This window comes from Solanum dulcamara, chromosome 11 (assembly GCF_947179165.1).
Source record: "Solanum dulcamara chromosome 11, daSolDulc1.2, whole genome shotgun sequence".
Classification (NCBI taxonomy): domain Eukaryota; kingdom Viridiplantae; phylum Streptophyta; class Magnoliopsida; order Solanales; family Solanaceae; genus Solanum; species Solanum dulcamara.
The window spans coordinates 54,304,987-54,421,822 of record NC_077247.1 but is presented as its reverse complement, the minus strand read 5'-3'; the positions used below and the strand labels follow the sequence as shown (position 1 = coordinate 54,421,822).

Below are 116,836 nucleotides of genomic sequence, written 5' to 3'. Positions count from 1 at the left end.
TGCCAGTCAAGTACAAAGTGGGGAAGCCACCTTAGTTTGCTTATAGTAAGAAACTGAATATCACTGGAAGATCTGGATAGAGTAGTGAAGCTTTACCAGGAAAGTGAATGTTGCTGTCAGAAAAATGACCAGAAAGAGATGCAAGTACATGAATAATCACCGGTAAGAGGCTCAATGTTGTGGGAACGATCCTCAGAAAGAGGCGCGACACGACTGTCTGAAAATAGTCATGACTCTGTCAGAAAGTTATATTAAAGAGGCGTGACTCTATTAGAACGGCTTTTGGAGATCGGCATGACATCGCTGGAACTGTCATTGGAAAGAGGTCTTCTTGACCAGTTGCCAAAAAGAGGCTTGTTCACTCCGTAACAACCACCGGAGAGAGATAAGATACTGAAGAGAGAAAGGCTGATTGTAAATGGTGCCAGCCTTTGGCTAAGGCTGCCTGTCAGCAGGTCTAACCTGTGGGGAAGTGCTTCCGAATAGCATGATCCTGGGTTTGGATTCCTCTGTCAGATTGAAAGTTCAAGTCGGTCAATTGATCGATCTCTTGCTCATTGTACAGTTGGTGTAAACTGGAAATCGAGAAGCTCTGTGCAGCCCTTTCATCCAATGCCAGGTAAATTATCCTTTAGTGCTTGTTTGTATTAATAATCAACGATTTCAGAAAATGTGTGCAACTAGTTAATGTTATTTTCCACCGTGCAGAAACTAGAGCTGTATGGAGACTGCAGCATTCTGCAAAAGCTATTTGCTCAGAGCTGCCACAGCAGTCGTCCCATCAGTGTTAAATAGACCACCATAACTACATCATTATCTCTATCTTCTCCATCACTTCTGTCTTTTTGCATATACAATGCTAAAGGAAATGTAGGAATGTGTATATCTCTTTGTCAATGGATTATGCCATATTTATTTTTCACATTCTTGTTCTTCAGACCTTCCGTCTCCTGTTCGTTTTCAAAAGAAGTGTAGAGATCTGGGTTTAGAATTCTTCCGGATTTTTTCCGTGTTTGTTAATTTCATTTTAGATTGTTGTGGGTTTAGCTTGATAGTGATACAGATTTGGGGTTTAGGCCTAATTAGAAGGAAGAAACATTTGAGTATAATGTTACGGTGCTTAATAAAGTTTGATTATTTTTTCGATTTCCTTTGTTATTGGTTGTTGTGGGTCAATTAATTTCAAGCTAAGGGTATATTGGATAGCATGCATCCAGCCCTTTCTGTCGTCATCTTTCATGGCCTTTTCTATTGCTGTACTTTTCTCCGCTAAATAATTTCTTTTCTTTGCTCGATTGAATTTTCATTGATTTCTCATGACTTTCCTGTTTCTACAGGCATCCTCTTGCCCAAAAGGTAAGCTTTTCTTCTATATATATGTATTTGCGTCTCTTTGTATGTGTTTCAGTTTTGGATTTTTTTTCTCTTGTTTTCCATGTGTTAAATGCTTGACGTGTTGTATTTCTGCATTTATTTTTTGCTTGGAGCTGTCTTGGAGTACTCATGTAGTTGTTGAGATTGTGGAGAGTGAAAATCACTTTTAGGGAATTTTCTCCAAATTTGAGGTAAACTATCAACCAGTACTCTGTTCTTTTGTGTTTGATGGGTTATGTTTGATTATACGTTCAAATTAAGCCAAGCTTTGCTCGGTTGATTGACTTGTGATGAGGAACATGCGAAACTTAAAACATTCAATTGGCTAGGTTGATAACAAATTATTTGGAGCTGAACTAGGATAACCAAATTTTCTAAGAGAGAATGTGAATATATAAAAATGACAAAAGTAGTTGAAAATTGTTACATGCATGGTTTTAACTTTTAGGGATGAGTTGTATTTGGTCAAATTATATATATAAAGGTAGATGTATATTTGTATCCTGGTTAGGAAGAGTTAAAGAGAAGAAGGCCTAAACAACCTTTTTCTCCCCCACCCCACCTAGTTAATTCTTTAAAGTTCGTTTTTATCTCACACAAATAAACTCTATTTATGACCCTTCAGGGTGGCTCTTGGGACTTCCATGTTGGAAGTCTCAAGTTCGAAACAATTTGCCAGCGAAAGCAAGGGGTTTGCCTTCTGGGTCGAGCTCGTCGTATACAAATATCGGAGGTGCAATAGAAAGCACCGAAGAAGAATCAAGAGTCTGAAATCCTACACTTGGCCCTTGAACTGGCGGTGTAGCACCAACTATAATAGGAGAGCCTGAAGTACCTGGAAGGACACCTGTTGCCCCCATCACTCTGTCTGTCTCCCCATTGGACCTCTCTGTGTGGTTTGCGAGCTATTGCATAGTAGCTAGGTTTACCCTGTGCGCACCCAAAGGATAGCGGATGCGGGTTTTCCTTGTCATTAAAAAAAAAATTATTTATGGTCGTGTAGTCTTGTTACTTTTTTTCCCAATCTTTCAGGTTAGTTCCCATGGATTCTCTTTATCCTAATTTTATCCATCTTCTCCATTCTTGATTTAGTGTTCTTGCTCATGGTTTTTTTTGAGCGGTTTGGCGAAAAATCCATTTCTATAACTTTGTTTCAGAGCCAGCTGGGGACTTGATGGCCATGAAAAAAGTCTTACTGTATATGTATTAAAGCTGAAGCAATTAACTCTTGATTTTAAACAAAAACAATTTGGATAAATCTTGAGGTGTCGTAGTTATGGAAAATTACTTTGGAGTTGTCAAGGACGATGATCAGCGTCATCAGATGGAACTGCCAGCTGGATTTCGATATCAATTTCTTTGCTATTGTTGTTGGTGCTGTAGATTTGAACAAAATTTAACCTTGGGACCTCCAATGTTGAGCCTTTTCATTTATTTGTTGGAAATTGTTACTAAAACTCACTGGAGGCCAAATGAATATCGTAAGGTTTTGAAGGTAAAGTTCTTTTGAGATTCAGTTGGTAGTATTCATTAGTCTAGGTATAAAACTACTAACTTGGTGTTTGTTCTTGTCATTGTTTACAAGACGGCAAGTGTTTGTACCTTGGATTGATGATTGTAGACAAGAGGTTGATACAACATGTAATTATGTATAAGCCTACTTGACACATGAGTTGACTGTTGTTTGCCAATAAGGAAATTTGTTGGGATTTTTCTTTTTGCATTCATTATTTGTGATGTATTTTACAACCAACCCGTTCGAAGGAAGCGAATGCATTCCAAGTACTTCTATTTTTCTCACAATTCAAACAAATGAAAAATATTGATTAGAGTAGTTTACTTCTAAATCTGTGCTCTGTCTTGTTTGATCTTTTGGTTTGCGTATATAATCTGGAAGCCCAAAGAGGGTATCACATTCTCTGAAAGAGCCTCTGCTAAGAATCGCCCTTGTGCATCCCAGTGTCTCCTTCAAAATTGTTGATATTGAAAGGTTTGTCTCTGTTATACCAGCTAACTTAGGATATTTCCTGTCTGGATTCTTAGATTTTGTTCATTTGCATGCAGTGAGTATGACCTACTTTGCACACATACTTCTCCTTCCCCATTGCCGCTATTGTCCAGTGGGTTTGGGATTCATCTGAGTTCCCTTAATAATTTGAATGCAATCGATGGTTCATTCAATCTCACCAGATACATCTTAGGTTGTGATGTTTACACAGTGAAGGTATACAGGCCCAAATTGATGGATAATATATGTGATAAGTTATCTTTTCTGCACCTTGTTTCTCTAAAAAACATTGTTTAATTTGCAGGTCCTTCAATAGATTTGTATCCACTTATGCCGGTATATTTTCCTGAACAAAGAAAACGGAAACCTAATCTTTGGTGAGCATTTACTATATCGGATTCTTTTTTTTCATGGTGTTTTTGTTTTTCCTTGACCTTCATAATGGAGATACCAATTCAAGATTTGCTTCCAAAGGACCAATACATAAATTACTTAATAACATAACGATGAGTTTTGACAGTCTTCTGACATTGACCAGCGAAGTAGATCTCTGATATATCCGCTGTTTTTGTTGCACCTATACTGCCCAAGATCTTTATATGAACCTATAGCCACCTTAGTTTGCTTATAGTAAGAAACTGAATATCACTGGAAGATCTGGCTAGAGTAGTGAAGCTTACCCGGAAAGTGAATGTTGCTGTCAGAAAAATGACCAGAAAGAGATGCAAGTACATGAATAATCACCTGTAAGAGGCTCAAAGTTGTTAGAACGATCCTCAGAAAGAGGTGCGACACGACCTGACAATCATCTGAAAATATTCATGACTCTGTCAGAAAGTTATAGGAAAGAGGCGTGACTCTATTAGAATGGTTATTGGAGAGAGGCATGACATCGCTAGAACTGTCATTGGAAAGAGGTCTTCTTGACCAGTTGGCAAAAAGAGGCATGTTCACTCCGTAACAACCACCGGAGAGAGATAAGATACTAAAGAGAGAAGGGCCGATTGTAAATGGTGCCAGCCTTTGGCTAAGGCTGCCTGTCAATAGGTCTAACCTGTATGAGATACAATCCACATCTTAGAGGAACTAGCTTCATTGGAACACCTTTACCACAACTCTAACGTTCTAACAGTTTTAATAAATACTAGAAATTTATTAATTAGAATGAGGGGATTAAGGAAAAGCAAGAATAGGCTCTGAGGAAGTGACAAAATTTTCTTATTTTTGTTTGATGAGTGGAGGTAGTGGGAGCACATGTAATCAGAGGACTGCGTTTGGTTCCTCTTAGTTTTCGACTGCAGACCATGGACTAGATCAAACTTGAGAGCCATTGCACTTTTTAGGATTACTGAATTTTCTTTTAACTGATTACATTGTCTGATTATGTAGACATTTTGCTATGAACCGGAAAGGAAGCTATTGACTTCAATGGCAGGCTATTTGTTAGAAAGGCTGCTCATTAGCAGCTCAGAATTTCCACTTTGTTTGACTTATCACCACAAAGAGAAAAAAAATGGTAGGTGGGGTGGGTGAGGGGTAGGTGGGGTTCTTATTTGTCTATTAGAACATGCCACTTGTTCATTTTTTTTCCATGTTTAATCTGCAATCAAATTGCCAGAAATGATGTGCAGTCCCTTTGTTGGCTCCATTGATACTGATTGTCTTAATCTGATAAAGTTATTTTATTGTGTTTTTCAAGCATCTCTTATGGTGACTGGTTGGTTCTTAATGTTACTTGTAGGTTCCGGCCCTTCCTCCTCTTTATTGAGGATACTATCGCGAATCTCTGTACTGAAAGTAACTCTATCGATGAGAGCAATTGTACTCAACATTACTTAGGATTCATTCTTTTTGATGTTATTTGTATATGTGGCTTTGTCCACTTCACATTCCCTTCCCTGTAGGCTGTAGCCACCCACCTGCCTCCCTAAAAGAGGGAGGAGGGGGGGGGGGGGTAGAGGAAAACAAATTGTGGAAGGTTGGTTAATGGAAGACAGAGTTACTTATGCATCAGATGGTGCAAAGCATTTCACTGGTATGCCATCGTGTAGTTTTATCACTTTCTTTTCTCTTAAGCTACTTTTGGAAAACATTGATAAGAATATAGTTGTTGAAGTATCCTCCTCATCTATTACTATCGCATTCCTTGCTTCTCTTTTCAGATATACCTGTGAATTATGAGTTCCGGAAAAAGAGGTACAGGGGCAAGAGTTGCAAAGCGACACTTGAACTTCCTTCCCCGAAGCCAAGAAAACTAAGTGGAGAGTGCACTATCAGGAGAGAGACTTGATCTTCACAGAATATTCTGTGGGTAAGTGCTTCTGAAAAGCATGATACCAAGTCCAGATTTCTCTGTCAGATCGAAAGTTCAAGTCGGTAAACATTCCCTGCATGTCTAATACTTTAACTAAATAATGTCTTACTTTTTTGTGTTGAAATTTTGTGATATTTCTGAAGAAATGGAGAGTGATATAGGGTGCTTTATCTTTTGTTCCATCACTATGTGACTGTCTGGTGGAGTATATTCTTATGTAGAAACTGAGGTCCGTGTCAAAATAAATGTGCGTCCCTTTTTACATAGTCAAGGATTATGATCTTTTGTTTGATTCTAGCTTTTATCTTCGTTGAGCATTACACTCATTGTCATGTTCTACACATGTTGCAGATGAGCGAATTCTTTTGGTAGAACTGCATGAAATGGTAATGATTAACTAAAAACTCATTGATGTGTCATTTCAATGTGGAGTCTGTAACTTAGTGAATTATCCGGTCCTATTTGGACAAAAGAGGACAACAACCTATCTTGATTCCGGGAAAGAATTGGTACGTTTATGGTCATCTAATGTGAAATAGATTTGCCTTGTGCCGCTTGGCATGTGGGGAAGAAGAAACTCTTTATATAATAGGTAACATTGATTTTGAGTCTTTGACCATGCTTTTGCAGATCATGCCTGAAATTGGTTACCAATTATTGTACAACTATGCTGACCAAATTCAAAACTGGGTTGGATCTGCAACGTTTATTCTCAAGCTTCAAGATCATTTACCAGGTAAGTTATGGATCTTTGTTTAGATTTTCATCACAACCAGTCTATGGAACTTGATAAAATTGCCGTTTACCTTAAATTCCATTCTACAAAATTTTGCAGCATTCATTGAAGTTGAACCTAACTCTAGCATGAAGTTATATGTTTTGTTTAAAGCAAGAACTTAAGCAACCAACATCTGTCACACTTCTCGCAGTAACACTCTCTAATACTTGTCTCTGTCATATTATACATTCAAAAAGTTTAAGTACATGTATACCATTTGCTAACCAGTCTTATAAGGGAAAGGTAATATAGTACTGATTGTAGTTGTTAATACTGGATTAGGAAGTGACATCATCTACTAGGAAGAAGAATTGGGATTAGGAATTATTGGGAATAAATCTACACTGTATAGTAAATACACCAGGGCTGAGAGCGATTGCTCTCCTACATTCTCGAACCTTTTACTACACTTTAGAGCCTAGTCTCGTTAGCTTTACTGTTCCTCCTTCTGAAGGATATATGCCCGTCTATATGTGGAAAACAAAGCATGATGAACACTTCTTCTCAGTCTAGTTATTCCATTCCGAGGCATCAATACCACAGTTTATATCAGTTTTGTGTTCCATCTTGCTAAAAGCAAGAAGGATTTTTGAGGGTTTAAGGCTTTCAAGTGTGAGTTGTGCATATTATCTCTTAAGGTCCATTTTATGTTTTAATTAGGTTGAATATAACGAGTGAATTATGAATTGTTGCTTCTAAGGGAAATCTTTTTGTTCTAATACCATCAATAACAAGACAATGTTAGAGGCTCTCTCTTTCGAATTATGAGGCCTTGAAACTCGAATAGCTTCCAACGTATTTTGGAATTCATGACCTCATTCATGTTTTACGAAATTCGGCACTAGCTAACAAGATTCTTTTGCATGTGTTTCATAAGAAAATAGTTGTTTTCTTGATAATACAAGTTCTGTATATTTTGGGCGATGATCTAGCTGATTTGGATCTATTAGTCATGACACTAACTAGCTCTCATTTTCACTCCTCCATTTAATTAATCCTAATCTTTTTCATGTGGAATCTTGGTTATGTTTTTACTTAAATGCAGTGTCATGTTCTCTGAATAATGTATTTGCAATCCACTTAACTAACTCTCTTGTTTTAACCTTACTCCCTTCCCCCCAATTAACGCCTCCCTTTAATTGTTCCACCCTTCTCATTTTTCTTTTGATTATACATCAACAGGAACCAGAGGAGATGAAGCCGATGGCTGCCAATGAAATTCTGAAAGATGGTGCTTTTATATGTTCTTTTCCTTTATACGTCATCTTTAGACAGACTTGTTATTCTTTTAACTTCGCCTTACATTAACAGCTTACTCAAGGAAGGCAAATGTATAAATGTTTATACTTCAAGGCTTCAAGCCACTCTATGAGATCATTACTATGTGGAATCCATTCAACACCAAGGTAAACTACTTAGGTGAATTTTGTTTACAGTTTTAAAAAAATGAATTTTCTAACTAAAAGAGTTCGACGGTTCGCGTAATTCAAAAAGGTGAATAGTTTACGTTAGTTTTCTATTTTCTAATTCTGATAACATAATAGGAAGTTCCTATTTTCTACAATTGTTTATTGATAAATATTGGGAAAAGGGTAAAAAATTATCCCTCATTTCATTTATTAGTTAAGTTTATCCTAATTCGGTTATTTATACCCTTGCCGTTATCAAACTTAGCAAATATACCCCTCAATTGGACGGTTTTTCGTAAATCAATTAAAATTATCCGTTTTCCCTCTTTAATCTGAATTTGACCCACTAAACAAAATTAGTTCACACCAAATTGAGATTTTTATAGTAAGTTGGTGAGAAAAGATGGTGGATTTATTATTTTATCACAATTAAAACTTTGTGTCATTTAGTAGGACAATATCTTGCCTAAACCCACTTAGATAGTTGATGGTAATTCTTTTGAGCATTTTTAAGTTTGATACATTTGAATTACCTCTCAAGTTTTGAGAGTTCTAAATTTAAATATTAAAAAATTGCTCATTTATTTGGTGCTTGAATTGCATAATCTGAATTTCTTAATCCACTGTCGATTTCTTTTGTAGTTGATCATGATATTTGAATTAAACTGCATGGAAGACCATCTTCATCGTGCAAGCTTGAGCTCTTATCCAACAATTAGTTGAATTTATATTTAAGTGATTTTTCTTTAGAATTATTTTACGGATGTTTAAGTTATACAATCCATGAATTTCTATATAAAAAAATTACATTTCAATGCTTATGGATATGCTATAATGTATGGTGTTAATTTGATTTTATTGCTATATGTAGAGAGACTCTTGGGTGGTCATACAATTAAGTATATAAACTTTACAAGCGAGAGATGGGTTATATAAAAAAAAATTATAGTATCCAATTAGGGACATATCTTAGAATTCATGAAAGAAGAGCCTATGAACTCAATAATAATTATTTTAGCTGTTAATTTAATATTAGAAATTGTATGAAGCAATTAAAAAATTGGATGTTTCAGACTCATTTTTTTGAAGGATAATCTCTAATGATTTTTAGAACCCCAAACATAATATGTGAGTTAATCTTTGTTTATTTTATGTATTAAGACATTTCTTTGATTCATTTCGTAATCATGATCGTGATAACTTATTCTATAATTATTTGATCTGGTTGTATTTATATCTACTTATGGTGTATTTGATACGATTAAAAATATAATTCCTTTTTGTTAATTCACTGTTGAGTGTTAACAATGATTTTTCATGTCTGGTCTGTGAACATAGTGCCTTTTTTGCACTCTCTTTGTATGTTTTGAAATTATGAACACTTGCTATTCAAAAAGTGACTAATTGTTTTAAATACATACTGCATATCATTTAAAATGATTGTAATACTCAATAATACAAAAAATATATTTAATTTGTTGCAACGCGAAGCTTTGACTAATTTTAAGTCATCTGTATCCCTTAAACTTATTCGCATTATTCACTTAGACACCTCAACTCGATCTTGTACCTATTGAACACCTGTACTCTCCCGAATTTGAATTATTTAAATATTTTTTGCCTGCATATTGTTTGTGATTCACATTTATTAGGTTCGTGAGAGATAATAAATTAGACGTTTTTCATTTTAAAAAAAATATTTCTTCTTCCTTACCTCTTTGCCATTACTTCCTCCACCACATCATCATACACCGTTCTTCTTCCTCTTTTTTCTTAGTACACTTCACTTCCTTACCTTCGTCATTGCTTTCTTTTTTGGCCCCATTGTCATTTATATCAGTATTGTCAGCAGCGTCATAATTGTTCTTGTTTTGACCACCACCATTTGATAGTCCTCTGCCTTTCTTGCCACTCTTTTGAGCAGATCTCCGTCTTGACTTTGATTTCTTCATTAAATTGCTGTATATTTCTGTTAATTTTGTGGGATAATTTTTATGTTATTTTTTGCTTTGCTCAATTTTTTTTATAGTATTTTGGTTGTTATGAACATATTGTTTTGACTTTAAATTGATCTTTATTTGTGGAAGGATTTTCATGCATATATTTGATTAAATTGGGGGAAGAAGATAGTGGGGTTGCCGGATAGCTGGGGAAATGAGGGGGTGGGGAGTTACAATTTTTTTTAAATTTCTTTTACTTAGAAATAATTTCCTTTTTCTTTTATTCTATAATATATTTTTAATATTTTTTTTAATTCAAAAACACGTGTCATTATTTAATTTGTCAAATTATCATGTCACCGCGAGTGTATTTCGCACGTCTTACACTTTTAGCTTATTGTCACAATAATATTCAAATTTGAGAGGGTAAGGGTGTTCAATAGGTACAAGATCGAGTTGAGGTATCTAAGTGAATAATGCGGACAAGTTTAAGAGGCTACAGATGACTTAAGCATAAAAAAATACTAGATAGTTTGAATGAAAATTACGGTTACTATAGATAGATGTACAGTTCGATTACGAATATAAAATATAGTTACTTTAAAGTTTTAAAATTTTTTAAATCATAATCAATCAATGAAAATTTGCACAAAATGAAGTAATTTAAGTTTTTTACATTATCAATGGAATAGACTCTTCTTATTAAAAAAATAAATAAGTACCAGAATAAATTTTACAAAAAATAATATATTTTGTATTGACTAGTTTTTTATTTTTTCTACATGTGTTAACTAGTTCAAAAACTAAAAAAATTAAAAAATACTAGAATAAAAATTTCACATTAATGCAATAAACTCTTCTTATTTTTTTTTAATAAATAAGTACTTAGAATAAAAACTTACAAAAAAATATTATATTTTGTATTAACTGTTTTTTTTTCCGCGTGTATTAACTAGTTCAAAATTCAAAATCTATAAAAAAGACACCACCTGCTCACTTTATAACTCACCACCATCATATTACGGAAGCCATACGCTACCGGATTGCTGATCTTAACTGTTCCGGTGACGATGTCCGATCAAAGCCCTAAATCAATTTTCCCGGTGATCATCTTCTCAAGTAATGCTACTGTTCTTCCCATTATCTTGCTGATTCTTGGCATATTTTAAGGAATTCAAGAAATCTTGGAATTCTTGCATGCATTCTTTTTAAGAAAAAATCAACAACATTAAGCGATTGGTATTCTTAAAAGCATGTGTTAAGGATGTTCAAGAATTATGTTGTAAACCCTAAATCAATTTTCCCGCCGTTCTATCTGCTCTCTACTGATCTTTCCATTATCTTGGTATTCTTCCGTCCATTAAAAAAGAAGGAAGGAAAATTCATGGCGTTTTGAAGTTATATGTTTACTGTCATGGAACATATCAAGAAAATTCAAGAAGTCTTCTAAAAAAAAAATCATGTTGTATGTTAAGGATGTTCAAGAATTTGTTTTTTACTTTTTTAGGGAGATGGGGAGCATTAAGCGAATGTCTGAGGCTATTTGGAGTTCAATTCAGTCAGGGGTAATCTTGTAAGATTTCGCACAGTTTCGATGCTGGTGTCCCCAAGGTGTAATTTACCCTTTCAAAGTTTCAATATTCTTTATCGCACACTCAATTGGACAGACTTTCGTAAACACCCTCACTGGTTAGTTTCTTTTACATGGTCTGGACTTTTTGATTTTTATTGTTTCTTAAAAGTTAAAATTGTGCCATGTACGAGAATGAGGAATTATATTTTTGTTTCTGATTTTGTTATGTTTTGTGGATCAATCATCTCATCATCTGTTAATTTGAATCTATTTGCTTCTTCATTCATCAGGTAACGAAGCATATCGTGTTGAATTTGCTTTCGAAGCCCTTCTCTCTTCTGAGTGTTCTTAGTAGGTTCACCATAATTTTCCTTGCCTGAAAGACATTTATCTTAATTATTTAGATACGCTCTGAAAGCATATAACATGTTAAATCATACTGATAGTATCACGAAATTTTACTGAAATCTGCAATGATAGTTGGTGTTGGAGGAAGGTTGATAGGTGGTGAAAGTGTGCCTAGTACTAACTTGAAGAATTTAGGCATGAATTCTTGAGCTAAAGAGCTAGATTCAATCCCAGGAATTTGCTTCAATGATGATAGAAATGCCGCCGTCTATGGGAAAACTCAGATTAGAACAGAGTACAAACAGGGACTTTTTTGGTCAAATAAATTTGTTAAGACTTATGGACTGACCTAATTGTTTTTTTCTTGAATGTCAATGACTTTGTTATCCCGAACTCATCAATTTTGGGCAAAAGTTGGTCTCTGATCATTTGTAGGGCTAATTAGAGATATTTGTGTCCTTTTACATTGTAGGGCTAATTAGAGATAAAAGTTGGTCTCTGATCATTGTAGGGCAAACGTTGGTCTCTGATCTCATGAACTCATCAATTTTGGGCAAAAGTTGATTGCATGCATTACTCAACTAATAGGCTGTTTGACCATTTGTGTTCATTGGTATCTTTTTACAGATGTTCAGTGGTTACTTTCATCTTCTGTTATGCTTCCGGTTCATCTGGCCCTTCTAACTATGGTTTCGAATGCTTGCTTTACACTAGCAACATCAAAATACTGCAATTTAGATGATATACATGTTTTCCCAGCAAGCTTTGCCCTAAAGGAGAGGCTGTGAGCTCTACTTTTGATTTTTCTTTGTTGGAAATTGTTACTAAAACTTACGGAAGTATCCATTAGGATAGATATAAAACTACTAACTTGGTCTTTGTTCTTGCCATTGTTTACAGGGCAAGTGTTTGCACCTTGGAATTGATGCTTGTAGACAAGATGTTGGTAAAACAGGTAATTCTATATAAGCCTACCTGATAAAAGAGTTGACTGCTGACTGCTAATAAGGAAATTTGTTGGGATTTTTCTTTTTGCAGTCATTGTTTGTGATGTATTTTACAACCAACCAGTTTGAAGGAAGCAAATGCACTCCAAGTACTTCTAGTTTTCTCACAATTCAATCAAATATACTGCTAAAGCTTACTGTCCTGATTGATCTTTTGGTTTGCATATATAATCTGGCAGCCCAAAGAGGGTCTTGCATTCTATGAAGTGTCTCTGCTAAGAATCGCCCTTGTGCATCCCAATGTCTCATACAGTTTTGTTGATATTGATAGGTCCGTCTTTGTTATTCCAGCTAACTTAAGGATATTTCCTTTCTAGTTTCTTAAGATTTTGTTCATTTTCATGGCTTTGCACACGTGCTACTCCTTCTCTGTTGCCGCTATTGTCCAGTGTTTTTGGGATTCATCTGAGTTCCCTTAACAAATTGAATGCAAGGGATGGTTCATTAAAACTCTCAGGATACATCTCAGGTCTTGATGTTTACACAGTGAAAAGTATACAGGCCCAAAATTGATGGATTGGATATGTGACAAGTTATCTTTTCTACACTTTCTTTCCCTAATAACTACTGTTTAATTTGCAGATCCTTCAATATTTTGGTATCCAATTATTTCAGTATATCTTCCTGAACAAAGAAAACTGTAAACTTATCTTTGGTTAGCATTTACTATATTGGATGCTTGTTTTTTACGGTGTTTTTGTTTTCCTTGACCTTTGTAATGCAGATATCAATTCAAGATTTGCTTCCAAAGGACCAATACATAAATTACTTAATAACATAGTGATGAGCAGCGAAGTCGATCTCAGTTATATCCACTGTTTTATTGAACCTAAACTGCCCAAGATCTTTATATGATTTGACTTTGGAGCCTTCAATGACCTCTGTGGAATTTAAGGTGAGATTTTTTGTTGGTATTTATTTTTTAATTGTTTTGGGGTTGGGAAATGAGTGTGAGTCTTTGGATTTATTTTTGTAGAATTGAGTTTGTGTTGGGGCTTTTCTGTGAGAATTAGTTTGAGTTCTCAGTAAAAAATATTTCAAAACACCTAATCATTTTCTGAAACATTAATATGGGTGAAATAAATAGGTTAAAACTGGCTAAACATCATTATTTATTACTAATTGTATTGGAATTCAAAGTATTAAAAAGGACCGAACCCCCTGACCAGCAAGGCCTTGTGTCACAGCTGTTCCTGGAGTCCGTAGAGCAAAATAATCTTTCTGTTGTTATGGGAGAACAATGTAAAACCACGTTTCTAGCTTCTTTTGGTTGCAAAACCAAACTGGCCAATGTTAACAAGGACATTTCGTATATATTTGTTTTACTGATTGGAGTATTGTATTTCTTATTACAATGTGTTTGCTGCTTCTAAGACTGACATTCTTCCAGTTAGAACTTACTTTCCTACTTTCCTGATTTTTGCTTACCCAATCATTCCCAACCTGATGGATTTAGAGTTGCAACGACAAGTTTACCTGAATCCAGTATAGCCAACGCAGAGTACAAATTTACGTGTAAAAATTCATTACTTAGATCCTTAGAAGTTGAATTCATAGAGTTTTAAATCTTGAATTCGGCTCATTAAACTCTAACAATAAACATTTCAAGAGAGCTAAGGGTTTTAGCTACATATTAAACTTTCTCCCAAGTCAAACTTTGGCAATCTATCAAAAAGAATGCAGAAAATATAATACATGTTAATTGCGTGTTCCCCGATAATGCCGAAATGATTAAGTGGATAAGGTACAAGAACATGACAAAAATGAGACTACAGCCGATTAACATGTAAAAAACTTGAGCATGAGTATGAAGCTGCTGCTTTGTTTGATGGGTGAGAATGTAATACAATCAATCGTCTTATGAGAGCCAGTAGTCGTCATCGCTATCTTATTCTTGAATGGCTACACCTTTACCTTTGTTGTTACTTTTGCCAGTAGGTGTAGTAGAATCAGGTGTTGAACCATTCGTCACAGCAGGAGCTGAACTATCCTCTGTCGCCTTGTATGATAATACTCGTCTCTTTTGGGGTTTAGCGGTTCTTTTCTCATAAGTGATTTCATAGTAATAGGAGTCATTGGTAAGCTGAACATCTAATTTTTATCCAAATACATTTTGCACGCTCATCATCGTTCACGGTTACCTCGTCAATACAGATGATGTCAAGAATTAACAACTTGTGCTTAGCTACATATTCCCCCATCCTTTTCCTCCAAGATATTATCCCTCCTTCTCACAAACGGCAGTGACCGGTGAGGCTCTTCAATGAATTCTTATGTTCCGTTGTTTGCTACTTCTGATGACAAGGGGGCACATGCTTTATATGAAAATTGATGCTATCATAAATATTTCTCTCCAAATGAATATTTTTATGACACAACTCTTATTTCTTTTTTCCATGAGATTTACTTCCTTATATGTTTGTTATTCTTATAAGTTGTGTACTCCTAGTTTGAACTTTAGTCTAGTTTCCACTTTCCACCAAATATCTGTTGCTATAGGCATTTGGACCTGCTATGTTAAGGTGGATGACAATGGTAAGTATTAGATTCTTTGACATTGATTTAATGCATTTTGATGTGTAGAAAGTTATGCCCGATTTTATTATTTTACTTCATCACCTGAAGTTGTACCTTCTTTTGAAGGATCTAGTGTCTCATGAGATGGACTGGTGTTGATGGGAAAAAGCTATGGTAATCTTTTTGCAAAATGTTGGACTGACATCATCTTTTTTATTGTATTGATGCTGCTTGTCCATAATTTATTTTGCCTGAAACTATGATGTTCATAACTTGGAATGGGATTGCAGGCATTACTCAACTGATAGGTTGTTTAACTGTTTGTGTTCATTAGTATCTTTTTACAGATATTCTTTTATTTATTATTTTGCAGTTTTACTTGTAATTGGGAAAAGTGGTTTGGCTGTTCACAACGCAAAATATTGATGCTTACATTTTGTTTTTGCTTTTATTGTAATATGTTCATGTACATCGCATTTCTGGTGCTTCATTTTCAATAAAATACTTTCTTTACCTGTATCGCGTCCCCAAAAAAAGGGGGAGGATATATATATGGAGCCAGAGAGAGATGAAATTTATTTTTTGTTGATCACTACTGCATGTAGAAATGTTTTGATTATTTGTTAGATCAGAAGTTGAGTTGGAACATACTTATTGGTGCTTAGCTACTTTTAGTCCAGCTTATGGAGACACTATATGTGCCTGTTCTTTCATATTCTGTTTTGCTTCCTTTTTGTCTGGCCTTTTAACTATGGTTTGGTATGCTTGCTTTACACCAGCTACATCAAAATAGAACCATTCAGATTATATGTACGCTTCCCCAGCAAGATTTGGCTTTGAAGGAGATGCTCTGAGCTTTATTTCTGACGTTTCCTTGTTGGAAATTGTTACTAAAACTCACGGGAGGCCAAATGGATATCGTAAGGTTTTGAAGGTAAAGTTCTTTCAAGTTTTAGTTGGTAGTATCCATTAGGATAGGTATAAAACTACTAACTTGGTCTTTGTTCTTGGAATTGATGATTGTAGACAAAATGTTGGTACAACAGGTAATCCTGTATAAGCCCTACCTACCTGATACATGAGTTGATGTTGTTTGCTTATAAGAAAATTTCTTGGGATTTTCTCTTTACAGTCATTGTTCGTGATGTATTTTACAACCAACCAGTTCGAAGGAAGCAAATACACTCCCAAGTACTTCTAGTTTTCTCAAAATTCAAACAAATAAATAATTTTGATTTACATACCTCTTAAGCTGTATTCTTTCCTGATTGATCTTTTGGTTTGCATATATAATATGGAAGCCCAAAGAGGGTCTTGCATTCTCTGAAAGAGTCTCTGCTAAGAATACTCCTTGTGCATCCCAGTGGCTCCTTCAAAATTGTTGATTTTGAAAGGTCCGTCTTTGTTACACCAGCTAACTTAAAGATATTTCCTGTATGGTTTCTTAGATTTTGTTCATTTGCATGCAGTGTGGATTACCAGCTTTGAACATGTGCTTCTCCTTCTCTATTGCCTCTATTGTCTAGTGGGTTTGGGATTCATCCTTAACAATTTGAATGGAAGCGATGGTTCATTGAAGCTCTCAGGATACATCTCAGGTCCTGATGTTTACACAGGCCCAAATTGATGGGTATACAGGTCCTCATGTTTACACAGTGGAGGTATACAAGCCCAAATTGATGGGTAAGAGATGTGATCAAGTTATCTATTCTACTCTTTGTTTCCCTAACAACCACTGTTTATTTGTAGGTCCTTCAATAGTTCTGTATTCACTTATTTCAGTTTATTTTCCTAAACAATGCAGTGTTATCAAATGCGAAAAGCGCAAAAAAGTTCTAAGGTTCATTGGGGCTTTAAGCGCAGAGCACAAATAAAGTGTGGGCTTTAATGAAAAAAGGTGCAAAGGGAGAAAAATATACAAATATATATGTTTAGTCCAAGACCAATAATTATAAACATTAATGACAAATATATGACCAAGAAATTGAAAAAAAAGAATGATAAAGTGAAATATCAATTGTTTAGTGTCACTTCTTGAAAAGAGGCTCATTGGCAAGGAAAAGTTTGCCTTAGAACCTTGATGACCACACTGAAGCGCATATAAAGCGAGGCGAAGCGTTTAACATGTTTTGAGCCTCGCTTCAGGGCTTAAGCGTGCTTACAGCGCGCCTTTGACAACATTGGAACAAAGAAAATGGAAAACTAATCTTTGGTTAGCATTTACTATATTGGATGCTTCTTTTCTACGGTGTTTCTGTTTTCCTTGACCTTCGTAATGCAGATATCAATTCAAGATTTATTTCCAAAAGACCAATACATAAATTACTTAATAACATAACGATGAGCAGCGAAGTCGATCTCAGATATATCCACTGTTTTGTTGAACCTAAACTGCCCAAGATATTTACATATTGACTCTGGAGCCTTCAATGACCTCTTTGGAGTTTAAAGTGAGATTTTTTTGTTGGTATTTATTATTTAATTGTTTTGGGGTTGGGAAATGAGTGTGAGTCTTTGGATTTATTTTTGTAGAATTGAGCTTGTGTTAGGTCTTTTTTGTGAGAAATGGTTTGGATTGTTTTGTGTAAAAAATATTTCAAAACACCTAGGTATTATTGAATGGAAGTTCCACTCGCACAACTCTAAAAAAATTAAGTAGTTTAATTAAAAGAAGTTGTGATTTGTAGTATATGAATGAAGACACTCAATTGGACAGACTTTCGTAAACACTCTCACTGGTTAGTTTCTTTTACATGGTCTAGACTTTTTGATTTCTATTGTTTCTTAAAAGTTGAAAATTGTGCCATGTAAGAGAATGGGGAATTATATTTTTATTTCTGATTTTGTTAATGGTTTGAGGATCAATAGAGGTGGACTGCTGAGAATACGGCAAGTTGTGCTTTTATGCAATTTTCATCACTTTAGACTAGTTGCACAAAAGGCAGTGATCGTTGAGGCTCTTCAATGAATTCTTATGTTCCTTTGTTTGCTACCTCTGATGACGAGGGCATATGCTTTATATGAAAATTGATATACCTTTTCTCCTCTTAGTATGATGCTCCATTCTAGTATCATAAATACATTTTTTTCCAAATGAATATTCTGATATCGCAACTCTATTTCTTTTTTCCATGAGACTTACTTCCTCATATGACTGTTCTTTTTATGTTTGTTATCTTATATGTAGTGTACTCCTAGTTTGACCTTAACCCAGTTTCCACCAGGTATATGAGCAATAGGCAGTGGGACCTGCTATGTTAAGGTGGATGACTATGGTAAGTATTAGTTTCTTTGACATTGATCTAATGCATTTTAATGTGCAAAAAGTTCTGCTCAGTTTATTATTTTACTTCATCATCTGAAGTTGTACTTTCTTTTGTGTTTCATGAGATGTACTGGTGCTGATGGAAGAAATATATGGTAATCTTTTTGCAAAGTGTTGTACTGAAGTTGAGCTGGAACATACACATTTGCGCATAGGACTTTTAGCCCAAGACAGTATATGCGCCTGTTTCTTTCACTTCTCTTCTGTTTCCTTTTTGTCTGGCCATTCTAACTATGGTGTCGTATGCTTCCTTTACACCAGCGGAGAGAGAGAAGGACCGATTGTAAATGATGCTGGTCTTTTGCTAAGGCTGCCTGCCAGCAGGTCTAACCTGTATGAGATACAATCTACATTTTAGAGGAACTAGCTTCATTTGAAAATTAACGTTCTAACAGTTTTAAGAAATAGTAGAAATTATTAATTAGAATGAGGGGATTAAGGAAAAGCTTGAATAGGCTCTGAGGAAGTGACAAAATTTTCTTATTTTTCTTTGATGAGTGGAGGAAGTGGGAGCACATGCAATCAGAGGAGTCCGCGTTTGGTTCCTTTTAGTTTTCGACTGCATACTATGGACTGGATCAAACTTGAAAACTGTTGCACTTCTTAGGATTACTGAATTTTCTTTCAACTGATTACATAGTCTGATTATGTAGACATTTTGCTATGAATTGGAAAGAAAGCTATTGACTTCAATGCTATGCTATTTATTAGAAATGCTTTTCATTACCAGCTCAGAGTTTCCACTTTGTTTGACTTATCACCACAAAGAAAAAAAAGGGTGGGTGGGGTGGGTGGGGGATAGATGTGGTTCTTGTTTGTCTATTAGAACATGTCACTTGTTCATTTTTTGTTCCATGTTTAATGTGCAATCAAATTGCTAGAAATGATGTGCAGAATTATATCCCTTTGTTGGCTCAATTGATACTGATTGTCTTTATTTGATAAAGTTATTTTGCTGTGTTTTTCTAGAAATCTTATGGTGACTGGTTTGTTCTTAATGTTACTTGTAGGATTGCCCCTTCCTTCTCTTTATTGAGGACACTGTCGCGAATCTCTAGACTAGAAGTAACTTTGTTGATGAGAGCAATTGTACTCAACATTTTTATGCAATTGTAAAAAAAAAAACTTTATTTATGGTCTTGTAGTCTTGTTACTTTTTTCCCCAATCTTTCAGGTTAGTTCCCATGGATTATCTTTATCTTAATTTTATCCATTTTCTCCATTCTTGATTTAGTGTTCTTGCTCATGGTTTTTTTTGAGCTGTTTGGCGAAAAATCCATTTCTATAACTTTGTTTCAGAGCCAGCTGGGGACTTGATGGCCATGAAAAAAGTCTTACTGTATATGTATTAAAGCTGAAGCAATTAACTCTTGATTATAAACAAAAACAATTTGGATAAATCTTGATGTGTCGTAGTTATGGAAAATTACTTTGGAGTTGTCAAGGACGATGATCAGCATCATCAGATGGAACTGCCAGCTGGATTTCGATATCAATTTCTTTGCTATTGCTGTTGGTGCTGTAGATTTGAACAAAACTGAACCTTGGGACCTCCAATGTTGAGCCTTTTCATTTATTTGTTGGAAATGGTTACTAAAACTCACTGGAGGCCAAATGAATATCGTAAGGTTTTGAAGGTAAAGTTCTTTTGAGATTCAATTGGTAGTATTCATTAGTCTAGGTATAAAACTACTAACTTGGTATTTGTTCTTGTCATTGTTTACAGGACGACAAGTGTTTGTACCTTGGATTGATGATTGTAGACAAGAGGTTGGTACAACATGTAATTCTGTATAAGCCTACTTGACACATGAATTGACTGATGTTTGCCAATAAGGAAATTTGTTGGGATTTTTCTTTTTGCATTCATTGTTTGTGATGTATTTTACAACCAACCCGTTCGAAGGAAGCGAATGCATTCCAAGTACTTCTATTTTTCTCACAATTCAAACAAATGAAAAATATTGATTTACGTAGTTTACTTCTAAATCTGTGCTCTGTCTTGTTTGATCATTTGGTTTGCGTATATAATCTGGAAGCCCAAAGAGGGTATCACATTCTCTGAAAGAGCCTCTACTAAGAATTGCCCTTGTGCATCTCAGTGTCTCCTTCAAAATTGTTGATATTGAAAGGTTTGTCTCTGTTATACCAGCTAACTTAGGATATTTCCTGTCTGGATTCTTAGATTTTGTTCATTTGCATGCAGTGAGTATGACCTACTTTTCACACGTGCTTCTCCTTCCCCATTACCGCTATTTTCTAGTGGGTTTGGGATTCATCTGAGTTTCCTTAATAATTTGAATGCAATCGATGGTTCATTCAAGCTCAGCAGATACATCTTAGGTTGTGATGCTTACACAGTGAAGGTATACAGGCCCAAATTGATGGATAATCTATGTGATAAGTTATCTTTTCTGCACCTTGTTTCTCTAAAAACCATTGTTTAATTTGCAGGTCCTTCAATAGTTCTGTATCCACTTATGTCAGTATATTTTCCTGAACAAAGAAAACGGAAACCTAATCTTTGGTTAGCATTTAATATATCGAATTCTTGTTTTTCACGGTGTTTTTGTTTTCCCTTGACCTTCATAATGGAGATACCAATTCAAGATTTGCTTCCAAAGGACCAATACATAAATTACTTAACAACATTACGATGAGTTTTGACAGTCTTCTGACATTGACCAGCGAAGTAGATCTCTGATATATCCACTGTTTTTGTTGAACCTATACTGCCCAAGATCTTTATATGATTTAACTTTGGAGCCTTCAAAGGCCTATATGGAATTTAAGGTGAGATTTTTTGTTGGCATTTATTTTTTTAATTGTTTATGGGTTGGGAAACGAGTGTGGGTCTTTGGATTTACTTTTGTAGAATTCAGTTTGTGTTAGGGCTTGTTTCGTGAGAATTAGTTTTGGTTATTTTCTGAAAAAATAATTCACATCTCTTATTAATGGGTGAGGGACTAACTTTTTACTAACACCTAGCATAATCTAATATTGGATGCCAGTCAAGTACAAAGTGGGGAAGCCACCTTAGTTTGCTTATAGTAAGAAACTGAATATCACTGGAAGATCTGGATAGAGTAGTGAAGCTTTACCAGGAAAGTGAATGTTGCTGTCAGAAAAATGACCAGAAAGAGATGCAAGTACATGAATAATCACCGGTAAGAGGCTCAATGTTGTGGGAACGATCCTCAGAAAGAGGCGCGACACGACTGTCTGAAAATAGTCATGACTCTGTCAGAAAGTTATATTAAAGAGGCGTGACTCTATTAGAACGGCTTTTGGAGATCGGCATGACATCGCTGGAACTGTCATTGGAAAGAGGTCTTCTTGACCAGTTGCCAAAAAGAGGCTTGTTCACTCCGTAACAACCACCGGAGAGAGATAAGATACTGAAGAGAGAAAGGCTGATTGTAAATGGTGCCAGCCTTTGGCTAAGGCTGCCTGTCAGCAGGTCTAACCTGTGGGGAAGTGCTTCCGAATAGCATGATCCTGGGTTTGGATTCCTCTGTCAGATTGAAAGTTCAAGTCGGTCAATTGATCGATCTCTTGCTCATTGTACAGTTGGTGTAAACTGGAAATCGAGAAGCTCTGTGCAGCCCTTTCATCCAATGCCAGGTAAATTATCCTTTAGTGCTTGTTTGTATTAATAATCAACGATTTCAGAAAATGTGTGCAACTAGTTAATGTTATTTTCCACCGTGCAGAAACTAGAGCTGTATGGAGACTGCAGCATTCTGCAAAAGCTATTTGCTCAGAGCTGCCACAGCAGTCGTCCCATCAGTGTTAAATAGACCACCATAACTACATCATTATCTCTATCTTCTCCATCACTTCTGTCTTTTTGCATATACAATGCTAAAGGAAATGTAGGAATGTGTATATCTCTTTGTCAATGGATTATGCCATATTTATTTTTCACATTCTTGTTCTTCAGACCTTCCGTCTCCTGTTCGTTTTCAAAAGAAGTGTAGAGATCTGGGTTTAGAATTCTTCCGGATTTTTTCCGTGTTTGTTAATTTCATTTTAGATTGTTGTGGGTTTAGCTTGATAGTGATACAGATTTGGGGTTTAGGCCTAATTAGAAGGAAGAAACATTTGAGTATAATGTTACGGTGCTTAATAAAGTTTGATTATTTTTTCGATTTCCTTTGTTATTGGTTGTTGTGGGTCAATTAATTTCAAGCTAAGGGTATATTGGATAGCATGCATCCAGCCCTTTCTGTCGTCATCTTTCATGGCCTTTTCTATTGCTGTACTTTTCTCCGCTAAATAATTTCTTTTCTTTGCTCGATTGAATTTTCATTGATTTCTCATGACTTTCCTGTTTCTACAGGCATCCTCTTGCCCAAAAGGTAAGCTTTTCTTCTATATATATGTATTTGCGTCTCTTTGTATGTGTTTCAGTTTTGGATTTTTTTTCTCTTGTTTTCCATGTGTTAAATGCTTGACGTGTTGTATTTCTGCATTTATTTTTTGCTTGGAGCTGTCTTGGAGTACTCATGTAGTTGTTGAGATTGTGGAGAGTGAAAATCACTTTTAGGGAATTTTCTCCAAATTTGAGGTAAACTATCAACCAGTACTCTGTTCTTTTGTGTTTGATGGGTTATGTTTGATTATACGTTCAAATTAAGCCAAGCTTTGCTCGGTTGATTGACTTGTGATGAGGAACATGCGAAACTTAAAACATTCAATTGGCTAGGTTGATAACAAATTATTTGGAGCTGAACTAGGATAACCAAATTTTCTAAGAGAGAATGTGAATATATAAAAATGACAAAAGTAGTTGAAAATTGTTACATGCATGGTTTTAACTTTTAGGGATGAGTTGTATTTGGTCAAATTATATATATAAAGGTAGATGTATATTTGTATCCTGGTTAGGAAGAGTTAAAGAGAAGAAGGCCTAAACAACCTTTTTCTCCCCCACCCCACCTAGTTAATTCTTTAAAGTTCGTTTTTATCTCACACAAATAAACTCTATTTATGACCCTTCAGGGTGGCTCTTGGGACTTCCATGTTGGAAGTCTCAAGTTCGAAACAATTTGCCAGCGAAAGCAAGGGGTTTGCCTTCTGGGTCGAGCTCGTCGTATACAAATATCGGAGGTGCAATAGAAAGCACCGAAGAAGAATCAAGAGTCTGAAATCCTACACTTGGCCCTTGAACTGGCGGTGTAGCACCAACTATAATAGGAGAGCCTGAAGTACCTGGAAGGACACCTGTTGCCCCCATCACTCTGTCTGTCTCCCCATTGGACCTCTCTGTGTGGTTTGCGAGCTATTGCATAGTAGCTAGGTTTACCCTGTGCGCACCCAAAGGATAGCGGATGCGGGTTTTCCTTGTCATTAAAAAAAAAATTATTTATGGTCGTGTAGTCTTGTTACTTTTTTTCCCAATCTTTCAGGTTAGTTCCCATGGATTCTCTTTATCCTAATTTTATCCATCTTCTCCATTCTTGATTTAGTGTTCTTGCTCATGGTTTTTTTTGAGCGGTTTGGCGAAAAATCCATTTCTATAACTTTGTTTCAGAGCCAGCTGGGGACTTGATGGCCATGAAAAAAGTCTTACTGTATATGTATTAAAGCTGAAGCAATTAACTCTTGATTTTAAACAAAAACAATTTGGATAAATCTTGAGGTGTCGTAGTTATGGAAAATTACTTTGGAGTTGTCAAGGACGATGATCAGCGTCATCAGATGGAACTGCCAGCTGGATTTCGATATCAATTTCTTTGCTATTGTTGTTGGTGCTGTAGATTTGAACAAAATTTAACCTTGGGACCTCCAATGTTGAGCCTTTTCATTTATTTGTTGGAAATTGTTACTAAAACTCACTGGAGGCCAAATGAATATCGTAAGGTTTTGAAGGTAAAGTTCTTTTGAGATTCAGTTGGTAGTATTCATTAGTCTAGGTATAAAACTACTAACTTGGTGTTTGTTCTTGTCATTGTTTACAAGACGGCAAGTGTTTGTACCTTGGATTGATGATTGTAGACAAGAGGTTGATACAACATGTAATTATGTATAAGCCTACTTGACACATGAGTTGACTGTTGTTTGCCAATAAGGAAATTTGTTGGGATTTTTCTTTTTGCATTCATTATTTGTGATGTATTTTACAACCAACCCGTTCGAAGGAAGCGAATGCATTCCAAGTACTATTTTTCTCACAATTCAAACAAATGAAAAATATTGATTAGAGTAGTTTACTTCTAAATCTGTGCTCTGTCTTGTTTGATCTTTTGGTTTGCGTATATAATCTGGAAGCCCAAAGAGGGTATCACATTCTCTGAAAGAGCCTCTGCTAAGAATCGCCCTTGTGCATCCCAGTGTCTCCTTCAAAATTGTTGATATTGAAAGGTTTGTCTCTGTTATACCAGCTAACTTAGGATATTTCCTGTCTGGATTCTTAGATTTTGTTCATTTGCATGCAGTGAGTATGACCTACTTTGCACACATACTTCTCCTTCCCCATTGCCGCTATTGTCCAGTGGGTTTGGGATTCATCTGAGTTCCCTTAATAATTTGAATGCAATCGATGGTTCATTCAATCTCACCAGATACATCTTAGGTTGTGATGTTTACACAGTGAAGGTATACAGGCCCAAATTGATGGATAATATATGTGATAAGTTATCTTTTCTGCACCTTGTTTCTCTAAAAAACATTGTTTAATTTGCAGGTCCTTCAATAGATTTGTATCCACTTATGCCGGTATATTTTCCTGAACAAAGAAAACGGAAACCTAATCTTTGGTGAGCATTTACTATATCGGATTCTTTTTTTTCATGGTGTTTTTGTTTTTCCTTGACCTTCATAATGGAGATACCAATTCAAGATTTGCTTCCAAAGGACCAATACATAAATTACTTAATAACATAACGATGAGTTTTGACAGTCTTCTGACATTGACCAGCGAAGTAGATCTCTGATATATCCGCTGTTTTTGTTGCACCTATACTGCCCAAGATCTTTATATGAACCTATAGCCACCTTAGTTTGCTTATAGTAAGAAACTGAATATCACTGGAAGATCTGGCTAGAGTAGTGAAGCTTACCCGGAAAGTGAATGTTGCTGTCAGAAAAATGACCAGAAAGAGATGCAAGTACATGAATAATCACCTGTAAGAGGCTCAAAGTTGTTAGAACGATCCTCAGAAAGAGGTGCGACACGACCTGACAATCATCTGAAAATATTCATGACTCTGTCAGAAAGTTATAGGAAAGAGGCGTGACTCTATTAGAATGGTTATTGGAGAGAGGCATGACATCGCTAGAACTGTCATTGGAAAGAGGTCTTCTTGACCAGTTGGCAAAAAGAGGCATGTTCACTCCGTAACAACCACCGGAGAGAGATAAGATACTAAAGAGAGAAGGGCCGATTGTAAATGGTGCCAGCCTTTGGCTAAGGCTGCCTGTCAATAGGTCTAACCTGTATGAGATACAATCCACATCTTAGAGGAACTAGCTTCATTGGAACACCTTTACCACAACTCTAACGTTCTAACAGTTTTAATAAATACTAGAAATTTATTAATTAGAATGAGGGGATTAAGGAAAAGCAAGAATAGGCTCTGAGGAAGTGACAAAATTTTCTTATTTTTGTTTGATGAGTGGAGGTAGTGGGAGCACATGTAATCAGAGGACTGCGTTTGGTTCCTCTTAGTTTTCGACTGCAGACCATGGACTAGATCAAACTTGAGAGCCATTGCACTTTTTAGGATTACTGAATTTTCTTTTAACTGATTACATTGTCTGATTATGTAGACATTTTGCTATGAACCGGAAAGGAAGCTATTGACTTCAATGGCAGGCTATTTGTTAGAAAGGCTGCTCATTAGCAGCTCAGAATTTCCACTTTGTTTGACTTATCACCACAAAGAGAAAAAAAATGGTAGGTGGGGTGGGTGAGGGGTAGGTGGGGTTCTTATTTGTCTATTAGAACATGCCACTTGTTCATTTTTTTTCCATGTTTAATCTGCAATCAAATTGCCAGAAATGATGTGCAGTCCCTTTGTTGGCTCCATTGATACTGATTGTCTTAATCTGATAAAGTTATTTTATTGTGTTTTTCAAGCATCTCTTATGGTGACTGGTTGGTTCTTAATGTTACTTGTAGGTTCCGGCCCTTCCTCCTCTTTATTGAGGATACTATCGCGAATCTCTGTACTGAAAGTAACTCTATCGATGAGAGCAATTGTACTCAACATTACTTAGGATTCATTCTTTTTGATGTTATTTGTATATGTGGCTTTGTCCACTTCACATTCCCTTCCCTGTAGGCTGTAGCCACCCACCTGCCTCCCTAAAAGAGGGAGGAGGGGGGGGGGGGGTAGAGGAAAACAAATTGTGGAAGGTTGGTTAATGGAAGACAGAGTTACTTATGCATCAGATGGTGCAAAGCATTTCACTGGTATGCCATCGTGTAGTTTTATCACTTTCTTTTCTCTTAAGCTACTTTTGGAAAACATTGATAAGAATATAGTTGTTGAAGTATCCTCCTCATCTATTACTATCGCATTCCTTGCTTCTCTTTTCAGATATACCTGTGAATTATGAGTTCCGGAAAAAGAGGTACAGGGGCAAGAGTTGCAAAGCGACACTTGAACTTCCTTCCCCGAAGCCAAGAAAACTAAGTGGAGAGTGCACTATCAGGAGAGAGACTTGATCTTCACAGAATATTCTGTGGGTAAGTGCTTCTGAAAAGCATGATACCAAGTCCAGATTTCTCTGTCAGATCGAAAGTTCAAGTCGGTAAACATTCCCTGCATGTCTAATACTTTAACTAAATAATGTCTTACTTTTTTGTGTTGAAATTTTGTGATATTTCTGAAGAAATGGAGAGTGATATAGGGTGCTTTATCTTTTGTTCCATCACTATGTGACTGTCTGGTGGAGTATATTCTTATGTAGAAACTGAGGTCCGTGTCAAAATAAATGTGCGTCCCTTTTTACATAGTCAAGGATTATGATCTTTTGTTTGATTCTAGCTTTTATCTTCGTTGAGCATTACACTCATTGTCATGTTCTACACATGTTGCAGATGAGCGAATTCTTTTGGTAGAACTGCATGAAATGGTAATGATTAACTAAAAACTCATTGATGTGTCATTTCAATGTGGAGTCTGTAACTTAGTGAATTATCCGGTCCTATTTGGACAAAAGAGGACAACAACCTATCTTGATTCCGGGAAAGAATTGGTACGTTTATGGTCATCTAATGTGAAATAGATTTGCCTTGTGCCGCTTGGCATGTGGGGAAGAAGAAACTCTTTATATAATAGGTAACATTGATTTTGAGTCTTTGACCATGCTTTTGCAGATCATGCCTGAAATTGGTTACCAATTATTGTACAACTATGCTGACCAAATTCAAAACTGGGTTGGATCTGCAACGTTTATTCTCAAGCTTCAAGATCATTTACCAGGTAAGTTATGGATCTTTGTTTAGATTTTCATCACAACCAGTCTATGGAACTTGATAAAATTGCCGTTTACCTTAAATTCCATTCTACAAAATTTTGCAGCATTCATTGAAGTTGAACCTAACTCTAGCATGAAGTTATATGTTTTGTTTAAAGCAAGAACTTAAGCAACCAACATCTGTCACACTTCTCGCAGTAACACTCTCTAATACTTGTCTCTGTCATATTATACATTCAAAAAGTTTAAGTACATGTATACCATTTGCTAACCAGTCTTATAAGGGAAAGGTAATATAGTACTGATTGTAGTTGTTAATACTGGATTAGGAAGTGACATCATCTACTAGGAAGAAGAATTGGGATTAGGAATTATTGGGAATAAATCTACACTGTATAGTAAATACACCAGGGCTGAGAGCGATTGCTCTCCTACATTCTCGAACCTTTTACTACACTTTAGAGCCTAGTCTCGTTAGCTTTACTGTTCCTCCTTCTGAAGGATATATGCCCGTCTATATGTGGAAAACAAAGCATGATGAACACTTCTTCTCAGTCTAGTTATTCCATTCCGAGGCATCAATACCACAGTTTATATCAGTTTTGTGTTCCATCTTGCTAAAAGCAAGAAGGATTTTTGAGGGTTTAAGGCTTTCAAGTGTGAGTTGTGCATATTATCTCTTAAGGTCCATTTTATGTTTTAATTAGGTTGAATATAACGAGTGAATTATGAATTGTTGCTTCTAAGGGAAATCTTTTTGTTCTAATACCATCAATAACAAGACAATGTTAGAGGCTCTCTCTTTCGAATTATGAGGCCTTGAAACTCGAATAGCTTCCAACGTATTTTGGAATTCATGACCTCATTCATGTTTTACGAAATTCGGCACTAGCTAACAAGATTCTTTTGCATGTGTTTCATAAGAAAATAGTTGTTTTCTTGATAATACAAGTTCTGTATATTTTGGGCGATGATCTAGCTGATTTGGATCTATTAGTCATGACACTAACTAGCTCTCATTTTCACTCCTCCATTTAATTAATCCTAATCTTTTTCATGTGGAATCTTGGTTATGTTTTTACTTAAATGCAGTGTCATGTTCTCTGAATAATGTATTTGCAATCCACTTAACTAACTCTCTTGTTTTAACCTTACTCCCTTCCCCCCAATTAACGCCTCCCTTTAATTGTTCCACCCTTCTCATTTTTCTTTTGATTATACATCAACAGGAACCAGAGGAGATGAAGCCGATGGCTGCCAATGAAATTCTGAAAGATGGTGCTTTTATATGTTCTTTTCCTTTATACGTCATCTTTAGACAGACTTGTTATTCTTTTAACTTCGCCTTACATTAACAGCTTACTCAAGGAAGGCAAATGTATAAATGTTTATACTTCAAGGCTTCAAGCCACTCTATGAGATCATTACTATGTGGAATCCATTCAACACCAAGGTAAACTACTTAGGTGAATTTTGTTTACAGTTTTAAAAAAATGAATTTTCTAACTAAAAGAGTTCGACGGTTCGCGTAATTCAAAAAGGTGAATAGTTTACGTTAGTTTTCTATTTTCTAATTCTGATAACATAATAGGAAGTTCCTATTTTCTACAATTGTTTATTGATAAATATTGGGAAAAGGGTAAAAAATTATCCCTCATTTCATTTATTAGTTAAGTTTATCCTAATTCGGTTATTTATACCCTTGCCGTTATCAAACTTAGCAAATATACCCCTCAATTGGACGGTTTTTCGTAAATCAATTAAAATTATCCGTTTTCCCTCTTTAATCTGAATTTGACCCACTAAACAAAATTAGTTCACACCAAATTGAGATTTTTATAGTAAGTTGGTGAGAAAAGATGGTGGATTTATTATTTTATCACAATTAAAACTTTGTGTCATTTAGTAGGACAATATCTTGCCTAAACCCACTTAGATAGTTGATGGTAATTCTTTTGAGCATTTTTAAGTTTGATACATTTGAATTACCTCTCAAGTTTTGAGAGTTCTAAATTTAAATATTAAAAAATTGCTCATTTATTTGGTGCTTGAATTGCATAATCTGAATTTCTTAATCCACTGTCGATTTCTTTTGTAGTTGATCATGATATTTGAATTAAACTGCATGGAAGACCATCTTCATCGTGCAAGCTTGAGCTCTTATCCAACAATTAGTTGAATTTATATTTAAGTGATTTTTCTTTAGAATTATTTTACGGATGTTTAAGTTATACAATCCATGAATTTCTATATAAAAAAATTACATTTCAATGCTTATGGATATGCTATAATGTATGGTGTTAATTTGATTTTATTGCTATATGTAGAGAGACTCTTGGGTGGTCATACAATTAAGTATATAAACTTTACAAGCGAGAGATGGGTTATATAAAAAAAAATTATAGTATCCAATTAGGGACATATCTTAGAATTCATGAAAGAAGAGCCTATGAACTCAATAATAATTATTTTAGCTGTTAATTTAATATTAGAAATTGTATGAAGCAATTAAAAAATTGGATGTTTCAGACTCATTTTTTTGAAGGATAATCTCTAATGATTTTTAGAACCCCAAACATAATATGTGAGTTAATCTTTGTTTATTTTATGTATTAAGACATTTCTTTGATTCATTTCGTAATCATGATCGTGATAACTTATTCTATAATTATTTGATCTGGTTGTATTTATATCTACTTATGGTGTATTTGATACGATTAAAAATATAATTCCTTTTTGTTAATTCACTGTTGAGTGTTAACAATGATTTTTCATGTCTGGTCTGTGAACATAGTGCCTTTTTTGCACTCTCTTTGTATGTTTTGAAATTATGAACACTTGCTATTCAAAAAGTGACTAATTGTTTTAAATACATACTGCATATCATTTAAAATGATTGTAATACTCAATAATACAAAAAATATATTTAATTTGTTGCAACGCGAAGCTTTGACTAATTTTAAGTCATCTGTATCCCTTAAACTTATTCGCATTATTCACTTAGACACCTCAACTCGATCTTGTACCTATTGAACACCTGTACTCTCCCGAATTTGAATTATTTAAATATTTTTTGCCTGCATATTGTTTGTGATTCACATTTATTAGGTTCGTGAGAGATAATAAATTAGACGTTTTTCATTTTAAAAAAAATATTTCTTCTTCCATACCTCTTTGCCATTACTTCCTCCACCACATCATCATACACCGTTCTTCTTCCTCTTTTTTCTTAGTACACTTCACTTCCTTACCTTCGTCATTGCTTTCTTTTTTGGCCCCATTGTCATTTATATCACTATTGTCAGCAGCGTCATAATTGTTCTTGTTTTGACCACCACCATTTGATAGTCCTCTGCCTTTGTTGCCACTCTTTTGAGCAGATCTCCGTCTTGACTTTGATTTCTTCATTAAATTGCTGTATATTTCTGTTAATTTTGTGGGATAATTTTTATGTTATTTTTTGCTTTGCTCAATTTTTTATAGTATTTTGGTTGTTATGAGCATATTGTTTTGACTTTAAATTGATCTTTATTTGTGGAAGGATTTTCATGCATATATTTGATTAAATTGGGGGAAGAAGATAGTGGGGTTGCCGGATAGCAGGGGAAATGAGGGGGTGGGGAGTTACAATTTTTTTTAAATTTCTTTTACTTAGAAATAATTTCCTTTTTCTTTTATTCTATAATATATTTTTAATATTTTTTTTAATTCAAAAACACGTGTCATTATTTAATTTGTCAAATTATCATGTCACCGCGAGTGTATTTCGCACGTCTTACACTTTTAGCTTATTGTCACAATAATATTCAAATTTGAGAGGGTAAGGGTGTTCAATAGGTACAAGATCGAGTTGAGGTATCTAAGTGAATAATGCGGACAAGTTTAAGAGGCTACAGATGACTTAAGCATAAAAAAATACTAGATAGTTTGAATGAAAATTACGGTTACTATAGATAGATGTACAGTTCGATTACGAATATAAAATATAGTTACTTTAAAGTTTTAAAAATTTTTAAATCATAATCAATCAATGAAAATTTGCACAAAATGAAGTAATTTAAGTTTTTTACATTATCAATGGAATAGACTCTTCTTATTAAAAAAATAAATAAGTACCAGAATAAATTTTACAAAAAATAATATATTTTGTATTGACTAGTTTTTTATTTTTTCTACATGTGTTAACTAGTTCAAAAACTAAAAAAATTAAAAAATACTAGAATAAAAATTTCACATTAATGCAATAAACTCTTCTTATTTTTTTTTAATAAATAAGTACTTAGAATAAAAACTTACAAAAAAATATTATATTTTGTATTAACTGTTTTTTTTTCCGCGTGTATTAACTAGTTCAAAATTCAAAATCTATAAAAAAGACACCACCTGCTCACTTTATAACTCACCACCATCATATTACGGAAGCCATACGCTACCGGATTGCTGATCTTAACTGTTCCGGTGACGATGTCCGATCAAAGCCCTAAATCAATTTTCCCGGTGATCATCTTCTCAAGTAATGCTACTGTTCTTCCCATTATCTTGCTGATTCTTGGCATATTTTAAGGAATTCAAGAAATCTTGGAATTCTTGCATGCATTCTTTTTAAGAAAAAATCAACAACATTAAGCGATTGGTATTCTTAAAAGCATGTGTTAAGGATGTTCAAGAATTATGTTGTAAACCCTAAATCAATTTTCCCGCCGTTCTATCTGCTCTCTACTGATCTTTCCATTATCTTGGTATTCTTCCGTCCATTAAAAAAGAAGGAAGGAAAATTCATGGCGTTTTGAAGTTATATGTTTACTGTCATGGAACATATCAAGAAAATTCAAGAAGTCTTCTAAAAAAAAAATCATGTTGTATGTTAAGGATGTTCAAGAATTTGTTTTTTACTTTTTTAGGGAGATGGGGAGCATTAAGCGAATGTCTGAGGCTATTTGGAGTTCAATTCAGTCAGGGGTAATCTTGTAAGATTTCGCACAGTTTCGATGCTGGTGTCCCCAAGGTGTAATTTACCCTTTCAAAGTTTCAATATTCTTTATCGCACACTCAATTGGACAGACTTTCGTAAACACCCTCACTGGTTAGTTTCTTTTACATGGTCTGGACTTTTTGATTTTTATTGTTTCTTAAAAGTTAAAATTGTGCCATGTACGAGAATGAGGAATTATATTTTTGTTTCTGATTTTGTTATGTTTTGTGGATCAATCATCTCATCATCTGTTAATTTGAATCTATTTGCTTCTTCATTCATCAGGTAACGAAGCATATCGTGTTGAATTTGCTTTCGAAGCCCTTCTCTCTTCTGAGTGTTCTTAGTAGGTTCACCATAATTTTCCTTGCCTGAAAGACATTTATCTTAATTATTTAGATACGCTCTGAAAGCATATAACATGTTAAATCATACTGATAGTATCACGAAATTTTACTGAAATCTGCAATGATAGTTGGTGTTGGAGGAAGGTTGATAGGTGGTGAAAGTGTGCCTAGTACTAACTTGAAGAATTTAGGCATGAATTCTTGAGCTAAAGAGCTAGATTCAATCCCAGGAATTTGCTTCAATGATGATAGAAATGCCGCCGTCTATGGGAAAACTCAGATTAGAACAGAGTACAAACAGGGACTTTTTTGGTCAAATAAATTTGTTAAGACTTATGGACTGACCTAATTGTTTTTTTCTTGAATGTCAATGACTTTGTTATCCCGAACTCATCAATTTTGGGCAAAAGTTGGTCTCTGATCATTTGTAGGGCTAATTAGAGATATTTGTGTCCTTTTACATTGTAGGGCTAATTAGAGATAAAAGTTGGTCTCTGATCATTGTAGGGCAAACGTTGGTCTCTGATCTCATGAACTCATCAATTTTGGGCAAAAGTTGATTGCATGCATTACTCAACTAATAGGCTGTTTGAGCATTTGTGTTCGTTGGTATCTTTTTGCAGATGTTTTTTTTATTTCTTATTTTGTGGTTTTACTTGTTATTCTTGAATGGCTACACTTTTACCTTTGTTGTTACTTTTGCCAGTAGGTGTAGTAGAATCAGGTGTTGAACCATTCTTCACAGCAGGTGCTGAACTATCCTCCGTCGCCTTGTATAATAGTACTGGTCTCTTTTGGGGTTTAGTGGTTCTTTTCTCATCAGTGATTTCATAGTAATAGGAGTTATTGACAAGCTGAATATGTAATTTGCCTTTTAGATCGGTGACCTTTATCCAAATACATTCTGCACGCTCATCATCGTTCACGGTTACCTTGTCAATACAGATGATTTCAAGAATTAATAACTTGTGCTTAGCTACATATTCCCCCCATCCTTTTCCTCCAAGGTATTATCCCTCCTCACAAACGGCAGTAACCGGTGAGGCTCTTCAATGAATTCTTATGTTCCTTTGTTTGCTACTTCTGATGATGAGGGCACATGCTTTATATGAAAATTGATGCTGTTTTTTCTCCTCTTAGTATGATGCTCCTAGTTTGAACTTTAATCTAGTTTCCACATTTTTTTTTAGTTGTTTTTGGGTTGGGAAACGAGCGTGGGTCTTTGGATTTACTTTTGTAGAATTCAGTTTGTGTTAGGGCTTGTCTCGTGAGAATTGGTTTGGGTTGTTTTCTCAAAAAATAATTCACATCTTATTTAATGGGTGAGGGACTAAGTTTTTACTAACACCTAGCATAATCTAATATTGGACACCAGTAAAGCACAAAGTAGGGAAGCCACCTTAGTTTGCTTATTGTGAAAACGTAAGAAATAGAATATCACCAGAAGATCTGGCTAGAGAAGTTCCAGTAGATGGAAGCTTACCAGGAAAGTGAATGTTGCTATCAGAAAAATGACCAGAAAGAGGTGCAAGTACAGGAATAATCACCGAAAAGAGACTCGATGTTTTGGGAACGCTTCTTAGAAAGAGGCGCGACACGACAAGACAACCATCTGAAAATAGTCACGACTTTGTTAGAAAGTTATAGGAAAAAGGCGTGACTTTATTAGAATGGTTGTTGGAGAGAGGCTGATATTGCTGAACTGTCATTGGAAAGAGGTCTTCTTGACCAGTTGTCAAAAAGAGACATGTTCAATCCGGAACGACCACCGGAGAAAGATAAGATACTGAATAGAAAAGGGCCGATTGTAAATGGTTCCAGCCTTTGGCTAAGGCTGCCTGTCAACAGGTTTAACCTGTATGAGATACAATCCACATCTTAGAGGAACTAGCTTCATTTTAACACTACTCTAACGTTCTAACAGTTTTAGTAAATACTAGAAATTTATTAATTTGAATGAGGGGATTAAGGAAAAGCTAGAATAGGCTCGGAGGAAGTGACAATTTTCTTATTTTTCTTTGAAGAGTGGAGGTAGTGGTAGCACATGTAATCAGTGGACTGTGTTTGGTTCCTCTTAGTTTTCGACAACAGATCATGGACTAGATCAAACTTGAGAACTGTTGCACTTTTTAGGATTACTGAATTTTCTTTAACCTGATTACATGTCTGATTATGTAGACATTTTGCTATGAACTGGAAAGGAAGCTATTGACTTCAATGGCTTGCTATTTGTTAGAAAGGTTGCTCAGCAGCAGCTCAGAATTTCCACTTTGTTTGACTTATCACCACAAAGAAAAAAATTGAAAGGTGGGTGGGGCGGGTGGGGGGTAGGTGTGGTTCTTGTTTGTCTATTAGAACATGTCACTTGTTCATTTTTTTCCCATGTTTAATCTGCAATCAAATTGCCAGAAATGATGTGCAGCATTATATCACTTTGTTGGCTCCATTGATACTGATTGTCTTAATCTGATAAAGTTATTTTGTTGTGTTTTTCAAGACCCTCTTATTGTTATTGGTTGGTTCTTAATGTTACTTGTAGGTTGCGGCCTGTCCTTCTCTTTATTGAGGACACTGTCGCGAATCTCTGGACTGGAAATAACTTTGTTGGTGAGAGCAATTGTACTCAACATTTTTATGCAACATCATTACTTAGGATTCATTGTATTTGATGTTATTTGTACATGTGGCTTTGCCCACTTCACATTCTCTTCCCTGTAGGCTGTAGCCACCCACCTGCCTCCCTAAAAGAAGTGGGGGGGGGGGGACAAATTGTGGAAGGTTGGTTAGTGGAAGAGAGAATTGCTGATGCATCTGATGGTGCAAAGCATTTCACTGTTATACCATCTTGTAGTTTTGTCACTTTCTTTTCTCTTTAGATTATCGTTGTTGAATTATCCTCCTCGTCTATTGCTATTCCATTCCCTACTCCTCTTTTCAGATATACCTGTGAATTATGAGATCAAGAAAAAGAGGTGCAGGGCCCAGTGTTGCAAAGCTACACTTCAGCTTCCCGCCCCGCAGCCAAAGAAACTGACTAGAGAGTGCACTGTTAGGAGAGAGATTCGATCTTCGCATAATATTCTATGGGGAAGTGCTTCCGAATAGCATGATCCTGAGTCTGGATTCCTCTGTCAGATAGAAAGTTCAAGTCGGTCAATTGATCGATCTCTTGCTCATTGTACAGTTGGTGTAAACTGGAAATCGAGAAGCTCTGTGCAGCCCTTTCATCCAATGCCAGGTAAATTATCCTTTAGTGCTTGTTTGTATTAATAATCAACGATGTCAGAAAATGTGTGCAACTAGTTAATGTTATTTTCCACTGTGCAGAAACTAGAGCTGTATGGAGACTGCAGCATTCTGCAAAAGCTATTTGCTCAGAGCTGCCACAGCAGTCGTCCCATCAGTGTTAAATAGACCACCATAACTACATCATTATCTCTATCTTCTCCATCACTTCTGTCTTTTTGCATATACAATGCTAAAGGAAATGTAGGAATGTGTATATCTCTTTGTCAATGGATTATGCCATATTTATTTTTCACATTCTTGTTCTTCAGACCTTCCGTCTCCTGTTCGTTTTCAAAAGAAGTGTAGAGATCTGGGTTTAGAATTCTTCCGGATTTTTTCCTTGTTTGTTAATTTCATTTTAGATTGTTGTGGGTTTAGCTTGATAGTGATACAGATTTGGGGTTTAGGCCTAATTAGAAGGAAGAAACATTTGAGTATAATGTTACGGTGCTTAATAAAGTTTGATTATTTTTTCGATTTCCTTTGTTATTGGTTGTTGTGGGTCAATTAATTTCAAGCTAAGGGTATATTGGATAGCATGCATCCAGCCCTTTCTGTCGTCATCTTTCATGGCCTTTTCTATTGCTGTACTTTTCTCCGCTAAATAATTTCTTTTCTTTGCTCGATTGAATTTTCATTGATTTCTCATGACTTTCCTGTTTCTGCAGGCATCCTCTTGCCCAAAAGGTAAGCTTTTATTCTATATATATGTATTTGCGTCTCTTTGTATGTGTTTCAGTTTTGGATTTTTTTCCTCTTTTGTTTTCCATGTGTTAAATGCTTGACCTGTTGTATTTCTGCATTTATTTTTTGCTTGGAGCTGTCTTGGAGTACCCATGTGGTTGTTGAGATTGTGGAGAGTGAAAATCACTTGTAGGGAATTTTCTCCAAATTTGAGGTAAACTATCAACCAGTACTCTGTTCTTTTGTGTTTGATGGGTTATGTTTGATTATACGTTCAAATTAAGCCAAGCTTTGCTCGGTTTATTGACTTGTGATGAGGAACATGCGAAACTTAAAACATTCAATTGGCTAGGTTGATAAAAAATTATTTGGAAGAAAATGTGTTTGGAACTGAACTAGGATAACCAAATTTTCTAAGAGAGAATGTGAATATATAAAAATGACAAAAGTAGTTGAAAATTGTTACATGCATGGTTTTAACTTTTAGGGATGAGTTGTATTTGGTCAAATTATATATATAAAGGTAGATGTATATTTGTATCCTGGTTAGGAAGAGTTAAAGAGAAGAAGGCCTAAACAACCTTTTTCTCCCCCACCCCACCTAGTTAATTCTTTAAAGTTCGTTTTTATCTCACACAAAAAAACTCTATTTATGACCCTTCGGGGTGGCTCTTGGGACTTCCATGTTGGAAGTCTCAAGTTCGAAACCCCTTGCCAGCGAAAGCAAGGGGTTTGCCTTCTGGGTCCAGCTCGTCGTATACAAATATCGGAGGTGCAATAGAAAGCACCGAAGAAGAATCAAGAGTCTGAAATCCTACACTTGGCCCTTGAACTGGCGGTGTAGCACCAACTGTAATAGGAGAGCCTAAAGTACCTGGAAGGACACCTGTTGCCCCCCATCACTCTGTCTGTCTCCCCATTGGACCTCTCTGTGTGGTTTGCGAGCTATTGCATAGTAGCTGGGTTTACCCTGTGCGCACCCAAAGGATAGCGGATGCGGGTTTTCCTTGTCATAAAAAGAAAACTTTATTTATGGTCTTGTAGTCTTGTTACTTTTTTTCCCAATCTTTCAGGTTAGTTCCCATGGATTCTCTTTATCCTAATTTTATCCTTTTTCTCCATTCTTGATTTAGTGTTCTTGCTCATGGTTTTTTTGAGCTGTTTGGCGAAAAATCCATTTCTATAACTTTGTTTCAGAGCCAGCTGGGGACTTGATGGCCATGAAAAAAGTCTTACTGTATATGTATTAAAGCTGAAGCAATTAACTCTTGATTATAAACAAAAACAATTTGGATAAATCTTGAGGTGTCGTAGTTATGGAAAATTACTTTGGAGTTGTCAAGGACGATGATCAGCATCATCAGATGGAACTGCCAGCTGGATTTCGATATCAATTTCTTTGCTATTGCTGTTGGTGCTGTAGATTTGAACAAAATTTAACCTTGGGACCTCCAATGTTAAGCCTTTTCATTTATTTGTTGGAAATTGTTACTAAAACTCACTGGAGGCCAAATGAATATCGTAAGGTTTTGAAGGTAAAGTTCTTTTGAGATTCAGTTGGTAGTATTCATTAGTCTAAGTATAAAACTACTAACTTGGTGTTTATTCTTGTCATTGTTTACAGGAAAGCAAGTGTTTGTACCTTGGATTGATGATTGTAGACAAGAGGTTGGTACAACATGTAATTTTGTATAAGCCTACTTGACACATGAGTTGACTGTTGTTTGCCAATAAGGAAATTTGTTGGGATTTTTCTTTTTGCATTCATTGTTTGTGATGTATTTTACAACCAACCCGTTCGAAGGAAGCGAATGCATTCCAAGTACTTCTATTTTTCTCAAAATTCAAACAAATGAAAAATATTGATTTACGTAGTTTACTTCTAAATCTGTGCTCTGTCTTGTTTGATCTATGTGGAATCCATTCAGCGCCAAGTTTAAGGTAAACCACTTAGGTGACATTTGTTTACAGTTTTAAAAATTGACTTTTTAAAGAGTTCAACTTTTCACATAATCTGAAAAGGTGATTGGCTTACATTACTTTTCTATTTTCTAATTCTAATAATGTAATAGGAAGTTCCTACAACTGTTTCTGACCAAAATGAGAACTCCATTGTTCAAATTGAAGTAATGTTTACATAAATGTATGTATAAAGATAAAACGGACGAACAAGGTGATTTTTGATGATGTTGAAAGTTGATGTATATGTGTCTGTTTGGTTTAAATTCAAGAGTTTTTGGAAGTTTGCGAGCTTAGATGCAATTTGCTTTATTATAAAAGCTAGCAGTTACTATGCTTTTCATTAGGAGCTTAAAAGGATTTAGTTTCTTTAAAAAGTAACATTGATGGTCTTTACCTTTCTTAGTTTTATTGATAAATATTAGTGTTTTGTAGTGATGAATGTTGAGGTTCAAGAAATAATGTTGTTCCTTCTCTGTTTTACCCCGAATTTTATTCACTATATTGAATTCATGATCATTATATTCTTCTGTGTTGAAATGAATCTACCTTTCCTCACTGAATTCATTTATTTTGTTATTATTTAAGTTGGTTGACATAGCATGTCCTCTCTAGGTGGAATATAATATGGATTCTTTGTACATGTATGGAGAATCCTTAGCATTCTCTAACATTGAATAAAAGGAGCGAAAACTGCACTAGATCTGGTGCTGGAATACTTTCTGATTTACTGGCCATCTGTAGCTATTTTATTAACTTGGTGTAGAGATTCCATATTAGTGCTTTTTATGGAGTTTATATTGCAATCACATTTCTTTTGGAAATTGTACTACTGTTAATCGCAAAAAGGATACGGACTCACTTAATCATGAATACAGATCTGTACATGTATCAATTATATTACTCACATATCTACTCTGTTCCTCCGGCGTATCTCTTTATAGAAGCAAGTCTTTGGTTAGTATTTCGTGAACACATGGCTTGGATCAGTTTCTATGTGGAAATAGCGGCTTGAATTTATATTCAAGTGATTTGTCTTAAGAATTATTTTATGCATGTTCGAGTTATACAGTCCCTTAATTTCTATTATTTATTTTTAACTTTCTAATGCTTATGGATGCTATAACGATGAGTTTTAACAGTGCTTCTGACATGGACCAGCAAAGTAGATCTCAGATATATCCATTGTTTTTGTTGAACCTAAACTGCCCAAGATCTTTAGATGATTTGACTTTGGAGCCTTCAAAGACCTTTGTGGAATTTAAGGTGAGATTTTTGTTGAACCTAAACTGCCCAAGATCTTTAGATGATTTGACTTTGGAGCCTTCAAAGACCTTTGTTGAACCTAAACTGCCCATGAGGGCACATGCTTTATATGAAAATTGATGCTGTTTTTTCTCCTCTTAGTATGATGCTCCTAGTTTGAACTTTAATCTAGTTTCCACATTTTTTTTTAGTTGTTTTTGGGTTGGGAAACGAGCGTGGGTCTTTGGATTTACTTTTGTAGAATTCAGTTTGTGTTAGGGCTTGTCTCGTGAGAATTGGTTTGGGTTGTTTTCTCAAAAAATAATTCACATCTTATTTAATGGGTGAGGGACTAAGTTTTTACTAACACCTAGCATAATCTAATATTGGACACCAGTCAAGCACAAAGTAGGGAAGCCACCTTAGTTTGCTTATAGTGAAAACGTAAGAAACAGAATATCACTGGAAGATTTGGCTAGAGAAGTTCCAGTAGATGGAAGCTTACCAGGAAAGTGAATGTTGCTGTCAGAAAAATGACCAGAAAGAGGTGCAAGTACAGGAATAATCACCGAAAAGAGGCTCGATGTTTTGGTAACACTCCTTAGAGAGAGGTGCGACACGACAAGACAAGTAGACAACCATTTGAAAATAGTCACGACTTTGTCAGAAAGTTATAGGAAAGAGGCGTGACTCTATTAGAATTGTTGTTGGAGAGAGGCTGATATTGCTGAACTGTCATTGGAAAGAGGTCTTCTTGACCAGTTGCCAAAAAGAGGCATGTTCAATCCGGAACGACCACCGGAGAAAGATAAGATACTGAATAGAAAAGGGCCGATTGTAAATGGTTCCAGCCTTTGGCTAAGGCTGCCTGTCAACAGGTTTAACCTGTATGAGATACAATCCACATCTTAGAGGAACTAGCTTCATTTTAACACTACTCTAACGTTCTAACAGTTTTAGTAAATACTAGAAATTTATTAATTTGAATGAGGGGATTAAGGAAAAGCTAGAATAGGCTCGGAGGAAGTGACAATTTTCTTATTTTTCTTTGAAGATTGGAGGTAGTGGTAGCACATGTAATCAGTGGACTGTGTTTGAGTCCTCTTAGTTTTCGACAGCAGAGCATGGACTAGATCAAACTTGAGAACTGTTGCACTTTTTAGGATTACTGAATTTTCTTTAACCTGATTACATGTCTGATTATGTAGACATTTTGCTATGAACTGGAAAGGAAGCTATTGACTTCAATGGCTTGCTATTTGTTAGAAAGGTTGCTCAGCAGCAGCTCAGAATTTCCACTTTGTTTGACTTATCACCACAAAGAAAAAAATTGAAAGGTGGGTGGGGCGGGTGGGGGGTAGGTGTGGTTCTTGTTTGTCTATTAGAACATGTCACTTGTTCATTTTTTTCCCATGTTTAATCTGCAATCAAATTGCCAGAAATGATGTGCAGCATTATATCACTTTGTTGGCTCCATTGATACTGATTGTCTTAATCTGATAAAGTTATTTTGTTGTGTTTTTTGTGTTTTTCAAGAACCTCTTATGGTTACTGGTTGGTTCTTAATGTTACTTGTAGGTTGCGGCCCGTCCTTCTCTTTATTGAGGATACTATCGCAAATCTCTGTACTGGAAATAACTCTATTGGTGAGAGCAATTGTACTAAACATTTTTCTGCAACATTATTACTTAGGATTCATTGTATTTGATGTTATTTGTATTTGTGGCTTTGTCCACTTTACATTCCCTTCCCTGTAGGCTGTAGCCACCCACCTGCCTCCCTAAAAGAGGGGGGGAGGGAGAGGGAAACAAATTGTGGAAGTGGAAGAGAGAGTTACTTATGCATCAGATGGTGCAAAGCATTTCACTGGTATGCCATCGTGATCTTTTATTTTTTATTCTAACATTTATCTTCGTTGAATAATACAGTCATTTTCATGTTCTACAGCATGCTGCTGATGAGTGAATTCATTCGGAAGAACTACATGAGAAGGTAATGACCGTCTTAATATTCATTGAAGTTTCATTTCAACGTGGGTTCTGTAACTTGTTGAATTATCAGGTCCTATCTGAAAAAATGAGAACAACAACCTATCTTGATTCTGAGCAAGAATTGGTATATTTATTTTTATAATAGGTAACATTGATTTTGAGTCTTTGACCATGCTCTTTGCAGGTCATGCCTGAAATTGTTTACCACTAACTGGGGTTGGATCTTCAACAATCATTCTCAAGCTTATTTACCAGGTAAGTTACGATCTTTGTTTAGATTTTCATCACACACCCAGTCTATGGAGCTTGATAAAATTGCCATTTACCATAATATTTTTTGCACTAACTTTTGCAACATTCATTAAAGTTAAACCTCCTAACTCTGAGCATGAAGTTGTATGTTTTGGTTAAAGCGGAAACTTAAATCTGATTCACAAACAGCCAACATCTGTTACACTTCTTGCAGGTAACATTCTCTAATACCGATCTCTGTCATATTATAGTTTCAAAAAGTTAAGTACATGCAAACCATTTGCAAATCTGTCTTAGAAGGGAAAGGTATTGTAGTACTGATTGTAGTTGTTAATACATGATTAGTTGCTCATATATATTCTCAAACCTTTTTTTTTAGAAGGTAACAACTTGCATTCTATTCCAAAAAATCAAACCTGCCACAACATGTTACAGGCTTACTAATTACAGATATAGGAGAGTAGAGTATCAGGAAGATCCTCAACCCTAAAAGAAAAAATTACAAGGTTTGTAAAGCATCATTACTGATTCTAGATCTTCCATATACTCCTGTTTACACCAAAAATGAAACAAAACTAAACAATTCATCTTCTGGATGTTGTTACTTTTGTTCTGAAAGCATCTGAGATTCCTCTCTTTCCACACAGACCACCAAACATTCATATCTTATTCTCTTCAACATTCATATTCCTCCCTCTAAAGGATATATGCCCGTCTGAATGTGGAAAACAAAACATGACAAGAACTTCTTTGCAGGCTATTTATTCCATTATGAGGTATCAATAACAATTCATATCAGTTCTGTGTTCCATTTTTTTAAAAGCAAGAATGATTTTCGAGGGTTTAAGCTTGTCAAGTGTAATGTGTGTGCATTGTCTCTTAAGGTCCATTTTATGTTTTAATTGGGTTAATTATAGCTAGTGAATTTGTTTTGTAACTTATAACTTACAAGGGAAGAGATTTTTTGTTCCAAGACCATCAGTAACAAGACTATGCTAGAGGTTCTCTCTTTTTGAATTATAAGGCCTTGAAGCTTGAATAGCTTCCAACTTAATTTGGAAGCTATTCATCACATCATTCATGTTTTAGGAAATACTCCTAAGCTAACAAGATTCTCTTGCGTGTGTTTCATAAGAAAATAATTGTTTTCTTGATAATAGAGGTTCCATGTATTTACTGGGTTAATCTAACTGATGTGGATCTGTTAGAATTTCAACAGGTCAGTCCATCGACACTAATTAGCTCTCATAATTTACTCCATTTAATTAACTCTTAATCTTTCTTATGTTCTTGCTTAATTGCCGTGTCATTGTTGAAGAGTTGAAGCAGACTTCATTGTGTTTCAGGTGAGGAAATATATGTGTTGGAACTGCATTTGATGGTATGTTTAAGAGTGGAATTCCATATTATGAATGGCTGCAATATCTTTTCATTTGTTAGTGTGCTCATGAGTGATCAACTTTTGTCCCTATTTTGCCAACTTGGGTGCTTTGCATGAGTAGATTGCTAAGTTAGGTTCGTGGAGTAGGAGTTCCTCCGAGGCATGGTGTGGATTACATCGGCATGAAATCAACCTAGAACATGCAGCAAAGCGACTAAGATCAGCCATATCCTAGTGTCTAAAAGCTCTGGTGAGTATATCTAATTTAGTTCTTCTTGCTACCTATTAATTTCACTCTGAAGATATCTAGATCGAGGATAATCTGGATATGGATCTCGGTACTAATTTTACATTGAAGATATCCAGTCCGCGATTATCACATTGTAGAATAATTTGGATATGGAGCTTGGTACATATATACAGATTCAACAAATAAATGTATGTATTAAATGTAACACTAGCTTTTGGTGGCACAAGACACACACACACATACACACACATGAAAAATAGGAAAATGGAACGGATTGTAAAGTTTCCATGTAAAGGCAGAGTAGCTCACTGGTTATAGAATGTAAAGAAATACGACGATAATGAATTAGGTAATTTGATTGTAACATTATTCATTAGTTGAGATGATTAAATTTGTATGTCCCACTCTCTAACCTTTTCTTTTTTGATCTATTAAGTAATAATAGTCATTTTTCGAATCAAATTGACGGTCGCGACATTTTTAAATTAAACTATTAGTTGAGGGTATTTTTGTTCAATTTTGCATAGTTTATAGATATTTTTGATCATTTTTTGAATATAAAAATATTATTTTATTTGATTGTTTTGAAATATAAGATTATCAGAGTAGAGAAATTAAAATTGTCACATGAATTGAGAGAAGAGTGCAACAATTAACATTCATGAAACTAAAAAGGAAAAGAAACTTTTTCCCAGTTTGGTTTAATTTCGTGTGCCAAATACCCATATATAATATATTTAGATTATACATTACCTTGTTGTTTTGGTATTAAGTTTCATAATTAACTAACGGGATGAAAGAATCATCTAGGATCAAATATAATACTAATTAATTGATGCTTACATTTTGTTTTTGCTTTTATTGTAAGATGTTCATGTACATCTCAATCTTGGGGCTTCATTTTCAATAAAATACTTTCTTTACCTGTATCGCGTCCCCCAAAAAAGGGGAAGGATATATATATATATATATATGGAGCCAGAGAGAGAGAGATGAAATATATTTTTTGTTAATCACTACTGCATGTAGAAATGTTTTGATTATTTGTTCTAGCTGAAGTTGAGTTGGAACATACTTATTGGTGCTTAGGTACTTTTAGCTCAGCTTTTGTCTGGCCTTTTAACTATGGTTTGGTATGCTTGCTTTACACCAGCTACATCAAAATAGAACCATTCAGATTATATGTACGCTTCCCCAGCAAGCTTTGGCTTTGAAGAAGATGCTCTGAGCTTTATTTCTGACGTTTCCTTGTTGGAAATTGTTACTAAAACTCACGGGAGGCCAAATGGATATCGTAAGGTTTTGAAGGTAAAGTTCTTTCAAGTTTTAGTTGGTAGTATCCATTAGGATAGGTATAAAACTACTAACTTGGTCTTTGTTCTTGGAATTGATGATTGTAGACAAAATGTTGGTACAACAGGTAATCCTGTATAAGCCCTACCTACCTGATACATGAGTTGATGTTGTTTGCTTATAAGAAAATTTCTTGGGATTTTCTCTTTACAGTCATTGTTCGTGATGTATTTTACAACCAACCAGTTCGAAGGAAGCAAATACACTCCCAAGTACTTCTAGTTTTCTCAAAATTCAAACAAATAAATAATTTTGATTTACATACCTCTTAAGCTGTATTCTTTCCTGATTGATCTTTTGGTTTGCATATATAATATGGAAGCCCAAAGAGGGTCTTGCATTCTCTGAAAGAGTCTCTGCTAAGAATACTCCTTGTGCATCCCAGTGGCTCCTTCAAAATTGTTGATTTTGAAAGGTCCGTCTTTGTTACACCAGCTAACTTAAAGATATTTCCTGTATGGTTTCTTAGATTTTGTTCATTTGCATGCAGTGTGGATTACCAGCTTTGAACATGTGCTTCTCCTTCTCTATTGCCTCTATTGTCTAGTGGGTTTGGGATTCATCCTTAACAATTTGAATGGAAGCGATGGTTCATTGAAGCTCTCAGGATACATCTCAGGTCCTGATGTTTACACAGGCCCAAATTGATGGGTATACAGGTCCTCATGTTTACACAGTGGAGGTATACAAGCCCAAATTGATGGGTAAGAGATGTGATCAAGTTATCTATTCTACTCTTTGTTTCCCTAACAACCACTGTTTATTTGTAGGTCCTTCAATAGTTCTGTATTCACTTATTTCAGTTTATTTTCCTAAACAATGCAGTGTTATCAAATGCGAAAAGCGCAAAAAAGTTCTAAGATTCATTGGGGCTTTAAGCGCAGAGCACAAATAAAGTGTGGGCTTTAATGAAAAAAGGTGCAAAGGGAGAAAAATATACAAATATATATGTTTAGTCCAAGACCAATAATTATAAACATTAATGACAAATATATGACCAAGAAATTGAAAAAAATGAATGATAAAGTGAAATATCAATTGTTTAGTGTCACTTCTTGAAAAGAGGCTCATTGGCAAGGAAAGTTTCCTTAGAACCTTGATGACCACACTGAAGCACACATAAAGCGAGGCGAAGCGTTTAACACGTTTTGAGCCTCGCTTCAGGGCTTAAGCGTGCTTACAGCGCGCCTTTGACAACACTGGAACAAAGAAAACGGAAAACTAATCTTTGGTTAGCATTTACTATATCGGATGCTTCTTTTATACGGTGTTTCTGTTTTCCTTGACCTTCGTAATGCAGATATCAATTCAAGATTTATTTCCAAAAGACCAATACATAAATTACTTAATAACATAGCGATGAGCAGCGAAGTTGATCTCAGATATATCCACTGTTTTGTTGAACCTAAACTGCCCAAGATCTTTACATGATTGACTTTTGGAGCCTTCAATGACCTCTTTGGAGTTTAAAGTGATATTTTTTTGTTGGTATTTATTATTTAATTGTTTTGGGGTTGGGAAATGAGTGTGAGTCTTTGGATTTATTTTTGTAGAATTGAGTTTGTGTTAGGTCTTTTTTGTGAGAAATGGTTTGGATTGTTTTGTGTAAAAAATATTTCAAAACACCTTGGTATTATTGAATGGAAGCCCCACTCGCACAACTCTAAAAAAATTAAGTAGTTTAATTAAAAGAAGTTGTGATTTGTAGTATATGAATGAAGACACTCAATTGGACAGACTTTCGTAAACACTCTCACTGGTTAGTTTCTTTTACATGGTCTAGACTTTTTGATTTCTATTGTTTCTTAAAAGTTGAAAATTGTGCCATGTAAGAGAATGGGGAATTATATTTTTATTTCTGATTTTGTTAATGGTTTGAGGATCAATAGAGGTGGGCTGCTGAGAATACGGCAAGTTGTGCTTTTATGCAATTTTCATCACTTAGACTAGTTGCACAAAAGGCAGTGATCGTTGAGGCTCTTCAATGAATTCTTATGTTCCTTTGTTTGCTACCTCTGATGACGAGGGCATATGCTTTATATGAAAATTGACATACCTTTTCTCCTCTTAGTATGATGCTCCATTCTAGTATGATAAATACATTTTTTTCCAAATGAATATTCTGATATCGCAACTCTATTTCTTTTTTCCATGAGATTTACTTCCTCATATGACTGTTCTTTTTATGTTTGTTATCTTATATGTAGTGTACTCCTAGTTTGACCTTAACCCAGTTTCCAGCAGGTATATGAGCAATAGGAAGTGGGACCTGCTATGTTAAGGTGGATGACTATGGTAAGTATTAGTTTCTTTGACATTGATCTAATGCATTTTAATGTGCAGAAAGTTCTGCTCAGTTTATTATTTTACTTCATCATCTGAAGTTGTACTTTCTTTTGTGTTTCATGAGATGTACTGGTGCTGATGGAAGAAATATATGGTAATCTTTTTGCAAAGTGTTGTACTGAAGTTGAGCTGGAACATACACATTTGCGCATAGGACTTTTAGCCCAAGACAGTATATGCGCCTGTTTCTTTCAATTCTCTTCTGTTTCCTTTTTGTCTGGCCATTCTAACTATGGTATCGTATGCTTCCTTTACACCAGCGGAGAGAGAGAAGGACCGATTGTAAATGGTGCTGGTCTTTTGCTAAGGCTGCCTGCCAGCAGGTCTAACCTGTATGAGATACAATCTACATTTTAGAGGAACTAGCTTCATTTGAAAATTAACGTTCTAACAGTTTTAAGAAATAGTAGAAATTATTAATTAGAATGAGGGGATTAAGGAAAAGCTTGAATAGGCTCTGAGGAAGTGACAAAATTTTCTTATTTTTCTTTGATGAGTGGAGGAAGTGGGAGCACATGTAATCAGAGGGACTGCGTTTGGTTCCTTTTAGTTTTCGACTGCATACTATGGACCGGATCAAACTTGAAAACTGTTGCACTTCTTAGGATTACTGAATTTTCTTTCAACGATTTACATAGTCTAATTATGTAGACGTGGCTTTGCCCACTTCACATTCTCTTCCCTGTAGGCTGTAGCCACCCACCTGCCTCCCTAAAAGAAGTGGGGGGCGGGGGGGACAAATTGTGGAAGGTTGGTTATTGGAAGAGAGAATTGCTGATGCATCAGATGGTGCAAAGCATTTCACTGTTATACCATCTTGTAGTTTGTCACTTTCCTTTCTCTTTAGATTATCGTTGTTGAAGTATCCTCCTCGTCTATTGCTATTCCATTCCCTACTCCTCTTTTCAGATATACCTGTGAATTATGAGATCAAGAAAAAGAGGTGCAGGGCCCAGTGTTGCAAAGCTACACTTCAGCTTCCTGCACCGCAGCCAAAGAAACTGACTAGAGAGTGCACTGTTAGGAGAGAGATTCGATCTTCGCATAATATTCTGTGGGGAAGTGCTTCTGAATAGCATGATCCTGAGTCTGGATTCCTCTGTCAGATTGAAAGTTCAAGTCGGTCAATTGATCGATCTCTTGCTCATTGTACAGTTGGTGTAAACTGGAAATTGAGAAGCTCTGTGCAGCCCTTTCATCCAATGCCAGGTAAATTATCCTTTAGTGCTTGTTTGTATTAATAATCAATGATGTCAGAAAATGTGTGCAACTAGTTAATGTTATTTTCCACAGTGCAGAAACTAGAGCTGTATGGAGACTGCAGCATTCTGCAAAAGCTATTTGCTCAGAGCTTCCACAGCAGTCGTCCCATCAGTGTGATCAATCTTCCACCCAAGTTGTGGTGACAGTGTATTCTCTGATGAAAGGTAAAGTTATCCAATTTCTTGGGAGGATTAGGTCATTTTGCGGTGTTATCTCAATCAAATATGTTATTAACTCGCACGACCTGATGTTTCTCTCTTCAGGTCAAGTGTGAAAATGTAACTTGTTAACATCTGGAATAGCAAGTTACAAACTCTAGGGGAGTGCACAAGTCCACATGATGGGGAGTCAAAACAAGGTAAACCATTTCTGCCATTTGTTCCTGACGTGAATAAGAGCTGAATTTTTCTACTGTGTGTTTCAGTTAATTAGCTTCATCTCTCTCACGCACTTTTCAAGATTATCTTAGAATGCATTCTTATTAATCCTGAAAGCATTAGAGATTACAATGTCTCTTTGTAAGTCTCCTTGACCACATAGTCTCTTTCAAATTCCATCTTCTATTATACTAGAAAGATCTAGTTTCAACATGTATGCTTATTGTCCATTTAATTTCATTTTAGGGTATTTTAGTCTTATCACTCAAGCTCTCCACGTGTTATGTTGCTGCTATATTCAATATGAGGCCTCCTAGCACGTCAGCTGTTTCCTCTACTTCTGTTTTCAATTTTCAGTAGACCACCATAACTACATCATTATCTCTATCTTCTCCATCACTTCTTGTCTTTTTGCTAAAGGAAAAAGACAAGAAGTGTATCTCTTTGTCAATGGATTATGACATATTTATTTTTCACATTCTTGTTCTTCAGACCTTCCGTCTCCTGTTCGTTTTCAAAAGAAGTGTAGAGATCTGGGTTTAGAATTCTTCCGGATTTTTTCCGTGTTTGTTAATTTCATTTTAGATTGTTGTGGGTTTAGCTTGATAGTGGTACAGATTTGGGGTTTAGGCCTAATTAGAAGGAAGAAACATTTGAGTATAATGTTACGGTGCTTAATAAAGTTTGATTATTTTTTCGATTTCCTTTGTTATTGGTTGTTGTGGGTCAATTAATTTCAAGCTAAGGGTATATTGGATAGCATGCATCCAGCCCTTTCTATCGTCATCTTTCATGGCCTTTTCTATTGCTGTACTTTTCTCCGCTAAATAATTTCTTTTCTTTGCTCGATTGAATTTTCGTTAATTTCTCTTGACTTTCCTGTTTCTACAGGCATCTTCTTGCCCAAAAGGTAAGCTTTTTCTTCTATATATATGTATTTGCGTCTCTTTGTATGTGTTTCAGTTTTGGATTTTTTTTCCTCTTTTGTTTTCCATGTGTTAAATGCTTGACCTGTTGTATTTCTGCATTTATTTTTTGCTTGGAGCTGTCTTGGAGAGTTGTTGAGATTGTGGAGAGTGAAAATCACTTGTAGGGAATTTTCTCCAAATTTGAGGTAAACTATCAACAAGTACTCTGTTCTTTTGTGTTTGATGGGTTATGTTTGATTATACATTCAAATTAAGCCAAGCTTTGCTCGGTTGATTGACTTGTGATGAGGAACATGCGAAACTTAAAACATTCAATTGGCTAGGTTGATAGCAAATTATTTGGAACAAAATGTGTTTGGAACTGAACTAGGATAACCAAAATTTCTAAGAGAGAATGTGAAAATATAAAAATGACAAAAGTAGTTGAAAATTGTTACATGCATGGTTTTAACTTTTAGGGATGAGTTGTATTTGGTCAAATGATATATATAAAGGTAGATGTATATTTGTATCCTGGTTAGGAAGAGTTAAAGAGAAGAAGGCCTAAACAACCTTTTTCTCCCCCACCCCACCTAGTTAATTCTTTAAAGTTCGTTTTTATCTCACACAAAAAAACTCTATTTATGACCCTTCGGGGTGGCTCTTGGGACTTCCATGTTGGAAGTCTCAAGTTCGAAACCCCTTGCCAGCGAAAGCAAGGGGTTTGCCTTCTTGGTCGAGCTCGTCGTATACAAATATCGGAGTGCAATAGAAAGCACCGAAGAAGAATCAAGAGTCTGAAATCCTACGCTTGGCCCTTGAACTGGCGGTGTAGCACCAACTGTAATAGGAGAGCCTGAAGTACCTGGAAGGACACCTGTTGCCCCCATCACTCTGTCTGTCTCCCCATTGGACCTCTCTGTGTGGTTTGCGAGCTATTGCATAGTAGCTAGGTTTACCCTGTGCGCACCCAAAGGATAGCGGATGCGGGTTTTCCTTGTCATTAAAAAAAATAATTTATTTATGGTCGTGTAGTCTTGTTACTTTTTTTCCTAATCTTTCAGGTTAGTTCCCATGGATTCTCTTTATCCTAATTTTATCCATCTTCTCCATTCTTGATTTAGTGTTCTTGGTCATGGTTTTTTTTGAGCTGTTTGGCGAAAAATCCATTTCTATAACTTTGTTTCAGAGCCAGCTGGGGACTTGATGGCCATGAAAAAAGTCTTACTGTATATGTATTAAAGCTGAAGCAATTAACTCTTGATTATAAACAAAAACAATTTGGATAAATCTTGAGGTGTCGTAGTTATGGAAAATTACTTTGGAGTTGTCAAGGACGATGATCAACATCATCAGATGGAACTGCCAGCTGGATTTCGATATCAATTTCTTTGCTATTGTTGTTGGTGCTGTAGATTTGAACAAAATTTAACCTTGGGACCTCCAATGTTGAGCCTTTTCATTTATTTGTTGGAAATTGTTACTAAAACTCACTGGAGGCCAAATGAATATCGTAAGGTTTTGAAGGTAAAGTTCTTTTGAGATTCAGTTGGTAGTATTCATTAGTCTAGGTATAAAACTACTAACTTGGTGTTTGTTCTTGTCATTGTTTATAGGACGGCAAGTGTTTGTACCTTGGATTGATGATTGTAGACAAGAGGTTGGTACAACATGTAATTCTGTATAAGCCTACTTGACACATGAGTTGACTGTTGTTTGCCAATAAGGAAATTTGTTGGGATTTTTCTTTTTGCATTCATTGTTTGTGATGTATTTTACAACCAACCCGTTCGAAGGAAGCGAATGCATTCCAAGTACTTCTATTTTTCTCACAATTCAAACAAATGAAAAATATTGATTTACGTAGTTTACTTCTAAATCTGTGCTCTATCTTGTTTGATCTTTTGGTTTGCGTATATAATCTGGAAGCCCAAAGAGGGTATCATATTCTCTGAAATAGCCTCTGCTAAGAATCGCCCTTGTGCATCCCAGTGCGGAGGTGCGAGAGTTTGGCTATGGACGGTTTCAGGAGTGGCAAAGGGAGGCCGAAGAAGTATTGGGAAGAGGTGATTAGACATGATATGGCACAGTTGCAGGTCACCGAGGACATGACCTTAGATAGGAGGCTGTGGAGGACTCAGACTAAGATAGTGGGCTAAGTGGCCTATCTTTTCTCCATAGTAGTCGTAGTCGCGCTCATTTGTTTATTAACATATGATTTTTGCATGGGATTACTGCTTATATTAGTTGGCCCAGTTTACTTTGGGTATCCTATTTTATCTATAGTAGTTAATGCTCCTTTATCCCCGATCTTTCCTACCCTGACTTTATCGCTCTCATTATTCATATTTTTATATTGTTTGCTATATGCCTGGCTCTACTGACTTATGTCTTGTTTTCCTTGTTTCTCCTCCCTTGTTCTTCTCTCTTAAGCCGAGGGTCTTTCGGAAACAGCCGCCCTACCTTTTAAGGTGGGGGTTAGGTCTGCGTACACTCTACCCTCCCCAGACCCCACATGGTGGGACTATACTGGGTTTGTTGTTGTTGTTGTTGTTGTCTCTGTTATACCAGCTAACTTAGGATATTTCCTGTTTGGATTCTTAGATTTTGTTCATTTGCATGCAGTGAGTATGACCTACTTTGCACACGTGCTTCTCCTTCCCCATTGCCGCTATTGTCCAGTGGGTTTGGGATTCATCTGAGTTCCCTTAATAATTTGAATGCAATCGATGGTTCATTCAAGCTCACCAGATACATCTTAGGTTGTGATGTTTACACAGTGAAGGTATACAGGCCCAAATTGATGGATAATATATGTGATAAGTTATCTTTTCTGCACCTTGTTTCTCTAAAAACCATTGTTTAATTTGCAGGTCCTTCAATAGATCTGTATCCACTTATGTCGGTATATTTTCCTGAACAAAGAAAACGGAAACCTAATCTTTGGTTAGCATTTACTATATCGGATTCTTGTTTTTCACGGTGTTTTTGTTTCCCTTGACCTTCATAATGGAGATACCAATTCAAGATTTGCTTCCAAAGGACCAATACATAAATTAATTAATAACATAACGATGAGTTTTGACAGTCTTCTGACATTGACCAACAAAGTAGATCTCTGATATATCCACTGTTTTTGTTGAACCTATACTGCCCAAGATCTTTATATGATTTGACTTTGGAGCCTTCAAAGACCTATATGGAATATAAGGTGAGATTTTTTGTTGGCATTTATTTTTTAATTGTTTATGGGTTGAGAAACGAGTGTGTGTCTTTGGATTTACTTTTGTAGAATTGAATTTGTGTTAGGGCTTGCCTTGTGAGAATTAGTTTGGGTTGTTTTCTGAAAAAATAACTCATATCTCTTATTAATGGGTGAGGGACTAACTTTTTACTAACACCTAGCATAATCTAATATTGGATGCCAGTCAAGTACAAAGTGGGGAAGCCACCTTAGTTTGCTTATGGTAAGTAACTAAATATCACTGGAAGATCTGTCTAGAGTAGTGAAGCTTATCAGGAAAGTGAATGTTGCTGTCAGAAAAATGATCAGAAAGAGATGCAAGTACATGAATAATCACTAGTAAGAGGCTCAATGTTGTGGGAACGATCCTCAGAAAGAGGCGCGACACGACCAGACAATCATCTGAAAATAGTCATGACTCTATCACAAAGTTATAGGAAAGAGGCGTGACTCTATTAGAATGGTTATTGGAGAGAGGCATGACATCGCTGGAACTGTCATTGGAAAGAGGTCTTCTTGACCAGTTGCCAAAAAGAGGCATGTTCACTCCGTAACAACCACCGGAGAGAGATAAGATACTGAAGAGAGAAGGGCTGATTGTAAATGGTGCCAGCCTTTGGCTAAGGCTGCCTGTCAGCAGGTTTAACCTGTATGAGATACAATCCACATCTTAGAGGAACTAGCTTCATTGGAACACTTTAACACAACTCTAACGTTCTAACAGTTTTAATAAATACTAGAAATTTATGAATTAGAATGAGGGGATTAAGGAAAAGCAAGAATAGGCTCTGAGGAAGTGACAAAATCTTCTTATTTTTGTTTGATGAGTGGAGGTAGTGGGAGAACATGTAATCTGAGGACTGCGTTTGGTTCCTCTTAGTTTTCGTCTGCAGACCATGGACTAGATCAAACTTCAGAACCATTGCACTTTTTAGGATTACTAAATTTTCTTTCAACTGATTACATTGTCTGATTATGTAGACATTTTGCTATGAACTGGAAAGGAAGCTATTAACTTCAATGGCATGCTATTTGTTAAAAAGGCTGCTCAACAGCAGCTTAGAATTTCCACTTTGTTTGACTGATCACCACAAAGAAAAAAAAGGGTAGGTGGGGTGGGTGAGGGGTAGTGTGGTTCTTGTTTGTCTATTAGAACTTGCCACTTGTTCATTTTTTTCCATGTTTAATCTGCAATCAAATTGCCAGAAATGATGTGCAGTCCCTTTGTTGGCTCCATTGATACTGATTGTCTTAATCTGATAAAGTTATTTTGTTGTGTTTTTCAAGAATCTCTTATGGTAACTGGTTGGTTCTTAATGTTACTTGTAGGTTCCGGCCCTTCCTCCTCTTTATTGAGGATACTATCGCGAATCTCTGTACTGGAAGTAACTCTGTCGATGAGAGCAATTGTACTCAACATTACTTAGGATTCATTCTTTTTGATGTTATTTGTATATGTGGCTTTGTCCACTTCACATTCCCTTCCCTGTAGGCTGTAGCCACCCACCTGCCTCCCTAAAAGAGGGGGGGTAGGGAAACAAATTATGGAAGGTTGGTTAATGGAAGAGAGAGTTACTTATGCATCAGATGGTGCAAAGCATTTCACTGGTATGCCATCGTGTAGTTTTATCACTTTCTTTTCTCTTAAGCTACTTTTGGAAAACATTGATAAGAATATAGTTGTTGAAGTATCCTCCTCAATCCTCATCTATTACTATCCCATTCCTTGCTCCTCTTTTCAGATATACCTGTGAATTATGAGTTCCGGAAAAAGAGGTACAGGGGCAAGAGTTGCAAAGCGACACTTGAACTTCCTTCCCCGAAGCCAAGAAAACTAAGTGGAGAGTGCACTATCAGGAGAGATCATTTACCAGGTAAGTTATGGATCTTTGTTTAGATTTTCAACACAACCAGTCTATGGAACTTTATAAAATTGCCGTTTACCTTAAATTCCATTCTACAAAATTTTGCAGCATTCATTGAAGTTGAACCTAACTCTAGCATGAAGTTATATGTTTTGTTTAAAGCAGGAACTTAAGCAACCAACATCTGTCACACTTCTTGCAGTAACACTCTCTAATACTTGTCTCTGTCATATTATACATTCAAAAAGTTTAAGTACATGTATACCATTTGCTAACCAGTCTTATAAGGGAAAGGTAATAAAGTACTGATTGTAGTTGTTAATACAGGATTAGGAAGTGACATCATCTACTAGGAAAGAAGAATTGGGATTAGGAATTATTGGGAATAAAGCTACACTGTATAGTAAATACACCAGGGCTGAGAGCGATTGCTCTCCTACATTCTCGAACCTTTTACTACACTTTAGAGCTTAGTCTCGTTAGCTTTCCTGGTCCTCCTTCTGAAGGATATATGCCCGTCTATATGTGGAAAACAAAGCATGACGAGCACTTCTTCTCAGTCTAGTTATTCCATTCTGAGGCATCAATACCACAGTTTATATCAGTTTTGTGTTCCATCTTGCTAAAAGCAAGAAGGATTTTTGAGGGTTTAAGGCTTTGAAGTGTGAGTTGTGCATATTATCTCTCAAGGTCCATTTTATGTTTTAATTAGGTTGAATATAACGAGTGAATTATGAATTGTTGCTTCTAAGGGAAATCTTTTTGTGCTAATACCATCAATAACAAGACAATGTTAGAGGCTCTCTCTTTTGAATTATGAGGCCTTGAAACTCGAATAGCTTCCAACGTATTTTTGAATTCATGACCTCATTCATGTTTTACGAAATACGGCACTAGCTAACAAGATTCTTTTGCATGTGTTTCATAAGAAAATAGTTGTTTTCTTGATAATACAGGTTTCATGTATTTAGTGGGTTAATCTAACTTATGTGGATCTGTTAGAATTTCAACAGGTTAGTCCATCGACACTAATTAGCTCTCATAATTTACTCTATTTAATTAACTCTTAATCTTTCTTATGTTCTTGCTTAATTGCCGTGTCATGTTGTTCTTGCTTAAATGTCGTGTCATTGTTGAAGAGTTGAAGCAGACTTCATTATGTTTCAGGTGAGGAAATATATGTGTTGGAACTGCATTTGATGGTATGTTTAAGAGTGGAATTCCATATTATGAATGGCTGCAATATCTTTTCATTTGTTAGTGTGCTCATGGGTGATCAACTTTTGTCCCTATTTTGCCAACTTGGGTGCTTTGCATGAGTAGATTGCTAAGTTAGGTTCGTGGAGTAGGAGTTCCTCCGAGGCATGGTGTGGATTACATCGGCATGAAATCAACCTAGAACATGCAACAAAGTGACTAAGATCAGCCATATCCTAGTGTCTAAAAGCTCTTGTGAGTATATCTAATTTAGTTCTTCTTGCTACCTATTAATTTCACTCTGAAGATATCTAGATCGAGGATAATCTGGATATGGATCTTGGTACTAATTTCACTTTGAAGATATCCAGTCCGCGATCATCACATTGTAGGATAATTTGGATATGGAGCTTGGTACATATATACAGATTCAACAAATAAATGTATGTATTAAATGTAACACTAGCTTTTGGTGGCAGAATACACACACGCACATACACATGAAAAATAGGAAAATGGAACGGATTGTAAAGTTTCCATGTAAAGGCAGAGTAGCTCACTGATTATAGAATGTAAAGAAATATGACGATAATGAATTAGGTAATTTGATTGTAACATTATTCATTTGTTGAGAAGATTAAATTTGTATGTCTCACTCTCTAACCCTTTCTTTTTTGATCTATTGAGTAATAATAGTCACTTTTCGGATCAAATTGACGGAATTTGTATGTCCCACTCTCTAACCCTTTCTTTTTTGATCTATTGAGTAATAATCCCTTTCTTTTTTGATCTATTGAGTAATAATAGTCACTTTTCGGATCAAATTGACGGCCGCGACATTTTTAAATTAAACTATTAATTGAGGGTATTTTTGTTCAATTTTGCATAGTTTATGGATATTTTTGATCATTTTTTGAATATAAAAATATTATTTTATTTGATTGTTTTGAAATATAAGATTATCAGAGTAGTGAAATTAAAATTGTCACATGAATTGAGAGAAGAGTGCAACAATTAACATTTATGAAACTAAAAAGGAAAAGAAATTTTTTCCCAGTTTGGTTTAATTTCGTGTGCCAAATACCCATATATAATATATTTAGATTATACATCACCTTGTTGTTTTGATATTAAGTTTCATAATTAACTAACAGGATGAAAGAATCATCTAGGATCAAATATAATACTAATTAATTGATGCTTACATTTTGTTTTTGCTCTTATTGTACGATGTTCATGTACATCTCAATCTTAGGGCTTCATTTGCAATATATATATGTATCCCCACCTTTTTTTTGGTGCTTCATCTTCTGTTGTGCTTCCTTTTTGTCTGGCCATTCAAACTATGGTGTCGTATGCTTCCTTTACACCAGTGACATCAAAATACAGAGTTCAAATGATATGCATGCTTTCCCAACAAGCTTTGGCTTCAAAGGAGAGGCTCTGAGCTATATTTCTTATGTTTCTTTGTTGGAAATTGTTACTAAAACTCACTGGAGGCCAAATGAATATCGTAAGGTATTGACGGTAAAGTTCTTTTGAGATTCAGTTGGTAGTATCCATTAGGATAGGTATATAACTACTAACTTGGTGTTTGTTCTTGCCATTGTTTACAGGACGGCAAGTGTTGGTACCTTGGAATTGATGATTGTAGACAAGAGGTTGGTACAACATGTAATTTTGTATAAGCCTACTTGACATATGAGTTGAATATTGTTTGCTAATAAGGAAATTTGTTGGGATTTTTCTTTTTGCATTCATTGTTCGTGATGTATTTTACAACCAACCAATTCGAAGGAAGCAAATACTTTCCAAGTACTTCTATTTTTCTCACAATTCAAACAAATGAAAAATATTGATTTATGTAGTTTACTTCTAAATCTGTGCTCTGTCTTGTTTGATCTTTTGGTTTGCGTATATAATCTGGAAGCCCAAAGAGGGTATCACATTCTCTGAAAGAGCCTCTGCTAAGAATCTCCCTTGTGCATCCCAGTGTCTCCTTCAAAATTATTGATATTGAAAGGTTTGTCTCTGTATACCAGCTAACTTAGGATATTTCCTGTTTGGATTCTTAGATTTTGTTCATTTGCATGCAGTGAGTATGACCTACTTTGCACACGTGCTTCTCCTTCCCCATTGCCGCTATTGTCCAGTGGGTTTGGGATTCATCTGAGTTCCCTTAATAATTTGAATGCAATCGATGGTTCATTCAAGCTCACCAGATACATCTTAGGTTGTGATGTTTACACAGTGAAGGTATACAGGCCCAAATTGATGGATAATATATGTGATAAGTTATCTTTTCTGCACCTTGTTTCTCTAAAAACCATTGTTTAATTTGCAGGTCGGTATATTTTCCTGAACAAAGAAAACGGAAACCTAATCTTTGGTTAGCATTTACTATATCGGATTCTTGTTTTTCACGGTGTTTTTGTTTCCCTTGACCTTCATAATGGAGATACCAATTCAAGATTTGCTTCCAAAGGACCAATACATAAATTAATTAATAACATAACGATGAGTTTTGACAGTCTTCTGACATTGACCAACAAAGTAGATCTCTGATATATCCACTGTTTTTGTTGAACCTATACTGCCCAAGATCTTTATATGATTTGACTTTGGAGCCTTCAAAGACCTATATGGAATATAAGGTGAGATTTTTTGTTGGCATTTATTTTTTAATTGTTTATGGGTTGAGAAACGAGTGTGTGTCTTTGGATTTACTTTTGTAGAATTGAATTTGTGTTAGGGCTTGCCTTGTGAGAATTAGTTTGGGTTGTTTTCTGAAAAAATAACTCATATCTCTTATTAATGGGTGAGGGACTAACTTTTTACTAACACCTAGCATAATCTAATATTGGATGCCAGTCAAGTACAAAGTGGGGAAGCCACCTTAGTTTGCTTATGGTAAGAAACTAAATATCACTGGAAGATCTGTCTAGAGTAGTGAAGCTTATCAGGAAAGTGAATGTTGCTGTCAGAAAAATGATCAGAAAGAGATGCAAGTACATGAATAATCACTAGTAAGAGGCTCAATGTTGTGGGAACGATCCTCAGAAAGAGGCGCGACACGACCAGACAATCATCTGAAAATAGTCATGACTCTATCACAAAGTTATAGGAAAGAGGCGTGACTCTATTAGAATGGTTATTGGAGAGAGGCATGACATCGCTGGAACTGTCATTGGAAAGAGGTCTTCTTGACCAGTTGCCAAAAAGAGGCATGTTCACTCCGTAACAACCACCGGAGAGAGATAAGATACTGAAGAGAGAAGGGCTGATTGTAAATGGTGCCAGCCTTTGGCTAAGGCTGCCTGTCAGCAGGTTTAACCTGTATGAGATACAATCCACATCTTAGAGGAACTAGCTTCATTGGAACACTTTAACACAACTCTAACGTTCTAACAGTTTTAATAAATACTAGAAATTTATGAATTAGAATGAGGGGATTAAGGAAAAGCAAGAATAGGCTCTGAGGAAGTGACAAAATCTTCTTATTTTTGTTTGATGAGTGGAGGTAGTGGGAGAACATGTAATCTGAGGACTGCGTTTGGTTCCTCTTAGTTTTCGTCTGCAGACCATGGACTAGATCAAACTTCAGAACCATTGCACTTTTTAGGATTACTAAATTTTCTTTCAACTGATTACATTGTCTGATTATGTAGACATTTTGCTATGAACTGGAAAGGAAGCTATTAACTTCAATGGCATGCTATTTGTTAAAAAGGCTGCTCAACAGCAGCTTAGAATTTCCACTTTGTTTGACTGATCACCACAAAGAAAAAAAAGGGTAGGTGGGGTGGGTGAGGGGTAGTGTGGTTCTTGTTTGTCTATTAGAACTTGCCACTTGTTCATTTTTTTCCATGTTTAATCTGCAATCAAATTGCCAGAAATGATGTGCAGTCCCTTTGTTGGCTCCATTGATACTGATTGTCTTAATCTGATAAAGTTATTTTGTTGTGTTTTTCAAGAATCTCTTATGGTAACTGGTTGGTTCTTAATGTTACTTGTAGGTTCCGGCCCTTCCTCCTCTTTATTGAGGATACTATCGCGAATCTCTGTACTGGAAGTAACTCTGTCGATGAGAGCAATTGTACTCAACATTACTTAGGATTCATTCTTTTTGATGTTATTTGTATATGTGGCTTTGTCCACTTCACATTCCCTTCCCTGTAGGCTGTAGCCACCCACCTGCCTCCCTAAAAGAGGGGGGGTAGGGAAACAAATTATGGAAGGTTGGTTAATGGAAGAGAGAGTTACTTATGCATCAGATGGTGCAAAGCATTTCACTGGTATGCCATCGTGTAGTTTTATCACTTTCTTTTCTCTTAAGCTACTTTTGGAAAACATTGATAAGAATATAGTTGTTGAAGTATCCTCCTCAATCCTCATCTATTACTATCCCATTCCTTGCTCCTCTTTTCAGATATACCTGTGAATTATGAGTTCCGGAAAAAGAGGTACAGGGGCAAGAGTTGCAAAGCGACACTTGAACTTCCTTCCCCGAAGCCAAGAAAACTAAGTGGAGAGTGCACTATCAGGAGAGATCATTTACCAGGTAAGTTATGGATCTTTGTTTAGATTTTCAACACAACCAGTCTATGGAACTTTATAAAATTGCCGTTTACCTTAAATTCCATTCTACAAAATTTTGCAGCATTCATTGAAGTTGAACCTAACTCTAGCATGAAGTTATATGTTTTGTTTAAAGCAGGAACTTAAGCAACCAACATCTGTCACACTTCTTGCAGTAACACTCTCTAATACTTGTCTCTGTCATATTATACATTCAAAAAGTTTAAGTACATGTATACCATTTGCTAACCAGTCTTATAAGGGAAAGGTAATAAAGTACTGATTGTAGTTGTTAATACAGGATTAGGAAGTGACATCATCTACTAGGAAAGAAGAATTGGGATTAGGAATTATTGGGAATAAAGCTACACTGTATAGTAAATACACCAGGGCTGAGAGCGATTGCTCTCCTACATTCTCGAACCTTTTACTACACTTTAGAGCTTAGTCTCGTTAGCTTTCCTGGTCCTCCTTCTGAAGGATATATGCCCGTCTATATGTGGAAAACAAAGCATGACGAGCACTTCTTCTCAGTCTAGTTATTCCATTCTGAGGCATCAATACCACAGTTTATATCAGTTTTGTGTTCCATCTTGCTAAAAGCAAGAAGGATTTTTGAGGGTTTAAGGCTTTGAAGTGTGAGTTGTGCATATTATCTCTCAAGGTCCATTTTATGTTTTAATTAGGTTGAATATAACGAGTGAATTATGAATTGTTGCTTCTAAGGGAAATCTTTTTGTGCTAATACCATCAATAACAAGACAATGTTAGAGGCTCTCTCTTTTGAATTATGAGGCCTTGAAACTCGAATAGCTTCCAACGTATTTTTGAATTCATGACCTCATTCATGTTTTACGAAATACGGCACTAGCTAACAAGATTCTTTTGCATGTGTTTCATAAGAAAATAGTTGTTTTCTTGATAATACAGGTTTCATGTATTTAGTGGGTTAATCTAACTTATGTGGATCTGTTAGAATTTCAACAGGTTAGTCCATCGACACTAATTAGCTCTCATAATTTACTCTATTTAATTAACTCTTAATCTTTCTTATGTTCTTGCTTAATTGCCGTGTCATGTTGTTCTTGCTTAAATGTCGTGTCATTGTTGAAGAGTTGAAGCAGACTTCATTATGTTTCAGGTGAGGAAATATATGTGTTGGAACTGCATTTGATGGTATGTTTAAGAGTGGAATTCCATATTATGAATGGCTGCAATATCTTTTCATTTGTTAGTGTGCTCATGGGTGATCAACTTTTGTCCCTATTTTGCCAACTTGGGTGCTTTGCATGAGTAGATTGCTAAGTTAGGTTCGTGGAGTAGGAGTTCCTCCGAGGCATGGTGTGGATTACATCGGCATGAAATCAACCTAGAACATGCAACAAAGTGACTAAGATCAGCCATATCCTAGTGTCTAAAAGCTCTTGTGAGTATATCTAATTTAGTTCTTCTTGCTACCTATTAATTTCACTCTGAAGATATCTAGATCGAGGATAATCTGGATATGGATCTTGGTACTAATTTCACTTTGAAGATATCCAGTCCGCGATCATCACATTGTAGGATAATTTGGATATGGAGCTTGGTACATATATACAGATTCAACAAATAAATGTATGTATTAAATGTAACACTAGCTTTTGGTGGCAGAATACACACACGCACATACACATGAAAAATAGGAAAATGGAACGGATTGTAAAGTTTCCATGTAAAGGCAGAGTAGCTCACTGATTATAGAATGTAAAGAAATATGACGATAATGAATTAGGTAATTTGATTGTAACATTATTCATTTGTTGAGAAGATTAAATTTGTATGTCTCACTCTCTAACCCTTTCTTTTTTGATCTATTGAGTAATAATAGTCACTTTTCGGATCAAATTGACGGAATTTGTATGTCCCACTCTCTAACCCTTTCTTTTTTGATCTATTGAGTAATAATCCCTTTCTTTTTTGATCTATTGAGTAATAATAGTCACTTTTCGGATCAAATTGACGGCCGCGACATTTTTAAATTAAACTATTAATTGAGGGTATTTTTGTTCAATTTTGCATAGTTTATGGATATTTTTGATCATTTTTTGAATATAAAAATATTATTTTATTTGATTGTTTTGAAATATAAGATTATCAGAGTAGTGAAATTAAAATTGTCACATGAATTGAGAGAAGAGTGCAACAATTAACATTTATGAAACTAAAAAGGAAAAGAAATTTTTTCCCAGTTTGGTTTAATTTCGTGTGCCAAATACCCATATATAATATATTTAGATTATACATCACCTTGTTGTTTTGATATTAAGTTTCATAATTAACTAACAGGATGAAAGAATCATCTAGGATCAAATATAATACTAATTAATTGATGCTTACATTTTGTTTTTGCTCTTATTGTACGATGTTCATGTACATCTCAATCTTAGGGCTTCATTTGCAATATATATATGTATCCCCACCTTTTTTTTGGTGCTTCATCTTCTGTTGTGCTTCCTTTTTGTCTGGCCATTCAAACTATGGTGTCGTATGCTTCCTTTACACCAGTGACATCAAAATACAGAGTTCAAATGATATGCATGCTTTCCCAACAAGCTTTGGCTTCAAAGGAGAGGCTCTGAGCTATATTTCTTATGTTTCTTTGTTGGAAATTGTTACTAAAACTCACTGGAGGCCAAATGAATATCGTAAGGTATTGACGGTAAAGTTCTTTTGAGATTCAGTTGGTAGTATCCATTAGGATAGGTATATAACTACTAACTTGGTGTTTGTTCTTGCCATTGTTTACAGGACGGCAAGTGTTGGTACCTTGGAATTGATGATTGTAGACAAGAGGTTGGTACAACATGTAATTTTGTATAAGCCTACTTGACATATGAGTTGAATATTGTTTGCTAATAAGGAAATTTGTTGGGATTTTTCTTTTTGCATTCATTGTTCGTGATGTATTTTACAACCAACCAATTCGAAGGAAGCAAATACTTTCCAAGTACTTCTATTTTTCTCACAATTCAAACAAATGAAAAATATTGATTTATGTAGTTTACTTCTAAATCTGTGCTCTGTCTTGTTTGATCTTTTGGTTTGCGTATATAATCTGGAAGCCCAAAGAGGGTATCACATTCTCTGAAAGAGCCTCTGCTAAGAATCTCCCTTGTGCATCCCAGTGTCTCCTTCAAAATTATTGATATTGAAAGGTTTGTCTCTGTATACCAGCTAACTTAGGATATTTCCTGTTTGGATTCTTAGATTTTGTTCATTTGCATGCAGTGAGTATGACCTACTTTGCACACGTGCTTCTCCTTCCCCATTGCCGCTATTGTCCAGTGGGTTTGGGATTCATCTGAGTTCCCTTAATAATTTGAATGCAATCGATGGTTCATTCAAGCTCACCAGATACATCTTAGGTTGTGATGTTTACACAGTGAAGGTATACAGGCCCAAATTGATGGATAATATATGTGATAAGTTATCTTTTCTGCACCTTGTTTCTCTAAAAACCATTGTTTAATTTGCAGGTCGGTATATTTTCCTGAACAAAGAAAACGGAAACCTAATCTTTGGTTAGCATTTACTATATCGGATTCTTGTTTTTCACGGTGTTTTTGTTTCCCTTGACCTTCATAATGGAGATACCAATTCAAGATTTGCTTCCAAAGGACCAATACATAAATTAATTAATAACATAACGATGAGTTTTGACAGTCTTCTGACATTGACCAACAAAGTAGATCTCTGATATATCCACTGTTTTTGTTGAACCTATACTGCCCAAGATCTTTATATGATTTGACTTTGGAGCCTTCAAAGACCTATATGGAATATAAGGTGAGATTTTTTGTTGGCATTTATTTTTTAATTGTTTATGGGTTGAGAAACGAGTGTGTGTCTTTGGATTTACTTTTGTAGAATTGAATTTGTGTTAGGGCTTGCCTTGTGAGAATTAGTTTGGGTTGTTTTCTGAAAAAATAACTCATATCTCTTATTAATGGGTGAGGGACTAATTGGGTTGATTATTGCGAGTGAATTATGAATTGTTACTTCTGAGGAATTTTTTTTGTTCGAATACCATCAATAATAAGACAATGCTAGAGGTTCTCTCTTTTTGATTTATGCTTGAAACTCGAATAGCTTCTAACTTATTTTGGAAAACTATTCATGACCTTATTCATGTTTTAGGAAATACTGCACTAGCTAAGAAAATTCGTTTGCATGTGTTTAATAAGAAAATGGTTGTTTTCTTGATAATGCAGGTTTCGTGTATTTTGGGGGTTAATCTAACTGATGTGGATCTGATAGAATTTTTTTAACAGGTTTGTACATTGACAGTAACCAAATCTCATATTTCACTCCATTTAATTAACTCTAATTTTGCTTTATGTTCTTTGCTTAAATGTCGTGTCATGTTGTTCTCTGAATAATGTATTTGCAACCTACTTAACTAACTCTCTTGTTTTAACGTTACTCATTCCTCCAATTAACATCTCATTTTAATTTATTCCAGCCCTCTCATTTCTCTTTTGATTATACATCAACAAGAACCGGAGGAGATGAAGCCGAAGGCTGCCAATGGAATTCTGGAAGATTGTGCTTTTATACGCTTTTTTTTCCTTTATACGTTATCTTTAGACAAACTACTGTTATTCACTTCTTATATTAGTTTTTCATTTCAATTTCCCCTTACAGCAACAACAAAGATGAAGACAAATGTATAGTTGCTTATACTTCAAGCCACACTATTTGATCATTGCTATGTGGAATTCATTCAGCGCCAAGTTTTAAGGTAAACTACTTAGGTGACATTTGTTTTCAGTTTTAAAAATTGACTTTTTAACTTAGAGTTCAACTTTTTGCTTAATCCAAAAAGGTGATTGGTTTACATTACTGTTCTAGTTTCTAACTCTGATAACATAATAGGAAGTTCCTACAATTGTTTCTGACCAAAATGATAACTTCATTGTTCAAATTGAAGTAATCTTTACAAAAATGTATGTATAAAGATAAAACGGACGAACAAGGTGATTTTTGATGATGTCGAAAGTTGATGTATATGTCTCTGTTTGGTTTAAATTCTAGAGTTTTTGGAAGTTTGCGAGCTTAGATGCAATTTGCTTTATTATAAAAGCTAGCAGTTACTATGCTTTTCATTTGGAGCTTAAAAGGATTTAGTTTCTTTAAAAAGTTACATTGATGGTCTTTACCTTTCTTAGTTTTATTGATAAATATTAGTGTTTTGTAGTGATGAATGTTGAGGTTCAAGAAATAATGTTGATTAATTCTGAATACAGATTTGTACATGTATCAAAATATATTATTCACATTTCTACTATGTTCCTCCGGCATATCTCTTTATATAAGCAAGAGATATATATAAGCAATAGACTTGGTCGGTATTTCGTGAACACTTTGCTTGGTTTAGTTTCTATGTGGAAATAGTTGCTTGAAAATTCAAATAAAATGAACATACACCTCTATTTATCTGGTAACATTAGTTATCCCCCCTCTTAAAATTAAAGTCATGGGGTTTGATTTTCTTGATTGCCTTCAAATATACATTCGTAATAGGTTAAGTAAATGGCACTCGATCTGAATTCTATTGAACATTTTTAAGTTTGATAAATTTGAATTACCTCTCAAATTTTGAGAGTTCTAACTTTAAATATTTTTTTTTGAAAAAATTGCAGATTTGCTTGTTGCATGAATTGCCTAATTCACTGCCGATTTCAGAATTGAATATATGGGTTTATGAAGCCAATATAAAGGCTCATATTCTCATTAAGAAGAATGAAGAAAGTGGGAGGTTTTTTAGCCACCCAAAGTTAGAAATTTTCTTAATTTGGCTAGGATTTTGAACTCTTGTCCTCAGTCTAAAAGTTGTGAAAAATTCTAGCTTTCAATTTATATTTTTCTTCGAGGAAAATAGGTGATTGAAGTCGAAATTTAGGCTAAAAACGGAGTTCTTATAACGTCGAACCCACGAAGGTTCAAGTCTAAATTTTCAGTTTTTCTTTTTGTGGATTGGAGTTCCGTCAAACTGTTGGGTGGTGGTGAAGTCGTCTCTCGCTCGTCGTCTTCAGTTTCGCTGTCCGGAAAAAGGTGAAATCTTTTCTCAGCTTTATTTTATTTAATTATTCATGTTTTATATTTAATTGATTCGTAGTCTTTTTTTAGCATGTATTAAGAATAATTAAATTAATGATAGAAATTTCTTATAGTTAGGATTATTTCATGAAAGCACTTAGTTTTGTTCATTATTTTGTCAACTAGTTTTCTTTGACAATATAGATTTTCATGTTTTCAATTTCTTCTTTTAACATGATTTAGATAATAAAAATATGCTTAAGTTAATATTTAGTTAGAACTTTCATGACCTAATTGATTTAATTATTTCTTTAAGATCTGAGTTGGTATAGCGTATATATTGATTCTGTGTACTTTAGTTACTTGAATATATTCCTTCTTTTACTTTTTTTGTCTACATATAATATATGTTGTTAGTCACCTATAGGATTCCCATCAATTTGATATCTTAACATATCATGATATATTCTCTAGTTTAGCTTAAAATGAATAGATGCTTATTTAATTTTATTTTGGTGCATGTGATATCGATTCGAGTCCATCTTTGGACTCCATACCTGCATAGTGTTGAGTTTTGAGTCTCCTATTATCTTACTTAAATTGTTGGAAAATTGATAAATGAAAAGGAAGCTAATATTCATGGTTTGAATAGTGATATTAGGTTGTATACACGGAATACAAGTGGAAAATAATGTCATATACATTGATATACAGTCTGATATGCAAGAAAATAATATTGTATACACTGATATACAGTGAATATACAGTCTGATATACATCAAATACATGGAACAAACAGGTGGTATACAATGTATATACAATTCGATATACAGAAATAATATTGTATACATTATATATGGTATATATACAGTGTATATATAGATACGATATACAGTGTATATACAACTGCGATATATAGTGGAATTAGGTTTAAGGCCCAAAATGCAGATGGCCCAACAGCTTAGTCCAAGCGTACAGAAACTTAGTGTTGGTCATATTTTAATGTGTTATTTATTGTTTATTTATATTGATTTGGGTTGTAATAATTTATTTTGCTTATGTTATTTATGCTTACTTAGATATTAATTTTAATTTGTTTATCATTAGGGAAATCTAATTAAGTTAAAACAAATTAAAATTAATATCTAAGTAAACATAAATTACATAAGCAAAATAAATTATTACAACCCGAATCAATATAAATAACACATTAAAATATGACCAACACTAAGTTTATGTACGCCTGGATTAAGCTGTTGGGCCATCTGCGTTTTGGGCCTTAAGCCTAATTCCACTATATATTGCAGTTGTATATACATGTATATTATTTTCAATATTTAAATTTGATCACTTTTTTCTAAAAAATAATTTTAAAGTATTCGTTTTCTTTTAAATTAATATTTTCAAAAGTTAGTCAAATAATTTTTTAAATCGTCGGATAACCGCGCGTTAGTGGCCACTTTGAATGATTAACACCTTCTCAAAATGGAAATAAGAACCTCGTATATTTTTCTCTGATTTTTTAAGACTTAAATCTGTTAGGGTCTTTTAAATTAAGTTTTCTTAATTTCTTTAAAAATTATGTGGCGACTCTTCTTTTCTAAAATTAATTTTTTTTCTATAAAGTTGAGATTAATTTTAAACCGTCTTTTTCTAACATAACAGTAATTATATGGAAAAAAACTCTTAAAAGTCGTTAAATTTGAAATCTAGTGTAGATTTTTGGTTTGAAAAGAAATTTTAAAAACAAGAAATTATGTTTAACATAGTTCGAGTCTAGTATATATTTTTATTTTCTATTTTTCAAATCTCTTGATCTTTGAGTTAATTCAACGTTACCCTAACTATTTATTTAATGTAATTACATGACAATTCTTAAAACTCATTAAATTTGGAATCATTATTCTAAACATCTCTTGGAAACAGCCTCTAACAGAAATGCAAGGTAAGTCTGCGTACAATATACCCTTGTGGTCAGGCCCTTCCCCGGACGTTGTGCATAGCGGCAGATTTAGTACACCGGGCTGTCCTTTTTATTCTAAACATCTAAAAAACGAATCAAACAGACGGAAGTGGATTATATTTTATTTTTTCAAAGTTTGGCTCTTATTCACTAAAGCAATTGAGTACACCTAAGACCCTATCAAATTGAAAAGATAAGATTTCTTTTACCTCTTTTTAATGCAAAGTAGTTAATGTGAGGTGATGTTTTTTTATTTTTCGTACCTATTGATCTCTGATTTAATTTAACACGACGTTAATAAATTAGTTAATTGTTTATTTAAAGTAAAATAAATTTTTTACATGACAACTCTTAAAACTCGTTAAATTTGAAATCATTATTCTAAACACTCAAAAGAAATGATCAAATCGACAGAAATGGATTATATTTCTTTTTGGGAGTTTTTACTCTTATTCACTAAAATAACTGAGTATACCTAAGACTCTATCAAATTAAAAAGAAAAGATTTTCTTTCTCTCTTTTTTATGCAAAGTAATTAATGTGAGCTGAAGTTTTTAAAATTTTCAAACCTATTGATCTTTTATTTAATTTAACACAGCGTTAATAAATTAATTAATTATAAAACAACGTTGATTATTTATTTAATGTAAACTAAAATCTTAAAATTTATTACCCGATAAAAACAAATCAAATCGACGGAGCTGGATTATATTTTATTTTGGACAATTTTTGTTCTTCCGCTTCTTCTTAAGTAGTTGACTACATCTACTCTCTTCTTACAAGCTATTGAAAAGATTTGATTTTTCTTCACAAGATTTGATTTTCTTCACTTTTTTAATACAAAGTAATTAATGTGAGGTGATGTGTTTATATTTTATAATTTTTCAAATATGTTGATGTTTGAGTTAATTAAATGAGATGTTAATAAATTTATTAATTATAAGTCAACGTTAATAATTTATTTAATGTAAAATAAAATCTTAAAACTTACCCGATAAAAATGAACTAGACCGACATAACTAGATTATATTTCGTTTGGGCGGTTTTTAACTTCACTAATGATACTTGAGTACACCTATTTACCCTACATTTTCTTACAAGATATTGAAAAAACCTTCAAATATTTCTTTTCCTCTTTTTAAATACAAAATCATTAATGTGAGGTGATGTATATATATTTGTATTACTATTTTTCAAGCATATTGATCTTTCAGTTAAATTAATGCATCGTTAATAATTTATTAATTATAACGTAATGTTAATTATTTATTTAATGTAAAACAAAATGAAATATTACAAATTATTGAATTTGTAAAATAATGAACTACATATATGAAATGAAATTTGTTTCGAGGATTTTGTGTTTAGAGGGGAAAATGAAATTTGTATTTTCTTAAAAAAATATATCCTCCATCATAAAAAAAAAAGGTTTCCTTTCCTTTTTAATTTGTTTTAAAAAGACTGACCCTTTTTCTTTTTTGATAAAATTTTAATTTCAACTTTTTCATGTGATATGTTTAATGCCACAAGATTAAAGAGTATTTTGATATATTTGACATAATTTTAATTTAGGACCATTGATGGAAAAGTCTTCTTTGTTTTCTCAAAGTTTTTTTAAAGTCCGTGTCAAGTCAAACTAAATCATTGTTTTCAAACGGAGGGAGTATCATTTTTATCTCTTTTTTTGTGTGTGAGAAGAAAGAAAACACTAAGCCCTTGTTTGAAAATCCAGAATGTAATTGATATTTAGTGTAATTACACTCTTTAACATGCTTGGTAGACTAAATAATTATTCTATTTGTCACATATTAGGCACTTTCTATTTTACATGGTGATTAAGGAATCATAAATAAATTTTGATCAACTTTCAAAGGCCATATTAATTGTAGGCCTTTGTTCATATTAATTAGCCTTTTGAAAAAGAAAATTTTGGCCTACAATAAAAATTAAAATTGCAAACACTAAAAAAAATAGAAAAAAAACTGAATACTAAATATCTATTTTTTACTATTACTTTAAATTTTTACCGTTTGCTAATTTTTAAATTTTTAATAGTAGTTAACTACGTTATAAATATAATTTATGAAATATTTACTTTAATTTTTTACAGTTATTTATTTTTAATTTAATGTGATGAGTTTTAAATTTATGTATGAAATAGATATAAATGAAGAGAATCGGATGAAAAAAAAATATACATAAATAGAAAAACTACTTTTTGAACAAGAGTAGCTAGAACTCACATAGCGCAAACATAAATGATAATGTCGCATAGTTTGACTCCCTAGTGCACACCAACTCTTCAATAAATTTCTTGCTGGAGTTATTCGGAACTCTTAGTCGAGCTGATGGCGAGATCCTCGTTCCGCCTTTTCTATTGAAATAGCAGCCTCCTATTATGGCCGGCTTGGAGAGATTAGAAAGAAACACTGTCCAAAAAATATATTTGGGAAGTGGAAATTCTTGGTCGTGATTTAGGATTATTTATTAGTGATTTTATTTTAAAAGGCATTTTGGATAAAAAATTAAATTGCTCAATCCACTCTTCTTAGCCCCCTTTAATTACGAAAATAACAGTAAAAAGTATATTCATGCGGTGCCAAAATATATTTTCCGTTTCCTTAAAGCCAAAGCTGCTCTCCTCTTCAAACTATAACTCTCATTCAGTTTAGTTTTCAACTCTCTGGTCTCCACGCGTTTTTTTCTCGTCTCCGTCGTCGTTAGGGTTTTCCGGCGGTTCTCTCCGATTCTTTCTTGGTTTTCCGGCAACTTTATTCACCAGAATCTGCGCGCATTGCACTCTGTGAGTTCTTCCCTTTCTTAATTCTCCTTTTGCTTACCGGCACTGATCATCGCATTGTTGTTGTTGTTATGTTTTCTGTTTAGGAAAAAAAAAAGAAATGAAAAAACACTGAATTTATCATGAAAGGATATGATCATTTTCGTTCTTGCTTCCTCTACTTCCTTGAATGTTATCGTTTTCTGTTTTTGCTTTTCCTGATGAAATAAATGTTTTAGTTGATCAAGAATTATCAAAATACACGCTTCTTTTATTTTGAAAGGTTTGAAGTGTAATTTTGTTCAAGAAATTTCATTAAATGAATGGAGGGCTTTTACTGGGGTCTCTGATATGATGCTCTGTTCAATCTGGGATTTTCTTGCTTCTTCTTTTTTTCTTTTTTCGTTTTTCTAATACATTTTTCGTGATTTTCTCATTTTCAGTATAGTGAAATTTCTTGAAACCCAAGTTTTGATTTCAATTTCTTGATTCCGTGATTTTCTCATTTTCATATACTTTTTTCCTTTTTTTTTGTTAACTAATAGAGGCTCTAACTTGTATATCTATGCAGAAATATGGCGTGTTCTGACATTGACACGATGACTGATGAATCTTTGGAGGACGATATCTATTCCGACTCCTCTGACAGTTACGTTGCTATTAAACCTCAGGGTGGTGGGATTAACTCGGTATAGTTGTCTTCCCTTTTTTTTCGTTTTCTAGTTTCAATGGTCTCAACAATTTGTTATCATCATCTCTTCGATCAAGAGAGTGCCGAAGTACTCCAACTCGTTTATGGCACTCTTTACTTGTTTTGGGATAAAGGTTACAACAAAAAAGAATCCCAATAACAGAACTTGAAGTCTCTTGTTGAATGTTAAGGTCCATTTTTTTCTCTTTAGAATTGTACTGAATATGGTGTATATTTTATGTTTCAAATTTTTTCTTTCTAGGTGGAGATTTCTATTATGTCCATTGGCGGATGGAAGACATATGAAAGTTTGTCTAATCGGTAGTGGTGTAAGTTAGTCCTCATAAATGTCCTCGGATCTCATCTCTGCGATATCCCAGCTTACCTAAAGTTAACAATTGTAACAATGACTATGCCTCAATTCCAAGCTAGTTGGGGCCAAATGTACTAATTCGCTATCGTCTTGCTCCATTTGAACCCATCTCCTTTTCACAATGTCATGGGCAATCTGTAGTTCCCTTTTTTTGTTGAGAAGCTATTTCATAAGATCTTACTTTCTAGTCCTGATTCCTCTGTTGTTCCTCTTTCCTTGTTTCATTTATTTTTTCAACATTAATGAATATTTACTTCTTAAAAATGAGCCTTTCTGAGTGAACAACTTGCCCAGCCTAAAAAGAGGAGTGGACACAAATATAGATCATCCTAACTAGTACGAGATTGCAGCATAATTGGTATATTGCTCTTGATTCTGATTATACTTATAACAATATAGCTCTTGCTTCTGATTACTATACCTCTTATAACAAGTCTTACGGTTTGGATTGCAGTTAGCATTGTATGACTTGAGGACTGCTGCTTCTAAGGAGGAAGGGTACAATTGTTCTGAATTTCCTGCAGACATCATAATGAGAGTGGACATGAAGATCAAAGATGTAGCGAAGAGACATGTACTGCCTTTCCTCCCTGCTAAATCACTGATGAAGTTTCGGGCTGTGTCAAAAGAATGGAATCAGTGGATAGCTAGTCCATTACTCGCGTACAATCAGAGTTTCACATTCCAGAAACTTTCAGGCTACTTTTATCAAAGACTGGGCTTTCAAGATGATCCTCCTATATTTTTGTCTCTGCATCGTTCCGCGAACGGAGTCCCGAGTCCTTCTCTTGGTTTCTTGCCTGAGAACGTTAAAGTACTAAGTTCTAGCAGCGGGTTGCTCCTTTGTCAGGGGCAGGACAGTTATTACGTTTGCAATCCTGCAACCAAAGACTGGAAAAAGCTCCCTCCTCCTCAATATTACCACGGATCTGATCCAGCAGTTGTTCTTGCATTTGATCCTCAGTTTAATATTGAATCATTTTATCACGTGGTCGCTGCAGTCACTGTTCTTGATCATCCAGTTGTCTGCTTTGAGATTTACTGTTCTGAATCAGATTCATGGAAGTGCTCTCCTTCAGACTGTCTAGAGCTGGAAAATACAAGTCTTGCAGGTGGAGGATTTTATATGGAGGGGGTGGCTTACTGGAGGAATACATCATCAAATGAAGTGATAGCATTCGATGTGAAAAATGAGATTGCAGCAGTTCTACATGTACCTATTATTCAATCCGAGCAACGTGGTGCCTTAACGCAGATAGGAGATGAGGTGTGCTATGTTACTGCTTATAATGACAGTGGAAATGTTTTCGTAATAGATATCTATGGAGGTGTGGACATGGGCCTGAAGCGCAGTGTCAGTGTAAATCTTGGAAGCAAGAAGCCTCGTACTCAAGTGTCTGGGATACCCATGGAGGAGTGTTGTGAAGTACTACCCTGTACTGACAGTGAAACTGTGGTGATCCACACGGACACAACGATATACTTTTATCACCTTAGGGAGCAGAAGGTTGAGACACTGCTGAGTCCGGGACGAGTGGATACTCATAACAGGTTCTTACCCTACATAAACAGCCTCGTTATGGTACACAGATCTGGAGAATAAGAAGTAATACCCTGTATTGACAGTGATACTCTGTGGTGATCCACATGGTCACAATGATATACTTTTATCACCTAAGGAAGCAGAAGGTTGAGACACTGTGGAGTCCGGGACGAGTGGATACTCATAAGAGGTTCTTACCCTACATAAACAGCCTCGTTATGGTACAGGGATCTGGAGGATAAGAAGTAGTACCCTTGATGATGTTTCATTTGGACAAGTAGTATGATTTGTTTTTGTCCTTTGTTCATTTTACCTTCTTGCTGCTAGTTTTTAGTTTCTGTTCTTTCCTTTGTTACATAAACTATGTTTGAAATGAATAATCAGTTACTCTTTTAACAATAATTTTTACGACTACTTACACTTTGGAACTATTACATATTCTCAATTGACATCAACTTCTTCCTATGTGAATGTCATAACTTAAAAGGCTATAAAGCCATATCAGGTCTGATAGAAGATGAACTGATTGTCTTCATAAAGCAAATAAAATAAAAACTATTTCTTCCATTTCTTCTCAATTATGCGCACACAGTTACTTAGAATAAATGGGAAATAGAGAAATCAAATATTGGATTGAATAAACACTACGAAATAAACACAGTTACTTAGAATAAATGGGAAATAGAGAAATCAAGTATTGGATTGAATAAACACTATGAAATATTTCCATGTTATGAAAGATCAGGATTCAGGATAGTACACTTTTGAACTCAAGTTTAGTGATCACGTAACTGCCTGGCCCAATTTAATTGGAGTATATACTACTATTGCAATGCTCTGCAGTTGACTAAAAAGTCGGGCACCTCAACTAATTTCAGACAATATTCTTGTTAACAGACTAATATCTTGGTGGGTTTCCCCCCATCCTATAAGAGGTGTTTAAAAGCAAAATAAAATAAAATTGGAGAGAGAGAGAGAAGGGTCCTTCTTTGTAGGAGGCAAACAGTTTGAGGGTGAGAGAGGGGAAAGGGATAGGCTTTCTTTGAACATCACAATGCTAAGATTTCTCTTCTTTGAGAAACCTTTGTTCTCATACATCTTCCAGGTAAAAATTTCTTCTCTTGAAACTTCTTTTTTTTTTTTGTTCTGGGCACCAATCTTCATGTCCAAATTGTTAAGACTTTTAACAAAATGAACCATGTTAATGAGAAAAAAGAGAATCAATTATGTTATATGGTGATATTATATAGGATCTTCAGTTATGTAAAGGTAACAGTTTTTTCCCTTTTTATGGAAATATAGGAGCATTGAAGATTTGTTGAGACGAGCAGTTAACAGGAGAGGTTGAATTTCCGGCTGCCGGAAATTCCACCGTTGTTGAAATGCAATCACCTCCTGGTACTGCTCCGTCCGACAAAAATGGCACTACTTCCTCCTCTCCTTCTAATCCTCCATCTTCACCCTCCCCATCTCCGCCACAATCTCCACCACCAGCTCCGCCTACCTCCCCACCCCCACAATCTCCTCCACCTGTAAATTCTCCTCCACCTTTATCACCACCTCCCGACAAGGAATCTTCTCCTGCGTCATCACCATCGCCATCACCATCACCACCCTCAGCTTCTGAACCACCACCGGTACTCTCACCTCCGTCAGAATACACTACGGCATCACCCAATGCTCCAGATCATGCGCCTCCTCCTACCTCATCCACATTTTATCCCCCACCTCTAGTTTCCTCAGAACCACCTTCATTATCTGCTCGAAAATTATCTCCTCCTCCACCACCTTCAGAAAAATCAGCACCTTTTGAAAAACCAGGCAGTCCGCAACATTCAGGGAAACCAGCAGCTGGTTATTCAGAAAGCAACAATGGCCCGCCATCGTCTAATTCAGGTTCATCTGAAATGGTTATAGTTGCTGGAATAGCAGTTGCAGGATTGTTGGTTTTTGCCACTATCATTGTTTGCTTAATTTACTGGAGAAGGAAGAAGAAAGAACACTACTATACCAATCCTACTCCTGGTCCTCCTGGACGTCCACTTAAAGGTTGGTAAAATTGTAACCTATGTGTCTTTATTTCGTATCTAGTATAAGTTGCATATCCTGATATTGTAAATTGAAAAAAACTTGAATTATCGAGTCGCTTAAAAGCAACTGTGTACAAGTAATTGGTCCTCTGTTATATAAGTAAGAATTTAACTTGTATGCATAATCCAATTTCTGTCATAATTATTCAAGTACACATTTGTTGTTTTAATGAGAAGCTCAAAAATTGTAGGAGGTTTCACCATCCTAGTAACAGTGTATATTTTTTGTTTTTAGGTGCACGTACTACTGATCCATACTACAAAGGTCCTAAGCCCATGGAGCATATTGTTAAGGTTCCTACCACAGTTTATACAAGTAACGACAACAGCTCTGTGCTCTATGGCCAAGCTCTTGTGCCATCTCCGAGTCTTGGTGGGTTCTCTAAGAGTCAGTTCACTTATGAGGAGCTAGATAGAGCAACTTCTGGATTTTCTAAGGCCAATTTGTTAGGCCAAGGTGGTTTTGGGTATGTACATAAAGGTGTTTTGGTTGATGGAACGGTGGTAGCTGTCAAGAGTTTGAAGTCGGGCAGTGGACAAGGTGAACGAGAATTTCAGGCAGAGGTTGATATCATTAGCAGAGTTCATCATCGCCACCTTGTTTCTCTTGTTGGATATTGCATTGCTGATAGCCAGCGAATGTTGGTCTATGAGTATGTTCCCAACAAAACCTTGGAATTCCATCTTCATGGTACTTTCCCTGTCGTTGAATACTTCCTTTTTATCATAAATCTTGCACCACTTAAAATGACTTCATAATTGAGTATAGAACTGCATTGCTGAAAGACTTTCTTAAGAATTTATATACACTAGTTAGTATAAAGAATTATTACACTATCAGGTCATGACCTTAAATATAACTACAGGTAATTATTCATAGAAAGTGGGATTGGTAACCTGAAAAATAAGACAAGTTATGTGCTACTACAAATGAGAAAATACACTAAGTAATAGCATAAAATTTCTTTCCATTGTCATATATATGAGTAAATCCTTTTAAAAAGCCAGTTGAACTGTCGAAAATGCTCTCCATGCTAATGATTAAATCAAATTTGTTTACAGGGAAGGGACATCATGTTATGGATTGGGGAACAAGGCTTAAAATTGCTTTGGGATCAGCCAAAGGATTAGCTTACCTCCATGAAGATTGTATGACAATTTTCTTTCCACACTTCTCCCCTTTTCTTTTTCTCTTTGTTTCTCTTTCTCAACCCTTGTTTCTATACACAGGCCATCCTAAAATTATCCACCGTGATATAAAGGCTGCAAACATTCTACTTGAGGACAACTTTGAAGCTAAGGTAAAATCTTTCCTAGTCATTATTGTCTCATGTGTTTGTTTTTATGTATTTTATATGTCAGGACACTTGGGAGGTTGGTTTTCAACGTAAGATCACCACTTTTATTAGAAGAGTTGCTTAATAATCATGTTGACCTTGGGACTTACAAGAGTGTTTCTGGTTTCTCAGGTGGCAGATTTTGGATTGGCTAAGCTTTCTTCTGATAACTTAACTCATGTCTCCACCCGTGTTATGGGAACTTTCGGGTGAGTCAAGCATATCATTTTTCTACTTTTTGAGAGGTAAATGAAACACTAGGTGAAGGTTAGTGCCTATCTTTATAGGTGACATAATCTATTATCTGTAAATGTTTCCAGACTTACTGAAAGATCTTAATTGGTCGAAATCCAATCATATACCATGTTATCAATCAAAAAGCCTACACATTTGATAATTTTGAGCAAGATTTAGAATGTCCTGAGAATCAATTTGATGTTTTTGTTTTGGAGTTCTAAAGGTTTCTAATTTTCAGAAAACTTTTCATATGCTTAGTCATAGTAGCTTAGGAAAGAGAGAGCCACAGTGAAGGCCAGAAAAAACCAATGTTTAGCATACATGAAAAATGTTTAGAAGTCATTTTAATTTTTTTCGACCTCTTGGTTAAAGTAATAGATGTAGGTGCTTGATTTTGAGATTAACGTAGTCATGTATTTTAGTAACTTTCCATGTGAACATCTGGAAAAAATTAGGCATCAGTAATGAAAAGACCATCTTATCCTTAAAAACATTTGCAATTGGGAGCATCATTAGAGGATTACTACGTAGGGAAATTACCTTGACATATGCTGCAGGTACATGGCTCCTGAATATGCATCAAGTGGCAAGCTAACAGACAAATCAGATGTGTTTTCATTTGGAGTTGTGCTTTTGGAACTCATAACTGGGAAGCGACCTATTGATCCTAGCAATATTATGGAGGACAGTTTAGTAGACTGGGTTTGTTCTTGATCTCACGTTTCCATCTCTCATTCATTACATCAACAATACCTAGATTTTAAATGTGTATTTAGGCACTAATCTTTGTATATACATGTCCTTATTAACGTAATGTATGAATATGAACAGGCTAGGCCCCTTCTTAAAACAGCCTTGGAAGAGGGAAAATATGACGAATTGGTAGGTGCTCCTCTTGAAGGAAACAGTGTTCCAAATGAGCTGCATCGGCTAGTAGTCTGTGCTGCTGCTAGCACTCGTCATTCTGCTAAAAGACGTCCAAAGATGACTCAGGTATGTCATCTTCTAGATTAGAGCTATCAAACTAGACCCTCCTATGTTAAGTCCGGTTAGTACATGGTTTTGTGGTTTACCATTCACATAATCTATTACTTTGAACTTATATCTTATACCAATGCAATTAGACTCATCATTGGATATGCTCCTTTTCTCTTCTACTTTCTGGAGACAATTAGTGATGCACATTGTAATAAACAGATTATGCGAGCTTTGGATGGCGATTCAGCTTTGGAAGACATGAGTGATGGTACAAAGACTGGCATTTTTGGCTCAAGTGGGAGCTCTGAATCCTATGATACTGGTGCATACAATGCTGACATGATCAAGTTTAGGAAAATGATAATATCAAACCAAGAATTCAATAGCAGTGAATATGGAGCGACAAGTGACTATGGACTCAATCCTTCCTCCTCGAGCTGTGATTCCACTGAGCTTGATCATCATCAGGGGGGTAGAGCTTGACTTTTTCCCTAGAGGCTAGAACTGATCCAAGTGATGGATCTTACTCTTTCGAGAATTTTGTCAAACAAATATACAAAATCAAAGTCATAGCAGCAAAATATGCTTTATGTATACATTATATATAGCACAGTATCATTTTTGTCTCAATATTCTGTACATTATATCAGGACTTGGAGAAAACAACTGGAATCCTTTTCAATTGTTATTATTGTACACTTGTACTATATATAATATTTTATTTTATAATCTCCTCTTATGGTTTTCGAACGCTTTTATTCTGCCAAAAGCCTGTCTACTAAGTATGATTTCTTTGAGTTGCATAATCTATGAAACGGATTCAGGTTCTATCATCAATGTTAGTTAACAATTCCATGCCAAAGAGTTAATAGTATACCGATTTCTGTTGGAAATTTCGATTTTAAAAATGGTTATTCCTACTTGGGTTATAACTTTTTAAAAATTACTATCAATATTCTGAAACAATTAAAATGCCTTCCCTATCATTAAAAGTTGCAAGAAATATCAAATAAATATATTTATTTACGCCTACTATATTTTCGAATTGTGAGGGTAAAAACAAACAGATTTAGAATACTTTTGGTCATATGGATGATGAGGAGAAAAAGTAGAGTAAATTCCCACTTAATTTCCTACCTTTGGGGGCAATGAAACAATCCCCTTCATCTTTGAATAAGATAATAAGCCTTATTAATCTAAAATCACTATCAAGAATGAATTGAGTAATTTATTTATTCTTGAAATATCAAAAATAACCCCAATTATGAATAAATATTTAGTTGCATTTAGTGCTTACATCAAATTATGTAAATTCATTATAGTTAACTGATTTAATGAGATGAAAATACATGTTGAAAAAATCATAGTTCAATACTAATATTATGTGCAAACACATATCATACTTCTATTGACTTGATGTAAACTCGAATGTAAATAAAATTTAGCGCTGATTAAAGATGATTAAAAATCTAATTCTCACCCCTTCCAGCAAACCTATACGAGGTCGTTTGGTTGGAAATAAAGTTATCGATAATTATAATTTCATATTAAATATAAAATAAACAATATCTAGACATGAATATCACATTTATACAAATATTAGTTTGATATCAATAATCAAACACAAAGTAATTATAATCTTAAATTTTATATTAAAACTAAAATCCTAATTCCAGTAATTAAATAGCCCCTAATGTGGTGTGAACTTCACTTTTCTCCATATATTAATAACACGGTATCCCTTCCAACCCGCCCATCATATAACCACCCATTGATCTCCCGAATTAATTATACCTCGATTGCAAATTTTTTCATGCCACATTCTTTCATCAGCGTATTGATGCTTCTGTCAACCTCCTCTTTTTTTTCATCCTCTGACATACCTCGCTTAATTGTAACTATAATTTTTTCAGCAACCTTCATTGCCCTATTTCATCTTCTCACATTCTTCACCCTTATTCATAATCTTTCACCGACTATTCAATTCTGAATGTGAACTTTTACAAATTAAACATATATGATACTTTTAATTTTCTTACTTATATAGTCGTCGCAGCTGAAATTTTACATAAACACCATGGTGATTGAATTAAGGATTATATTCCCACTTCGTTCCAGTGAATTAAGGATTAATATTCTAATCGTCAAGAACTTTTACTTTCCTTGCGTCCCAAATTATTTAAGCGAAAAAAAAGAAGATAAAAAACTCATTTTTCCTTTTTCAAAAGATAAGTAAAACTCGCCCGACTGTAAATGGAGTCGATGGTCGGGTTTATATAACCCGCTTCTCTTCTCCGAATAAACCCTGGTTTCTATTTTGTTTTTCCTGCCGCTCTCAGCTATCATCTCCATCTCTCCATTCCATATCAGTTCGCCCGATTTATGTGGCGGCGGCGATTCACATCTAGCAAAAACCCTAGTCGGCTTCAATAGTTTCGAACATGGGAGACTTCAACGATGCCTTCATGCGGAACAACCCTAACGTTCAGGCCCGTGCAAAGGCCCAGAATCGAGCTAATGTCATGCAACTCAAGCTGGTAAGTTATAACTCCCGATCTGTTGTCTTTGTTGTTTACTGGTTTGGATTGTTAAACTAGTTTTTTTTGTGTGTATGGTAATGTTGTTTGATTGTTTAGGTTTCCCTAGGTTCTTTCTCGATGAGTATTAGGTTAGAAATTTAGATGATTTTCTGCGCTGTTGATTCAATTTTCTTGGTAGCAGTGATTTATGGGGTTCTAGTGCGGATTTAGCAAAGGTCAAAACACAGTGGAAGCGAAGTATCCATATAGGTTGTATCAACTAATTGGGATTATGGTTCAGTGAGTTACTTGTTGTAGGTAAACTCATAGCAAGTCCCTCTCTCAGTTTAGTCAGGGATTCTCAATGTTGATTTATTTATAGTTTTAGGTGCCTCTTTTTCCCAAAAAATTAATTGTTAAGTACTGAGAAAGAACAGGACCAGATGGAGCGGAATTGATGTGGATTCATATGTCAATCCCAAGTGGTTTGGGGATTTAGAACGTTGTTGTTGGTGTCTTGGTGATTTGTCCTTGTGGATTTGTGAGTAAGGTGTTGTGGTTTAATTCTAGTTTCGTGATATTTTTGGAACTTGTCCAATTCCAACTCTAGGTTTTTTATTTTTGTTTTTGTGAGATGGGACTAGAAATTATATAAGATGCATATTTGTTGTGCTTTTTATGACAGCTAATGAGCTAAGTATACTGTGTGACTAGGTAGTCAGCTTAAAATAACAATAAAACTATGTTATCAGGCTATTGCAGTATTTGCAATCCTTTTCTTTGTTTTTCACTGGTGTTGCAAGTTTGTTTATTTCTTTGTTAATATATGTAATATATGCAGATTGGTCAAAGTCATCCAACTGGGTTGACTGCTAATCTTCTGAAGCTGTTTGAGCCCCGACCACCTTTGGAGTACAAACCACCCCCTGAGAAGAGAAAATGCCCTTCATATACTGGTTAACATTCTTCATGGATTGAATCATTTCTTGTTCCATCAGTTATCTTGTATAATTCTTAGATATACTCTCAATTGTTCTATAGGGATGGCACAATTTGTTAGTCACTTTGCTCAACCTGGTGATCCAGAATATGCTCCACCGGTCCCTGAGGTTGAAACTCCGGTAAGATTATTTTATATTCTGCAATTCCTTTTCTGGTCTTTTTTTGGTAGGTCCATATGTTTAATTGAGGGTTGGATATTCATTCTTCTTCTTCTTCTTCTTCTTGCCTTTTTAAACTGCCTCAACACCAATTAACAACAAACAATTATCCATGCTCTCATAACAGTGATATTTTAAGTTCGTCAGTATGATGTTTGCTTGATTATTTATGTGTGCTCTGCCATATAATGTTCTGCTGAATTGTTTGTTATTTCGAAAGGAATGAATCTTGAATGTCCAACACAAAAAACAATTTGTGTTGTAGTTGAATTAGTGGTAATATCATGTGTTGTTCTTTATCTTTTTCCTTCAGGGTACTTTTAGTTATGTGTTTTATGTATGTCTTGCACTAAATAATGCCAATATTTCGTGTCTAATGGAAAGACACTATTATTATCTCCCCAAGTTGTAGAGCTGCTGTTGTCTCCCCAAGTCAATAGAGCTGAAACTTTTGTGAATTGGTAGTGCATGTGGTTAGAGGGGTGGGTTATCTTTACTATTTCTATCCGAACTCGAGACGTGGGTTATCTGATCCAACTAATTTGGGATTGAGACAGTTACATCCTATGGTATCCAAACCTGTTATGAAGAGTTACTTGATTCCAGAAAATTATAATAAGATGTAACATAAGATGTGCAATTACATACTATGGTGAATCTGTGTATATTTTTCTTAATGCACATAGATTGCTTTTGTTATTGCATGTAGACTGAACGAAGAGCCAGGATCCACAAGATACGGCTGGAGGAGGGTGCTAAAAAGGCTGCTGAGGAGCTTGAGAAATGTATGAAAGGCCTAAATTTTTCTGAATATTTGAGAACCATCTTTTATGTTTAAAAATGGAACAAATTTTTTTTCCTGCTGAACAGATGATCCTAGCAGCGACCCAAATGTTACTGGAGATCCATACAAGACACTCTTTGTTGCAAGACTTGTGAGTGAAGATCTTTTTAGATCATTTTTGCTCTTACTTGTGATTATCTTCTTGACCTTTTTTTTTTGACAATGGAATATCTTCTTAATTTTGTTGTTCGTCTTTCTCATTTTGTCAGAATTATGAGACAACAGAAAGCAGAGTTAAACGGGAATTTGAGGCTTTTGGTCCAATCAAGCGGGTAGGTATTATAGAGCATCCCTTTGTGGGGCTCAGGTTACTGACTTTTGGTTGGTAAGATGTGTACTTTTATGGTGGCATGGTACTCCATCCTACTATCCAGCCGTTTCTCAAATTGATATTTCCACAACTTATTATTTTCTGAAAGCACTGAACATCTTACAATTTTAGCATCTTCTCTTTATGTACTTTATGAAAAAAATTAGCATCTTATCTCAAAACAGATTTTGATAAGCTAAATTGAAAGAACTGTGGGGTTGGTAAGCTTTTTGAAATGTTGTCTTTATAGTCAAGTCCTTCAAAATGAGGGCGGAGTATCTAAACGAAGTACCACACATTAACCTACTTGAGTTTCAAACTTTCACCGAAGGTGCATGAGATTCATTCTTTATGTGTTTATGCATGCATTGCACTTTAGTATTTTGATAAGAAGTAACTGAATCCGGTAGTTGTCGGTAAAATAATAAACTGATTAGCTCTGGACTGACTTAGTGCTCTCAGATATTTAAAAAGAACAAGAAGAAATGGTTTATACTATATGTTTTCAAATCCACATTTTATGTGGAAAACTTTTTTTTTTCCAATTGTACCTTTGGGTGCATCTCTTCAGGCTGTAGTTAAGAAATGGTTTGTTGTTTGAACTGCTAGCACACTTCCCTGGTGTTCAAGGTGCATACTGCACTCTGAAAATGGGTTAAAATTCCTCGTGCAGTTACTAGCATTTCTTTGCTTTGTAAAATAAATGTCAGATTGCCAAGTATGTCCTTACTCAGGTAACAGCGGCTCCAATTATTGAGTATCAGTTCGATTTCTTGTCCTCTTATCCTGGTTTGGATATCATTAGTTTCAAGTACTATTCATTCTTTGCTTTGTAAAATAAAGGTCAGATTGCCAAGTATGTCCTTACTCAGGTAACAGTGGCTCCAGTTATTATCAATTCGATGTCTTATCCTCTTATCCTAGTTTGGATATCATTAGTTTCAAGTGCTATTCATTCTGGTATTCCATTAGTCTCTAGAACCACAAAGGTAAAGATGTTCAACTCCTAGGTAATTTCCTGGTAAGGTTAAAACTTAAATTTCTGGTAGCTTTTTGTTTTTTGAGTTGCCAAACGTAACCATTCAATTTCCAAGTCCGAGCTACATTACATGAAACAAAGGTGAACACTTAGATGAGCAGAGCAATGATGCAATTTATCTTTGGCCTCTTATTCCAAGCAACAACGGAGATTGATACTTGCCTATGCTGGGTAAAAAATTGTTGGGAGTATCGACCTTGTTCTCTTCTTTATTCTTCTTACATCCCATCTATGCTACTAAGAGTTTACTTTTGGATTCAAAGGCTATCAAAAAAGTTTCAAGCATTTCAGGAGACACCTGGTATTTGACTATACTTTTATAATAATTTATTTATTCTAAAATGTTCCCTGGTAAGGGGAGTTAGAATGTATTGCAAACATAAGGCCACAGTTCTTGTGCAACTCTAGCAGTGATGGTGATGCATCTCGCCTGGGAGCTCTTTGATTCAAAGGTGAGCACGGCTAATTAGGCATAGTGCCTGCCGTGCCATTAGGATCTTACTGTACCTAATCGTGCTGAGTAGATAAAAACTGACTTTTTTGACCGCTGCATCAAACATGATTATAATCTTATTGGTAGTGTTAATTTCATAAATTGTTCGAGTTTCAGGTTCGCTTGGTTATGGACAAGACAAACAATAAGCCCAGGGGTTATGCTTTCATTGAGTATGTGCATACACGGGATATGAAAGGTTTCTCTAAACTCCTGTTCTTCTGTCTTTTTCTATCTCACTTCCATCTCTAAATCTTTGGATATAATTCAGCTGCATATAAACAAGCTGATGGAAAGAAGATTGATAATAGAAGAGTTCTGGTTGATGTTGAACGTGGTAGAACAGTCCCCAATTGGCGTCCCCGCAGACTTGGCGGTGGACTTGGAACAACAAGAGTTGGAAATGAAGATGTTAATAGGTATTGCATGGACCTTTAGAGTGTTAGTTATATGTACATATGCAGTGATAAAAAGGACAGCTATCATAGTGTTAATGGTTGTTGTTTTGTCTATTGAGTAAAAATTGCAATGCGAATGTCTCCTCTTATATAGTTGCTTCAATTTGTGTTTTTTCCTCCTAAAAATCACTTGCTGCTCTGAGCATCTATGTATGACATCTTGTCTACAAAGCACAAGTTGAATTTATTATTGTTTTTTGCATTCAGTATGATAATCACTCAAAATGTTCTCAAAGTAGTTTTTCTTGTTTAGATGGCCTTTTGGTATGATTGTCAAGTGAAAAGCTTAAATTTTTACATGGAGTTTTAATTATTTTCGACTCTATACCTTTTTAATTTTTCAGAGAGGTGGTTCAGCCTGGAAGGGCAGCATCTCGCTCTGAGGAGCCTAGAGCACGAGATGACAGGGACAGGTAACAACCTGTGCTATGCTTTGAGTTCTTTTCTGGCTATTTGACTTCCAGACAAATTTCTACTTCTCCAAGGATGAATTTTCTGATTCACTACTCTGTCTAAGTTTAAAATGTGAGTTAATGCTGTATTGTGTTTAACATCTGACATTATTATGAATTCCCATATTAGCAGGGATCGGGAGAAGTCCCGTGAAAGGGTGCGAGATAAGGACAGAGAGAAATCTCGTGAACGTTCTCATGATAGGCCAAGGGAACGTGAAAGAGATGACAAACATCATAGGGAACGCGAGAGAACTAGAGAAAGAGAAAAAGATCGTGGTCGAGATCGTGATCGAGACCGCGAACGTGATAGGACACGGGACCGTGAGCGAGGCAAAGACAGAGACCGAGATCGTGAGCGAGATCGCCACCGTGAGAAGGACAGGGAAAGAGGTAGGGATGAAGGTGAGGTGGACCAGGGTCGTGGTCGTTCTCGTGATAAAGAATATGATTATGAACATGTGGAATTGAAACATGAGCGGGAAAGGCATGGTGACAAAGAAAGGAACTATGATCATGCAGAACCTGAAGATGATCATGGCCATTATGACTATTATGATCACCACCAAGGTCGAGGAGACTATGAGAATCCAGATGCACAAGGTGGTGATGATCGCTATAAAGATGCCAGTCGTGGTCATGATCATTATGATCAAATGGATGAGGATAATTATGCCTATGACCACGGGGCATCTGAGGCAAAAGAAAGGGACCGGGATTACAAGCATTCAGATAGGTCACATTCTCGCGAATATGACTACTGATGATGAAGTGTTTTCAGCTTGTGTTGCTGTGGTAAGGTTGCAATAAAATCCACGTGCTATGTAGGTAATTTTAATTTCTCATTGAATAATATTGCTGCACTAGACTTGTCTGAATTTTTGACTCGCAGGAAGACATGTGCTACTGATACCTCAGCCGAAAATGGAATTTTCTGTTGGAATACTTGCTTGACTAGTGCCGGAATGGAAACATTAAAGATGATGGTGCAGCTCATGGGCCCATGTTATTGAATTTTGTATCTGCTTTTGGAATTGTTTGGTATGTACTTGCTTATGTGAACTTGTTTAATGCGTCTTATTCGGGATATGGCTGAGCTGATGTGTTTGTTATGGGTACTTGTATGTCGAACAGACCGACTATTGGCTCATGTTACCGTATTTTGGTACTTTATTAGTATCTGTTTTTGGATATTAACTCCTATCAAATTTGTCTTGAAATTTATTTATATTTATAGATGGCTAGAATTCTGTAGAATAATAGTAATAGAAGAATAAAATTGTCAATGTCAAAACGATATAGAAAATTATAGGGACTTGTATATTGTGTCTCAGACTTCAAAGTAGTAGTGATATATGTGCTATCATTGGTGTGCAAGGTGAATCAGGTTCCTGTCTTTTGAACTTCGTCTAGAGTTTGAAAGAGTGCTTCTCCCCTTCCCTTGGTTCTAAGCTATGCATATTTGGATGGTCAGTCCAATTGATATTCATCATTAGTATTGCAAACGAGGGTGTTGAGTTGAATATGAGTTAAAAAATGAATAAAATACTTGACTCGATTCATATTTTAAAAGGGTAAAAATAAGTTATTTAACGGATAATATGGGTAAATATGGATATCCATACTAATTTTTTTTTATCTTATCATCCCTTCCTAATCCGGCCCCCAACCCCCTACCAGGCCAACCCTCCATCACCCATACCATCCCAACCTCCCGCACCCCCACCCCTAAGAAAAAAAAAATTAATTTGTTTTTTAAAAAAATTAAAATTTATTTTTTACTACCTCCTACTCCGACCACAACCCTGAGCAGCCCCCGGGCCCACTCCTACCCCTCAAAAAATGTTACATGTATATTTTAAATGCACTTTCATTACTAACAATAGTTACTTTAATGTGCAGTGTCATTTAAATTTATAATTTAATCATGATAAATGAGTACTTCTATAGTTCAAAATAAAAGCTGGGTGCTACCTAGCTAGTTTTTACTTTTTACCCACTTACATGTTTGTGTGGCCCCTTCTGTACCTTTTTCTGTAACACAATTAAAATCAAGCATGTACGTATCAAATTTTGGTCATCTCAAATGTAAAGCATATCTTAAAGAGGAACTGTTGAAATTTGAAAAGAGACGTACATGCTAAGATCTGACTTAAATAATGTGTGATCTCAATACATAAAATTTAAGCTACCATATTAATGGTGGCAGGTGTTGATAAGTGAAACAGACAATATCACAAAAGAAATTTTGGATTAGAGGGGACTGCTCGTATGGTAATCATCCTCCACCGACTTCAATCATGAAGTTGTGAATTCGAGTTATCAAGAGAAGAAAAAAGGATTTGAGTTCCTAGTAAGGAGGGTTAAAAGAATGGTATCTACAAAACGGAAACATCTTAATTCATATATATTTGTTTGTTTTTTCAATTGGAAGCGCGTAAATATGCATGAACATATGATAATATAAGAAAGGCGTTGAAGAAGAAGAAAAAAAGGAACCTTGATAGTTGAGCGTGAAGGATAAATGTGATCCAAATTAAACAAATTGAGACCATGCTGAGAGCAAAGGTTTCTATACTTCCAGTGATCGTACAAGTACATCTTCAGAAGTTTCCTAGAAAAATCCAAATTGATTCATTCCAAACAACATATTTAGACTGTTATATTTGTATTATTCAACCAATTTTTCCTATTTGTTACATCTTCATCGCTCAATCATTTCATTCTCTCGAAAACGTCTAAACTTTGTCTAAATTGTTTGTATAAAGACGCCATAATCCCCAACCGTATATTATTATTTCTTAAGTCACCACGGATGTTTACTTTTCCGTCCTGGCTGATTAATTACATTTTGTCTCTACATCACATTACGAGTCGTAGTTAGTTAGGAGTTAAGCTATTCAAGTATAAAATCATGCACAAGTAATATCATGTTTGAAAATATTCTTTTGCTATGTATAAAATAACACACCTAATACGGTTTTTGGTTTGCAATTTAGAAATAAGTGTAATTAATACATGTACAAGTTAATGCAGAAATTAATATTTTATGCATGATAAAATATGCAATAACTAATCCCTACATAAAATAATACACATAATTAATCCTTATATTACTAATACATGTATAACTCAAATCAACTAGAGAATAAACTTGAAACTCCAAACTTAAAACCAATTACAAATAACTTTCTTAGTGAAAATCCTGATTTCACCGTTAGTAGTCCTAAATATCAAGTAACCATATGAGCGTGTTATCATCATGATATTCATACCATTGATACACATCAAGTGTAATTTCCTGCTCTGAAATACATATATATCGTCAGACATGCATGGTTATATCTGTGCATACGATGATGAAATGGAGGGTTTCCTGGAAATTTCACATAATTGGTAGGACAAACAACACTGCTTCCTTCTATTTTTTTAATTCCTTTTGTGGAGTAGAAGCAAAAAAAAAAAGAAGAGACTTCCTTTCCTATCTCCCTCTAATTAGCATGTACACGACAAAACTGCTAAACTTTGCAAATTTTTGGATGGTTGTCAAATGTAGACGTAAGTAATTAACTAATTACATGCGACTCTATGTAAAAATGTATTATTTTAATTCGTAATATATAGCAAAAATGAACAATTGATAGTTATATGTCAACTTAGGAATCCGGATAGTAAATATATACTATATGAAATTGGAAAAGATATAATTACTACTATATATTTTTGGTCTTCTAAAGTGGCAACTAACTATTTTCAACCAAATTATTTTAGCACAAAAATGATATATAAAAGGACATAAATTATTAAATGGCATAAATTAAACGGGTATCTTTGTTATGTCCATATCAGACACATAGGGAGAGAGTTTTTACAGCTCTTTCAACTTATATATATAAACGTAGGCAATAAACGGATATTCAATCATCCAATATTCTTGAAGATTTTCTCTGTTCTTTTAATTCCCCTCGGGTTTTTCAAAGTGGAATATAATATATAGAAGTAGCCAATTAATTATTACCTCAAAGGAATTAAACAGAGGAAGCTACTACTATATATATATATTACACACATATTGCTAGGTTGAACTTTTTATGATGATGGCTAACGAAGAGTTAAAAAAGAGAATGAAGGCGTTTTTCGTAACAGCAATATGGATACTATGCTGGGGATTATTCACAATAAGTGATGTTGGCATTAATGCAGAAAGGCTTACTCTGAAGGACAAATTAGAGCCTGCGGCTACTTATAACATTAATTATGTAGAGAATAATGAGATGAGACCACAAGGGTTTGCAGTAAGGCTTGTGCATTTTCTGTGGAATGGAAAGTCCTCTTATGAGCACATCTGGCCGGTAAGATTAAAGTTCATGTTGAATCGTGTGATCATCTAGCTTTTAGATGAGATATGACAAAAAACCATGCAAACCTCCTAAGTTCAAATTTTACTGCCACAAAAAACAAAAAAATATTTTCACTTGTTTAATTCATGAAAATGAATAAGTTCACATGTGATGGGTGTCCCAATTTATGTGATAATATTTCTTATTTATATATACCAAAACAGCATGATTCCTTTTGATATTTAAATAATAATTCAATTTTAAATTCCCTATTTTACTTTTTAGTTTCATAAATTTCGTACCCAATCAAACAACATAACGTATAACGTAAATGAAATGTAAATAATGTCTTTCTTTGGGAGCATGCAGGATATGGAGTTTGGATGGAGAGTAGTTATTGGATCCATTGTGGGATTTTTTGGTGCTGCCTTAGGAAGCGTTGGAGGGGTTGGCGGCGGTGGAATTTTTGTTCCAATGCTAACTCTTATTATTGGCTTCGACCCAAAATCATCTACAGCTATTTCCAAGTGTATTTATATTTATATAAACTACTTTTTTTTTTCCATACTAACATGTACTTAGTATATATTTGTCAAGCAAGCAGTACCAAACTATATATTTGATTTTATTCATTAATTGAAGGTATGATAATGGGAGCAGCTGGATCAACAGTCTACTACAACATGAGGCTGAGGCATCCAACATTAGACATGCCTATAATTGACTATGATTTGGCCTTGCTCTTACAACCTATGCTCATGCTTGGTATTAGCATTGGGGTGGCTTTCAATGTCATCTTTGCTGATTGGATGGTTACTGTCCTCCTTATCATCCTTTTTGTTGGTAACTATTCCATTCCCAAATCAATCTAATTGGTTATATACCTATCGTACGTCATACTGGATGATTTTTATATTAACAGTACGTGTAGTTTCAGTACCTGTGACGAATTACTGCCATGAACATTATTTGATCTTTTTCAAATGGCTAACTATAAGTATGTTGTAGGTACCTCGACAAAGGCATTGTTCAAGGGAATTGAGACATGGAAGAAGGAAACGTTAATGAAAAAGGTGAGTTTTACATTTCTTCACCTGATCTTAAGTTGTACCATTTCTTTTTCATGAACTCACTGGAACTATTGATATCGTGCTACAATATAATCCCAGGAAGCTGCCAAGATGCAGTTAGAGACAGAGTCCAAACCAGGTAAAACTTTGGGATCTTTAACATTGCTTGATTCTGCAAAGACACAAAAGTATGATTGCATGAAAACAAATAGAGTAGTAGAAACATAATTAGAGATCATACAAGAAGTAAAAGTAAACTTAAGGGAAATTCACTGCAAAATAAGCCAATTAAAGTAGACATGTATGTTCAAGGTTATTAATTAAATTATGTGCTGAAATGAATGCAGAGTCTGAAGGGGAATACAAGCCACTTCCTACTGGTCCATTAACTAGTGTAGATGACACTGTAAGTACATGCTCAATCTGTTCATTATGTCTTGATGATGACTACATTTAATCCCATCTTCCTTAACTATTTCCCTAATATTTAGGTTCCCATGCTTCGCAATGTTTACTGGAAGGAATTGGGACTTCTAATGTTTGTTTGGGTGGCTTTCCTTGCTATTCAAATTGTCAAGGCGAGCAACTACTTATGATAAACTTCTACTAACTTATTCGAGAAAATTTGTAGTCTCTCAGAACATACTCATATGCTACCTTTTCATTTATCTGCTTGCAGACCTACACTGTTACATGCTCCATCGAGTACTGGATTTTAAACTTCTTGCAGGTAAATTAAAGTACCTTACTACACAATAAGTGCAGCCTGCAGGCGACTATGGACAAAATATCTGATTACTAATATAGAAAATACATAGACTTGTACCGAGTACATATATCCATTTTAGTTTGGTTTTTAAGGTAAACTACAAATTTTAAGAATGACCGGGAACTATGATGGTTTCATATATATATATATGTGTGTGTTAGGTACCTGTTGCTGTTTCGGTTTCATTATATGAAGCAGTATGTCTGTACAAGGGGACAAGGGTGATAGCATCAAAAGGAAAGGAGATAACAAATTGGAAGCCACATCTACTCTTCTTTTACTGTTGTTGTGGCATAGTTGCTGGTATTGTTGGCGGATTGCTTGGTCTCGGAGGTGGCTTCATCCTTGGACCTCTGTTTCTAGAACTTGGAATTCCTCCTCAGGTACATCTTGCCTTTCAATATATATTCTCTGTTTCTTCTTTCTTTTCTTGTACATATATACTAATAAATCTGTTCAAGTAAGTTTAACTTGTATGCATTGACAGTTGGGTAATATAAAACCTAACTATGTTAGTCTCACTTTGTTGTGGGATGTGATAATATGTAAATCCTTAAATGATCTTGGACAACGATAACTTGTTAAACTGCATAAAAAGTTAACATTATTTCGTATATAAGCCAGAATCTGTCCACAAAGAAACGAGGTGATTTATTCCGGTGTGAAAAATCTATTTGTTGAACCTTTTTATAGTTGATGAAGGATAAATTGTTGTTTGACAAAGTGATGAAACAAATATTGTGGCAGGTAGCAAGTGCAACATCAACCTTTTCAATGACATTCTCATCCTCCATGTCAGTTGTTCAATATTACCTCTTGAAGCGTTTCCCTGTCCCATATGGTAAACAACATCAACAAAACATGAACAAATTATCTTCAAAATGCTTTATGTTCATGACCTTAGAGAACATGGCAACTATAACTATGTTACAAGAAAGTTAATCTTGACAGTTTATATTTCGAAATGCAGCTACTTATTTCGTATCTGTAGCAACCATTGCTGCACTAGTTGGTCAGCACGTCGTAAGAAGAGTAATTGCTCTGCTTGGAAGGGCCTCTATAATCATATTCATACTAGCCATGACAATATTTACCAGTGCAATCAGCTTAGGTATATATATATATATATATATATATATATATATCAGCTTTCATCCTGTCCGTTGCTTCTTTCTATTTTCTGTCCTTAAAATTAACCTGTGTTGGATAATTCAATTGGCAGGTGGTGTGGGGATAGCAAATATGATAGAGAAGCTGGAGAACAAAGATTATATGGGATTTGACAACCTCTGTTACCAAACCTAGATATGCTATTTGGCTTCAAAAACAAAGGATATGACTACTTTCCACATTGTAATAAGTTACATTTTCAATTTATTTTGTCTATTTGTTTTCAAGGAGAAATCATAATTAACTTGGATCCATCTCTATTTTATTCGGAGTCATGTATCCTACTAAGGCCTCAATGTTTTGCATCTAAATTAGTCCATTTTCAACCTATTGATTTTTCTTTCATAATCACTTATTGGTTCTTACTATTAATAAATATGAATAATTTAAATTTTAGATAGTCTTAAAATAAACAAACCGTTCACTAAAAAAAAATTGTGATTAATATAAATTAAGTTTTAGATAAAATAGTCGCAAAATTTCACATGGTATCGAATCCAAAAATTGGTAAACCTGTACGCACAACCATATTCTCTCTACCTACTGTAATTCTTTGCTTCTTTTTCAAAACAATTCAGCCATCGAGCCTCTTTGGGTTTCCTTTCTTTCTCAATTCAGCCTATCAAGCCATAAATTTTGCTTGAAATTATACGTAAACTATAGATCACATGAATCCGTGATCTCTCCGTAAAATTAGATATTTTATGTATATTTTTTTTAAAAATTAATATAATATTATTTGCTGAAACTCATCTTATAAGAATGATAAATGATGCACTTGATTGAAAATTGAGTCTCACTTAGATACATTTGTTTTTTTCTCCATATTCTAAAAATCCTAAAATTGCCTTTCTTCTCTCAACTCTAGGCTACTCTTTAACATGCTGAGCCTTGCTTCTATTTTCTACCCATCAAACTCCACTCTTTAATCTTTTTTTAAAAAAAAAAAGTAAATAGTTCATGTATAAATCTAAGAATCGAGTTACACTCTGTGGCGGATTCAGATTTTCGATTATGGAGTGTCAAAATTTAAGAAAGTAAAATCGTGTAGAAGTCAAAAGGTGTCAATATATAATATATATATATATATAAAAATATTTTTACATCATTAAATAGTATAATTTTTCGACGAAAGAAATGACACCCTAAGTGCGTGTGTCTCCCCCACTGATTACGAGCATGTTAGCTACACTTGTCCCTCATAGATTGTATAAAGATTTTCAAAGGGATTTAAATTAAATGGTCATGGCTAATCTGCTCATAATAATCTTAAAGAATTTTGGGTTGATGCTTACATTCTTTCACCACCCTTCATCACCAACATCCTTGACACTACCGTTATTTGTTAGTTATTGGTATAAGATATTGAGACAAAATTTAAATTTTGTTTATCACACTTTATATGATTATATTACTTACGCGGCAATCAATTCTTTTTTTTTTTCAATTCTTTTCTTTAATATGACAACTTTTTGATACATTATTATTAGTAGTACAATTTACGTAGTTTTTATTATCTAAATTTTTTGTTTTCGAAACCTTAAGGGCCCATTTGGCCATGCTTATGAAATCATGATTTGAAATCAAAATATAAAATCATGATTTGAAATCATGAGATGAAGTTGAAGTTTTTGTTTAAACATACAAGTTGGACTTTTTATGTTGTACATTTTCTTATAAACATTTATTACCCATAAGTTCTAAAACTATTAAAATTATCCCAAATTTTTATGCAATCTTATCAAATAAGCAAAGGTTTATAAAATGCATAATATACTTTTACAAAGCTATTCTAAAAAAAAATACAACATTTATTGGTCAAATTTTAATTCAATATAACGATAGAAATTTATTTTTTCATTAAATGTTGATGATGGAGTAGTAATTAATTCAATAAAAAATAATGAATTTGGTGAATATAAATGACAAAGCAGGAATTGATTTGAAGTAATAATAAATTTTATGTTTGTGAGAATAATTGTTGAGATATAAATGATTTAAAAAGTAATGATATGAATTATAAATTTTATTTACTGTTGGAGAAGTCCAGCATCTGCATGACAAAAGAGAAGAAGAAGAGATGAAGAAACGAGGAGAAGAAGAGATGAAGAAAGCAGCACAAGAAGAAGCAAGAAGAGAGTGCAAGAAGAAAGAAGCAAACAAACTGAAGAGTTTAACTCTTCAGTTACCAACGTTTGCAGGACTACGTGGCTAGTAGGCATCCACACACATGTGGCCTAATTTTCATCCACACAACATATTTAAATACTACAACCCATATATATATATATATACACATTAAATTTACAATGCATATTTAAATATGATTATGCCCATATGATTATGGGCAAATAGAATATAGTTTTTGTACAAATTCAAGTAGGACAAAATACAACCATTTCCTTTTGTCTCTGTTCCAACCACTGTAAAATTCCATATAAATGTATTATACACAGTATGAAGAATCAGTCAGTGAAGACATTCTTTCTTCATAGCTTCATCTCCTTCAATTTTTACATGGTATCAGAGCAATCCTAAGCTCGATCCAAATCTGTGTCAAAATATCAAAATCATCTTCATAGTCCCTAGCAAACCAGAATGCCTGAAACGATTGAAGTCAAGTCAGGAATCACATATGAAAGTAACCATCCTTATCACTTAAACAATTCAGATTCACCTGGTATGGCTCTAGTCAATGCTGTGTTTGATGGAAGAGGATACCCTGGTTGGAGGAGATCTATCCTCTTATCTTTATCAGCCAAGAGGAAACTTGGCTTTATCAATGGAACCTGCAAAGCTCCAGATCTGAAATCTGCAGACTTTGAGCAATGGAGTTGTGTGAATGATATGATCATATGTTGGATATCAAATGCACTGTCTAAGGATATTGCAGATAGTGTGATGAGTTCCAAAACTGCAAAAGAACTTTGGGACAGTCTAGAACAGAGATTTGGCAAATCTAATGGTGCCAAACTCTACCACCTACAAAAGGAGTTAACAGGACTAATGCAAGGAAATAGTGACATTGCAGGTTATTTCACCAAACTTAAGAGATTGTGGGATGAATTAGATGGCATAAATGTGATTGTCTGTTGCTCATGTGAATGCACTTGTGATGGGAAAGCAAAATTAACAAAATCACTAGAAGATCAAAGGTTGATTCAATTCCTAATGGGACTAAATGATGTATATGCTCAGGCGAGGGGAAATATACTTATGATGAATCCCTTACCTGGAATAGATGCTGCATATTCCTTACTTTTACAGGATGAAAACCAAAGAGAAGTGTATGCAAACACAAATCTCACTTCTGATTCTGGATCATTCATGGCAATAGGTCAAGCAAAACAGCCAAATAACAAACTGATTGCTGAATTTGCAGCATTCATGGCTAGTGGACAGGGAAGAAATGGACAGAGATTCAAACACCAAGCAATAAGAGGGACAAACACATATCAAAGGTACACCAATCCAAGCCAAAATCAGAGACCTGACAAGCCACAAAACAAGTTTAAGGGTAAGAAAAGATATGACCCAAATCTATCATGCACTTACTGTGGAAAGACAGGACATATGCATGATGATTGCTACAGGCTGCATGGATTCCCTGCAGATTTTGAGTTCACTAACTCCAGGAACTATCAGCCACAAATTAAGGCAAATGCAAGTTTGACTCAGCAGGTAGATGAAGACATTGGGAAGACAGATTTTGGAATCAATGATGGAATCCTTGAGGAACAATTTAGCAAGCAACAGATTGCAGAAATGATGCAGATATATAAGCAAAGCAAGCTGACACAAACAGGAAAAGCAGGAATCAATCCAAATGCAATGGCTGGTACCATTCTTAAATACTCAAATTCTGTACTAGCTAATCTTGCACAAAATACTTGGATAATTGATTCAGGAGCTTCAGAACATATGTGTTTTGATCCCAATTCCTTCTTATTTCTAAATCCTCTCCCTATACCTTTGAATATTAACTTACCTAACTCTTTCAAGGTAAGTGTCACCCATGTAGGAAGTATCTCCATTTTACCAGGACATGTCATAACTGATGTGCTGCTTGTGCCAGATTTTAAGTACAATTTACTCTCAGTTCACAAGTTTTGTGTGCAGTTTCAGTATAATGTCCTATTCACTGCTACTGGATGTTTCTTGCAGGACCTTTTAATGAAGAGTCCTCAAGTTTTTGGTGAAGTTAAAGAGGGACTCTATTTGTTGGATTCCAATAGTGACAAGTCTAGAATTGTTTTTAATTCAAGTGATGTACCTTCATTTCCAAAAGAAAGAAATCCCAACTCACAATCAACTTCAGTTTTTAATTCAGTACATGTTAATGCTGCTCCTAATGTAAAGCTTTGGTATGTGAGGTTGGGACACCTCCCATTTTCAGTAATGAAGCATTTAAGTTTTCTTCCTTCTAAATCTAATTCTGATTTTATTTGTGATGTTTGTCCTAGAGCTAAACAAACTAAACAACCTTTTCCTACCAGCAGCATAAAATCCACACACATTTTTGATCTCATTCATATAGATACTTGGGGTCCCTACAAGTGTAGTACTTACAATGGATTCAAGTTCTTTCTCACCATAGTAGATGATTATAGTAGAGGCACATGGACATTCTTGCTAAGTACTAAGAGTAATGCTTTTCCTGTACTGAAGAATTTTCTATCTATGGTAGAAAGGCAATTCAATGTTAGGGTCAAAATGATCAGGTCTGACAATGCCTTGGAATTGGGAAAAGGCACACAAGAATCAGCATTTCTTGCTTCTCAGGGGATTTTGCATCAATTGACTTGTGTAGCTACACCCCAACAGAATGGAACTGTTGAGAGAAAACATAGACATCTCTTAGAAATTGCCAGAGGATTGATGTTTCAATCCAAATTGCCTATGTGCTACTGGGGAGAATCTGTTTTAACTGCTACCCATATCATCAATAGACTGCCATCTAGTGTTCTAAAGGGACAGACACCTTATGAAGTACTATTTGAACAGAAGCCTGTCTATGACCATTTGAAGAGCTTTGGGTGTTTATGTTATGCTTCCACCCTGGCACAAGGAAGAAATAAGTTTGATGAGAAGGCTACTGCTTGTGTTTTACTGGGATATCCTTTACAGCAGAAAGGATACAAACTGTTGTCCCTTGATACAAATAAAGTTTTTGTATCTAGGGATGTCAAATTTCATGAATCACACTTTCCTTACAACTCATTTGATGCCTCACACACACCTATTTTTTTCAACCCCCCTTCCTCAGATCATCACTCTAATTCTTCCCCTCACATTCACTCAGACCAATCTGTTGATGATTTTTTTTCAACAACAACTTCAGAACCTCCACCCATTACTTCTGATTATAGCACACATTCTGAATCTACACTTACCCCACCTACTTTACCACATCTTGACCATACTTATCCAAGTTCTACTGCAGCAGATACTGCTACCCCTGATCCTATAACAGCTACACCAAGAAGGTCTAGCAGGATATCTCATGAACCTGGATATCTCAGAGACTACATTTGCAATAGTGTGGTGTTCACTAATCTATGGACAGCTTGTTTTGATCACCCTCATAAGGCTAACATATATGTTTTCTCCTCCTTATCCCTCAACAATCAACAGCTACTTCATTCTCTTTCTAATGTCACTGAGCCTAGCTGCTATAGCCAGGCTTCTCAACATCCAGCATGGAGAGAGGCTATGAACTCAGAGATTCAGGCTTTGGAAGCCAATCAAACCTGGGATGTTGTCTTGTTACCTAAAGGGAAGAGAGCTTTACCTTGCAAATGGGTATACAAAATAAAACATCTTTCAAATGGTAGCATTGAAAGACTAAAGGCCAGACTAGTAGTACGAGGGGATATACAAAGAGAAGGTATCGATTATGGAGAAACTTTTTCACCTGTTGTAAAAATGACCACTATCCGGTGCTTACTTACCATTGCAGCTAAGAAGAAGTGGTCTGTTTCCCAACTAGATGTCAACAATGCTTTTTTACATGGTGACCTCCAAGAAGAGGTCTTTATGAAATTTTCCACAGGACTGACACCTCCTAGTCCTAATCATGTTTGTCTTCTGAAGAAGTCCCTATATGGCTTAAAACAAGCTTCAAGGCAGTGGTATGCTCGACTTGCAGGAGCTTTAGCCTTCAAAGGTTATTCTTCTTCTTTAAACGATTACTCTCTCTTTTTCAAACTCAATGGGACACTTATTTCCATCCTAGCAGTATATGTTGATGATATCCTTCTTACCGGGAATGATTTGAATGAAATCAAACATATCAAATGTTTTCTTAATACAGAGTTCAAAGTTAAAAACCTGGGAGACATTCACCACTTTCTTGGCATGGAAATTTTGCGAGAAGACCATGGATTTATTGTGAATCAACGCAAATTTACCATGGATTTGCTTCATGAATTCAATGTCTCTCATCTGCCTGCAGTCAACTCTCCACTCGATCCCTCTTTCAAGCTTCGAGCTGATGATAGTCCTCGCTTGGAAAACCCCACTCTTTATCGCCATTTGATAGGCAAACTGAATTATTTGACCAACACTCGCCCAGATCTGTCATTTGCTGTCCTTGCTCTAAGTCAATTCATGCAACAACCTTGTTTGTCACATTTCTCGGCTGCTTTGCGAGTTTTACGATATCTGAGCTCCGATCCAAGTCAAGGCATACTCCTGTCTTCCAATCCATCCTTTTCTTTACTAGCCTTTTGCGATGCAGACTGGGCATCCTGTAAGGATTCTCGTAAATCGGTTAGTGGATTCTTCATCACCCTCGGAGGTGCTCCGATCTCTTGGAAGTCAAAGAAACAAATCTCGATCTCCTTGTCTTCCGCCGAAGCAGAATATCGGTCTATGCGTCGTGTTACTGCCGAACTTACTTGGCTAGTTCGCCTTCTCGAGGATCTTTCAGTTCCCATTTCACTACCAATTCCGCTCCACTCAGATAGTCAAGCTGCCATCCATATAGCTCGCAACCCGGTCTTCCACGAGCGCACCAAACATGTTGAATTAGACTGCCATTTTGTGCGCCAACAGTTTCAATCCGGTTTGATCACCCTTTCATTTCTTCCCTCTAAAGACCAACTTGCCGATCTCTTCACTAAGCCCCTTTCTGGGGTTTCTCACCAGACGATTCTACACAAGTTGGGGGTCATCACTCTCCCCTCCAACTTGAGGGGGGATGTTGGAGAAGTCCAGCATCTGCATGACAAAAGAGAAGAAGAAGAGATGAAGAAACGAGGAGAAGAAGAGATGAAGAAAGCAGCACAAGAAGAAGCAAGAAGAGAGTGCAAGAAGAAAGAAGCAAACAAACTGAAGAGTTTAACTCTTCAGTTACCAACGTTTGCAGGACTACGTGGCTAGTAGGCATCCACACACATGTGGCCTAATTTTCATCCACACAACATATTTAAATACTACAACCCATATATATATATATACACATTAAATTTACAATGCATATTTAAATATGATTATGCCCATATGATTATGGGCAAATAGAATATAGTTTTTGTACAAATTCAAGTAGGACAAAATATAACCATTTCCTTTTGTCTCTGTTCCAACCACTGTAAAATTCCATATAAATGTATTATACACAGTATGAAGAATCAGTCAGTGAAGACATTCTTTCTTCATAGCTTCATCTCCTTCAATTTTTACATTTACATATGAAATAAATGGTTAGTAGATATAAATGTAATTTTTTTTATAAAATATAAACTTGTAGATCAATTTTTATATTTGAAATTGCCAAATCATGCTTTTTGAAGAATTTGAAATTTCATCTCATGATATGAAATCATGAGATGATTCATGATATGAAATCAGCGTGTTTAAGAATGGAAAGACTTTGATCATTGTACTGTGCTACAAACTTGTTTCATTATTTTCTTAAACAAGAAGGGATCATTTTGGCGGTAGGATAAAGATATTAATTTTTCAAAATATTTTATTCAGTATTTGATAATGAATATTATTCAGTCATAGGATTATTTTAGTATAGATGATCAAATAAATTATTCCATATAAAATAAAAAAACATTTTATTTATTTCATGTTTCCGATCAAATGATCCTAAGAGTAGAAACAAGTTCGAATATGATTGGCTCTTGACGAGTGTTACAGTGATTGGACTTTTTAAAAATCCCTCCATACTGATCAACAGAAGCAGTATTATGGAGGACAGATCAAAGTTTCCTTTTTTAGTTATTTGTTTGCAAAATTTTATTTTTAATTGGGCCACTGCAGATGTGACAACCCATAATTACTCTTTTACGGGGATAACGCGACAATATTTGGGGCTTAGCGATGCTGGAGCACTATAACATGCGCAACGGTCATCCAAATCGACGCCATTGATGGCTTTCTCGATATTATTTCAAACTTCGTAGGCAATCTTGTAATATCGTTTTCCCGCCTTTTGGTCTACTTACACGACCATTTTGATTTGCAATAAAAGAAAGAAAATATTATTACCTTTTTGCTGCAATTCTGCAAATACAGTGCACCTTTTCCATTACCGTCCATTCTCTCCGGTCTAGTTTCTTCTGGTCATTGAAGAAAGTGTTTCAGTATGTTTCTTTTGCTTCATTCTGCATTTTGCATGGATTTTTCCGATTCCGTTTTTGTACTGTTTTTTTTCTCCGAAGGAAATACAAGAGCGTATATGTTTTACTTTGAGTTGCCAACATTTTTGTTTTAATGGACTGTTTTTGCTTGTGAAATGCTGTTTATAGGAGCTTAGGGTTTGGACTGAAAAAATGGTGGCCGATGAAGGAGTGAAGGACAAGACAGTTGTGGACTCTCCTGTTTCTGTCCTCGAAGATGATGTATTGCTTTTTTTTTTTTGCTCTATTATTTCGTGTATTTACTTATTTGTTTTTGTAATGTTTGCTTGTGTTTTGTAGCTCATTACCCGTTGTCCCTACTGGCTTTCATTTAAGGTTCCAGGTGTTGTGATTGGAAGTTTACTTCGTAGTTTGTAGGTATTGCTGGTTACTGTATAATGTATTGACTTTGAATTTTCAAATCCTTTTCTTTGAAAATAAGTTGCTAGATTCGGAGGAGATTTCTTGATAATAACAATAACTTAGTTTCAAGACATTTTACTTACCCTAGGGCGGATAAGCAAGGAGGTGGGAGGAGTGGAAGATTAGTGAAGCAGGTCATGTATAAATGTGATTTTTTACTCTACTAATCATCAGTATGAAATGTTGTAATATTTTTTGATCTTCCGCGAGTTTCCAAGGCAAATAGCAGCTTATTTTCCTTGCTTTCAGTTTATGTGTTTGATTCACATGCTGATTTATGGTGTCACTTACCAGTTGCTGCTTATTTTTCTTGCTTTCAGTTTATGTTCTTGATTCACATGCTGAGTTCTGGTATCATTTACCAATAGCTGCTTATTTTCTTGCTTTCAGTATATGTTTTTGATTAACATGCTGAGTTTTGGTATCACCTACCAGTTATTTCTGCTTGGAGGTTTACTGAATCAAGGAACACTTCCCTGATGGGGATTTAAGTTTATTCGGTATCTCCTATTACCTGTATTGCAGTCGTAATGTGTTGTTTATTATGAATATAGATGGAGGCATATTACCCCATCTAACTGAAGAAAATGTTCTGGAAGCTGATTCTAGGTCCATATTAATCATAAAGCATAGAGTTAGTGTACGGAGCATTATTTGTAGTAGTGTGGTCAGGCTCTTAGCTTTTTTCTTTTCTTATTTTAGGTTAGAGGGAGATGTCATTCTGATACTTTTTTTTTCTTCTTTTCTTTCCCTGCAAGAGTCTAGCTCCTTAGGTTCTCCAAAAACATTTTTATTTAATTTTGCTTCTGAATCAAATCATCTGTGCCTATCTTGAAGGATACCTGCAAAGAGGAGTTGGCTGTCAAGTTGGAGGAAGAAGTATTTTTTGACCCAGAAAATGGGGATGCCACTTATATACCTGGAAGCATGGCCAAGGAGGAAGAAATGTTGATAAGAGCACGGGCAAAGGAGGAAGAGGAACAGCTAAATAAACTGAAGGAAGCGCCCATCTTGAATGACACTCAATTTACCAAGCTGGATGAACTTCTTACCCAGACACAGCTTTACTCTGAGTTTCTACTGGAGAAGATGGATAACATCACAACAACGGTATTTCCCTGACATTTTGAAAATTTTTGTTGAATATGGAAATGTTGAAGCTCTTTTGCTTATCAAGTTCATTTTTTCACTTTGTATGAGCAGAATGTGATAGAAGATGAAGAGAAAAGCAGTAAAGAAAACAAGAAAGGCCGTGGCTCAAAACGGAAGGCAACCACAAGCTACAACAATGTACATCTTTCTTCTGTCTTATTTTACCTATATCTTTTATATGTCATCAAACAAAGAACTCTAGTTGAGAGTTTCTTGGAAAGTTTTATTCTGCCATTAGACTAGTTGAATTTTCTATTGATGGTATTTAAATTACTTTCATTTTTGTCTCGTGGAAATTACTAAAATATATAATAAATTTGGTATTGCTTTGAACAACATTTGCATTCACCCAGTAGGTCTTTAGTTTTCTGTGGCCCTTATACTTGTAATTAAAAATATATTTGAAATTCTTTTGGAGGTTATTTCCTTTTCTTAATCGTGGAAGGCTAGTTTTGTTGTTACCTTCATTTCATTGAAATGGTTTAAAAAATTTGCACAGAACAAAGCCAAAAGAGCTGTTGCTGCCATGCTTACTAGATCTAAAGAAGATGTTCCTATAGAAGATGCAACCCTTACAGAGGAAGAGAGATTCGAGAAAGAGCAGGCAGAACTTGTGCCCTTGCTGACTGGTGGGAAGTTGAAATCTTATCAACTGAAAGGTGTCAAGTGGTTGATTTCATTATGGCAAAATGGATTGAATGGTATTCTAGCAGATCAAATGGGACTTGGAAAGACAATTCAAACAATAGCTTTTCTTGCTCATTTGAAGGGGAATGGGTTGGATGGTCCCTATTTGATCATTGCTCCCCTGTCTACACTTTCAAATTGGTTGAATGAGATGGAAAGGTACATTAGCATCTCCATTCCTGTGCGATTATCTCGATGTTCTGTTTGTGTATTGGTAGAGCTGCTTCCCTTTTGGGCTGAAATTGTCTTGTGTTATTTGTGTGCAACTAAAGGCATGATATTTTATTCTATTTCAATTGAAAGGTTTGTGCCCTCAATCAATGCAATCATCTATCACGGTGACAAGAAACAGAGGGATGAGATAAGGATGAAGCACATGCCTAGGACCATAGGTCCCAAATTTCCCTTTGTAATTACGTCTTATGAAATTGCAATGAGTGACGCTAGGAAATTCCTAAGGCACTACAGTTGGAAATATCTTGTGGTGGATGAGGTAACCACAGCTGACAGTTTGCCTTTTAAACTAGCATTATTATTTTTTATTATTTTCTATCTACAGTCTTTCCTTTAGAAAGCAGCCCATTTGGTACTTTTTGTGCTGATATTTTGTTACTTTTTTCTTTCTTAGGGACATAGGCTAAAGAACTCAAAATGCAAACTGTTCAAAGAATTGAAGCTGTTGCCGATTGAAAACAAGCTTCTATTAACTGGAACCCCTCTGCAGAATAACTTAGCTGAGCTGTGGTCCTTGTTAAACTTCATTTTACCGGATATATTCTCATCCCATGATGAATTTGAGTCATGGTAATCAGCTTATTATTCTGACCATTTTGGTCAAAGTGCTTTCTTGTGACTGCTTAAACGCGTTTTTATAATTGCAATAGAAATGTGATTTGTATTTATCTGCTCATGTTATGTTTTAATATGCTTTTCAAAAGTTGCAGCCACTTCTTTCTTCACCTTCAAATGATTTGTTTGTCTATATGAGGCTTTTGTGTTAAAACTTATCATATCAGTGATGGTTAGCCCATTCATCAGTCCTTCAACAGATATCCCGTCTGCTATGGTGTCTAATTGCTTTGATCGCTTAAAGTGTCCCAGTTTCTCCTAACTGACTTTCTATTATGGTCTGTCCTTAGTTCCTAGCACGTGCTATTATTGTAGTCACTTGTTTTGGAGTAATTACACCAAATCTTTTCAGCATTCATAGGGGATGATGAGTTGTACTTAGTCTATCAGAATGAAGTTGCATGTAACAGGAGAATCAAATGTAGGATCTGCCACTGTTTTGATCATTCCCCAACTCTATTCGTATATAAGCTTTAGTGAATGGCAATCATGAAGAATCTTGGTGTAGTATATTATGTGGTCTGTTTATATATCAGGTTTGATCTGTCTGGCAAGTTCAGCAATGAATCTGAAAAAGAAGAGATGGAAGAAAGAAGGAGAGCGCAAGTATGATTATTTTCATGTATTATAACCATTTCTTTTCCATCTTAAAACAATTATCATTTGATTAATAATGTGGTAATTGCAGGTGGTGGCAAAACTCCATGCAATATTACGCCCTTTTCTCCTAAGGAGGCTGAAAGTGGATGTTGAGCAAATGCTTCCTCGTAAGAAGGAGATAATTTTGTATGCCACCCTGACTGATTACCAGAAAAAGTTCCAGGAACACCTAATTAATAGGACGCTGGAGGGCTATTTGATTGAGAATGTGTCCACTGGTAATTAGTGTACTCTTAAATATATCTGATTTTGAGGGAAGTGTATTGGTTAATTACTTCTAGATTTTCAGTTTGATCGTGAATGTGTGCTCTGAATTAGTGCAATCACAAATTTGTGACTGACTCTGTTAGAATTGCGTTGTTTTTCTATCCCTAGATTTTCAGTTTTATAAAGAATGTGTGCACTGTATCAATGTAAAATTTTAACTTATATCTTTGAGGGAATTGTATTGGTTTATCTCTGCTATATTTTCTATTGTAATATAAGAATGATTTATTTTTACCACACTATGGCATCTCCAGGTTTTATTTGGAGTGTCTTTTATGTTAGTTTTATCCTGTGAAGCAATTTCGTTTTTATGTACCATCATAGGGTTTTAATGTTCTCTAGACCTGTAGAATTCACAGTCCTAATGCCTTGTCTGGTTGATTTTGCAGGGAATGGATTTAAAGGAAGGCTTAATAACTTAATGATTCAACTTCGCAAGAATTGCAACCATCCTGACCTCTTGGAGTCTATCTTCAACGGCTCTAGTATGTGATGGATGATTTGTGGAACTGATAATTATGTACTTGTGTTGGTAATATCCTTTAATTTCGTTCTTTAATTGGCAGATTTTTTTCCACCTGTGGAACAAATAGTTGAGCAATGTGGCAAGTTTCGCTTGCTGGACAGGCTGTTATCAAAGCTTTTTGCTCGCGAACACAAGGTTTTTCAAGTTGTCTGGTGCTTAAAGCTTTTCTGTCTTCCCAGTTTGCTCAAACTATTAAACTCATTTCATTAACTGCCAACAGGTTTTGATATTCTCTCAGTGGACTAGAGTACTAGACATAATGGACTATTATTTTAGTGAAAGGGGATTTGATGTTTGTAGAATTGATGGCAGCGTGAAATTGGATGAAAGAAAAAGACAGGTAATAGGTGCTTACATTTAGATGAGGATTCAGTGTGTTTTTGTTTTGATTTTGATAAGGTTTGCACCAGTGATGATGTAGACAATTGTCACACGTTGCAAGTCTGTAATCCTTAAGATTGTCTCAATTGTTTTATCAATCCAGCTTCTCTTGCTTACAGAAGTTGTGAGCAGTTATGGCCATGGGATAGTCTGCATGAGTTTTTATCAACATCTGGCTATTACCATTGGTGTGTTGATAACCTTCTAGTATTCCTAACTCTGATTGTGTGTGGAACTTCACTGCTCCTGATGCGTGTGGAACTTCTATTCATTAAGTATTTGCTTTTGGACTCTAAGTTGCTTCACTCCTTTTTCTAAAGAAACTGATTCACCCTCTTACTGAAGTCAATTATTCCTCTCCTATATATCTCATCTGCTGTCCCCCTATCATTTTTCATTACAGAGCAAATTTTCCATCTCCTTGGTTATATATTGATATCAAGTAGTGTTATAAGTTGCTTTATTTTGATTTGATGTAACACATTTCTTAATGACTACTCTCAATGTTGCATTATTTAATGTTCCTTTCAGTTGAACTCCCTCTAAAATATTTAGGGTCCTATTGTAGATCACATGCTATTGAAATGAGCTTTAGGAGGGAGGTCACATGATCTAGTTCGTTGTCTGTTAAATTCTAAATGAAGTTGATCTGTTTGTATTTTCCTTTTTCGAGGAACAGATCAAGGAGTTCAATGATGTTTGCAGCAAGTACAGGATATTTCTTCTTAGCACTAGAGCTGGTGGCCTTGGTATCAATCTCACTGCTGCTGATACCTGTATTTTATATGACAGTGACTGGGTATGTTCTTAAAGACCCTCGTGCTTTCATTCGCTTATTCCAATGCTTTTTTTTTTGCATGGTTTCACCCATTGAACAGTGCTGTAATTGACTTTTAGGATAAAGAATTCCATGATGTCAAAGTTGAAAATAAGGAGTATTTTTCTTTGACAAGTAGGCTTTCGAGTGCATCTTGAAGAGAACCGCATAGTTTACAGCCTAAAGAATCAGTAATTTTGTATGCGACAGTTCCTATCTTTTTTATAGAGTAGTTTCTCTTATCAGATACATCCTATTTTAATACACCCTATTCAATTAATACAACAAACCAAACAATCGATAAAAAATAACGTCAGCACAATTAATCCCAACATTGCCAATACTCCCTATACATCACTAATCGTATACACCCTACCAAACAACCCCTTATCTCTTTAAAAGAAAAAATAACTGCCTTGCATTTGCCTTTTCTTTTTTGTGTTGTACTATTTTTCCTTGTTTTGTAGCTTTTGTGAATTGATGGCCATTTTAGATTGATAAGCTAGTTCGCATTTTCTTTTCAGAATCCTCAAATGGATCTACAAGCAATGGATCGGTGTCATAGAATTGGTCAGACTAAACCTGTTCATGTTTACCGGCTTTCAACAGCTTTGTCTGTGGAGGTATGATTCAGGCTATAGCTGGAAGTAGGTTTGCAGCTCTTTATTGCTCATTATAATAAAGAAAATTTTTGTGTTTCAGGGTCGAATCCTCAAAAGAGCTTTTAGCAAGTTGAAGCTTGAGCATGTGGTTATCGGAAAAGGACAATTCAAGCAGGAAAGGAGTAAACCTTCCATGGATGTTAAGGATGTTACAGAGGTTTCTGCTTGTTCTCCCCCCCCCCCCCCCCTATAGGAAATTCTATTTTTTTTATCCTATCTCGCAAATTCTCTTTTCCCTTGTATAATCAGTGAGTTGCTATCTTTTAAACACTTCCTTGTATAGTGCATCACTGAGTTGCTCTTTCAAACACTTCAATAGTGTAGCAACTATTTTGGGTGGTTTTTTGAAGTTCTCAACTGATAGTTATTGTTTGTTTATCTTCTCATTAGTTGTTCGAATATGTTCCTGTTATACCTAGTTTGTTGTCCTTGAACCCATTCTTTTCTGTTTTATGCAGCAACAATGAAACAGATTAGATTATTTGTGGCACTTGGTAGATAATAAGTGGATTTTGCTAATTAATCTTCGACGGTGCAGGAGGAGGAGTTGTTGTCTCTCTTGAAAGATCAAGATAGTGAGGAGGACAAGTTGGTGCAGACAGATGTCAGTGATGAAGATCTGGAGAGGATTTTAGACCGTAGTGATCTACTTATCCATCCTCCTTCAGGAGAAGATGGAAACACTGAATCGTGTGTTAATGTCCTGCCTCTCAAAGGACCTGGTTGGGAAGTAGTTATTCCAACTGCAACTGGAGGAATGCTTTCTACCCTCAACAGCTGATGACAAATATGTTTTAGAACTTGTCAGTCAATAGCTGATTAGGTGGACTTCTGTTAAATTATTGAATTAAGTTTTGGTAACCCCAGCAAAATTTTATAAATTTGGGCTGCTGACGTGGGTGGACTTGTTCTGAAGTATTGAATGACGTTTTCGGTAACAGCAGCAATTTTGTGAAGTTGTGCTAATGAAGTGGGTGAAGAACGGGAGAAGGCTATAAGGATATTAGCTCTTTCTGGAAAAGTTTTGAGATATCGACTGGAGAAGCTATTTGATGGTACTGATCATGTAATGCTATACTGAGTAAATTATTTTGGAATTATTATTTACTATTTAGGTTTCACACTAAACTAGAAGTTCAGTGGTTTTAATGATTTTCATTTGTGATTTAATCTGTTATTAATTAAATGTATTGTTTCTGCTTACTGAATTCACCATGGACCAGAAGGCAAATATTCATGAATTTTTGTGCATGGTCCATTTTAGCTTATCAAGAGAAATGTTTTCTTTTTTACTTTGCTCTTAATTATTCATTTTTCATATCATTTTCAAGTCCATTTAAGGAGTATTATTTCAATTTAGACTATCAAGAGAAAAATATTCTTTTTCATTTTTAATATTATCTACTCATTCTCCAAATTATTTTCCTAGTTTATTGAGAGGCAAAATATGAATTAAGGGACACACTGAACATTTGATTACCCGTCAAGTAGTCTCCCGTTGAAATTAGTAATGTGATTTGCCTGCATGTGTGTAATTGGAAATGAGTTTATAGGGCCCCAAAAAAACAAAAGGAATTATCACCAAAAACAAATTCCGTTACCGGGAATCGAACCCGGGTCTCCTGGGTGAAAGCCAGATATCCTAACCGCTGGACGATAACGGATGCGTTTGACAATGCTTTCACAAAATTATAAATAAACAAAATTAAGAGACAGTCGACAGGACCTCGGCTTTTGGACCTTTAAAATCGCCTGCCTACCTATACTATGAGAAAATGACAGCCTTTTAAGTTCTACTTCATTTGAAATAAATTAAAAAAGAATCAAACCAACATGGAGATTGAATGATTTTTTTTTACACTATTAGCTAATTTAACCAATCATTACTTTTAATTGTATGTTATCAACATGCATTTGCGTTTTAATTAATCTGATTGCATGAATATTATTTTTAGCATATGTGCATAAAATAAAACTAAACTCTACTTGAAATGGTTTTTGAACTTCACACCCACTTTCTTAAAGGTAGCAGAGGAAAGATGAACGCAACTGAATGTAATAGACAAAAGACAATGGACCAGGCAGATCTAGCCTAGAAACATTTCTTGATTTCATAAACTTACAAATGACCCATACCATTCTTAGACTATTTACGTGCTCCTCTATAACATAATATTGAACTTGTTCCCCTCCAAAGAGAAATATATGCAAGTTGTTGAGAAGAAAGGAGAAAAAATATATCAAAGGCAGGCTCCTTGTAGCAATCTGTATAAGGATGAGTTGAGCTCCATTGCTAACTAGTGCTCACTTGACAAAATCTTGTTTGTTTAGTGTTGTTTTACAAAAATCGGATAAATGTACCAAATAATCACAAAGATCAGAGGAGAGAGATTGGGGATATATTCTTGTAATAAGAGCCTTTATCCATGAATTGTTAACCCCATTTCTACGTCTGTATATCCAGTTTACACGTCAAGCATTCTTTTTCATGGTTTCTTGTTCAAATGTTTGAGTAATCAAACTTGTCGAACTGCAAATTTTCCAACTCTTGGAGATAAAATGGATTGCACTTCCTGTATGTTCAGTACCTTTGGTACAGCCATGCCCCCGGATATAACAATTTCTACATGGTTTGGAATTTAAACTGTTACGATTGCAAAGTTGGTTTGTAAAAAGTTCGAACTTAGACTCTTACCTATCCCCTCTCGAACAGAGAGATTGGGCCTCATAATGTCTTTAGAATTCACAAGAAATATATCTCCAAGGTAGAGGTGATTAGTCGGCACATAAACACAGCAGAGTTCCTCTGCACCTGTATTCTTGTGAAGTATGACAGTTGAAGTGATGAAGCCAAATGCATATTCACCAAGGCGCGGATGCCTTATTATGGCCACTTCTTTGAAGGCATGTGAAGTCTTATCTGGAAAAATTTGCTGCATTCTGTTTAGTATTTGGAATGTTTAAACAGAACTTCAGAATTTGGTAGGATACCTGGTGAAATTGCTGAGCTAATTTGCTTGGAGGCAGAGTAGATGTAGCTCATGAGGGGCATTTTTTTGATGAACCACTCTCCAAAACTAAGAAGAGATGCACCTAACCACGAGGACATGAACACCCCAACGAAGAAGATGAAAGTCATGGAGGTAACAAATCCAAGGCCTGTGAATCAATATGAACACTAACGATAAATGCAGTGTGCATTCAACAGCAGCAATAGTCTTTTCATGCTCAATACAAGGACCAGCTACTGAACGTATTTCATGTAGACATTTTTCGTAAGAGCAATCACTTAAGTTATATATGCTAACATAGAGTAGAGGTAACCAAATTGGAGGGACTTATGCATAGATGAAATGAGAAGTTCACACGCACAAACACACACAATCACTGACCAATATTAACCATCTTTATCTTTCAGATGAGTCTCAATCTTTATACATCATTTTTGGCTTAGGCACACCCTCAATCCTTATATTTCATTATATGATGAAGTATAAATATAAAATGTGTCCATGGTCACAAAGTGCGAAAATATTGATGGCAAATGACTTCGGAGTGGTGAAGTCTGATGAACAATTATTTCTGCTGCAAGTAATGTCTATGAGCCCCGCTCAATATTATCCTGGAAACCTGATCTCTTTCCCTTCCCTCCCAGATTCATGAAAAAAAAAAGAAGAGGAAGAAATAACAAATGCTTACAAAACTTAGATGCCAGTTTTTGTTCAGTCAAATAGACAAGTAAGAAAGATCGTGGGTACTAACCAAATACATTGATTCCAAGCTGATTATAGATCGGAGAAAAGAACGCATCCACGAAATGAATGAACCACCAGGTGATGTAAAAAGTTATGGCTATGGGAAATAAGATGACACTGCAAAACAAACACACAACATTTATGCAAATGTACCATTCAGCCAAGAGAAAAGTACTGCATAACAACAGGAGGAACAGATTTCTGAGCAATAGAAAACTAACCATCCGCTGATGAACTTTTTCCAAGTCCAGCTACGAATAACTTTGCTAAATGCCTGCAAAGAGGAGAAAAAAACAAAGGGAAAACTAAACACAAAAGCACCTTTCATATTTTGCTCAAAAGTCAAAATTCTTTGACCACAATTGTTTGGACTAAGAAACCATAATCCCTTAGCTTACTCTTATTTGAATGAAGCGGCAATAATTCTTTAGCTTAGTCATAGACGATAAAACACATAAAACAAAGATTACAAACACATTCAAAATGTAGTGCACTGATAGATGGCCCAATTTGACACATTTGAATGAGTAATGTTGGTTAGCTTCTCATTACCACAAATTGGAATGAAACGATTCATTCTGCAATTCATCACGATATCCCAATTTAATTAGCTCTATGTTACATGGACTCGTTTAACGCGTAGATATCTAGTATATAAGTATTCACTATGACTTTGCGCAAATTTTTATGTAGAATTTTCAAGTCATATCGACACATATATAACCTCCATTTGATACAGGATTAATGTTATTTATAGTCTAAGCCATAAAATGTTAATTAGGAAGAAGATAAAATGTATGGGATCACATTGATGATGAATGAAACTGAGAGATATATATGGAGAAACCTCTTTTCCAGAGGAGTGATGAGACCTAGAAGAAGAAGGAACATTGGGGGAATGAGAAGGAGAAGAAGATTTGAAGTGAGTGGCATTAATATTCTCAATGCCTCCCATTGGTATCAAAAGCTCTAATTCTTTATCTGGTCTTGGCGTCGCCATTATCAATATCAATTATAGATCTCCTTCCTTCTTCTCTTCCCCCGTCAGTTAATTCAATCGCCAATTGCTTTCTCCTGTGAGTTTTCTTTATGTGAGTTTAATAACACACAAATTCTCGTAATTTAGATATTGTTGAATATCGATAGTTTAAATAGGTAGTGTATTAGTAATGCAGAAAGTAACAACATGTTGCATTGACGTATTTTATGTGAATGTATTATAGTATCTTATTTTAACGAGAAAATAACACAAATTCTATTAATTTATAATTTAATTACGTACTTTTATTTTAGTTTTTGAAATTATTTTTCATATCATATTTATTTTGACTGATCAGATATATGTGTTTTGAATACATGTGAGTTAAATTATGTGTGATTTATTTTAGATACGTTGTATCCAAGTGCGATTTGTTTGGTTGTGCGATACACTAACTCGTCTTTCTCCTTTCTCTGCCCTCTCTCTGTGCGTCTATGTATCTAGTATACAAAGATATATTTTGACTTGAAATTCTAATACAAAATTATTAATTAATGAAATAATATATAATTATCTCAAATTATTGAGTGGATTAATATTTATGGCAGAAATGTTTGTGTGATTAGGTGTGTTTGTATAATCAGGTATTGTTTTATTTTGTAATTTGTTTCTCTTAAATTTTATTAATAGCATACTTTTATGTATTTAAAAATCATCATCTTATTTACTCTAATGGTTATCAATAAACATATACCATTTGGGCTCATAGGTATCTCTCTCAGTTTAGCATTTTCTTCTTCTTCTTCTTCTTTTTCCCTTGGGCCAGTGTAGCAGTTTCAGAGGGATCGTCTCTTCAATTCCGAATCCACCATTACCTAGATGTAGTTCTGAATTTGCAATTGGAATTGAAGGCAAAAAATCGATTGAGATCGGAGAAATAGGTTTTCCGATCGTTTTTGGGAACATGATAACAAGGTCTAAACTGGTTGAGCAGCTCAGAGATTACCAGATCCGATCTCAACACAAGTGCCCTCCTCTTACTTTCTTTTCCCCCAAGCTTCATCTCTCCAATTGGTACGTCTCCATTTGTCTCTGTAAATGTATGTATCCCTGCACATAGTAACTTCAAGTTAAACAAATTTAGCAGGAAGAGGTTTCTACTTAGGCTTTTATGTTTGTTTAGTTCATATACATGAGCTATTTGTACAAAAATCTGATTTTGTGATATAGTACTTAATTTTGCCCATGTTTTTAGGCGATGAGAAAAAATCACTGAGATTTTTTCGTTATTTTAACCATGATTTTCACCTACTTCATTGACAACTAAAAGCTACCCTTTGGGGTGAATTATATTATATATATATATATATATATATGAATTTCGATTTAATTTGGAAACTACTTCAGTTATAGATATTCAGGTAGTTCAACTAGAATGTCATACTATAACTTAAACAAATGATGATTCTAAAAGCTTCTGCTGAGGCGCAAGGCCAACTAGCTTTGAATTACAAAGGAAATGGACGTGGACTCACTAATTCCAAAAAAATCATGATCTGAAATGATTTTGGCTAGACGGAAAGCCACCTTTAGTGCAAATTGCTAAGGCATTCTACAAAATAAGAACTTGATCTCTCCTGAGTTTTTTTGATAATCGAGAAAACCTCGAGACCTGTGGCACAAAATTTGAAGCACAGTGAATAATGGGTTTGTCCTTGTACCATTCTCCACTTAAATATCAAGGTTTTGTTTGTGGCAGGGTTCGAACCTGTGACATGTGTCTAACCTACATGTGGGCAATACACACCATTAGTCCACTAGATCAAAGCCCCGGGGGGCAATTCTCTCCAGATGATTTTCCATCTGTTGAAGTGATTAAAAGGTCTTGTTTTGTCTTTTCTTTTATCTTGCATTTACTTTATGGTGGAGGGGGAGTCTTTGGTCTTTAATAAGTTTGATGTCAGATGCTAAGTGAGCATCACAATAACATTTTCCAATAGTTTCCTTGCCTCCTCACGTATTAAAGTTTCTCAAATGCTGTAAATTGTTGTGAATTCAGTGATTATTGGTATTGATTGGTTATATCTGTACTTGTGCTTATGACTCTGAGTGATGTCGCCTGTTCTACTACCTCTGGCAGCATATTATTAAAATCTTACCCACTACTGGATCATGTTCTAGTGATTTCGTCGATCTTACAGTCCAAATTAAATTTCTCCCTATTATTGTGGAAAATTCTCTTCTGATGTGGTCACCCAAATTCTGATCACCTTCCTAAAAAATGTGCTACTTCTGCTCTTCCAACTATTTTCCTGATTACCAAGTAGCATCTGCTGCTCAGGTCCCTTTTTCAACCATAAAGCTTGAATGTAGTTTACTACCTTGTCCTCCTTTGTGGATCTTTCCTCATGATGAGTCCACCAATATGATTTCTCCCTATAAAGAGGAAAATGTTTTGCATGATCTGGTGCTCAAGCTTTTGAATTCACCAAACTTCTTTCGTCAGTTCAATTTAAGTGGGTTAATCACCTGAACTTCATGGATCAAATCCATCTTATAGTCTAGTCCTTGTTATTTTCTGGTTCATATAATTCTGCTTGGTATATGGGATAAAGGGATGTTGGTTTTTGGCCTAAAATGTGAAACCTGTCAGTTTGTTTGGGCATCAATAGGAATGGTCGCACTTATTCTCATTTTAATATTTGAACCTGTAAATGATTGCCAGTTTCCTTTCACACAGCCTTCTTTCATCTTTTCCCCATTTGGTTACATCTCTTCCATCCCTCTTAATACTGTTTGAACAGACAAAGAGATACTCTTATACCCATCTTCT

General features: G+C 35.2%; 11 protein-coding genes, 4 long non-coding RNA genes and 1 other non-coding gene across 28 annotated transcripts in view; 14 read left to right on the top strand and 2 right to left on the bottom strand.

The window, feature by feature from the left end:
- The first annotated feature begins 6,246 nt into the window (after nucleotides 1-6,246).
- Nucleotides 6,247-8,692, top strand: LOC129872997 (uncharacterized). The gene is made up of 3 exons (XR_008762634.1): nucleotides 6,247-6,432; nucleotides 7,657-7,880; nucleotides 8,526-8,692. It is a non-coding gene; the product is annotated as an uncharacterized LOC129872997 (long non-coding RNA).
- A 2,102-nt stretch (nucleotides 8,693-10,794) lies between these two features.
- LOC129872189 (uncharacterized) lies at nucleotides 10,795-19,672 on the top strand. Of its 5 annotated transcripts, XM_055947082.1 has the most exons (9): nucleotides 10,795-10,942; nucleotides 12,372-12,528; nucleotides 12,645-12,699; nucleotides 16,401-16,459; nucleotides 16,570-16,662; nucleotides 16,738-16,951; nucleotides 17,073-17,165; nucleotides 18,493-18,543; nucleotides 18,659-19,351. In XM_055947082.1, the coding sequence occupies exons 1-6, from the start codon at nucleotides 10,894-10,896 to the stop codon at nucleotides 16,754-16,756; spliced, it is 432 nt and encodes a 143-aa protein (XP_055803057.1). In that variant the 5' UTR covers nucleotides 10,795-10,893; the 3' UTR covers nucleotides 16,757-16,951; nucleotides 17,073-17,165; nucleotides 18,493-18,543; nucleotides 18,659-19,351. The 5 variants fall into 5 exon arrangements, with proteins under 5 accessions (XP_055803057.1, XP_055803054.1, XP_055803056.1 ...); XM_055947079.1 differs by lacking the exons at nucleotides 17,073-17,165; nucleotides 18,659-19,351 and adding an exon at nucleotides 19,604-19,672; XM_055947081.1 differs by lacking the exons at nucleotides 17,073-17,165; nucleotides 18,659-19,351 and adding an exon at nucleotides 19,604-19,672 and having other exon boundaries at nucleotides 18,483-18,543.
- Nucleotides 19,673-19,686: 14 nt separating this feature from the next.
- On the top strand, nucleotides 19,687-21,235 carry LOC129872190 (DNA mismatch repair protein MLH3-like). Its single transcript, XM_055947084.1, has 6 exons — nucleotides 19,687-20,230; nucleotides 20,320-20,363; nucleotides 20,633-20,725; nucleotides 20,800-20,959; nucleotides 21,048-21,063; nucleotides 21,191-21,235. The coding sequence occupies exons 1-5, from the start codon at nucleotides 20,150-20,152 to the stop codon at nucleotides 21,057-21,059; spliced, it is 390 nt and encodes a 129-aa protein (XP_055803059.1). The 5' UTR covers nucleotides 19,687-20,149; the 3' UTR covers nucleotides 21,060-21,063; nucleotides 21,191-21,235.
- Nucleotides 21,236-27,841: 6,606 nt separating this feature from the next.
- LOC129872193 (uncharacterized) lies at nucleotides 27,842-30,287 on the top strand. Its single transcript, XR_008762486.1, has 3 exons — nucleotides 27,842-28,027; nucleotides 29,252-29,475; nucleotides 30,121-30,287. It is a non-coding gene; the product is annotated as an uncharacterized LOC129872193 (long non-coding RNA).
- A 2,100-nt stretch (nucleotides 30,288-32,387) lies between these two features.
- Nucleotides 32,388-67,537, top strand: LOC129872191 (uncharacterized). Its single transcript, XR_008762483.1, has 28 exons — nucleotides 32,388-32,535; nucleotides 32,924-33,105; nucleotides 40,415-40,538; nucleotides 42,096-42,163; nucleotides 42,275-42,386; nucleotides 42,465-42,509; nucleotides 42,693-42,763; nucleotides 43,196-43,266; nucleotides 43,408-43,536; nucleotides 44,107-44,141; nucleotides 44,263-44,391; nucleotides 45,545-45,699; nucleotides 45,792-45,811; nucleotides 45,898-45,956; nucleotides 46,067-46,159; nucleotides 46,235-46,448; nucleotides 47,979-48,039; nucleotides 49,246-49,299; nucleotides 49,389-49,517; nucleotides 49,617-50,844; nucleotides 51,828-52,165; nucleotides 52,255-52,298; nucleotides 53,264-53,423; nucleotides 53,512-53,527; nucleotides 59,547-59,598; nucleotides 65,773-65,832; nucleotides 66,024-66,302; nucleotides 67,204-67,537. It is a non-coding gene; the product is annotated as an uncharacterized LOC129872191 (long non-coding RNA).
- On the top strand, nucleotides 35,888-38,870 carry LOC129872192 (uncharacterized). Of its 2 annotated transcripts, XR_008762485.1 has the most exons (4): nucleotides 35,888-35,948; nucleotides 36,280-36,579; nucleotides 36,669-37,527; nucleotides 38,511-38,870. It is a non-coding gene; the product is annotated as an uncharacterized LOC129872192 (long non-coding RNA). The 2 variants fall into 2 exon arrangements; XR_008762484.1 differs by lacking the exon at nucleotides 35,888-35,948 and having other exon boundaries at nucleotides 36,247-36,579.
- On the top strand, nucleotides 56,956-59,285 carry LOC129872188 (DNA mismatch repair protein MLH3-like). 2 transcript variants are annotated; one of them, XM_055947077.1, is made up of 5 exons: nucleotides 56,956-57,199; nucleotides 58,318-58,462; nucleotides 58,561-58,605; nucleotides 58,875-58,967; nucleotides 59,041-59,285. In XM_055947077.1, the coding sequence occupies exons 2-5, from the start codon at nucleotides 58,404-58,406 to the stop codon at nucleotides 59,279-59,281; spliced, it is 438 nt and encodes a 145-aa protein (XP_055803052.1). In that variant the 5' UTR covers nucleotides 56,956-57,199; nucleotides 58,318-58,403; the 3' UTR covers nucleotides 59,282-59,285. The 2 variants fall into 2 exon arrangements, with proteins under 2 accessions (XP_055803052.1, XP_055803053.1); XM_055947078.1 differs by lacking the exons at nucleotides 56,956-57,199; nucleotides 58,875-58,967 and having other exon boundaries at nucleotides 58,059-58,462.
- LOC129872187 (DNA mismatch repair protein MLH3-like) lies at nucleotides 62,705-65,034 on the top strand. Of its 2 annotated transcripts, XM_055947075.1 has the most exons (5): nucleotides 62,705-62,948; nucleotides 64,067-64,211; nucleotides 64,310-64,354; nucleotides 64,624-64,716; nucleotides 64,790-65,034. In XM_055947075.1, exons 2-5 carry the CDS (start codon nucleotides 64,153-64,155, stop codon nucleotides 65,028-65,030), a joined length of 438 nt encoding a protein of 145 aa, XP_055803050.1. In that variant the 5' UTR covers nucleotides 62,705-62,948; nucleotides 64,067-64,152; the 3' UTR covers nucleotides 65,031-65,034. The 2 variants fall into 2 exon arrangements, with proteins under 2 accessions (XP_055803050.1, XP_055803051.1); XM_055947076.1 differs by lacking the exons at nucleotides 62,705-62,948; nucleotides 64,624-64,716 and having other exon boundaries at nucleotides 63,808-64,211.
- A 4,541-nt stretch (nucleotides 67,538-72,078) lies between the features above and the next one.
- On the top strand, nucleotides 72,079-75,351 carry LOC129873804 (F-box protein At5g07610-like). Of its 2 annotated transcripts, XM_055948988.1 has the most exons (4): nucleotides 72,079-72,366; nucleotides 72,914-73,031; nucleotides 73,296-73,362; nucleotides 73,861-75,351. In XM_055948988.1, exons 2-4 carry the CDS (start codon nucleotides 72,949-72,951, stop codon nucleotides 75,007-75,009), a joined length of 1,299 nt encoding a protein of 432 aa, XP_055804963.1. In that variant the 5' UTR covers nucleotides 72,079-72,366; nucleotides 72,914-72,948; the 3' UTR covers nucleotides 75,010-75,351. The 2 variants fall into 2 exon arrangements, with proteins under 2 accessions (XP_055804963.1, XP_055804964.1); XM_055948989.1 differs by lacking the exon at nucleotides 73,296-73,362 and having other exon boundaries at nucleotides 72,084-72,366.
- Nucleotides 75,352-75,919: 568 nt separating this feature from the next.
- Nucleotides 75,920-80,265, top strand: LOC129873625 (proline-rich receptor-like protein kinase PERK5). Its single transcript, XM_055948754.1, has 9 exons — nucleotides 75,920-76,054; nucleotides 76,252-76,998; nucleotides 77,275-77,730; nucleotides 78,102-78,188; nucleotides 78,270-78,340; nucleotides 78,509-78,585; nucleotides 79,171-79,315; nucleotides 79,445-79,606; nucleotides 79,811-80,265. The coding sequence occupies exons 2-9, from the start codon at nucleotides 76,332-76,334 to the stop codon at nucleotides 80,072-80,074; spliced, it is 1,929 nt and encodes a 642-aa protein (XP_055804729.1). The 5' UTR covers nucleotides 75,920-76,054; nucleotides 76,252-76,331; the 3' UTR covers nucleotides 80,075-80,265.
- A 1,586-nt stretch (nucleotides 80,266-81,851) lies between these two features.
- Nucleotides 81,852-88,104, top strand: LOC129873721 (U1 small nuclear ribonucleoprotein 70 kDa). Of its 5 annotated transcripts, none has more exons than XR_008762762.1 (11): nucleotides 81,852-82,128; nucleotides 82,952-83,066; nucleotides 83,152-83,231; nucleotides 83,980-84,055; nucleotides 84,141-84,205; nucleotides 84,324-84,386; nucleotides 86,074-86,155; nucleotides 86,228-86,375; nucleotides 86,759-86,827; nucleotides 86,997-87,690; nucleotides 87,759-88,104. XR_008762762.1 is itself a non-coding variant. In XM_055948886.1 (11 exons), exons 1-10 carry the CDS (start codon nucleotides 82,033-82,035, stop codon nucleotides 87,628-87,630), a joined length of 1,428 nt encoding a protein of 475 aa, XP_055804861.1. In that variant the 5' UTR covers nucleotides 81,853-82,032; the 3' UTR covers nucleotides 87,631-87,661; nucleotides 87,759-88,104. The 5 variants fall into 5 exon arrangements, 3 of the variants coding, with proteins under 3 accessions (XP_055804861.1, XP_055804862.1, XP_055804863.1); XR_008762763.1 differs by having other exon boundaries at nucleotides 86,997-87,694; XM_055948886.1 differs by having other exon boundaries at nucleotides 81,853-82,128; nucleotides 86,997-87,661.
- Nucleotides 88,105-90,779: 2,675 nt separating this feature from the next.
- Nucleotides 90,780-94,435, top strand: LOC129873720 (sulfite exporter TauE/SafE family protein 3-like). The gene is made up of 12 exons (XM_055948885.1): nucleotides 90,780-91,218; nucleotides 91,576-91,735; nucleotides 91,849-92,049; nucleotides 92,215-92,279; nucleotides 92,376-92,415; nucleotides 92,624-92,682; nucleotides 92,768-92,854; nucleotides 92,956-93,006; nucleotides 93,207-93,428; nucleotides 93,793-93,886; nucleotides 94,016-94,156; nucleotides 94,268-94,435. Exons 1-12 carry the CDS (start codon nucleotides 90,958-90,960, stop codon nucleotides 94,348-94,350), a joined length of 1,464 nt encoding a protein of 487 aa, XP_055804860.1. The 5' UTR covers nucleotides 90,780-90,957; the 3' UTR covers nucleotides 94,351-94,435.
- An 8,289-nt stretch (nucleotides 94,436-102,724) lies between these two features.
- Nucleotides 102,725-110,421, top strand: LOC129875205 (ATP-dependent DNA helicase DDM1-like). Its single transcript, XM_055950652.1, has 16 exons — nucleotides 102,725-102,809; nucleotides 102,975-103,067; nucleotides 104,106-104,378; nucleotides 104,472-104,558; nucleotides 104,920-105,266; nucleotides 105,411-105,600; nucleotides 105,736-105,911; nucleotides 106,493-106,562; nucleotides 106,645-106,834; nucleotides 107,273-107,368; nucleotides 107,450-107,544; nucleotides 107,630-107,749; nucleotides 108,470-108,589; nucleotides 109,132-109,230; nucleotides 109,310-109,426; nucleotides 109,808-110,421. The coding sequence occupies exons 2-16, from the start codon at nucleotides 102,999-103,001 to the stop codon at nucleotides 110,048-110,050; spliced, it is 2,292 nt and encodes a 763-aa protein (XP_055806627.1). The 5' UTR covers nucleotides 102,725-102,809; nucleotides 102,975-102,998; the 3' UTR covers nucleotides 110,051-110,421.
- Nucleotides 110,422-110,861: 440 nt separating this feature from the next.
- TRNAE-UUC (transfer RNA glutamic acid (anticodon UUC)) lies at nucleotides 110,862-110,933 on the bottom strand. Its single transcript has one exon. It is a non-coding gene; the product is annotated as a tRNA-Glu (tRNA).
- A 499-nt stretch (nucleotides 110,934-111,432) lies between these two features.
- Nucleotides 111,433-114,057, bottom strand: LOC129874549 (protein LIKE COV 1-like). Its single transcript, XM_055949847.1, has 6 exons — nucleotides 113,872-114,057; nucleotides 113,246-113,298; nucleotides 113,032-113,141; nucleotides 112,261-112,428; nucleotides 111,965-112,189; nucleotides 111,433-111,892 (listed from the first exon to the last, which is right to left on the bottom strand). The coding sequence occupies exons 1-6, from the start codon at nucleotides 114,022-114,024 to the stop codon at nucleotides 111,786-111,788; spliced, it is 816 nt and encodes a 271-aa protein (XP_055805822.1). The 5' UTR covers nucleotides 114,025-114,057; the 3' UTR covers nucleotides 111,433-111,785.
- A 684-nt stretch (nucleotides 114,058-114,741) lies between these two features.
- LOC129874382 (uncharacterized) overlaps nucleotides 114,742-116,836 on the top strand; it is a 6,238-nt gene continuing 4,143 nt past the window's right edge. Inside the window, exon 1 of the mRNA XM_055949659.1 lies at nucleotides 114,742-115,077. Coding sequence (XP_055805634.1) covers nucleotides 114,968-115,077 — 110 coding nt within the window. The 5' untranslated portion in view covers nucleotides 114,742-114,967. The remainder of the gene's footprint in view (nucleotides 115,078-116,836) is intronic.

Coding starts and splice junctions, on each gene's coding strand:
- LOC129872189 (XM_055947079.1), top strand. CDS start 10,894: ATGTCCGATCAAAGCCCTAAATCAATTTTCCCGGTGATCATCTTCTCA. Junction 10,943..12,371: donor CCCGGTGATCATCTTCTCAA/GTAATGCTACTG, acceptor ATCTTTTTACAG/ATGTTCAGTGGTTACTTTCA. Junction 16,460..16,569: donor GGAAGCAAATACACTCCCAA/GTACTTCTAGTT, acceptor ATAATATGGAAG/CCCAAAGAGGGTCTTGCATT.
- LOC129872190 (XM_055947084.1), top strand. CDS start 20,150: ATGTTGAGCCTTTTCATTTATTTGTTGGAAATGGTTACTAAAACTCAC. Junction 20,364..20,632: donor TTGATGATTGTAGACAAGAG/GTTGGTACAACA, acceptor ATAATCTGGAAG/CCCAAAGAGGGTATCACATT. Junction 20,726..20,799: donor AAAATTGTTGATATTGAAAG/GTTTGTCTCTGT, acceptor ATTTGCATGCAG/TGAGTATGACCTACTTTTCA.
- LOC129872188 (XM_055947077.1), top strand. CDS start 58,404: ATGTTTCTTTGTTGGAAATTGTTACTAAAACTCACTGGAGGCCAAATG. Junction 58,463..58,560: donor GGCCAAATGAATATCGTAAG/GTATTGACGGTA, acceptor CATTGTTTACAG/GACGGCAAGTGTTGGTACCT. Junction 58,606..58,874: donor TTGATGATTGTAGACAAGAG/GTTGGTACAACA, acceptor ATAATCTGGAAG/CCCAAAGAGGGTATCACATT.
- LOC129872187 (XM_055947075.1), top strand. CDS start 64,153: ATGTTTCTTTGTTGGAAATTGTTACTAAAACTCACTGGAGGCCAAATG. Junction 64,355..64,623: donor TTGATGATTGTAGACAAGAG/GTTGGTACAACA, acceptor ATAATCTGGAAG/CCCAAAGAGGGTATCACATT. Junction 64,717..64,789: donor AAAATTATTGATATTGAAAG/GTTTGTCTCTGT, acceptor ATTTGCATGCAG/TGAGTATGACCTACTTTGCA.
- LOC129873804 (XM_055948988.1), top strand. CDS start 72,949: ATGAATCTTTGGAGGACGATATCTATTCCGACTCCTCTGACAGTTACG. Junction 73,032..73,295: donor AGGGTGGTGGGATTAACTCG/GTATAGTTGTCT, acceptor TTTTCTTTCTAG/GTGGAGATTTCTATTATGTC. Junction 73,363..73,860: donor TTTGTCTAATCGGTAGTGGT/GTAAGTTAGTCC, acceptor TTTGGATTGCAG/TTAGCATTGTATGACTTGAG.
- LOC129873625 (XM_055948754.1), top strand. CDS start 76,332: ATGCAATCACCTCCTGGTACTGCTCCGTCCGACAAAAATGGCACTACT. Junction 78,586..79,170: donor CGTGTTATGGGAACTTTCGG/GTGAGTCAAGCA, acceptor CATATGCTGCAG/GTACATGGCTCCTGAATATG. Junction 79,316..79,444: donor AGGACAGTTTAGTAGACTGG/GTTTGTTCTTGA, acceptor GAATATGAACAG/GCTAGGCCCCTTCTTAAAAC.
- LOC129873721 (XM_055948886.1), top strand. CDS start 82,033: ATGGGAGACTTCAACGATGCCTTCATGCGGAACAACCCTAACGTTCAG. Junction 84,387..86,073: donor CTTTTGGTCCAATCAAGCGG/GTAGGTATTATA, acceptor TTCGAGTTTCAG/GTTCGCTTGGTTATGGACAA. Junction 86,156..86,227: donor GCATACACGGGATATGAAAG/GTTTCTCTAAAC, acceptor GATATAATTCAG/CTGCATATAAACAAGCTGAT.
- LOC129873720 (XM_055948885.1), top strand. CDS start 90,958: ATGATGATGGCTAACGAAGAGTTAAAAAAGAGAATGAAGGCGTTTTTC. Junction 91,736..91,848: donor ATCTACAGCTATTTCCAAGT/GTATTTATATTT, acceptor CATTAATTGAAG/GTATGATAATGGGAGCAGCT. Junction 93,007..93,206: donor GGATTTTAAACTTCTTGCAG/GTAAATTAAAGT, acceptor TGTGTGTGTTAG/GTACCTGTTGCTGTTTCGGT.
- LOC129875205 (XM_055950652.1), top strand. CDS start 102,999: ATGGTGGCCGATGAAGGAGTGAAGGACAAGACAGTTGTGGACTCTCCT. Junction 103,068..104,105: donor TTTCTGTCCTCGAAGATGAT/GTATTGCTTTTT, acceptor CCTATCTTGAAG/GATACCTGCAAAGAGGAGTT. Junction 107,369..107,449: donor GTCTATCTTCAACGGCTCTA/GTATGTGATGGA, acceptor TTTAATTGGCAG/ATTTTTTTCCACCTGTGGAA.
- LOC129874549 (XM_055949847.1), bottom strand. CDS start 114,024: ATGGCGACGCCAAGACCAGATAAAGAATTAGAGCTTTTGATACCAATG. Junction 113,299..113,871: donor ATCACTCCTCTGGAAAAGAG/GTTTCTCCATAT, acceptor TCCTCTTTGCAG/GCATTTAGCAAAGTTATTCG. Junction 113,142..113,245: donor AAAAAGTTCATCAGCGGATG/GTTAGTTTTCTA, acceptor TTTGTTTTGCAG/TGTCATCTTATTTCCCATAG.